The 144,179-nt window shown below is 41.6% G+C and overlaps 1 protein-coding gene across 8 annotated transcripts; it reads left to right on the plus strand.

Annotated features, from left to right (window-relative positions):
- Nucleotides 1-14,406: 14,406 nt before the first annotated feature.
- TMEM161B (transmembrane protein 161B) lies at nt 14,407-87,957 on the plus strand. Of its 8 annotated transcripts, none has more exons than XM_074995359.1 (13): nt 14,407-14,535; nt 33,214-33,317; nt 39,026-39,109; nt 43,533-43,630; nt 45,709-45,865; nt 58,466-58,617; nt 59,349-59,409; nt 64,129-64,269; nt 67,819-67,932; nt 70,305-70,479; nt 72,115-72,208; nt 72,289-72,331; nt 73,394-74,384. In XM_074995359.1, exons 1-12 carry the CDS (start codon nt 14,533-14,535, stop codon nt 72,309-72,311), a joined length of 1,206 nt encoding a protein of 401 aa, XP_074851460.1. In that variant the 5' UTR covers nt 14,407-14,532; the 3' UTR covers nt 72,312-72,331; nt 73,394-74,384. The 8 variants fall into 8 exon arrangements, 7 of the variants coding, with proteins under 7 accessions (XP_074851460.1, XP_074851457.1, XP_074851458.1 ...); XM_074995361.1 differs by lacking the exons at nt 72,115-72,208; nt 72,289-72,331; nt 73,394-74,384 and adding exons at nt 35,729-35,906; nt 77,680-77,776; nt 78,407-87,957 and having other exon boundaries at nt 14,512-14,535; XM_074995362.1 differs by lacking the exons at nt 14,407-14,535; nt 72,115-72,208; nt 72,289-72,331; nt 73,394-74,384 and adding exons at nt 14,627-14,659; nt 35,729-35,906; nt 77,680-77,776; nt 78,407-87,957.
- Nucleotides 87,958-144,179: the final 56,222 nt, after the last annotated feature.

Here is a 144,179-nt window from a genome sequence, read left to right on the forward strand (position 1 = left end):
GCAAAAGTTTGATCCTTGTGGAGAGGCTTGTGTCTGTATTGGTGCTAGCCCGACAAATCTCTGTTACCCATGGATCAAAACGTGCTTAATGTCATGATGCTAAATCTATATTTAGACACCCTTAACGAGTGGCCAGGTTTTCAAGAAGGCTGCATTAATTTGGCGTCACAGGCTGCGTCTACACTATGAGATAAGATCACATTTATTAAAATCGATTTATTAATGCTGGGTTTTCTGAATTTGATTTTGAGCATCCTCACATACCCTCATGATCCACACAATATTGACTTATTGCTGCTACACACAAGTAGCTTAAATCGACTGCTACAGTAGTGTGTTGAATCACAGAATACTAGGACTGGAAAGGACGTCAAAAGGTCCTCATGGCAGGACCAAGTACTGTCTAGACCATCTCTGATAGACATTTATATAACCTGTTCTTAAATATTTCCAGAGATGGGAGATATTGTGGGAACCTCTCCCACAGTTCCCTGAGCCCCGTAGCATTCTGGCTATTTTCACTGGAGCAACATGGGAAAAAATGCCCCACAAGTGGGTGTGGGTATCTGATCACTTCTTCCCACATTTCATTTCCTACTTTTCATTTCCTTCATTCCCCTGCCGTGTTAAACAAACATCCCTTTTTCCAGGTGGTGTCTGACCTTCAGAACAAGAATTTTCATCCTGGCAACCACTGCAAAACCCTTGCACCCAATCCATAATCTAGAAATGTACATCTGGGTATCCATGGGCGTTACACTGATAAATGTCTGCTCAATCAACTTTCAATGGCACTTTGTGTGCCTATGGGCAATGGGGAACCAGCAGTTAATTAAGGAGAGGGTGCCTGAGAAACGGCTGCCACACTGGAATGAATACAATTTAAATCCTTTAATGATGATTCTTTGGAAGGCAAGTCTGGTCCCAGCCCCTGATTCTGGGCTCTTGATGCTCCACTACCCCCAACCTGCCACTATGTCAACCACCAGAGACTTTCCCTGGGCAGCTTCCAGCTCCTGAAAATTGTGTTCACTTATGGAGACTTCCCCTGGACAGCTAAAAGACCCTCAACTCTAGCCAGCACCTTGGCCTTCAGATAAAACCCCTACAAGAATTTCCTGTGAGAGGGCAGCCACTTCAGTGACCAAGTATTTTCTTCTGTTGCCCAAAAATCATGAACGCCAAGGGAGACTTCCCCTGGCCAGCTACAGGTCTCTCACTGTGCACAAGCTGCCTGGCACCTTGCACAACACGCTCTTTTCTTGATTTGGGGTCAAGCCATGTGATGCGGCTGAGTGCTGGAGTGTTCCAGACTGTGTGGCACCTTGGGGAGGGGAAGGAAGGGAGAGGATATGGGGGTCAGGACAAAATGTAAACGGATGAAAAGAAGTTTCTCATCCAAGCACGGCCCCCACCCACAGACTAGCCGCCACGTGGTGCGGGCGAGGGAAAGTTCCAGAATGTATGGTGCCTCTCAGGGAGGGAAGAGAGGGGATGTGGGGGGCAGGACAATATGTAAATGGCTGAAAAGAAGTTTCTCATCCTGTAACACAAGTACAACCCCCACCCACAGCCCAGCTGCAACATGGTGCAGGGGGACAGAGGCTGGTGCCAGGCAGCACAGAAAAAAAAGACATCTAGCTGAGGTAGACACAGAACCACAGACCCCACAGTCACGCTAATAGCAAGTAAAAAGAAAGAAGATTTTCAGCCTCTTGTGACCCTACAGCCACAGGCTTTCAGGTGCCTAACTGTAACGGTCTTCCTGTTGCCTAATGTCTTCACATGAGAGCAGTGGAGATGGAAGAGGCCAGAGAGGAGAACTGTGGGCATTGTTGGACACATATGGGACGACTGTGGAGGCTAATGAATTCAGTTTAAAGACATGGCACTTCCTCACTGACCTTCATTTGGAATTTTAAATTCAAACTGAATGCTACACCCCTCAGGTTACTCCAATATTATGATATTGATATTATGTCGATTTTAGTGCACCATACATGGAGCTAATGGAGTTTAAAGTGAAGACAGGCACTTGGTAAAATTGGGCTAAATGACTTAAAATTGATTATTATCTCATAGGGTAGACATAGCCTAAATATGAGATAGAAGCCTAATTTTAGATGCTCATCTTTAAAACTTTTGGGCAAGTATTTGAAGACTGCAACTTACTCAGACCATGCCCAGGAGGAAGAAGGAATTCCTTCTGCCTTTATACTCAATTGCAGATCCATGTAAGACCAGATATGAACTTGTGCTTACCACTTGCAAAGCATAGTAAGATTACTGGATGGAGTGGAAGGTGCTATGTAACTTCTAATGATTTATGATTATTCTTATAAGATTAAATAGGACAGCATTAATGTATCAGTGTATTAGTTCATATGAGGCTTAACATGTATTTAATATTTTTAAGAAATGCTACTTACATTGTATATTAATAGTTTGTATACTCTATACTAAAACCTTTTGCTAAAGTGAACTTAGAAGAATTGTTTGCATGGTGGAAGATATACTAACAGGAATGTTTTTTAAAAATCTCTAAAATGTATTTCTTTAATTTTACCTTAGAGTTCCTTTTAATCTGAATGAGACAATTGGTTGTGCTTGAAAGCATTCAACACTCCAGGGCCCTGTTATCCTGCATTGCGCATTCCTAGTTAACACCACAACAATGACCACTTTAGCATTATTTACCAGAAGCCAAATAATCAGATTCATTGATCTCTTCTTTGCATACCAGAAAACTGAAGCTAATGCTGCCTCAATGACACATCTTATTATATGAGGATGATGTAGTTCTTCATATTTTTTACTTTAGGGCTACTCTGGCATAACAATAAGGCTCACTAGGGCATCATTGAAAGCACTCATCATATGCCTTATTATCCTCTATATTTTAATTTGAACCTTGTACCTTGACTACATTTATTTTAGACATTTTGACCCATACTATCTCTATCATAACTCTGTTGAAGTCAGCATATTAACATGAGTGGAAAATTTGGTCCTTTGTGTCAACATCCCTATTTCTTCATAATCAGTCTGCATTAAGATGTTTTCAAGGTTTTCTTTATTTCAAATAGGGTGAATAGTTACTCATATAAATAGCAAGTGTGTACATATGCACACAGAGAGAGACAGATTAATAAATACAAACAACAAAACTCCTCAGCAGCTTTTATTCTATGATCGCTGAATATCATTTCTAGCTAATGCCACTGAAGCAATGACAGACTTTACTACTGGGTATAAACAATACATAATGAGCATCTGAGGGACACTGAATAACTCCCATTAGTGAGGAAGGACCTTCATAATTCACATGTTGGTTTATCACTTCAGTTTATTAACTCTTATTCATTAGATAGCAACTATATCCTCAGCTGCAACAATTGTTAATATTTGTAGATTCCAAAGCAAAAGGGGATTTTTCCTAAGGGAAGATTTCACTTGTGGTTGTGATGCTTCACAGGGGGTACCTCGAGTAGTGGAACACTTTATTACAACCAGACAACCTCACCAACTCCTCTAGTTACAGGCAAAATAAGCACTCCACTTTCAGCCTATTTATGCTTCGGTGCCCAAATTCAAGTAGGTAATAGGCACAGTCCAACCCTCAGATCTTCCAAGAATCGCCTGGGAGTGGCCAGTCCCTACTCCACTGAAGACTTACATAATTTGCATGTCTGTTCTTCCCAAAGGAGCAATACACCACAGCTTACCAGTTTTACCTGAAGACTGGTGCTCTACTCAACTCAACAGTACAAAGATTTGTTAATAGTGAAATTAGGTTTATTTATCAAAGGATAGAGATTCACGTAATAGCAAACAGATAGAAATGTCATAAACAATTGGTTATATGTAAAATAAAATAACACAGCTTTCACAGCCTACAGCTGAGTAGCAAGACATTCTCCTGTCTCGTGAAGATTAGCTCACCCAAAGTCTTTCTGCCAGCATTTAACAACCAGGCTAATGCTAATCCTCTGTCTGTTCCAGGGATTCCCAACGTCTGGGTCATGACCCAAACAAGGGTCGTGATTAGATTTGGAAAGGGTCACTGGCTGGGCAGCTCTAAGCTGCATGTGGCTCGTAAAGAAGCCATTTGTGACTCTGCCACCATTCACTCTTCCAACTCCCACTCCTTGCCTTGCCTTACTGTGCTGAAATGAAATTCAGTTTAATTGGTTTAATAGCTAGCAGGAGGGATCTGGATGTTACATGAATTAAATTGAGTCCTAGTTCAGTGTGGCAGTGCAGAGAACTGCTCATGGGGGAAGGGAATAGGAGGGCTGGGGGAGCTGCACAGAGGAGGTGGCAGCAGCCCAGTGAAGGAGCAGCAAGGGGCAGCAGTAGCAGCGTGCAAAACTCATGTGAGGTAGGTGGGGAGATGGGAGGGATTTCAGCCTGGGGATGGGGAGTGGGGGTGGGAGGAACTGAGAGCCAGCCAGGGCACCATGCCACAGCTGATTCCCAGTTGTAGGGTTGCTAGGGTCCTCGCTCACAGTTTTTGGAAATCTTATGTGGGACAGGCAGCCCTGGCTGGGAATCCTGTGAGTGGGGCTGTCTGTCCCACATAAATTTTCCAAAAATCTGGCAACCCTAGAAGGGTTTAAACTTGGGGGGCAGGAGGTGGGGTGTTTTGGAGCTGAGAGGGGTTTAAGCTGGGGGGGTGCATTTTTTTTTACAGGGGAGAAGCTCATCCTCCCCCCAGGTTTTGAATTGCCTTGGGTGATAAAGTCTTCCTGAATTGTCAAAATGGGTCCTCGTCTCAGAAAGGTGGGGAACTGCTGCTCTGTTCCTAAAACAAGCGTGCTGATTACTTGTCCACTAGGTGAAGCTTACAGTGCAACATCTTGCATTCTCCTGATATGTCAGACTAAGTCTTTGATCTTAATCATAAACAGGACAGCCTTTTCAGCTGTGTGTTCCTTCCTTTGTGATTTCTTGTTAACTATACAGTTTTGATTAGTGGTGACTCCATAGACAAATAGACTTACACTGTAAGACATACAGTATGTAACTGTCACCCAGGAAGACAAGTGTTTACTACCTCTTGATGGATTAGAATCTGTTTAGCACCTTCTGGAGACCTGCCTTAGCTTCCACATCTTAAGAACACAGTTTTCAGGATATATATATATATAACTTTGCAAAATATATATAAGGATATTATTTTAAATGATTATGATGACCATCAGACTGTGGGTTTTTAGGCTATGTCTACACTATGAAATAAAGTCAAATTTATTAAAGTCAACTTTGTAACACTGGGTTTTATAAAGTCAAAGTAGAGTTTATGCACATAAGTGCCCATAAGTTGACTTAGTGCATCCCCTCTAAATCATCAAAATTTGACTGTTGTTGTAATGCATTGTGGAAACCTATCACACAGTTCCCTCAGCCCTGTGCCACTCTGGGTTTTCTTGCTGATGCATTATGAAAAAAACATGCCCCACAAATGGTTGTGACTATGTGAGGTCATCTTCCCAGAACACATTTCCTTTTCCCCTCCCATAGAAAGCAAATGGCCATTGTTCTGAAGTCTCTTTCCCCATGAAAGAAGGAGTTTGATTCATCTGCATTACAGCCCCCTCTCTGGCACACCCACCAGCCATTTCTAAATGTCCATTGCTGGCACTGTTTTTCATTATCTCCCTTTTTAAGGAACAGTGACTTTAAGAAATAACCTAACTGTACCATGTCACCAGGTGGCTCAACTACTCTTCCACCGGTGAAAACACACCAAACAGGTCACTGCTGGGACTGTGGTTCCCCAGAGCCACACGCTTTGGGAAGGAAGAGTACTGGTGTGTGTTGCCCCTGAAGTGCCAGCCCCAGAAAATATCAGTTGCCAGGGGCCAACCCCTGGCACGTTGCCCTGAGAGGCCATCCCTTGAAAAACTCAGCTGGCCCCTACCTGTCAACATGGTTCAATCAGTTGTGTGCCTAGGTTCGGGGGGGCAGCCCTGAAAATATCTGCTGCTCTCTGAGGGGCCAGCCCCTGAAAATATTTGCCACTGGGGCCAACCCCTCAGTGCTTGGTGAGACTTGCCCAGGAAATGTGAAGCAAAGACTAGCTTCTTCCAAGGAAGAAGCCTTCGCCCCATGCTGGACAGGACATGCTGCTGTCTGGAAGCATTGTCTGCACTTCACAGCCAGCACGTGGTGTGGTGGGGCAGGAGCTAGCCCACCACCTACATAGTGCCTGTGGGGTGGGGGAGGGTCTGCCCTGTACAAATGGGAAGTGCAGAAAGGAAGTTTCTCAGCTTCTTCTGCCAAATCCCATGCAGAAAAGAAGCCTTCACCCACACAGGGCAGGACATGCCACTGTCTGCTGTGCCACTGCCTGGTCGCCACAGCCCAGCCACCATGTGGCATGGTGGGGCAGAGGCTAGCCTGCCAGATAAAATGAGATACTGGCTCTCCTGATGGCTCCATGCTGGGACTCTCTTTCATGGTTGGATGTGATTGAATTCATTTTGTTTCCAGCCAGTGTGGCAAACTGCTGGGCTTCCTGTTTCCTACTTCCTGCACACCTGGCAAGCAGCGGAGGTGAAAGTGGACAAACCAGACACATTCTGGGTATTGTGGAATACCTATGGAGGCTGATAAAATTGATTTAAAGAAACACTGCTTCCACACTAGCATTAATTCAACCTTTGAAATTCAATGCATTATGTCATATGGAAGGTCAAGGCAAGAAAGTTGACCTTAGCATTCCTTAAAATTGACCTAATGGTATTTGCAGTGAAAACAGTCACATTGTAAAATTGAAGTTGCTGCAGGGGAGAATTAGTAACCTCCCATCGCCCTGATTAACATGCCCCCCTTCGACGTTGGGGGCAAGTGTAGACCAAACCATTGTTATTCATGCTGGGAACACCACAAATCCACATTCATGTATGGAATGCAAAAGCATTTACATTAATTACAAATATAAATATTTTCTATTTGGTAGTATTATAGATTTTAATGTAATTTCTTTACTGTAGAATTTACCTAAGGATATTCATAAGAATAAAGTTACAGGATAGTCTTAGTGAGTAAAGCTTTGTTGTTGTTGCAGTTTTTGTTTTATACAAAGAATCAGTAGAAGGTAAGCAATGATACGTCCAAGTGCTTGGAACACATATTTTTGGACTCCTCAGGAATGCAAACACTGACTAACCCTATGGCACTTTTGCAGAGCTTTTGAAAAATGTTGCTATCAGGTTGTTAACTTGCTCCCAAGCCTCAGAACATACTGTAGTTTCTTTGTTCATTACACTAGTTCCCTGTGAAGCAGTGGATTGATTTTAAAATTGTTTCTGACCTATAAGACCTTCAATGGTCCAGTTCTTGCAAACCTACAGCTCTTTTCCCCACTTGCACTGCAAAAATGAGTTCATTGTTCACCATATGCTATTAGCTCTAACACTAAAAGAGGAAAGAAACTTACTTCTTGTCCAATATGTATCTGGAACACTTTGCCAATTTGTAGTCCTCTCACTCCTGACAAGATTACGTAGGAATACCACAGTGGAAAACTGCAGCTGATGCTTACCTGTACCTAATGTAATTCTAATTGTTCTTTCTACACCAGTTTTAAAGCACTTTGATATATCTTATAATAATGTAACTGAAAACTGAAGAAAATATAAACACACAGTTTGTTTAAAAAGATACAATCATAAAGAGATGTATTGCTAAAATTCACTTTAGTATTTAGTGGGTAAGCAAATCATAACACAGTCCAAGCCTTTCAGTTCCACCTATATGACTCAGCAAGAATGCACTTTTTGTTCAACAACTTGATTCTTAGAGCACAAAGGAAATATGTTTCCAGCATCAGAAGTAAATTTCAAGTTAGCTTCATTGTACAAAAGAACAGTAACCATTTGATAAGAGACACAAAATGGGGACAGTTTGCACTGTTACTGTCCCTATTTTAAATAGCAAACCTGGAGTCCACAGTTTGATCATGTGTCCCTTGTCCTCACTTGGAAAAAATGTGTTTGATATACTTAGTATGTAATATTTTTAAATGTGTGTCATATGTGTCAGTACTAATATATGAAAAGGGATATTTCATAAATGATTCAGTATATTATATTTCCAATTTGGATTTAACAAAATTACTAGGTTGTTTTTCTCTGGAAGTAGATAAGATAAAAATTATTTTACAGTAGTGTCCAACAGGGTCCGCCAGGAATCTGGATACCATTCTGCTAGGTGTTACACAAGCGTGGATTTCAGGTTTCTATTCTTGATTCTGCTACTAATTTATGCTCTGATGTGGTACATGATATGTACACAAATATTTCCATTAGTTTTTGTGCTAAATTTAATACATGGATAAAATAAATATTTTGATTCCATCAGATAAATATTCTTTATTAGTGATGTGTAAGTGATATATTAGTGTACATGTGATGCAAAAGTGAGAAGACGTGCCTTAGTTTCACAAGAATGTCAAAAGTAAAACATTTCTATAGGTCATAACTAATCTTGCTGTAAACAACAATATATTTTCACAGAACAAATACGATTGTGTTATGGATTTATTTTTAAATATGTACAAAAAAACCAAGAAGGAGATATTTGTTATTCATTGTTTTATATGTAAACAAAATTAATTTTTGTAGAAAAATAAATGATATGCACAGACACTTTGATAAATATTAATCATTTTCTCTGGGTTTAGTTTATGCATCCATTACATTATGGATAGTGGGAAAGATGACCCACTGGTTCAGGTACTATAGCAGGATTTGGGACATGTGGTTTCAAGGCTCTGCTCCACTAGACTTCTAGTTTTTCTTTGAACAAGTCGCACAGGCTATAGCTACACTATCAAAACTGGTGAAATGTTCACACACAAAAAGCATTGTCGACAATACGTTGACAAAAATCACCACTTCTGCCAACAATCTTCCGCCTTTCCCAGATGAGGAAGAGCTCCTTTTGTTGGCAGGTTCTGTCAACAAAAAAGCTATGAGGACACTCTGGGGGGGGTCTTCTATTGACAGATAGGGGATCCAGGACAATGGGCAGCCCTGTGTGTTGTGCTTCCAGTACCTGCTTTGTCAAGATAGTGGTCTGGCAGTCCAGCTGCCCGTCGATGGAGTGGCACAGTTTCCCGATTAGCTTTTGTCCGTGGCTGCACTCTTGTTGACATAAGTTTTGTTGGGAAATCTCTTCCAACAGTGACTTCTGTCAACAAATCGCTGTAGTGAAACTGTAGCCATAGACTCTCTGTGACTCAGTACCCCATTTGTAAAATGTGGACAATAGTACTGCCTCACATTAGATGGGTGTTGAGGATAAATATATTAAAGACTGTGAGATGCACATATACTATGGTAATGGTGTCTACTGGTACCACAGACAGACTGAAAGTGTGTGTGCAGGCCCACCAACATGGGGGGAAAAGGGGGCAAAGGGAGCATCTGTCCTGCTCCCAGACACTGCTGCTTTTCATGTGGCAACAGCTGCAGCCCTAGGTCCTTAAGATTGCTGCCAGAGCACCAAGTGCTGCTCTGAGGGCTGGCAGGGGAGGGCACCATGCTCTTGGCAGTGCAGATGGCTGGCTGCCCCACCCAAGGCCGGGTCCCTTCTAGAGCATAGTATGCTCCCCTCAACATTGACCAGGGGCTTGTGGATGCTGTCAGCTCCCCTGGATGTATGTGAAGCTTGTAGTCAGGGCTGAGAAACTGGTCTACTCCCACCCTATAGTGCCAAAACAAGAACAGACACCTTTTAAAATTTTCTGTGACCTCCTAATGTGTGCATTCAGTGAGACTTATTTTCTATAAATCTAGAAAAATAGTTACTGCTAGACAGACATGTACCTTTTCTCCCACAAATCTTGTACTGTCTTTTGACAGGCATAATGAATATAGCTTTGTTCAAGAGAGGGTCTTTTCTCCAACATTTTATCATCCCAAGGAACTACACTATTTTTAGGTTATGACATTTTAACTGTAGCCTTGACTTTTTTCTGGGTCTACCTCACACCCTTTGCTAATCATGTACCCTAAGCAGCAAAAGTGGGTTTGCCATACAATATGTATTTCTCCCTCTACCACTATTCTGATGGCCTCAATTTCCTTTATATTACCCTTATGTTGTGATCTTCTTCGGATATCTCAAAATGTCATCCATACAAATTTCCAGTACTTCCAAAAATCACACTAATATTCCGTCAGAAAAATTTCTGGGGCGTTTTGATGCTATTTGGGAAATAATATAAACAAAATCTGTCACGTGGAGTGGAATTTGCAAAATCTGCAGTTCCTAGAAAGAATATTGTAACATTGCTAAGATTTTTGTCTTCCATGGCAGCTAACTGGTGCAGCAATATTCTTTTTACTAGAAGCAGTTTCCTTCCACTCTGTGCTGTTTAATATATTATCACATGGTTTTGCCATGGCATAAGTCAAATTGGATCATGGCATATTTTTTCCTTGAGTCCTAGTTGTAGATTGGAAGAGCCACGTTAGAATACTGTACAGTTGTATGCTAGTCATATTATGTAAAGTTTGATTTTTCCTGTGTAGACCAGAAAATAAGCGACAATGATGAGCTAGAGGAAGAAGTTTAACACTATGGAAGAAACAGAACTGAAGGAAGCAAAAGAAAAGACTGAGAAATAAGAATGGATCTGAGCCACCACACAAAACCTTAGGAGTCTTACTCTGCAAACCCTGTTAGTGTTTGAAATGGACAACAGAAACATAGAATTTACTATACAGAATCACGATTCATCTATTTTAGTATCTAGTTCTCAATAGTGACTGATATCAGATGCTTCAGAAAAGCAGTAAAAAATAATTTACCTTAAACGATGTTATTTTCCAATTCTTGGCCTTGTATACCCAAGCATGATTCTTAACATTTCCACTGAGACATCTACAAGTTCTAGAGAAAACACTTGCACAGACAGAACACAGGTACTTTTACCTATATTATTCAATACTGCATAATATAATCTCACTGACCTCACTTACAACATGCCTCTCCAGCTCATACTTACAACTTTCTTAAAGACTTCTCGACACACACACTCAATATAGTTGTGTGTCTGTGTGTTGCCTGTTATTTTACATCTCATTGTCACAATTAATTGGAGTAAACATGTTTTTGGAAGGGATACAAAGCCTCATGTTTTATAGTATAAAACAACCTCTAATATATCTTTAATTCTGTCCAACGTAACGATGGTCTCATCGATGCCTATTCCTTTATTAAATCCTCATAAGCTCTTCCCAATAATATCTTGTGGCCCAGTTCCATAAATTAATTATTCATTTTGATAAAAAAATATTTTAAGTTTCTCATTTGTTTCTTTTCCATTGTTTTTTATATAATGAATTAGATTTATATCTTTCCAGTTAGTTAATATCTCTTTGTATTTTGGTAAGCTGAGGTAGTTTTCCAACTTGCCTTTGATTTTTGATTAATTCTATGAGTTACATAATTTTAAAATGTCACAACCTCTAAAACTGCCAATGCTGTTTTACCATTTAAAATCTGTTGCAATACATAATTTAAGGAACTGTTAAATTTGTTATCCAAAAGTTATTAACATAAAATTTAAATATGCCATAATTATTTTGTCTTAGCCTCTCATCTTGCATCTGAATGAAATTTGAATTAAATCTTTCCCCCCACACCCATAATGTTGAGTTTGGGGGAGGTTGGTTTCCATGTGTTAAAAAAAATCAGGATGTCGAGTCCAAAGTATCTGTTAGTCTATAAGGTGCCATAAGACTTCTTGTTGTTCTCGAAGCTCCAGAGTAACACCTCTCTGATATGAGTCTCCATTATGTTTGCTAAAATGCCACTACATTTTCTGATGTATGTGAGAGACTAAGTTTTTGAAATATTTTTCTGTTGTTCCCCACTTTTAGGGATTCTCTGCAGATAGTTTGTTAGTCTTTATACAAATGTACATAAATAGAAAATATTTTCTTTAGAAATCACAGTTCATGTAGAATTCACATTCTTGAGCCTCAGGTTTGCAAGGTTACACCCTTTTTGTTTCAATTACAGTTTGTCAATGTGGCCGTGCTCTCCTGAGTAGGGTTTTTGGTGGGCATGTGGTGGTACTAAAGCATGTTCTCTTCAGATGGCTTGGAAGCAAAGGGAGCACACACTAGTTTTGCAGACTAAGCTGAGTGAATAAAGTTGAAACGATATAGTCTTCTAGGAATGGTTTAAGTGAGTTTGGTGCATGTAGCCTGTCTCTAGACTAAAACATTCTTTTGTGTGTGTAGGATAAGGATGAGGAAGCTTCTGGATACAATATAAGGGGAGCATGTTTACTTAAGTGTGCACTAAAAGCTTCCAGGTTCAGTGATGGGGGAACTTGAATGCCAGCTTAGTGCAGCTATTTCCAGAGTAGAAAGTGGTGGCCATGAACTCTCTAAAGTGGGAGCATGGGAAAAAAAGGCTGCTCCTAAGCCAAGTAGGAATGAGTTACATTGTATATATCAGAGTGACATTTCTAAGCTGGATGGTAGTGGGAACACATTGCTACATGTGTGCACCTTTAAACTGTGTACTAGACATCTTATTCACTCTGTCTGCACAATGGGGTTGTTTCCAGATTGGAAGGTGGTTGGTGAACTCATTCTCTCCTGTGCACAACTGTGTCTACACTGACTGGCAAATGGTACATGTTCTTTTGGGTCTGAGATAAGCCCACATCCAGGCCGGATGCATATGAGATGCTATAGCTCTCACAGCAACGAAGGGTCTGGTGGCACCTTATCAGTCTCACTTCATCAGATGCTGGTCTGATGAACATCTGATGAAGACCAGCATCTGATGAAGTGAGACTGTGCTCACGAAAGCTCATGCTCAAAACTTTTCTGTTAGTCTATAAGGTGCCACAGGACCCTTCGTTGCCGTTACAGATCCAAACTAACACGGCTACCCTTCCGATAGCTCTCACAGTACTTTTAGGGAAAGGTATTAGATATTAACTCCAATTGCCAACCAGCGCAAAATATTCTCCTCCAACACTAAATCTTTCAGTAAATAGTTACAAAAACTCCTAGCTCACAAGCGTCACCTGGCAACGACCTGCAAGGGAATAGTCATAGCACAAGAGACCGAGGAAAAAAAAAATCATACGCTGTGGGTGAATCCCACAGGAATGAGTGTTTACGATGAGCACTCAAACTTAAATTTGAGGGGCATGGATTAGTGTGGGAGTGTGTGCATCGCGAACGCAGAGCTGCGCACCCGCCGCGCAGAAGAGGAATTTGAACACAGTAGCTGCGAAGGCGATCGCTCTGCGGGACGGAATTACTAAGCGCCGCGAGGATCAACCGGGGCTGCGGCCATGAAGCTGGACCAGCTCGAGTTAGCTCGTTCGAAGTGCCAGAGAGATGGGGAATGGCTGCTGGGTGTCTCTCTCTCTCAGCTCGTCAGGCGGGGTGGGCACCAGGCCCCCTGGGGCTGGCGTGAGGAGCAGAGCGTTGGGTGGGAGGGCGTAGGCCGTTTACACGCGGGGGATGGGGGGCGCCCCCGGAGCCGAGGCTCGTGCGCGGCGGTTGCAAGGGGCGCCCTCGGGTACAGGTGCAGGCTGAAGAGTGCCAGGACCGCCCCAGACACGGCTCACTCCGAGAGGTGCCACACACGCCGCCCCGGTGACAGACAGGAGGGGGCTGCGGGAACTCGCCAGCGTCGAACACAAGCGAGCCCCGCCTCCCAAGAAGCTGCTGGCACCCAGCAACCCGGGCCACTTCCGGGTTCAACGAGTTTCACAAGATGGCCGCAACTCTTAGCGCGCACGCTCAACAGGGCCAGCAGCGCAGGCGCACGAACGGCACCTTCCTTCCCGTTCTCGGGGTGCCGGTTCGTTGGTGCCCAGGAGCCCAGTGCATGAAGCTCAGCAGCCCCGGGCTTGCTAACAACCCTCCCTCCAAGAACGATCCGCGCAAGCGGCCCAGCTCCAGGCCTCTACACGTCTCTTTCCGATGCAACTTCTCAGGCCCGGACACCTTCCCTTAGCCACCTGCACTTACTGCCCCAGCCCCTCCCTCGCTGGGAGAGCCGCGGGGCAGAAGGCGCTGGGTACTCGTGTAGTGCCCTCGTTCATTCAATCTCTCGCAGCGCGGTGGTTCTGGTGGTGACCTCTCGTGTCACGTGAATGGGGTCCTGCGCTTTCTGCGTTGCCGGCTGCCCTTGCCGCGCCTGACGGAAAGGGGCTGGTAGAGTGGCTGCTGCTTCTGCGGCTGGCCCTTTTTCTGCTGTGTACGGAGTGCCAACTGCCCTGGCGAGGCGAGAGAGTCAGTGGAGCTGGTGCAGGGCGGAGAGCGGGCTCCTGTTTGTTCAGGCAAATGGCGTAGTTGCTGTAAGGGTCCTTGGGCAGTGGGGTCCTGGCGTGACCTTTGCGAGGTGTGAGCCGGGCAGAAGCCGGTTCGCCGAGACCCCTCTGAGCCTTTGGCGGTGGCCTCTGCGGGGCGCGCGCGGATTTATGTGCTGGGAGAGGGGAGACGCCGGGTGGCTGGAGCGGCAGCGGGAGGCGACGGCAACATGGTGAGCGACGGGGAGGGCACTGGGTGGCCGGGCCCCGTGGGGAGTGCAGGCAAGACGGGAGCTGCCCCGGGGGAGCGGTACCGGGCGAATGGCCGGCCGGAGGTGGCGTTGGTTATTGACTTCTGTGAGGCCTTAGTCAGTGCGTTGGGGGGAGGGGGACTCTCGGGGGGGGGCGTCCCTCCCCCCTTAGATATGCGCTCGGGGCTTATGCAGCCTGTGACCGTACGTGTCCTTCAGCCCCCCGGTGGGAAAGGCGGGAGCGAGAGGTTCCTTGGTCTGTGTCCCCCTCTGGGCTTGGGGGTTCCCGGGCGCGGGGAGGAAATGCGCGGCAGTTTTGTAGTCCGCCCTGGAGCCAAGGTAGAAGTGATTTTCTTCTTTACAGCTGTGCATTTCCTGTTGCGGTTTTGGGGTGCGGGTGAGTTCCTCCGTAAGGGATTTCGTCATCAGTGCCTGTCTGCAACACTCACTGGAGGCGTGGTGCGAAGAGGCATCAGGTTAACTCATAGTGGCCAGGATTTACCGTACACGGGGTAATGCATTACTGGGGGCTGTCATAGGTTTTTGCTGGCTTCTCTTCATTCACCCACCGTAATTAAGTAATGGATGCTCAAATGTATTCATCTTTAAAATAATGCATTAGGTCATGTTTGTTAGGCTTGAAAGTAGAAGCAAGTGTGACTAAGGAGAAGAATGGATAGGCTTGGGGGCTTGGAAACAAACTAAATTAATTCAAAAATGATCTAGTTTCTGCAGTGCCGAGTGGGTCTGATGTGGGGCTTATTGAGGTCCACTGCAGAAAACTTGAGCCATGCTGTTCTGAGCCCTGCTACCCAGGGCTGAAGCCAAAGCCTGAGCAACTTAAACTCACATGGTCCCTCTGGGATGGAGCCCTGTGCAGTGCTTTCTACCTGCTGATGCAGGCCCTGCTTTTTATATGTGGAAGAATAGTTGTTGTGGCATAAGTGGCCTGTGGAGTCTTTATTGCATGTTGGGAGTTCCTCAGAAAGAAAAGAGTTGAGAACCCATGCTGTAGAATGTTTTGGTAAATGACATGCAGAAAAGCAGTTTTCTTTACGATTACCATTTTCATTCTATGAGTCACAGGAAATAGCTTAGAACTAATCCAGCTATTTAATTTCCTAAAAATGAGATTTCAGAAATAATTATGGAATATTTGCACTGAAATTTTAAGATATTTGAGTCAAGGTTGGTATCTGAGATCCTGATACTGCTGAAAGGTAATATTTCATAACTGATCTTATGCATACTCAACAATATAGTAGCAGCCCAAAAATTTCATGGCTTGAAAAGTTTTTGTAGTCCAAAAAAGAGATCTGCATCTAAGAGAGGGACAAATAGCTCATGCATAGTCGTCTCTGGTTGGTTATCACTGTTGTAATGTATTGCAGTTTAGTTGTTATAATTTAGGCTCTCATAACAACATCACTAGTGTTTTAAGGTAAACTTAATCTCTCTACCTCAAAACATAGAGTTTTCCATTTTATAGAACCCCTTAAGGGTACATTTCATGGACTTGATAACTTGGTTCAAATGTGGGGGATGTGACCACACAAACTTTCACAAAAATTAAGTAACTTGAGTTGATTTTTCACTAGATTTTTGACAACAGGCCCTGCTAATGTTAGGTTATGGCCGTGGCTTCTTTCCTGAAAGTGTGTGTTTACAATGAGATAATGAATGCTGGCTATGTTGCTGTAAAATCCTAGTAACCTCAAGGTTCTATACTTTTACATTGGTATATATAGGCATGATCAACCCCACATGGGAGGATGTAGTGTATGCTTTATATTGATTTACCTGTATCATAGAATGACAGTTGTGCATCTTAAAAGACAATGGTGTAATCCTAGCAAGCACTTAAGTTCAGTTGTGAAGTGATTGCATGCTACAGACAATGCAGATGTAAAACTAGGTATCAGAAGAAGCTGGTGTGTGACTCGTGCTTGATAACTGCTACATTTCTCATCTATGTACTTCCTTCACTGTCATCTACCTATTTTTGGGCTATTTGACTCACGGGTGCAGCATAGCTGTCCTTTTATAGCTTGTTGCTTATCTGCATCTTCTACTCCTGTCAAAAATTAATAATTTTTTGCATGATATTCTAAAATTCTGCAAACAGTATACCAATGTCATCACACTGTTTTTAATTTGTTGACAAGTATTTTGAAATAAATTACCAAAGTAATTGAAAACTGTGTGATTATATTGTTAGTGTGTTTTATCTTTTCACTTAATATGTGCAGGACTTTGCAGAATTTTAAAATTTGTAACTTTTTGATGCAGAATTCCCTGAAGTGCAAGTTTTATATGGCACAATCTGGGTGCGTACAGTTTGTTGGGGAGTCTGAGTTGCGGGGGTCGACGGGGAGAGTGGGGAGAATCTGGATGTACAGGGGCAATGGGACTCTTTAGGGAAGTCCATGTGAAGGTGGTTAGGGCTCAGTGTGGCGGGGGGCAGGGTGCAACTTCTTGGTGCTCAGTAGGGAGGAGACCTTGGTGTCAAGGGTTCTTGATGCAGGGTGTGAGGCTTGGCAGTGGTGTGTATTCTGGATGTGGGTGACTTTGAGAATGCATCCATCACATCCATTGAGCACAGATGATCAAGCCAATGGAGACATTTGTGTTTTGAGATTTAGTTTCCTTTAGTACTTCAGTGTCAAACTTTGGTTTTCCACATGAGATTTAGAATACAGCCAAGACAGAGTATGTGGAAGGTATCTAGCCTTTTCTTATGCCTATTATAGGTCATCCAAGCCTCTCCAGAATACAGCAGAATACAGTATGCTTAAAATGAATGTCTAGTAGATGTCTGAATGGTAGTGTACAGAAGCCTGTGGGGGAACACTTCAATCTTCCTGGACACTCGGTGGCAGATTTAAGGGTGACAGTTCTGAAACAAAAAAAAATTCAAAAATCAAATGGAGAGAGAAATCTCTGAGCTGCAGTTTATTTGTAAATTTGACTCCATTAACCATGGATTAAACAGAGACTGGGAGTGGCTCGTAGCTTACAAAGGCAGTTTCTCCGCTCTGGGTGCTAATGTCTCCCCATTAGGCTCTGACAAAGGCTCACATCCCCCTATCTGATCTGACTTTTTTTTCCTCTTTTGATAAGTACTCTTGATACTGGGCCATTTCCACCTTGCTGAATAGACCTTTGTCAGCTCTGGCCCTCCCTCTTACTGAGACCCCACTCTTTCAATATCCCTCTGAAACCACCCCTCAGTCATGCATCTGATGAAGTGAGTCTTTGCCCATGAAAGCTTATGCTCCAAAAGATATGTTAGTCTATAAGGTGCCACAAGACTTCTTGTTGTTTCTGAAGCTACAGACTAACACACTACCTCTCTGTTACTTCCTTGATTCATGTATCCCAGGATTGCTTTTGGTGTTCTGGTGACAGCATCACAATGGCTGCTCAACATCTCCATCTCACATCTAACATCTCACCTTGTGCTTTATCTATTAGGACATTGATCCATAGGCATTCAAGATAATTCTCTTCCAAGTTATCAGTGACTTTGAAACAGGAAATGCCACTTTTGACATTTAATTTTCGTTGGCTGGTAACCATTTAAAATACTTGGATTTGCAGCTTGGTGTAGCTTTCACACTAAACCTGCAGCCTTTTTTTTGCTAACCAGGTGCATGTACTATACATACATTTACTTAAGCAATTTAAAAGCTTAATTGAGTTTATTTAGATTTTTTTTTGATGTTTTTATAATGTTAGAAAATGATGAATGATGCAATTCTTATTTATTGGATGATTAATTCTTAACTTGTGATTTGCCATGTTTTATCCAGAATGAAAATGAATCCAATTAAAAATGCACTAAAACATTAAATTAAAATTGCTTTACTAGTTAAATAAAAGTACCTTAAATGTTCTGGACGCATAAGAAAAGAAGTTCATCAGAATTTATCAAAATGTATTTTTCCTTTAAAAAAAACTGATTTACGAAAGGGAAGGAAGCATTAGCTGCAGTTAGTGAATTGAACTGATAATTTGTCACCATGTTCTTCAGAGCTTTGGAACAGAGCAGGTTTTACAGGTGACCTGGGGCTGCCAATTTCAAGGGGCCACCGAAGTGGACTGGCCTGTGTAGGACCGGAGCCAGTGGGCACTTGCCACGTGGGGGCAGGGAGGAGCAGGGCCACAGCTGAGTGGCCTGGCAGCCGGGCTGCACTGTGGGTGGCTGGGGGGTTCAGCAGGGCTTGGCAGGAGGGCGCGCCCACTAACTTCCCCCTGCCTGTCAGTCCCCACTCACTGCCCGGCAGCTCCCATTTGCTCAGGGCCACTGATCAGTTAGGACCGGCTCTGCTTTGAAAACAGTAGATTTAATCTTCTCACACCTACATCTTATCATAGATTGGAAGAAGAAAACGAGCTTTCCTACTTTTTCAACACCCAGTTGGTTTCTTAAATTTGAATGAACTCATCATTGAACTGAACTAGTTGAATACACTGAAATGAAGAGAATTCATGAAAGAGATTGTTTTCTAAAGCCTTACCAGATTCTGGTTCCAGGTGCTTAGCCATTGACTTATCAGTTCATTAGTGTTGTTTATTAAAATTTTGAGCTTGCACATCTCTTGCTGAACCTACTTATGCTTGCAGATTCTTTATCTTAATGCAAGAGAATTTAAATGGCCCCTTTAAAGACAATCTTACTAAACCTACTTGTCAGATAGAAATCATATAACTTTGCAGATGTTTCAAGAAATTTAATGTATGTGAAAGTGTTCTAGGGCACTGTATTTTCTCTCAGCACTTTCTTTGTCGTCTTTGCCCTTTCTACAGGGGTGTTCACAGAGTAATATTTGGCTTATACTTTATTCTAAGGAAAGACCCTTTGAACTTTTCCAAGATGCAAGCTTCAGCATACAAATGTACATAAGAATGTTATACTGTACATACAGAAAAGTACAGCTTCATAACAGTTATCAGAGGGGTAGGCGTGTTGGCTTGTTTACAGAAACAATGAGAAATCTTGTAGCACCTTCATAGACTAACAGATATTTTGGAGCATAAGTTTTCATGGGTAAGGGCCCACTTTGTCATATGCAATGTAGTGGAGATTCCAGAGGAGGGTCTCATTATGCAGGCTCATGAAAAGGAGGGAATCCCAGTTAAGAGGGAGACCAGAGATTATGAGGTCAATTCATTCAGGGAAGGATGTGGTCCACTACGAGCAGCTAATGTGGAGGTGTGAACACCAAGAGAGCAGAAACTGTGTTTGAAGTTGGCCAGCCATTCCCAGTCTTTGATTTGCAATTGAATAGTAGTTTACAGTTTGTCTTTGTTTTTAAAGCATGGGTGTCCAACCTTTTCACTTGCCTGGGCCGCATTGAGTGAAGAGGAATTGTCTTGGGCCGCATATAAAATATATAATATAGTTAATGTATATAAATCACATAATAATGTTAAAAGTTTACAATCTTGTGGGGCCTCATTACTAGCTGTCCAGGGCTGCGTGTGGCCCGCGGGTTGGACATGCCTGTTTTAAAGTATTTTTGTTACAGGATGGCTACTTTTAAATCTGTTACTGACTGTCCAGGGAAATTGAAGTGTTCTACAATTTTTTGTATGTTACCATTCCAGATACCTGATTTCTGTCTATTTATTCTTTTACATAGAGACTGTCTAGTTTGGCCAATGTATACAGCAGAGGGGTGGTGTTGGAACATGATAGCATATATTACATTAGTAGGTGTGAAGGTGAATGAACCCCTGATGGTGTGGTTGATGTGGTTGGGCCCTGTGATGGTGTCACTGATGTGGATATCTGGGCAGAGGTGGCACTGAGATATGTTGCAGAGATTGGTTTCTGAGTTAGTTACTGTTGTGTGCTCTATAGTTGCTGGTAAGTATTTGTTTCAGGTTGGCAGGCTGTCTGTAGGTGAGGACTAGCCTGCCTCCGAAGGTCTGTGAGAGTGAGGGATCTTTGTCCAGGATGGATTGCAGATCACTGATGAGGCACTGGAGAGGTTTTAGATGTAGGAGGCTGTATGTGATGGCTGGTGGTGTCCTGTTTTTATCTGTTTTGGGCCTGTCTTGTAGCAGGTGGCTTCTGGGTACACGTCTGTCTCCGTCAGTCAGCTTCTTCAGTTTCTTAGGTGGACATTGTAGGTTTAGGATGGCTTGGTAAAGGTCTTGTAGGTGTGTGTCTGTCTGAGGGATTGGAGGACAAACAGTTGTACCTTAGTGATTGGCTGTATACAATGGATCATGCGGTGTGCCCTGGATGGGAGCTGGAGGCATGTAGGTAAGCATAGCAGTCTGTGGGTTTTCGGTGTAGGCTCTTGGCTAGTTGTGATGACTGTCTCAGATTAGCCAAAAATTGCACAGACAAGAATTGACTGTCTTAGGGTGTCTTAAAGAAAAGCAGTATAAAATGTACAATCTGTGCTGGTCGTAGGGTTCTCATATCAGTCTGGAGAATCCACTTCTCTAAGGCTGTGTCTACACTATGAGGTAATATCAATTTTAAGTCATTTTGCCCGTTTTTTTTCCTAGTGGCTGTCTTCACTGTAAGGTCCATTAGGCCAATTTATGGAGCGCTAAAATCAACTTAATATCAATATCATAATATCGTGACCTGATGGGTGTAACATTCAGTTCTAATTTAAAATTCTGAATGAAGGGTAGTGAGGGAGCACCACGTCTTTGAATCAAATTCATTAGCCCTCCAGACATGTCCCATATGTGCTCCACAATGCCCCACAGGTCTCTACTCTGGCCTCTTCCATCTGCACTACTCTCAGATGCAGAGGAATTAGGCAACAGGAAGACTGTTTCAGTACAGCACCTGAAAGCCCATGGCTGTAGGGTCATGAGAGGCTGAAAAATCTTTGTTTGCTAGTAGCATGGTTGTGGGGTCTGTGGTTCTGTGTATATCCCTGTGAGCTGCCTTCCCCCCCGCCCCCCGTGCTGCCTGGCACCAGACGCTGCCCACCCACACCATGTGGCAGCTAGGCTGTGGGTGGGGGGTTGTGCTTGGATGAGAAACTTCTTTTCAGTTGCTTATATTTTTGTCCTGACCCCCACATGCCCTCTCTTCCCTCCCCTCGGAGGCACCACGCAGTCTGAAACTTTCCCGTGCCCAGCTGCACTATGTGGCTTGACCCCAAACCAATAAAAGGACATGCTGCTCAAGGTGGCCAGGCAGCTTGCGCATGGTGAGGGTTCTGTAGCTGGCAGGCAAGTCTTCCTGGTTAATCACAATTTTTGGGCAACAGCGGAAAATACTTTGTCACTAGCATGTCTGTCTTCTCAGAGGAAATTTTTGATGGGCTTTAGCCAAAGGCCAAGGGGCTGGCTATAGTCAGGGGTCTCTTAGCCACCCAGGGGAAGTCTCCCTTGGCAGTCATGAGTTTCAGGGCTGGCTGTAGCTGGGGATCTTTTAGCCACCCTCAGCTGTAACTGTTTGAGTGAAGGCAATGTAGTAGCTATACAATTACCACAGTTCTCAAAGTAAGTCTTGCAGCAAGGACTACTCTTGTTCTAACGGTCTTTTTGGCAGGTCCAAACCTGGCTGCAGTCTGGGGTTCTTTTTAGCCTCCCGGGGAAGTCTTTCTTGGCGGACATGTTTTTCGGGGCTGGCTAGAGTCTGGGGTCTTTTAGCTATCCAGAGTCATAACTGTTTCAATTATTCATTGCAGTTTCAGTGTAGCACCTGTGTCTACTTAAACAAATTCTTGTTTTGAGGGTCGTCTTTGTCAGGAGGTCTAAATCCAGATCCAAGCCTGCAAAGATCCAGGGCTTTCTGCATCCTGTTTTCAAAAACCTGTCAGTTGTGAAACCCAAAATCTTTTTTTCTAGCCATTCCTAAGTGCTTTACTACTCCTCGCTTCCTTTCCCTCCCCTCAGTTATAAAGACCACATCTCTTATAAAGGCAAGCCAGACTCCGTCTGGAAAAAGGGACATTTGTTTAACATGGCAGGGGAAAGAGGGGAATGAAATGTGTGAAGATGTCATCGGATAACGACATGTACTTGTGGGTTTTCTTTTTTTTCCCCCCATCCTGCACCAGCGAAAATAGCCAGAATGCTATGAGGCTCAGAGAACTATGGGATAGGTTCCCACAATACACTTCTGCAGTACTCGATTTTAAGCTACTCATGTGTGGCAGCAATAAGTTGATTTTTGTGGGGAGCATGTGGGAAGGTGAGGATGCTCAAAATCTAACTGATAAAACCCAGCGGGAGAAGGTTTGTAGACATTTAAGTTCGAGTTCGTAAGAATGAGTTTAACAATTTGAATTTAGTAAATGTTGAATTTATCTCGTACTGAAGACACAGCCTCAGAGTCAGTGGCTAGGTCAACAGAAGAATTCACAGCCCTGAGAGAAGAGGCTACGCCAACTTAAGTTCCTTGTTTAGATCAGTTCTTATTTTTACCTCTTCTGCTGAATGTATTTTCCTTTATGTTTTTGCAAAGGTTTTCTGCCATTTTCTGTTTGTAGAACACCTTGCACACTAGAGTTCCAGCTTGGCTGGTCTCTAGGAGCTACTGTAATATAAATGTTAAATGCTAGTAAATCCTATCCAAAATAAAAGGTTATGCTTCTGAGTTGTATTACATTTGACCAAATACTGCCACTGTTTCCTTCCCACGTTGAACTAAAGGGAAGTATTTATAAATCTGAAAATGCCTGATCAGATGGCATTTCAGAAACTCTTCCACCCTTCCCCATCACATCTAACTTTTGGCCTCCATAAATATTATTGGCTTGTTGGGGTTGGAAAGATACAAGGTACTGTGCTACAGTCTGCAAAGAGCCTTGCTGGCTGACAAAGTGGAGCATAAATACTTTTCTTATTTACTACTCACTTGACAGCTTCTTTTTTTCCTCCAGGTTTGCAAGTATAGTTAAGGTAAATGTATTGATCCAAACTTCAAAGATGACATTTGTGTATTTGCTGCTGAATCTTATTTCTCAGAATTGTGAACTTACAATTTCATCAAGAAACTCCCTGTATTTCTGTGGATGATATTGTAAGTTTGCTAGGGTTCCCACTGGCCACTTCTTCAGGAATATAGCTGTCTCCAGGGTGGATAAAAATGAATTATTTTTTAAAAGATTTTTTTTTAAATATTGTCTCTTTAAAATCCCAAGTAACACTAAATTTCTCATTTAAGAAGTACAGATACAATTAAATCTCATCACAAACACGATACAAATACACTCAGTCTCATGCAAATGAATTAATGGCTCATATCTATCCAGCCTAACTACTAGTTCTTGCTTCTTCAGAGTTCTCAACATTGTTTCTTTTTTCTCAGCAGACTAAAAAATAACGTGCAAAAAAAGACACAAGATGGATAGGATTGTTTTATTCTGTATTTATGTAGTAGTGGATCTTGGCCAAGCGCAGTAGAGAATTTAATTCAGACTTTTTTTTAAAGATAAAGACAATATATAAGGAAAGATGGAGGCAGCATAAAAAGGATCAGTGGAGTGGACTAGAAAGAAAAAGAGAAGATATTATTTAGTGCACACACAGCTTTCCTATATTCCTCCTTACTTTTGCCACAGAAAAACTGCCATGGTTTCTGGGCATGAGAGATCTCCTATCTGGGAATATTTTAAAGAAATTGTTTTCTGGGGTAAAAATGAAAAACGTGTCACGTGTAAGCAGTGCAAGGAGATGCAGGGCCTAGTTGCAGAAATGAAGCATCATAAGGAAAACTGCTTATTGGGAGAAAATGATGTGGATAAAGGTGTGAAAATGGCTGAGTGGATCAACTGGTTAGTAACTTCAACTGCTTCACTTTGCAATACATCATTCTTTAAGACCCCCTGCCTTTTAGTAAAGTGTGATTTGACAAGTAAATTCTGCAGCTGTTTGCTCTGTTGGATGTTGGAGGGCGGCGGGGAAGGGTTTTAGCTTAGCTGATCCTTAGGGCTTGTTTAATTAGTTAACTAGGATTAGAATTTATTACCCATGTATCAGTACAGAAAGCTGCAGTAAGAGAAATCTGGAGTTGCCACCGAGTTTTGTTTTCTTATTTGGTATTAGGTAGTACATGCCCCTTATTTTGGAACATCGTGGCCACAGACCATAATGGTGAGGTTGTAAATCTAGTCACTATTTTACTGCAGCATAACTCAGGTTTCCCAAAGGAACCACATACCATGCTTGTTTTTTCAAAAAACAGAAGTGCTAGGAAGTCAATGGAGCTTACTCATCACCAAATAAAAATTTAGTCTTTAAAGGACTACATGACTGCTTTTTTGTTTTCCAAAATTAAGTGCATTCTAAGCACTGTCTTAGTTTTTTTTGGTAACCTGATTTAAATCAGTCCACCCTAGTTGTCGTCTTGTTTGGCATTCTGTGGGAGTCCACAGTGATTCTCAGTCAAGGGCCTGGTCTTGCAAACAATAATGTATGCATGCAAATAGTCCATTGATTTCAGTGGAATTGCTTATGTTTAACATTAGGCATAGTGTTTGCAGCATCTGGTGTTTGGGTATTAAAGCAGAACATCTATGTTTGAGATCAAATGGGAAAAAAACATCCACACTGTTCTTGTGTGTCTGAAAATGACCTTGGATAAAGTCAAGGTAGAGATTTTGAAACGGTTCCTTGTTGTACAACTACTAACCTTCATGATTGTTACTTTGTACACTTGGATTTGATTATTATCTAATACTTGTTTGATCTAACCACATTCTATAAAGTAAGGCCATAGAACTGCTGTGTTAAGTATTTATTGATAATATTTCATGTAATTTCATTTGTAAACAGCATAATTCTCTGTCTGAGATAAGTGACATAGGTGCTTTGCAACTTTATCTGAATTATTCCTTTTTAATGTTGTTTACTTTGTTTTTAGATATCTAAATTAGGTTCCTTTTACTGTAGTAAGAATATATGAAAGTCAAGATCTCTGGAATATACTTTATTCTGCCTTCCCTTTTCATTATTTTTAACCTTAAAGTCCTTCAGCATTTTAAGAATAGAATAGGAGGCTGCATCATAAACCTTGAAATGTCTTCTCTGTGCTAGTACTGTTTTTAGTAAAACTTGCCACTGTTGCCCACGTGAATTCACCTTCATTGTTAAGAGCACTTGTGTAAATAGTGCAGTGGCAGCTTTTTATTTTAATTTCTGTGTTAGACGTAGGTAAGGTATGGTAAAAATTCCAGTGGAGTGTCTGCTCTGCAATTTAACATAGGTGATAGCTCATACACATTTTTCCAGGAAAATTTCATTAGGGGGACTGTTAATGAAAAGTGTTCTATATCTTGTACCTAGGAAAAAAAATCCTTTTTGCTTGTAAATGGGTCAAAATGACCAGTGACTTGTAGTTTTAGAATATTGGCTTTTTAAATCGGGAATAGGAAGCAATACAAATTTAGTAAGGTAAAAAGTGGTGTATAATTTGTAAGAAATATTCCAAATATCTGAAAATTGATTGGTCTAGAGAACAGGCACTACACTAGTAGTGGGACTATAAGCTTATCCAGGCTGCCTGCCACAGTGCTTTAAATCTAATATTTGAAAGAGCTATTTCTATGGTTAAAAGAATAGTTTGGTTTCCATTCCAATATAATTTTTGGTTTCTGTTACCAGTCATTTGTGGTGGCTGTTTTATGATTTGGCTTCTGTTTGCTGGTTACCTGATCCAGACTCATTTCATTTATGTCTCTGAATGGCCGTGTCTACACGTGCACGCTACTTCGAAGTAGTGGCGCCAACTTCGAAGTAGCGCCCGTCACGGATACACGTGTTGGGCGCTATTTCGAAGTTGAAATCGACATTAGGCGGCGAGATGTCGAAGTCGCTAACCCCATGAGGGGATGGGAATAGCGCCCTACTTTGACGTTCAACGTCGAAGTAGGGAACATGTAGACGATCCGCGTCCCGCAACATCGAAATAGCGGGGTCCTCCATGGCGGCCATCAGCTGGGGCGTTGAGAGATGCTCTCTCACCAGCCCTTGCGGGGCTCTATGGTCACTGTGTGTGCAGCAGCCCGTAGGTCAGGGCTTCTGGCTGCTGCTGCTGCAGCTGGGAATCCATGCTGCATGCACAGGGTCTGCAACTAGTTGTCGGCTCTGTGTATCTTGTGCTGTTTAGTGAAAGTGTGTCTGGGAGGGGCCCTTTAAGGGAGCGACTTGCTGTTGAGTCCGCCCTGTGACCCTGTCTGCAGCTGTGCCTGTCACCCTTATTTCGATGTGTGCTACTGTGGCGTGTAGACGTTCCCTCACAGCGCCTATTTCGATGTGGTGCTGCGCAACGTCGATGTTGAACATCGACGTTGCCAACCCTGGAGGACGTGTAGACGTTATTCATCAAAATAGCCTATTTTGATGTCACCACATCGAAATAGGCTACTTCGATGTAGGGTTCACGTGTAGACGTAGCCAATAGCTGTAAAAGATTGACTTTCTGTCGCTGTAGATCTGGTCTGGGTTTTTACCAGTGATCTGAACGTGAAAAGCTTTGTAGGCATGATGTTTAACTTCCTGAAAAATCCTGCTGTCACTTGGAGTACAGAGTGATAATTATTTTTTAAAAGGGGTTGGGGGAAAAAGAGAGGGGAGGAGAGTGAGACAGCTCAGATATAAATTAGTTTTGAAGTTATGTTTTTTGTTGATCAATTCTGAATCCATTTGTAGTTTTCAGAAGAAAGGTTAATTATAGTATATGTTCTCCCTATAAGGTTTCTGTTTGTATAGAATTTTACTTGTCAAATTTTCTGACTCTTCAGAAATTGACACTGCGTCTGAATTTTGAGCATTTTATTATTTATTTGCACGTATGGCATACCTGTAGTTTATCGAGGTTTAATATGTTTATGAATGCAATATAAAGTCATAACTTGTCTCTCAACTATTGAATGGTTGACTACAATTATACTGCAAAAATATCACAAAGGTTACAGTGAAGTGCTAAGTAATGGCTGTGCTAGCATCTGCATTAGACTTATAGGAAAAACATAGACCTTATGTCCTGTGTTGCTGCTTTATCCATAAATGAAACTCCAAATGCTTTTTATTTTTCTTAGTTTCTTCTTGTATTAGAATGCAGGTATTGTCTGCCCTAAGAGGCTTTAGGGGAAACATCTTTTTTGAGAAATGTACCACCCCGCATCCCATATTGGTCCTTAAAATTCCTACATGCTGACTAGAGTGTAGTTTTTACCTGTAAAGAGATATTTGCAAATTTTGTTGATTTAGTAGAAAAATACTTTGGTGCCTGGAGAGTTAGAAAAACAATATGGCCATGTCTACACATGCCCCTCCCTTTGGAAAGGGCATGTAAATGACATGGCTTGGAACTGGTTAAAACAAATTGAGAATAAGGGAATTTCAAAGTCTGGTGTTTATTTTGAAGCACCCACACCTACGTGGCCAGTTTACGCTTAGAAAGCAGCACTTTTGAAGTGCAACTGGCTGTTATGCTAATGAGGCACTGACTATTCATATGTGCCTCATCAAACAGTTCAGATCCGTGTCATTTACATGCCCCTTCTGAAGGGGAGGGGCGTGTGTAGACACAGCCATCTCAAGTGAGAAACAATTGAGAAGAAATAATTTTTACTTGTATTTTGCTGTTTGCTTACGTTAGCACCTTCAGTTACCAATTAATATGGGTTAGGGTCTTACTCTTCCCCTTTTGTTGTGCATATGTTCATTTCCACTGATGGTGTCTTTGAAATGGCAAAGATGCATAACACAAGGGGGGACACCTCTCAAGTCATTGTCAAGGTCATCATGGCTTCTTCATTGAAATCAGGGTTTTTTCAACGTATTGGAATGTGATCAGTCAAGTTAAACCACTGAATGTGGTGTCGCTAGTGTTGGTATTGTGAAATGGTGAGAAGTAAACTGCAATCTTTTTGACAGCCTGACATTAAAGTCACAAACTTTGTGTAGTGCAGAGAGAAATCTTAAGATAAAAAATGGTTGCAAGTAATAACATCTTACCCATCATAAATCATGGAAAAATGTCTGGCATGATATGATGCCCAAGATTGAAAGTCACCATCTGATTGCTGAAAGCCTTTCTACGTTACAGATTTTTACCAAGATTGCAGTTGGGAAAAAGCATAGCTCAAATACAACAACATAAGTGGAGAATGAGTTATATAGAACAAGCTGTAGTTCATATAAGGGGGGCCCTCTATATACATTGGCGATAGGGACTGCAAAGTTGCAACTTAAAGCAAAATGGTGTATAATGAGTTTTGCTCCGTAAGAAATAGTATAAATATGGGGGGGACAGAGACTGTAAGGGTGTAAACTTTGGTTATGTGACCATTTAAACCTTAATGTACAACTCACCATACCACGCATTTTAAGCAACATTTAAAGAAATCATCCGAATCCAAAGTACACTTTTATCCTATGCATAGAATTTTTACTTGTCATTACTGTGCATGCATTTAAAGCATTTTAAGCAACATTTAAAGAAATGATTCTAGCCAAGTACATTTTTAAACCATTTTATACGATGCGCAGTGTGAGACAGGGGAGAATCACAGAGGATGCTGGGAGTGTACACTAATTTTCCATTGTGTAAATGATGTTACGCCTTAAGCACGAAGAATTTTTACGTTGTGTTCTTCAAAGATTCGATGTCAGTGTGAAACAACTTATATCAAAGACGGACTGTACATATTACTTGAAGCTGGTAAAAGTGGAATTTGAAAGTCCTTAACCCATGACTTTTTTCAATCTATTTAAAAATAAAAACTTTAAAAGCACCTGGCAAAAAAGGATTGTTTTTATTGGTGTGTATATATATCCTATTTGTGATGTATAAAGGTTGCCCACAATGCATTTGTTTTAAAATAAATAAAATATATTATTTTGGAAATATTAGAAACAGATAAAAACAAATATGTATCATTGCACATATACAATTTCAGAAGTCATTCAAACCAACTGTGGGACCTTTATAAAATAGCTAGATGAACCTGTCTGCAAATTAGATCAAGACTGTTATGTTCTGTGCTGAATAATGATGTACACGGGTAGGACCTGTTTGCTGGCCATCTTATGTGAATGTATTATGGAAGCCTTTGCTTTGCTTTACTTTACTGTATTTCACACAGGTAATCCAGAAAGATATTCAGAGCAAAAAAGAAATTTTAAAATTGGAGTCTATCAATCACATAGTTACTTCTAATGCACAAGAGCACACCATGGAGCAGTGCAACTTGATAGGATTTTTTTTTTCCCATTTTGAGAAATAAAGCATTAAACTGGTATGAAAAGAATGTTTGAGTTAAGGGAAAGAGGCAGTCCCTTTGGACAGTCAGTTACAATAATTCTTGATCATGTGCATAATTAACTCCAATAACGTTAGTAGATTTGGTCATTTCATAAGAATACCTTGACTGTGGAGGTAAGTTTGTGTGGATGTGAGAACCTATATCCAAATATACTGAAACCTCAAAGGCACTTAAGACCACCTGTTGGAGCTGGTATGCTAAAAACTACAAATGGCTTTGTTCTCATGAGGATTCTATGTCATGTTAGTTAACGTGTGTTAGGCTTAACTTAGTTTTAAAACCTAGCTTCTTTGTGGAAATGTTGATGAAGTGTCACCTGAAGATAGTAACAAATTGAAATGATGGGGGGATTTAATAAGCATAACAGGTGAGAAATAGGGGCGTCTTTGCACAATGGGAAGGGATTGTCAGGCTGACCAGGAAATGTTTGCAGCAGGGACTTGATTCCAGAGAGGATGTTATTTGCAACTAAACTAAAGGGAGCCTTAGTCTCTGAGCATTCAGTTAAAGTATGTTGTTTAATCCTTCCTTTGTTAACGGTAGATTTATTTATTTCCACATTTATTGAACTAATTTCTTCCCTTCATGTCATGTAATATTTTCATAGTATCTTAATCTATTTGTTTTTAGATGTTTAAGTTGTCATATTAAAAGAAATACATACTTTTATACATATGAGTCCGTTAACGTACTGTCAGTTGATATTCTGAGCAAGAGCTCTGATTCAGCGTCAATTGGCTGATAAACTCTCAACGTTCAAGTTGGAAGACTTGGAGGCCAAATAATGTGGAGCTGCGGGATTGTACATTTTAAGGTTAGCACAGGTTGCAGTAATAGGGTTCTTCATGTCTCAAGTTGCAGAATTCCATTTGCTAGGAGAGTCATTTTTCCTGGACTTTGCCAGTTATGACAGGTGGCATGATAAGTACACTGATCCATTGCCACGCTGCTGAAACAGTACAAGTCAACTGATGATCTGAAACTGGCTAATGCCACTGGAAAGATAAGTTTCAGTCCAAAGCAAGAGGAAGGTCTTTCACAGCAACACGAATCCAGAGCTTTTCACTGTTTGAGTGCTGTATGACATCAAGTCTACTGCTACTGCCAGCTTTATGACAACATCCTTCCAGAGTTACTGAAACATTTTGGCCCATGTGCCAACTTTAGGTTGGCTCAATTCTTCACGGGGTCACCAGTGAAGGAAGACTGTTGAAAATTTGGCACATACCACAAGTTATTGCCTTGCCAAAACCTGGTAGAGTCCCAAACCCGGCATCATACTACCCATTATTGCTGCTTTCCCTATCTCGTAATGTTGTAGGGCAATGGCTCCCAACCTGGGGTCTGAGGGTATTGCGTGGGGTTCCATGGAGGAAAGTCAAAGATAAAAATGATCATAGAAAATAGAATTGGCTGTGAAGAGGGTCTGTGAATGGTTTGGGAGGGGTGATTGGGGGCCACAGATTCTCAAACTTCATTGTACTGTGGCCACTTTCTGACAACAAAAATTACTATGTGACCCCAGACAGGAGGGCTTGTAACCTGAGCCACGTTTTCCCTGACTGGTGGAGCTTGTTCTTTGGCCCTGTCCCCAGCAAGTTTAAACCAGCCCTGGTGATCCCACTAAAATGGGGTCCTGACCCACATTAGAAAATTGCTGTTCTAGAACATGTAATTTTACAGTGAATAACATCAGAGGTGGAAGACACCTTGAATGTTAAGCAAGCAGTATTTCAACATGGTCTAAGTATGTGCAATCAAGTATTTGCTCAAAGATCATTAATCAAAAATGGTCCTATAGTGTGAAAGTTGTATAGAATTAAATTAAACTTTTGTCATCTTGTTTGCATTTTTGTTCAAATATCAAGGGGTAAGATATTGCTGATATCATGAAAGAGTTTAGGCTGCATGGTCAGAATTTGACTTCAGAGTTATGCCACCTTGATTGCCATCTTGCTTGTTTTCCCTTTTTCCTTCTCCACCCTCAGTTGTCAGAATTACAAACTGTTTTTAATTTATCTTTGAATCATTAAAGTTGGAAACAAGTACGCTGTGCTACTTGAAAGGTAGAATTCAGCTTTCTTACAAAAGTTATAAGTTATTAATTCGAGCAGGTTTGTGAAGTATCAGTTGTTAAATTGATATCAGAATTGAAGAAAGCACCAAAAAAATCATCAATCTGAGACATAATTTTAAGGTCTTGCGAAATGCTATGACCAGTAATAAATGGCTTGTACTACTCAAAAGCAGAGAAATCCCTGTTTTATTGAATGCATTTCTGGTACTAAGGATTCATGAGCTGTCAGACAGGACACTTATTTCTTGTCTAGCAATGCCTTTCCTAGGTCTAGGATGGAGTGTAGTAAGTGTTAGATCATTTAATGAAAATGATGTAGTAAGCCTCTCCCTTGTTGTTTTTTGTTACCTTATTTTCACTGGAGACCACCCCAGTGTTACACTTATATGTATTTTATTAAATGCCACTATTGGATAAAAGGATTTCAGGCATAAATCCCCCACACTCGCATACATTTACACAGGTGAAATTATGCACGTGAAGAGTTGCATAGGGACAGCAGAAGAAGCCAAGGCAGAGTGGGTCCAGTATGTCTTCCTGCAGTCATGAATCCAGGGTGGCAAGCTCATAGTATGAGCCCATTGCCAGCTTGCTCTCTTGTCAGCATAGTACTCAGGAGCAGCCAGTACCATCCATCCTGGGAAAAGGGGTGGTGCCCAGGGCCTGGGTTGCTTCCCCAGCCAGCTGAGATTAACTCCTCCAGAGTGGTGATGGCAAGAACTCCCTTATAGTGTTGCGCACATTTTTTAAATGTTTTAGTCCAATAGCTCTTGTCTTGTCACACTGACCCAAGACGCTGATGAACATGAATCATCAGCTAGCAGCAGATGGAACTTTGGTCTTCTCTTGATGGGGCTTCTTTCTCTTTCTTGTGTAGATTCTTTTGCAGGGCTCACCTCCTATTGTTCTCTGGCCATCAAGGTGCTGCTGGCAACTCATCCTCTAGAAAGCCCGGTTGCAGGCACTAATTTCCTTGCGCGCACACATCCACGTTCACACATCTAAATGAAATTGCAGACCCACCTAACTTTCTATCAGCCAGGATTTCTTACACACTTGTGGTATCTATAAATAATTTCTTGCTAACTTATAATACTTAATATAGGCCCAGCAGCTGCTACAAAACAAAGCTTACAGAAAGTTACAGGTCTTAAACACAGTGACTGAAAGTTACAGGACTCACATCTTCATTGTACTGAACTGGGTGGGGGCTTTATACACCAGTTTTTTTGAAAAACTTAATTGGACTTCCTATAAAAAGTTGTTTTTAAAATGTGAAAAAAGGGCACACCAGCATTTTACATATGTTGACTTATTCCCCCACAGGGTGTGATAGGTGTACAGCTTGTGGTTACCATGGTGATGGCAAGTGTCATACAGAAGATCATACCTCATTATTCTCTAGCCCGTTGGCTTCTCTGTAGTGGCAGGTAAGATAAATTACTAATTTTACAGCATATATGCATGTGGTGACACTTGTTAGTCTAGAAATCAGAAAGTTAAACTAAGCAGGAAAGTCATCAACCGTTACCAGCAGCATGCAGCCAGCTGCATCATTTGCACCTGATGTAGAAGATTATAATATAGTGACATCAAACAATATATAATGAAATTTTCATTGTAAAGGGACAGTGTTAAGGTAGTTGCACATTTACCATTCTGTTAGTTGACGCTTTCTTTTTTAATCTTGCTGTCCCACAGTGATGATCTTTTCTCTGAATTATTCTGTATACCTAATGATCCCTCTCTTGCTTTGCCTTGTATATAAGCAGTATTTAGAAATTTACCAGAATCCCTATCTTCTGGTTACTTCGTGGGGCAAGATTTGTCTAAATTTCTATAAAATGCTTCTTTGCAAGAATATATCAAACAGGCATAATCTGTACAAATGAAGCATTTCCATAATCATTGTTTCCATAATAATTAAGAACAGCAGCTGCTGTGAATATACATCTTTATCTTTAAATTTTAGAAATCAGTAGTTTGTTTATTCTTCCAAACAAACTACGTCACTAGAAAATGTTGTGCTCTCATTGAGGGCATTCTCTAGATTTTAACAATGATCTTCCAAGTTATTAGTGAAGTTCTAAATCATCAGGCTTTTTCAATGATTCCTTAAGTATGCTTAGATTATGTATACATTCTCCAGACACCTTACCAGCATTTCTACATGATTTTCCATTACACATTTCCCTTTAAAAAAACAATAACAATAAAAAACCCTCCCATGCTGTTTCAAGGCAGAGTTGTTGGAAAGGCTTACCATAGCAGTTATTTGAGCATAAAACGGTGCCAATACTTGCTATTGAAAAATAACTAGAGTCTCTGAAGTGTGTGTGTGTGTGTGTGTGTGTGTGTGTGTGTGCGCGCGTGCGCGTCTGTGTGTATTTGAACATTTCTGTTTAGATTGTATGTATATTGGGAGATCTTGAATTTCAAGGAAAAGAGGAGAATAACCTAAATTTGCATGAAACTGCTAAACTTCTGTCTGTGCATGATCTCTTGGTGCTGGGCATCTGCAGCATATTAAGCACCACAGCAGTGTAGTTTCGAGTGCTCTAAAAATAATTAGTGAACTCTGTCATCTTCACTTGAAAAATGAATTGCCAGCACTGTTTATCTCTAACAGGTGTGTGTTTGGTTCTTTCAGTTTTGTGACTTTTGAATGGCATTATTGTCTTAAATTTCCTATTTCACCTTAAAAACAAAACACAAACACGGGGGAAGGTAGGTGGAGAAATTCTAGAACAAATAACTGTCCAAAATATAAGACCCAGTAGTCGTGTGGGAATCTTTAAATACACACACATCAGTTGGAAAGTAGTTTGGCAAAACATGTTGTACAACAAGTTCTTGGAAAGTGTTTGGGACAGCATTTTATTTAAGAAGGTGTTAAAAATTAACAGGTCAGAATTATGACATGATTCTGACTAATGGGGAAGAATTGGTTGAGAATCTCAAGGTAGAAGGCTGCTTGGGTGAAAGTGATCTCAAAGATGGTTCATGGCTTTAAGTAAAGGAAGGAGTGAGCAGCAGAATATGGACAATGGACTTCAGAAAAGAAGACTTTAACATGAGTTCAGCACAAGGAATATCTGAGATGGGGAAAAGTTGTTCAAGAGAGATGATAGTTTTTGAGGGACAGTGTTAAAGGCACAATAGCAAATGTCCCAATGCAGAGGAAAGACAGGAAGTACAGTAAGGGATCAATATAGCTGTATTTGGTGTTCTTTGCACTTTTCCATTTTCTGGTCTTGAAAGAAGACAGACATGTTAAATGCTTATTTTCAGTCCATCTTCTTTGACTAGGTTTAACTATGACCAGATGCTTAACACAATTAATATTAACCGGGGGACAGAACACAGGCCAAATTAGGGAATTAACGGATTAAAGAATATTTCACTAAATTAATGTATTCAGGTCAGCAGCACCTGGTGAAATTCACCTGACAGTACCAAAGGCAGTAGGCAATCTAAGAACCATTAGGGATGATTTTTAAGAGCTCATGGAAGATGCATGCAGACCCAGAGGTCTGGAGAGAGGCAAACATTATTCCTATATTTAAAAAGAGAAAAGAGGTGGACTGGGAAATTTTAGTCTAGTCAACCTAATGCTCATAAAGACACCAGAACAAATTATTAAGCAATCAGATTGTAAATACTTAGAAGATAATATGGAAATGATAGCTCACATGGATTTGTCAATAACAAATCATGCCAAACGCCTAATTTTCTTCTTTGTTAGGTGTACTGGCCTACTGGATAAAGGGGGAAGGTGTAGATATATAATATATTGATTTTAATAAGGTTTTTGATGCAGTCCCATGTGACATTCTCATAGGCAAACCAAGGAAGTGTGATATACATGAAATTACTTGAAGTGCAGGGTGAAGAATACATTTATTGTTGAATGATGGGAAACTGAAATATTTTGGAGAACTTTGGAGGACAGGACTGGAATACAAATGATCTTGACAAGTTGAAGAGCTGATCTGAAAGGAATGTGATGAATTTAAATGGTGAGCAAAGTATTACACTTACAGAGGAAAAATTAAATGCACAAGTAAAAATGTGGAATAATTGCTCAGGTATTAGTATTACAGAAAAAGATTTGGGCATTTATTGTGGATCACAAAGAATGAATTGTCAATATGGTGCTGTTACACAAAAAGCAAATGCCATTGCTGTGTTACGTTAACTGTGTTGAATGCTGGGAAGCCTCAGCTGCTGTGTGTCCAGTTTTGGGAACCAAACCATAAGAATGTTATGGGAAAATTGCGGCGATTCCAGCTGTGAACAACAAAAATAAGATGTTTAGAGAACCTGATCTACGAAGAAAGGGTTGGAAAAAATGGATACCTTTAGTCTGGAGAAGAAAAGTTTGTGGGAGGGCATAAGTCTTCAAATTTATAAAAAGTAGCTGTAAAGAGACTGATGCTTAGTTGTTCTACATGTCCATCGTGAGTAGGACAAGAAGTAATTGGCTTTGTTTGCAACAAGTGTGCTCTAGATTATTATCAGGAAAAACCTTCTGACTAAAAGATAGTTGAACTTATGCATGCATGACTAAATTAAATCTATAAATATATTAACATTTGACCAGGAATTGATTTTTTTTTAATCCAACTTTTAGTTAATTACTGATGCAAAAGTTGGGTTGGAATTCCAAGGGTAACAAGGGTGTGAAGCCCAGCTTACATGCAGTGAAAGGCCTGTGTAGGACCTATGGCTCTTGGGAGGGGTGTTGATCATTGCTACAGTGGAGAGAGGTGTGCAGGTTTTGGATCTGTTAAGGCAGCATGTGTGTGTGGTGCTGCTTTGAGATGGTTGGTGTACGTCATCCAATGCAATAAATGTCCCAATAACTATTGGTAGGTGAAACAAGATGGTTACTATCATAAGACAGTTTGGGGCAACAGCTCCTGGCCCTGAACTTAGGGAGTCCCTGCAGCGGCCACCTCAACTGTCCTGTGGGGATTATCTGGAGTCTGCTGTGGGTTGGCAGCAGGGTAGCTCAGGGAATTACCTGGGAGTCTGATGTGGGGTGTCAGCCCTTCTCTCCCCCTCCCACTCACTGCAACAGTGGGAGCTGAAGCAAACTGGCAGCCTGGTCTTCTCTGCTCTGCCCTGCTACCCTTTCCTGGCCCCACTGTGCTTGGCTTTGCCATGGAAGTAGGAAGCAGAATGCCCCAACCCCAGGGCTCTCAGCTTCCTGCCACTGTGGTGAAACAGAGTACAGCAGGCTGGGAGATGGGTTGTGAGATGGAGCAGGCTTCTGGGTTGCTTCTGCTCTCATCATTGCAGTGTGTAGGGGAGGAGGGAACAACCCCTGCTGCTGCGCTGCACAAGGCCCCTAGTAATCCCTTGGCTTGCATTACTTGGCGGAGAGGGGTCTTTGGCTAAGGGGGAAGAACTGGGATAAGGCTTGGGGGGTGGATTGGGGCAGAGGTGGGGGGGGCCTGCAGCATGGGGTTTGGCCTGGGCCTGGGGCACTGGAGGGAAGTTGCTGTGGGCCCCACATCCCATTACAGACAGCCCTGATTACTGTACTCCTTGAATTAACTCCTACAGAAGAAAGGATAAAAGACAAAATAACTTAATACTGGTGGATTTTTTTAAATGACCCTGTATCCAAGCTTTTCTTTCTGTCAAGTGGTAAAGGCCAGGCTCTAGGGGCATTGACCCATCTTAGGGAAGAGAACTCATGTTTCTTGTATTGAGATTTGCCAGGCAGCTGCATGAGCACTGGTAGATCAATTCACTGATATTTCATATACTGGCTAATCCAGTATTTTAATATTACCATTTTTGGGCAGAAGTTAATTCTGTAGTGCCTCAGGAAAGCTGGAGTATGTATAATATAGACATTTAAAAACTAAATATATTTAAAGGATGCTTCTGCTCCTCACCATGCAGGAACATGGCTATGAAAATTCCACTACAGTGGATCTGTGGACACAAGCACAATAAGAATAGAAAAAACTATGAATTTTTTTTTTTTTTTTTCAAGTAATGAGGTCCACAGATCTGTCCTGCCCTGTAGACAAATTGGATCAGCCCCAGTAGAGATGGAAATTGATATCCAGTGATTTTGGAATTGTTTTCATTTGGGGGATTTCTCGTGCTCACCAGTAGGAGAAATTGTTGGCCTTACTTAAAAGTATTTTTAAGACTATCTGTAATTTAGCAAAGTAGACTGGAAGTTGCCATAACTAGGGGGTACTTCCAGCGATAGGCCATTCCCCTGCTGTAAGTGACGGACTGATCAGATTCTGTTCTCCAGTTACAAGCAGACCGAAGTGCCTGTTGGAGCAGATCTTTGGACATTATTACTTTAAGGAAAGAAATTGTAAGTTCAGATACATATTCCCATTGTGGTGTTTTCTTTTAATACTCAGGTTTCACAACCCCACAACTTTAACGTTTCAGAATGAAATGTGGTGGATACGTCATCTTATTGCGTGACAGTACAAACGCTTTTATTTCATGTATACCCTCCTGTTTTTGGAATTAAAGAACTCTGGGTTCTAGTCAGTTACAATATGTCATAGAAGATAGGGGCCACTTAAAGAGTTGGCCTGCTTCATCTTCTCCATATTTTCTGCAGTGGGTGTTCCCCAATAATTTCCACTTGTGGGCAACTTAGTCTGGAATAAAAGTGGCATAATGCTGGAATTGTTGCTCATTTTCTGAAAGAAGTAATCATTGCAAAATGGTGTCCACACGGGAATTATTTTAGAATAAAGACTTGCATAGCTAGTCCAATTTCCTCCATTTAGACGGGGCCTTAATTGCTGTATTTGTAATATCCACTTAAAACAGGTCAGTATTTTAATATGCAAGGGTACTTTAAAATTAGCTTGTAATGCATTCTCTTTATGAGCTTATGATCTAAGCAATGTAAGTGTTGCATTTGCTTGGAAAGCTTTTTCTCTTCACGTCTAGAAGAAATGGTTTATCCTCAGTTGTTTTATGGTTCAGTTTCCTGCCACACCCCCTCTCCCAAACAGAAAGTAAAGTATTTCATTGGGAAGAAGCAAATAGCAGAAGTTTTAATATCAAACTTCTAACTGTCGCTTACATGAGAGTTTAATTGCTCGTGTTTGTTTTCTGTCTTAATGTAAGTTTTCTCTTTTAGTTTACGATGGTATCAACATCCATCTGAAGAAGAATTGCGAATTCTTGCAGGGAAGCAACAAAGGGGAAAAAGCAAAAAAGATAGGTAAATGTTTTATTTAATAATCTTAAGCACTTTAATATACTGCATGCAATGACTAATTTCCCACCTAATTTGTGCCAAGACATCCTTTTCAATGCAAAGTATAATATTGTAATATAATATGTAGACATTGCTTTAGTGCAATGTGTTGCCACTTGTCCTCTACATTTGTTTTCAACCTGCTTGAATTTTATTTAATAATGTTTGAAAGCGTTTGGTTCAGTCTTTTAAAAAAAAAAAAAAAAAAAAAACCCTCAAATTTGAATTCTTTTGAAAAAGGAATTCTGTCAACACAGACGTTCCTCATAATATCAGTGTCAAGTTTCATGTTGCATTTCAGCATCCTTTTTTTGTTTGCTGCATCTGTGCAATGAACTGGAAGACTGAGAGATTTTGTAGTCGCGAAAAGGAAACTTAATGTGGTGTTGCCAGAGCTATGAACTCATGTGCATTCTCAGACTACATCTGTGGTCTGTTCACCAGATGTGGAACAGTCTTTTTGTGTTATTGCTTGGCATTACCCTCCAACTTCTGTTGATGTTCAACTTGAAAAATCTGTTGTTCACACAAGTTTGAAAATAAAAATGAACAATTTATTTAATATTTTCTTCAATTTTTACAGCTTTAATCAATAAGCCTTTCTCATTTCTTGACTTCATTACATGACATTATTACAGAAGTATCAAATTAATGTGCAAACATGAATAGCTATTAATCATTGATACTTAAACTGGTAATCTGAAAATTCGTACACTGAAACTTGTAGTATTTGAGTTAACATACTGAACTGCATATCACATCAATGCAAATCATACAGAGGAAGACCAGAAGAAGCTAAGTCACTGAATACCCATCTATGGTCATCAGTAGCCTTTCTCAACCCGAACTACCTTCCGCCATTTACAACCTGCATATTTACACTCTCCTTTGGAAATTGTCATGCAGCTCAGCTCTGACAGGAAATATAGTACATCCATATGTGCATACATACAAGCTCCAGTCTTATTTTCTATATACAAATTACTACAAAATTTAGTAGCAATCAGTAACATGGTTTACCTATTCACGCAACTTTTTTTTGAAAAATTATAGGAATAGTATCTTGGGATCAGCATTTGACACTGTGCCTATTTACACACTAGTAAAATTGACATACTTTGCAACTTCTGAAAGTCACACGAACCTCATAATCACTAGAACATATTAATAAATAGCCAATAAATGTGACTAGAATAAAGGGAGTGATGTGAGCTGTGGGTTATGGAATTTAAAGAGAAAGTGGTGATTGTAGCGTAGAAGGGCTATTGAATGGCTTGAGTGCTTCTTTCTTTGTTTTGAATGGCTTGCATTCATGCAATATGTAATTTAGCAGGCTTTTATTAACAGTTATGTCTTTGAAATGGAATATCCAATAAATGTACCCATCATTTCTCCAGAGATGTTATAATTCTCAGAATCATATAATACTAGGACTGGAAGGGACCTTGAGAGGTCATCGAGTCCAACCCCCTGCCCTCATGGCAGGACCAAGTACTGTCTAGATCATCCCTGACAGACATTTATCTAACCAGTTCTTAAATATCTCCAGAATGGAGATTCCACAACCTCTCTAGGCTATTCCACAGCCTCTCCTTATTTCTTTAAGAACAAAATACCCCTGTACAACACAACTTAAGGGCAGAAAGGTAGTGCCAGTGCATTTACAGTAATCCGTCGAGGCACATGAGGGTTTCGGTCCATGCAACTCTGGCATTCCTTTAATTTTGTGTAAGTCAGGTAGCGCTTGGGGGATGAGTTGCGGCCCAGGGAGGAGGCGGTGGGGGTGTAAGCCTGGGGTGGCTTAGAGCTGTAGGGGGATGGAGGGTGCAGTTGAGCTGGGGTGTGTAGGGAGTTGGAGCCGGGGCACAGCCACGGGGGTGGTGGGTAGCGGGGTTTGGAGCTGGAGTGCTGCGTGCACCAGTGCTTGGGTGTTCTGGGCCCAGGTTGAAGCCAGAGCCCTGCATGCCCCAGGATGTGAGCTGGGGCTGTGGGGGATTGAGGTACGTTAAATGGGGTGAACCAGGGCAGAGGGGTTAAGTGTGAGGGTAGAGCCTTATGCGCCTGCAGCGGCTGACAGCTGGATCCCAGCACAAGCCCAGGGTGGGGGCTGGGGTGGGTGGGGTTGAGCCAGGTGGTGGGGGGATTGAACTGGGTGAACCGGCACAGGGGTGTGTTGAGCAGGCGGGGGTTTAGAGTCCCTGTGCACACCGGTGGGTGACAGCCATAGCCCTGCATGTGGGGGAGGGGTTGAGTCATGAGGGGGGTTGAACAGGGGATGCACTGAGGCAGGGTAGTTGAATGGGGGGCTCTGTGCTGGAGCTCCCTGCATTGGGGTTGGGGGGTGAGCTGGTTGGGACCGCGGGGAGAGGCTGGATGGGGGTTGTCACCCAGGTGTGCGGGCTCGGGTGGTAGGAGCAGGGACCACAGGGGTTGGAGGGGAGCCTCCGCTGGGAGGGGGAGTTGAGCCCAGAACCCCTCTCTGGGGGTGGGGGAGTTGGGGGGGTTGAGTCGGCAGGGGGTTTAAAGGGGATGAATAAGCGCTGTCAAGCAGTGCTGCTCTGGGAAGCAGGGGGAAGGGGGTTTATCCCACCTGGTGCCCACAGGACAGGAAGCTAGGTTAGCTAAAAGCTTTCTCCCTCTCTTCCCAGAGACATAGGGTACAGGAGGAGTTTTTCTAAAGCTTGCCACGTGTAAGGAAACAATTTTTCTGGACAATACATCCTCACCAGGAAAGTGTATTGGACGTCCCTTTGGTTTTTTTTCTATTGTATTTAGTTGAGGACCTCTTGTGTGTAGGAACAAGAGGGAGTGGCATCAACTAAACATAACTTCTTTTCACTGGAGCTTCCACTGTACAATCCCTCTGCCACTGCCCCCAATCCCTCCCTCAAGTGTATCCACTGAGCAATGTCCTCTGTAGCTCAGTACATTAGCCAAACGATCTCCTAGTTAAGGCTGTTTGCATCTTGCACATGCTTCTCCTAGACTTTAAGTGTAGTTCTACTCTGAAAAGTGATTGGCAATGTGTACATTTTATCAGTTTAAAAAAAAAAAATTCCCTAGCAGCTTGGTCTGTAAACTCAGCCAAGTTTCTGGAAGCCTGGCTTGTGCATATAGTTTATACAGGACCCATTATAAGCTCATTTGCACCAGTTTCACAGGTATTCACAGAATTTTGAATGAGGGCAAATCTGGGAAACGGATGGCTCTGCAATTGGAAATTAGTTAATTTTGCTGCTGGTACGCAAGCCAGGAAAGAATACGACACTTATATAGCTGTGCTTTGTCTGCAGTTATGAGGGTAAAAAAGTAAAATGTTACTAAAATAAGCAGATATGACTTGGCAAGTAGAACAGGTGCAGAGAGGAGTAGCCTTAGAAAAGCCTTAACTTGCTTTTATTTGATGGTTAACTGGAGAACTAGTGTGGCAGGGATCTACATCATCTGCTGAGCTGGATTGTACTTGCCAGTCTTGCAGCATAACAGGCTGTTGTACTGTAAGGGTTTGTCAAAATGAGGGGGAGAGGGAGGGAATAAAATCAACAGCAGCAAGTCCCAGAGCCTGGGTCTACAGACTCAAGCTTATGTTATGGTGCTAAGAACCGTACAGACTGACATTCTGACTCAGGCTCTGAGGCCTATCCTGATTGCTGGGTATCAGAGCCTTACCCTCATCTCAAGTGAGAATGCATGTTTGATTTTAGTATCACAGTGCAAGTGCCACAAGCCTGAGTCCATATACCCAGACTCAGATTTGCTGCTGCAATTTTCTTTTTTGGCCATACAGACGTACTATGTCAGGCTTCAAAACTGCATAGGGCTCTGGACCCAGTTAATGGCTGTATGTCTTTTGTTCAGATACTGACACACTGTTGAAAGCAAATATTTCCTGTTTGCTTACTCCGCGAGAGCTTTTTTTGTCCTGTGTGGCTGATCCATCCTCTCTGTCAATAACACCTGTTATCTTCAAAGCTGGATAACTGATCATTAATTCCAGTAAATATTTCTCAGCAACTTACAGACTTCAGCTGATGACAGGTGGTATTCTTTTAGCATGACTTCAAAACTGCTTTCTGTCAGGCTACTGCTGTGATGCCCGAGCCTCACTTTCAGAGTCTCACATTGGCATTGCTTCATGTTTTAGACCCATGTACACAATCAGAATGATATTTCAGACTTTGACATTGTAACATTAATAAACATGTATGTCTTTATTCTCTAGATGTGTGTAGACTTCAACCCAAATTGCATTTTTATATGTTAAAAACATCAAATATGAAAAATGTTGATTATACAAGAACTTTCAAAGAGTTTACTGGGGCAATCTAGGTAGTGTAATAATAATACTAAATAGATTTCTGATTAGTTGTGTGGATACTTTTTACAGAAAATACAATGGTCAGATTGAAAATAAACCTCTAACCATTCCTAAGGACATTGATCTTCATTTGGAAACAAAGTCAATTTCTGAAGTGGATACCTTAGGTAAGGATAAATTACTGCAGTCAGTTGCATGTTATCCAAAATATATTCTGTGATTACGATATGTTTTCCATCAACTGCATATTTGTGTTATACACTGGATTATTTATATAGCTAATGAGAAAGTTTAAAAAAAACCCTCATACAGAAGGAAATTAGCTGAAAAGCAAGAATTAAAACTCTTGTTCCTTGTTTGATGTCTCAATATCTGCATTAGAAGAAGAATGGGTGAGAGAAATCCAACACAAAGGGGAGATACTGCTACAACTGACATTTTTAGCAATTTAAGAGGACACTGGAAAGGAGTAGATTATACACACTGAAAATGTGACAAATATAGTTGTAAGATAGTGTATGAAGATGAAATAATTGATAGATGTGGAAAATAAGATTTCTTTACAGATAAAACCACTAGAAGTATGTGGGAAATGGTGGTGTGTAAACCTATGACTCTAAGACAAATATCTGAAATTCTAAGCACAATATTTAGAAACCGCAATGAGAAGCTAGAGAAACAAACAGCTACAAATAACTTAAGTTCCGGTGATGGAGGTTGTACCTCTAAAGTATATCTATAAATAGATACATATTGTGCTTAGAAGAGACCCATACAGAGTTTAAATTTGATAATTACACTGATTAAAGTGCTTAATCCAAAACAGAAATATGCAATGTTTGAAACTAGCTTTTGGGCAAGGAAAGAATTTACAAGTGTTAGTAAGATGACTATTGCTCTTAAGAGCCTTCCTTACACAAAAGCAAATTCTGCTAGAAAAGATGGCAGTTAGCACATCTGCATACCCTAAACTTTATAATTCTTTTAAAAAGGATTGAATTATCATAAAATAGGTTATTCGTATTCTTAAGTATACTCACGTGGAAATACACTGAAATAAATGAAAGACAACTAGTGTAGCTTTGAGAACAACAAGGAGTCTTGTGGCACCTTATAGACTGACAGATATTTTGGAGCATAAGCTTTCGTGGGCAAAGACCCACTTCATCAGATGCATTAGGTCGGGGGTTGGTTTCGGAGGGGTATTTAACGAATGGGGACCCAGAAAAAGGGAGGTGTCAGCTCTGGCCCTCTCTTTTTCTGGGACCCCATTCTTTAAATACCCTTCTGAAACTACTCCCCCCGCCATGCATCTGATGAAGCAGGTCTTTGCCCACGAAAGCTTATGCTCCAAAATATGTGTCAGTCTATAAGGTGCCACAAGACTCCTTGTTCTTGAAGCTACAGAGTAACATGGCTACCTCTCTGATACTAGTGTAGCTTTGGTTACTGTTAACTTGTGGATAAGTGCTTTGCAGAAGCCTTTCACTTACTTTCTAAAGTTTGTAAAGTCTAAGAGGGCTAGGGAAGTTTGGTATACATTTTCTGCCTTTTTAGAGTTGGGAGCTAGACTCTGCAGTTGCTATACTTCACAGGAGAGAACTTCTGCGCAAACCACTGAAATGCAGGAAGCATGGCAAAGTAGTTTTTAATCAAAAGACTTCAGATTATTTTGCAAGCTAGATGCCATCAAAATTTTGAAGAAAAAAATCTTATCTTTAAAAGTGTAGGGGAGCAATTCCACACAGAATGTTAAGCATACCTTACAAGTTAAATCTAGCACTTGGATCACAAAATGTCATGTAGGTAGAACCCAAAGCTATTTGGCACTTTGTTTTGATTTGTAGCTTGAAATAAACTGGAGATCATTGCAAGTTTTGGCATTTGAGTGCAGTATTGTCCCTTCAAGAAGTATTGCTAAGTACTGAATAGTACTTCATAATACTCTGCATTAGATGAGGTCTTTGAATTAAATTCATGTGTTAGTTCTCTGCCCTTTGTGTTACAGTATCTGGCCCAGCAGTGAAAAAGCCTAGGTAAATTATAACGTAGAGAAGAACAAAAGTACTAATTTGGCACTGCTACTATTCAAATATATTGGATGTGCCTGGACATCAAGAAGCAGCAGTTGGAAAGACTCTGAGTATATTTTCTTTTAGTCGCGTGGCCCCTCCTTCATTTTGTCTTTACATTCCTTACCAACAGTCACTTATGCTTTTGGTTCCTGAAAATCTTTATTTTTCAGCATTGCATTATTTTCCGGAATATCAATGGTTGGTGGATTTCACAGTTGCAGCTACAGTGGTGTACGTGATAACTGAAGCCTACTACAGTTTGGTGAAGCCCTCACAGGAAATGAATATCAGCATAGTCTGGTGTCTGCTTGTTTTGGCTTTTGCTGTGTATCCTTTGCTGTGTTCCTAAATCATTTTATTATTTTTCAAATGATAAGTTATTCCAGTACTTACAGATAATACAGTGGAATGTTTATTGGAGACTTAACATTTGGAAAAGGATCCTGAAAGTCAGTGGCATTATCTGGCTGGCTATGTTCAATAGTTTAGTAGCAGATTGTGTTCATGAGTGTATGTATTTTACTTCATATTTTCTGGAAAAGAGAAATGTTAATGCTGATTTGTAAACCTATAATATAGGTTTCTTCACAATGCAGTGATATTTCTGATCCGTTAATCAGATTAAATCTGGAAAGGCACTTGGCAGTGATGCAATTGCATCAGACATTTATAAAGCTGTTGGTGGCCAGCTGATGTACCGTCTCACTCATTTATTTAGCACCATTTGGGAGAAGGAACTAGTCTCCCAGGACTTCAAAGATATGTTGATTGTACACATATACAAGAGAAAAGGTGACCGTGCATATTGTGATGACCATTGGGGCATCTTTTGCCTCTTTATAGCCGGTAAGATTCTGGCCCACATCCTTTACAACCAACTTTCATTACACATGTTCAAAAATGGCATTATTCCTGAAAACAAGTGCGGCTTTCGTGCCAGTTGAGGCACTGCTGATACGATATTTACAGTCAGACAGATAAAAGAGAATTAAAGAGAGCAACATCAGGACCGCTATATGATTTTCACTGACTTGACCCAGGCATTTCGACACGGTCAACTGAAATGGACTCTAGAAAATACTTGTATCCTGAAAAATTTGTCAGCATTGTTGGGTCTTTTCATGATAGCATGCTTGGTCATGTCCTTTACTATGGAGAGACTTCAGCAGCTTTTGAAATATCAAATGGTACAAAGCAAGGATGTGTCCTGGCTCTTCTCATGTTCAGTATCTATTTTTGATGATGCTGTTAATTGCTTTAAGGACTGCACATTGGGCATACCTATTCTGTTCCGAACAGATGGCAGTATTTTCAATCTCCGGAGATTTCTGGCTCGCATTAAACTGGTTACTACAGCTAGCTGCAACCTTCTGCTTGCTGATGACTGTGCATTGTTGGCTCATTCAGTGAAGGATGTACAGGAGCTTTTTGATCGCTTTGTTACTTCTGCTCACCACTTTGGAGACTCAGTGAGCCTCAAGAAGACAGAAGTTATGCCTCAGCCTGTTTGGAAAGAGCCTAGGACTGCAGTGATCACTGCTGATGGTACAGTCCTTCAGGCTGTTGACAAGTCCTGTTACCTTGGAAGTGTACTGTCTTCTAGCATAGACATGGATCGTGATGTATCTGCCCAATGAGGCAAAGCCAGCACTGCCTTCAGAAAATTGACCAAATGCTTATGGAATGACCATGGTTTTAAACTCCATACTAAGGTAGCAGTTTATCAGACAATCGTCCTGAATATCCTGCTGTATGGCTCGGACTCATGGATAATAAATTGCCACCATGTTTTGAAACTCGATCAGTTCCATATGCACTGGCTGAGGAAGATTGCTGGGACAAAATTCCTAACAAGGAGGCTCTTAAGCTGTGTGGTGACATGGGCATGGAAGCAATGATTATGAACAAACAGTTTTGCTGGACTGGTCATGTTATGAGTGTGGATGAAACACAGATATCAAAGATGGTCTTCTATGGCCAGCTTGCTCAGAGAAAGTGCTCTTTCGATGGTCAGCATGAGCACTATAATGATATCTTAAAGGCCAGTGTGAAGTCATGTGGCATATCTTCCAGTGATCTGGAAACTGTTTCAGGACAGATTGTCCTGGTGGTATACAGCAGGGGGGCTACTCCAGCCTACTGGGCTGGAGAGACCTCCCCATCTCTCACCCTCCCCCCTTTATCAGTTAACTGGTTGAATGTAGCATTTAACTGGTTAACCAATTAAAAGGGATTTTACATCCCTAAAATCAATTTCTTTTCATCAAAACTGAGTGACTGTTGAAAGAGAGCGAACCAAGATGAGCCAGAAAAATAGGATGAATCTGGAGTAGGATTGCTTCTCAATAAATCATACAGAAAAGAGATACAATGGAGAAATTTGTAGTAGTGTTGTTTTGGCACAGCTAAATCAATGCTTCAGGTTTGAAAACGAGAAGAAAATGCTATTGGAAACCAGACTAACTATAGCCATTTTTTGTGAAAACATAGCAAATAAGAGTTTGTAGAGATGAAGGGAAAAATACACTTGATGGAATTCCCATTTTTTTAAAAATAGACAAAACCAGAAGAAAAATGTAAATAAAGCAAGTATATTTTCCTTGTATTTAAACAACAAAAACAAACAAAAAAACTTGAATTAAGGACATGAGCAATGCTGGGTAAATCTGCTAGTTGGTTATAAAGTTTAAAAAAAAATTCACTCACTTTGAAGGTGTAAGACCAGATAAGATAGCACTGAAGTAGTTATTCTTCCAACATATATAAAGCTACATTCTGGGTGTGCCTACACAGCAGAGTTATTTCGGAATAGCAGCTGTTATTCCAAAATAACTTTGCGAGCATCTACACAGCAAAAATAATACTTTGAAGTAATTTTGAAATAAGCTGTCCACTATTTCAAATTCTATAAACCTGATGCTGTGAGGAATAGCACTTAGTCATTTTGTGCATGACTTTGTGTATTCATTTTGTATTTAACTTGGATTTTATAAATTATTTTTGGTTTCAGGGAGTATCTTGATCAAAAATTCTTAATGTGTGTAGTCTAAGAAGGAAGGAAAGAAACCAGGAAGTTTTAAGTTAAAGTAAAACTTTTAAAAGAAGCTGTGGGGGTTGGCAGTTAAATCTTGACCATTATAGGAAGCATGTTAAAGTTACTTGAGCAAGTAGTTTACCCCTGAGCTGCCTTGATTCACATGATGTAAGGCAGTGGTTCTCAAACTATCACGGATCAGGTCTCAGCAGTTCCCAAGGGAGGCATGAGCTACGTGCTTTTTTAAAAAGCTCTGACTCTCACCCCCGCATGGCCGTGGCTCGTGGGAGGCAGGAATAAAGGAGACAGCCATAGCCCTGCTGCTTGGTTTTTACTTCCCCCTTCAGCCTTTCCAGTTTCTCCCCAGGAGGCAGCTCTGACTCAGGCTTCCCTTCCTGTCACTGGGAGGCTCCTCCCATCCCAATCCTGTACTAGGAGGAAATGGGTAGAATTCTGGCAGTCAGCCCTGGGATGTCAGCAGCAGCACAGAATCAATGGTCCCAATGGGGCACTAAGTCTGCTGTGAAAAGTGATATTGATAAATACCACTTTTTCACATTGTCACTCTACTGTGCTGGTGCAGTCTTCAGAGCTGGATTCCTGGCCAGCAGCTTGTGCCACTCTCAGCTGTGCCTTCAGAGCTGGGTAGCAGTATCTGTACTTATGGGGGTGTAAATGACTTCAGACATGAAGTGTGGGCCCAGTGAAGTAAGTTTAACTATTGACATCATGGAACTGTACTGAGATTGACTTTTGGGCAGGTGTTTGGTCTGTAAATGAATGCCAAGAGAAGAAATCAAAACCCATATCTTGTCTCTAACTAGGATGAATTGAGAGAGCAGTGTACATATTTTATATGATCATAGCTATATTGAGTAGACTTATTTAGTGAGGGCTTACTCTCATTGCTGAAGGTGTAGTGTTCAAGAGTTAATGCTCTCTTATAATTTTGGCTGAATTGTAACTCAGTGGTCGTTAGCCCACATGGGTCTCATATACAGCAACCTGTGTGAGATATGAGCTGCTTCCACAGAATATATAGGCTATCTGTACGCCCTTGAGGATGTCACAAGGGTTGCAGCTGTGTGCTGATTGATCCACAAGCAGCTTGCATGTTGCACATTGAGAACTGCTGTCTTAATTCTGCATTTTTGTATTTTCCAAAGAGCGAGCAAGCGTGTGTGTGTGTGTTTTTTATGTATCCCTTATCTTTCAAATTTCCTTTTTTTTTTTTTATCATTTTGGGAGGGGGGGGAAACATCAACTGTTTTCTGGTTTTTTTGCTTTAAGTTGCACAAGTGTAATTACAACATTTATGTCTTGAGGTTTCCTTACATTTAAAAAAATCGCAAACATTAAGGAATACCTAGGATAGTCTGTACATTTTTGAAATCCTGAGATGGAACATGTTTGCCTTTACAGCTGTGAAATGTTAATGTGATGTTCAATTTTTGGGTTTAGTGATTTTGATGGCCTGTGATATACACAAATTCAGACTTGATAAGCTGATTGTATTATCTTAAAATGTTGTGAATCTAAACTACAAAATATGTTCCTATGAAGGACTTTAGGACTTGAATCCTTGAGAATGACCTGTGACAGTATTTAGCTTGTTTAGCCTCTTGATTTGTACTAGACAACAAAATTGCTCAGGTTTTGTAGTACAAGCATGCAACCTTACATAAATTAATGTGCGAAAGAAGTTAGAGATTGACTACAAATTGGTTGAATAATTTAAAATTAACCACGTGTTTGTACTCAAAATTTTCAGATATTGGGCATTCATGCCACTATATTAAATTATATTGAAGTAAATTGTAATGTGTAATGTGTAGGTTATCTTCCAGATCTTCTTTCAGTCTCCCGCTTACGCCTCATTACATGTAAATACCGACTACTGACCGTGTGTAAAGAATTAATCACATAAATACATAGCTAAGATTTCTTAAAAAAGTACCTGTGCAGATAAATGACCACTAAAATTTGACTTTAGATTTCTTTTCTTGTAATTAGCAGATTTATATGTGGGAGTTCATTGTCAAAATTAGCAATAGTGAATAAGAGCAATAAAAGATGCTGCTCAGAAGGGATTTTCTTGGTTCTGGGAGTTTTGAAGTTTGTACTGTAAGACAAAATGAATTAGCGCTTATGGCAGGAGGTCTGCATTGACTGCTACTACGAGAATGGAAAAAAGAACCCATTAGAGGAGATAAACGATTGTTTGCATCAGTACTTTTCTGTATGTACATTTTGGAAAATCTATTAATGTCTCTTCATTAGAGTGTAATTTGTAGAATAAGGCTAGTGAAAATTAATAATGTAGAAGGAAAAAAAGCTCTAATTTTTACATGAAAACCTTGACTCTGTGGCCTTTCATGTTGGACTAATGCACCACAAATGAACTGAAGTTGTTAAATTCTGTAATTTTTAATAGGAAATATCAAAACCTTTATAGTGAGCTAAACTTGTTGTTTTAAATAGTCACATTCTTGATTAATTCTGTATTTATTGGGTGTAATTTGATGTCTTGTGACGAGGAAAAATTCAGTAAGCTCTCATATCCAGCATTCTAGGGACCCAGGAGGTTGATGGATATTCAAATATTCTGTATAATAGAGAAGTAGCTGGGTGCGGGCAGTGGCTAGGTCTGGATGTGGAGAGAACTGTGCTGCTTGGCTCCAGGGCTGTCTTAGCGGAAGGCAGGCAAGAAAAGCAGAGACCATGCCTGGGAGCTCGGAAACAGCAAAGAGCTGTTGCAGTGGGTGCTGCATGCTCATCTTCCCCTGTGCACTGCAGCTGGTGAGTGGCTGACTGACGTGAGCTTGTGTCCCGGCTGGGACATGGAGGGAGCCTGCCTAGCCGCTGGGGGAAAGCTGAACCGTGATTGCTGCGTGCACAAACCAAATCACCAGCTTCCACCATTCAGTCCACCACTGGGTGGGGGGCATTTATAGCAAGCATTTGAAGGCTAGTTATGGGACCTGTTTTTTACCACAACACTGAATGTGTGCACGAAGCGAGACTTTGACTTCTATGTCTTTTTACTCTAGAGTTGAAATGTTAAAATGCCAATAATTATGAGAACTCCAAATGGTAGAATGCTGTTTAGGCTGTGGCTATACTATTATGTGTGATGGAATTTCATTTAATAACTTTATAGTTTATGCACAAAGGAGACAAACAGTTAAAACAAGTTTCCCTAGACCCCTCTTAAAATCTTTTGCACCACCGTAACTAGGCAAAGAAAAGTTCAGTATGATTTAATTGAAGCCAGCTATTTTCCCAATCATTGAGAATATCCCTAAGTGGGTTGGGCCTGCAAGTTCCCACATCAGCACCACAACTGTCCTGCATCTGGAGAGTGCATGGCCAGACTCCAGCAGTGATCCGTGTTTGCCAGCAGAGCCTGTGGTGGGGGGCTTCTGGAAGCAATAGTGTAGTTCAATCCCATTCCAGTTTGTGAGAGGGCAGTGTCGATGGTGGCCCATGGTCAGGGAGCATGCCATGAATTGCACAAACAGCTCCGACCCAAAAAGTTAAGTTGTCAGATTTTGTAAGTATGCCCACAAAATTGATATTCTGAAGGGCATGAAATCAGCAGAAGGCAACACAGCCAATAAAGGATTAATTCCAGAACAGTTTGCGTGTTGCTGATAGATGCTCCTCCCCCCCCCCCCCCCTGTTACAATGATGAATGTTGGATTTTACTAGGGATTAGGCCGTTAGAGATGCCAACAGAATCTTATGGAAATTAGAAGAGATGACTGATCTGAAAGGTTTCCAGTTAGTTGTTACAGGAGTTGTGATTAAGTGCAGCAAGCAAATAGTAGCTTTTTATGTATCAGTCGAATTGATATATAAAGTTCTGAACAGAAAACCATTCCATGTGTATTTCTGGTTTCTGAAAAGGAATTTAGTTCTGAATGAACAATACATTTCAAGAGTTTAAAGCATAACAACAGACATACTCAGTAAGTTATCACATAGTTGGCACCCAAGATTGAGTTTCAGTACAGGAAGCTCTTTTATTGCCTTGTAGTTGAACAGAAAAATTAAGCTTTTAATCTTCAGATTGACTGAGGAAGATTTAATGACAGCCTGTACCACAGAGGCAGCAGTCAGAAGGCCTACCATTCTGTGTGTCACATATCACCATATGTGGGGGATGTGGGTTCATTGTAAGCAGTAACATTTTTAACTTTCAAAAATCAATATGTTTTGAGTAATATGGTATTGTTACTGTACAGTGAATGTGTCTCAATTTAAAATTAAGGAAATTAAAAAAAATTCCTTCCACAGAAAGAACTGCATACAGTACACAATTTTAGCATATATTTTTTTGTTTTTCTACTGGAGAACATGATTTTAGATATATGGTCCTTTAGGCATTGTTGACACTACGAAATTAGGTCAAATATGTTAAGGTCAGTTTTTATAGCATCTGATTTTGTAAAGTCATAGTTACATATCCCCACTGTGTGCCTGAGTTTGATGGAGTGCATCCCTATTAGAGTGGGTACCTTCAACATTGACAGCAATGCACTGTGGGTGGCTGTCCCACAGCTCCTGCTGCCCTCTTGCATTCTGTCTGATGGGCCAAAAACTGCATGATGGATGATTATTGGTACTCATCAGCCTCCCATAGAGCACTTATTTCCTCTTCCTTTCACTTAAATCCAACAGCAAGCTATTTTCTTCATGACCTTTTTTAGCTGGTTATCTATGCAAACAGCGAGGCAAGCATGGACCCTGGTCACCATCAGATGGTTGTGGCAAGCACTGTGAATGCCTCGCACATTATGCTGCAGTATGTGCAAAGCCTAGACAAGAACCACTAGAGCAAGAATGTGAAGAGTACGTGAATGAAATGTGCATGGAAACACTGAAGTGGAGCAGTTGGCAGATGCTGGCCACAGTCGATCCTGTTCACACAGTGGAACACTGATTCTGGACAAGCACACGCTGGTTACATAGTTATGTAGCTATGGGATGATGGCCATAAAACTTGCACATGCATAAGACTGCTTTCATGAAACTCCTCATATTGCTTTCCCCTACCCTGAAGCGTAGTAATAACAAAATGAGACACACTCCGACAGCTGAGAAGTGAGTGGCAATAATTCTGTGGAAGCTTGCAATACCAGACAGCTACTGGTTGGGAATCAACTGGGCATGGGTAAATCTACAGTGAGGGCTACTATGATCCAAGTAGCCAAGGCAATCAATACCCTTCTACTATGACGGGCCGTAACGGGGAAATGTGCTAGAAATACTGGATGGTTTTGCGGTGATGGGTTCCTTAACTGTGGTGGGTTGATAGATGGAACGCACACCCGTATCTTGGCATCTGACTACCTTAACCAAGAGTATATAAACTGCAAGGGGTATCTGTTGATGGTGCTGCAGGCACTAGTGGATCACAAGAGGTATTTCACCATCATCAACATGGGATGGTCAGGAAAAGTGCACGATGTGTGCATCTGTAGGACCTCTGGTCCCTTCAGAAAGCTGTAAGATGGAATCTTTTTTCCCAGACCAGAAAATTTGCATTGGAGACATGGAAATGCCAATATTGATCTTCGGGGAGACAGCCTGCCCGTTACTCCTGTGGCTTATGAAGCCATACACAGGCAACCTAGTCCACAGTAAGGACCAGTTCAGCTACAGGCTGAACTGCAGAATGGTGATAGAATGTGCTTTTGGCCATTTAAAGGCAAGGTTTTAGAGTTTGACTGTTAGGCCTCAGTTAAAGCAATGCTCCCAATGTGGTGGCAGCCTGCTGTGTGCTCCATAATACCTGAGAGAGCAAGGGGGGAAATTTCATGCCAGGCTGCAGAGCCAAGGCAGATGACCTGCCCACTAATTATGAGCAACTGGACAACAGGGTAATAAGAAAAGTACATTGAGGGGCACCGCAGCTCAGGGAGGCTCTGAAAAACAGTTTTGTTGACTGATCCGTCAGGGCAATGACAATTATCTATGTTGCTGTTAATGAGGTGCCCCTTGTATCATGTGCTCATCTGTACATCCACCCACGCACCAGGAACATAAGCAATAAAGCTACTGTTAGGGAGAAATCATGCATTTTTATTTTGGGAACAAAAGGAAGAAGAAACAGAAAAAGAGTTTGACAGGAGCTTGGTGGGGAAGGGATGAGCAGGGCAAGTGGCATTTTGAAGCCTCCTGTTCAGCAATCACAGGAGTGGGAATGTCAGTCTCTTGTTTTGGGAGACATCCATGGGGATAGAGTGGAAGGCTGGCCTTGACACTATCCCTCACATCCCTCCTGCATGCTAGAGCACCTGGGAGAGGAGGGGATGGAACATGGTGAGGAGGGGATGAGGTTCATCATGGCCTGGAGGGGTCTTTGGTGCTCTGTGTGCCTCTGCCAGGCATGTCAGCTGCTCTTTGCTGCCCCATGATCCTCAATATCTCCTCCTGGGTCTTGGCTTCTTGTTCTCGATGGCTTTCCTCACTCCACGGTCCATCCTGCTCTCTTATAGTGTCATTTTCCTCCATGCACTGAATTGCACGCTATTTGTGCAGGTAGATTTCACTTGCTCAAGGAACATGTCATTCAGAGTATGTTTTAGCTCTCATATCTATGCTAGTTGAACAGCAGGAGGAGCTGGGGCAATGGGCAGCTGTTGCATCTGCTGTAGTGAGAAAAGGGAAGGGCAAATTTTAGAGGAGATATGTTGTGAGGTTTATGAAGATTCAGTCTGTCTCCAGAGACATTTAGCTATTGTGAGTAGCCCCTGCTGTGGAGGTAGAGGGGCTGCCTCAGATCCCACCCAGTTGCCTTAAGCCACTTGTCGCATGATTAAAAATGTGAACTTACCAGAAGTGCCCTCCCTGCCATTAGGATCTGGTAACAGTACATCCTGGGAGGAGAGGATTGGTTGCAAAATTTAAAAAAAAAAAAATCCTGGCTGCCAGTGAGATCAGCTGCTCTGTTCACCTGCTGACCATTCTCTTCCTCATCAACCATGTCCTCCACACTCTTTTGAGGTATCCACAGATAGCTTTGGGGTTGTGGTTGGGTCTTCCCCTAGAATCTCATGCAGCTGCTCATAGAAGCATCATGTTTGCAGTGATGACCCAGACTGTTCATTTGCCTCCTTTGTCTTCTGGTATGCCTGCCTGGTTCCCTTTATTTTCATGTAATACCGCTGGGCATCCCTAGCATATCTTTTTTTCCACCATGCCCTGAGATCTTGGTATAGATATCAATATTTCTTTTGCTGCTTCATAGTTTTCCCAGCACAGCTTCCTCCCCCACACAGCAGTCAGGTCCAAGATCTCCCGCATGCTCCATGCTGGAGCTCGTCTGTGACCCTGGACATTCACATATAGGCGTGCTGCTGAAGTGTGGTGCCTACTCTTCTTGCCATGCTGGCCAAACAGATCAGATCAAAAAATCGATCCGTGTTTATGTGTAGACATGATGTGTCGACAGTAGTTTTGCTGGAACATCTCTTCTGACAGTAACTTCTGTATACAGATGATTCTAGTATAAACGTAGCTGAAATGTTTTTATATAATAGATATAAAATGTTAAATTTTAAGATCCCTGTAGAGAATCACTTGTTAAAGGATGTGTTCTGGTTACGTGTAAGTGTAACGCAATGAAACATACGTTGGGATAAGAGTAAAGAAATGTAAACCTCACTGGATCATCCATAGGTATGAAAAAGTGTTTATCTTCACTCAGAAGCACACATACTGTTCAAAATGTTTTACTAAAACCAAATACGATAGGACCTAGTGTTCTTAAATAATTTTGTAATCTTAAAAATTGTACTAATGTAAATGGTTATGGTGTTGTGTAATGGGAAAATGGATTATGGCTTACATTTGTTCCATTTTTGTCTAGGCTTTTTCTGTTCTAAATGAGTAATATGGAGTCACTGACTCAAATATTTTATTTAAATATGAATTTGATGTCTCTTCTACTTCAAAAATAAATTCAATTATAGTGGACTAGAGTTCTGTAATAAGAGCAGAAGGTATATTACGAAAAAATCTTAAATCTGTTGAAGCTAGAGTTAATTTTATTTAGAAATGCACTTAAAAAAAGGTGTCATTAAAGAAAGTTGAAAAACTGTTTGATAAAATATCTGGCAATCTGTCAGATATTCATAGTTGTGATGGTCTGGTTATATGAAACTTGATGTAGGGTGCGAGAAGACATTGTAACAGTCGAGAGTGCAGTCCGACCCCTCTGTGAATCCTCAGGAGAATCTAAACAGACCAGTCTGTGCAAGGTGAAAAGCTGCAAAATAACTGCCATGGGAACTGCTGCAGAACAAGCCGCGCTTGCCAAGATTTCAGGGCTACTCTGGCAGTAGGCCACAAAAGATAGTGATAAGAAATGCATAGGCAATTTTAGGCAATCTTATGTTAATGAGTTCAGCTTTATCAGCTAGTGTTAGGAGGCTTGTTACAGAGCCTCTCCCAGAGCGAAGCTCCAATGCGTCGGGTTTTCCCCCGACTGGTGACTGCGGCATCTCCGGGGCTCCCGTCACTGGTGTCACGTGCTTTCAATAAACCAAATATAGCACTCACCTTCTGGGTGCAGCCTTGTTTCTGGGGAACCCGAGCCTGGTTGGCTACACTTGACCAGAGTGCATAAGATTCCTAGAATCTCTACCTCTCCCATCTGAAATTCACTTCTAAATATTACTGATTTGTTACTGGTTTACTAATAATTAACATCTCTAGTTGATAGCTACCAAACACATGATGATAAACTGCATAGTAATAAAAATCCTTACCCCTGCTGCACAAAATTATTTATTTTACAAAATACCAATAGGTTTCTTGTTTACCCTGATTGTTTGTTTTCAAGATGACTAGATATAGGTTATCCATTTTTATGGAATTTCCAGTTTTAGGCAATGACTAAAATAAATTATGTGAAATAAATTTGTGTTTATGCTCCTGAGCACCAAAAAGTGATGCCGGATTGAGTGGGGACGTGGTGTGTTTTTGTTTTTGTTTTTGTTTTTAACTAAGGCTACTTAAAAAATTGTAATACTTTTGTGTAACTCAAAGCCTCAACTGACATTTGAGGAAAAGCTTTTGAGCTAAATAGTCAGTGTTCTTTTTTTCTTTTAAGTACTGAGAATACTCCCAATCTGTATAGGGGTCCTCTGAAAAAAACTTCCAGGAAAAGAAGGATGACTGAACTGGACATCTTGATTTCTCTGAAGTAAACAAGGGATGTAGAAGACTGAGGTTTTTTGCCTTATGAAAAGAAGCAAACCATGGCCACAAACCCATTTCCTTCACATAAATCATTAAAATTTGACCCTGTTGAAGTTACTGGGAGTTTGTTATTGGCTTCAATAGTAAGGATGTGCAGTTCCCAGATGGAGTTAGAATTGCATATATTTATCTGCTGTTTTATAGAGCTGATCCTGGCTGTTTTGAATATTAGCATTAAATATATTACATCTTGAATTAAAACATTTGATACATATTCGGCCATATTTTACTCTAAAGTGTGTATTAGCTTTTAAGTTTTCATTTGTCATAGAAGCATTAACTTATAACACATTCGTTAATGTACAATAATCTAATTTTTGTAAAAGAAGATTCATATTGGTTTGGGTATTCATGGGCATACGTCAAAACAAAATAATTTAAAATGGAATCTTTCCAATTTTCCGTTTTATTGTGAATTGTCAGTTGCATACCAAATTTTCTAACATTACAAAGCATAACTTTGTTTATATTTGGTGTAATTAAAATATTGCATTGTTTTCAATTTGCACATCCAGGACAAAGCTGTAGTATGGGTTTCTAAAATTTATACAATTTTTTAACTAATCTAAGGTATAATTCTTTTAATTCTACAAAATTGCTTTTCCTTGACTTTTCTTTTATAGCAAAATACTGTTCTCATTGACCACTCACTACTTCAAAGTAGAAGATGGAGGTGAAAGATCTGTCTGTGTCACTTTTGGCTTTTTTTTCTTTGTCAAAGCCATGGCAATCCTTATTGTAACGGAAAATTATCTAGAATTCGGACTTGAATCAGGTAACTTTGACAATATTCATGAGCTCTGTTTACTTTTAATGTCATGTAATTGATCCTTTGCCTTCTGATACCTTTTACAGTATCTGTTTTAAAACAAATTCATTTGTATATGTGTTTTAATTCTGCATTCCCAAACATTTTTGTTAAATGTACATCTTGAGTAATTGTCATAAGAACATAAGAATGGCCATACTGGGTCAGACCAAAGGTCCATCCAGCCCAGTATCCCGTCTGCCAACAGTGGCCAATGCTGGGTGCCCCAGAGAAGGAGAACAGAAGACAATGATCAAGTGATTTATCTCCTGCCATCCATCTCCTGCCCTTGTACTGAAGGCTAGGGCACCATACTTTACGTTAGAGTATTTTTCTGTATAGATTTTGTTTTAACTGTTTCCTTACCTTTTTTTTTATTTTAACCCCTTTTAACCTCACAGAGTTAAGTGAGGTTCCGCTGATGCTGAAAAATTACTTTTATTCTTAAAGAATTAATGTAAATTTTATTCATGTTCATGAAATGCACAAATATCAAAGGGATGCTTTCAAAGACTGCTCTTGCTAATAACCAAGTCTTATTGCATTGTGGCATACTAATTAGCACATGAAAGAGCTAAACCAGACGTATGAAAACTTGTTTAAAAGATATTCTGTTTTCTAGCATCTTCTTCCAAGAGATATTCCATGTTTGCACCATGATAAAACTATATGATGTCTGCCTCTCTCTCTTTCTACAGGGTTTTCAAATTTTTCAGAAAGTGCTGTGCAGTTTCTTGAAAAGCAAGGTTTGGAATCCCAGTAAGTTTCTGAAAAGTACACCAATATTCTTTACGTTAATATAATTTTTTTTCCATGAGCATTCATGTCTTGGTAACTCACTTGTGTATGAATTCACTTGTACTGTATTTTAACCGATCCAGTTTTTAATGCAAAAGAACTGGATCAATAAGAATAATAGTTCTGTGTTCAAATTAATTAACATGTCTTGTTCTAATGTTTTCTAAATTTAAAATTGGTATTAGATTAGTCTGTTAAACACAATTTTTTTTCCTTCTACTTCTTACATAGTCACTTCATCTTCATAATGCTTTACAAATGTTGCATACCTGTACACTTCAAAGGGTTAAGTATTGTCCCCACTGTGTAGAGAAGGGGACTGAGACTGAGCAGTGAAATGCTTTGTGAAAGGTTACAGAATGAGCCTATGGCAGAAGTTAGAACTTGGTACTTCTGAGTTTGCTCCTGTGTGCAAAGTTGTTGGAGATTTTTGCCTTAGCAGTGTCCATAGGGTGGGCTGTTGTCATGCAATGGCATAACTGGTTACAGCAGCTTTACACCCACTCAGTTCCTTCTTACTGCCCTTGATGGCTGGTTGAAGTGCCTGTAGTTTAGTAAGAGCAGTAGTGATTCTTCACTGTTTCGTTTGTTCTCCTTTGTTTAACTGGCTAGTTAGCTGTTAGTGTTTTAATAGTAGTTTAGTACTTGGTCTTGGCTGGGACTTCAGGCTTCAGTCAATGTTCTGAATGCTGCTGGCTGATCATAAGTGACCCTCGTGTGAGCTGTTTTGAAGTGCTTGGGGAGTTCCACAGAAAGGATAAATGCCGAATCTGCAAAAATGTTTGTTCCCAAACTCAAAAAGAGAGGGACATTTGACTGAGGGCCCTTCTCATGGAAACAGCTTTACACCTGATATCAGAATGCTTGCATTCAGTCTTCATGCCTGGTACTTCTTCATCAGCATGCAGGGCACTGCCAGCACCATTCTCCTTCATGGTGCTGAAGAAGTGGTCTAAGCTGACTGGTCCACTGGCAAGAGGTGAACTTTAGGCAAAAGACCTGAGGTAGACCTGGTACCCACAATAAAGTCTTCTCTAGCCCACCCAGGAACCTGCCTCCTACTTGAGGTGGTAGGAGGGGGTCCTGGTCCATTGCAGGGCCTTCTGCACATAACGTGAGACCCAAAGCAGTCAGATCAACAGACATCACAGATGTCTGGCTGCACGTCAGGACACCAGCACAGAGGATCAAGCCAGTTACGGGACCCTATCCCTTAATGTAGTAGAACAGGTCCTGGGCCTCAAACTGCAGATGTTCCCCTTTGCCATGGCCAAGGACTGGTACTGTAGCCTCAGTCTCTGTCCAGGTGGCTCAGATCTCTAACACCATGGTTCTCAGCTGCAAGTCCTAGAACTCCAAAGTTGCAGTACTGATCCCTGTGTTCTTGGTACTTTGACATTGCTCCTGCCAGAGGTTGTAAACATGGTTGTCACCATCACCTTGCAGATCTCCTGGAGGTCAGTCCCTTCCTGTATGAGGTTGTTCCTGCTCATGGCTCTGCTCATTGGGGCCCTTGTACCATTTTTCGGGCAGACATCAGCCCGTGGTGCAGGTGTGGCCATGCCAGTGCTGGTCCAGCACTCTTGGTTGTGACCAGCTGCTGTTCCTGCTGCTGTTCAGGGTGAACTTGTCCTGTAACCATGGCAGTCTCCTGCACCCAGACCTGGTGGTGATACATCTGATGGCTTAACTGCTGCAAGGCTGAACATCCAGGAGTAGCAGTGTGCTTGACCAAGGTCCAGCAAGTCCTTTTAGGAAGTAGAAAGCTGCCTATGGGGGCAACCTGCCTGGCCAAAAGGAGGTGATTTGCCTGCAGTGTGCTGAATAAGGGGATCTGTCCTGAGCAAGCCCCGTTGCTGCTCATTCTAGTCTATTTCCTGCATCTCAAGCTCCGAGGCTTGTTGCTATCATTGATCAAAGTCCACATGGCGGCCATTTCAGCCTTCCATCCAACACTGGAAGGAATGTCAGTTTTCTCTCAGAATATAGCAGCCAAATTCCATGAGGGCCTACAGTCAGGGCCTCTGTTCCTCTATGGGAATTACATCTGGCACTGTTGCTGATTGTAGGTTCCTTTTCAAGCATCTGGCTTCCTGCTCCTCCACTCTTGGAAGTTTGTGTTCCTGGTGGCAGTGATGTCAGCCCACCGGTTATCCAAGATTCACGTGCTCATCTTGGAATTCCCTTACACGGTATTCAAGAAAGTTCAGATCAGACTGCATACAACTTTCCTTTCCACGGTAGTCTGTTTTATTCAAGCCAAGATATTTACTTTTTGGTCTTCTTTCTGAAGCCTCATAAGTTGGAGGAGAATGTGCTGCATTCCTGGATGTCAGAAGAGCTCTGTCATTCTGCATTGACAGGATCAACCCACTTTGTAAGTGATTGCAACTATTTATTTTTTTGGCCAAGAGAATAAAAAGTCACCCTGTTTCTGCTCAAAGGTTTTCTTCATGACTGTCTCCATTTGCTTCTGTTGTGATCAGCTGAAGTTGCTGCCCCCACCTCCTTGATGATCATCACTGCCCGCTCTCCCAGGGCTCAGGCCACTTCAGAAGCCTTTTTTCACCCAAGTGGCTATCAAGGACATCCATAGGGCGGTTACCTGCTCATTAGTCCATATGCTTCACATCTTACTATGTGCTTACTCAGGACGCCTGGGCTGAGCTGGCTTTGGTAGGACACTACTGCAAGCTGCCAAACAGTGATCTCCAAGCCCACCTTCATAAATACTGCTTGTGAGCCACCTAGAATGGAATCAACATGATCAAGGACTTGAAGAAGAAAAAACGGTTACTGTTTTTTTTGTTCTGTGAGATGTGCTGGTCGTGTCCATTCCATTATCTGCTCTCCTCCACTTGTTTGAGTTGGCAGCAAGGAGGAGCCAAGAGGGCATAGGGCCAACAGTGACTGATATACTGCTGCATGAATGTGGTGCTCCAGAGGGTGCCACTGCTGGCCCTACCAATACCATGAAGGCAAAAATCTTTAACAACTGTGCATGTGGGTACACATGTGCCTAGGATGGAATGGACATGAGCAACAGCTTGTAGAATAGTAGTTGTGAAAAAAGGTAGGTAACTGTGGTTTTTTTGGCTCCTAATTCTATATTCGAATAATAATTGTGTACAGCCTCTTGTACAATTGTGATCTGTTTTGCCTTAGGATACCCAAGTCTTGTGTGCCTGAGAAAGACATATCCTTTAACCTAAGTGATGTTGCTTATATACACAATCACAATAACTATAAATAGTCTCTGTTGCATGTAATATTTTAAATATATCTGTTTCATTAGTCCATGTTTTGAAATATTTGTAGGATGTCCATAATACATACACTTCATGCAGTGAATTGAAATGGCTGTGGGAAAATGGCTTTGAATCTCTTTTGGCTATTAATTCTCAACCACCATATCAATATATTTTTGAAGGGATATCTGAAGACTCTTGGTCTTAAGTAAATCAACCTATAAATATAACCTCTACTGAACATTTTGCATTTCCTGACCTGTAATCTATCCTCCCTATAAATTATTCTCATCGTGCTGTGCTAACTTTTTAATTAATTTTCCAGTTAGTGCCTGTCTGTCCTCATTCCCATTCTAACTTCACTGCAGTGTCTTGGCAATTTACAGGCACTGATTGCATGGTCATGACATCTCTTGGGAATTAGAGATGGATTATGAATGCGTCTACTAAAATTCTGTTGTATGGCTCCCTAGACTCCATTCTTTGTTGCCCCTGTTAATAGTAATCTTTATTGGTGTTTCATCATTTAGGTCTTTTGATTCTTAGATAATCCTGAAAATGAGGTTTTTTTGTTTATACATTATATCAATGTTCAAAAAGTATGGTATGCAAAAGGATTTCAGGGGGTACGCGGCAGAAAATAAAATACTAAAATCCAGGAGACAAGCACTGGGATGGCACTGGGAAAAGAGGTATGCCAATACGGCTGAAGTCCTGAGAGGGATACATGAATATTTTAAGTTTGGGAAACGCTGCATTGTTTATTTGTCAAAATATTGCATGGTTTAGTAATTTTAAAAAGTCATCTTGGGAGAAGTGAATTAGAATTATCTATTTATCTAATGGTGATGTGTAACTAGAGTAACAGTAATTTAAGATATTTGAGTACTACTTAGTGAGTAGAAGTTGAAAGCAGATGCATTAGTATAACAAAATAATAGCTAATGTATTTGCTTTTCTCTCTTGATCAGATGTATCTCTTCCTGTCTGCATTGTCTGTCTGTCTGTCTGTCTGTCTGATATCTGTTTCTATCCGTTGACCTTCATTAGACTTCAGTATAAAGGAGTGTTTTATGTGTGTTAATGACATCTCTGTTACAGGTTATTTTCTGCATAGTGTGAAACTTGCAAAATATATTTTTGGAGGATATTTCTATTTTCCTGCTTAGACCTTTTTTCAATTCTTTCTTTTTAACTGTACATTCTGTGTGAGCTTACTCCATTTTTATTCTAAGCTGCTGAATTATACCTTGTAGTTCTAGACTTAACCAGTGTTGGCATTCTAGCAAGACAGAGTTAAATTGATTTCTTCAAAAGCTTGAAAGAATACCTTATGATTGCTTATTTTTAATTGCCGGGGGGGGGAAATGGGATAAAATGTTGAGGAAAAAAATCCTTGAAATGTTCAAGAAATATTTATTTCCTTTTTTAGGGGTCCAGTGTCTAAACTAACCTTCAAATTGTTCCTGGCTGTTCTTTGTTCACTTATTGGTGCTTTTTTGACATTCCCTGGCTTGCGACTGGCTCAAATGCATCTGGATGCTCTGAATTTAACAACAGAAAAAATAACACAGTAAGAGAACATATCTACACATAGATGCATGCAGTTGAGTCTTTTGAATATTTTTATGTACCAAGACATAATAGTTTATTTCAGATGAGGAGGTCGTGAATTGACTAGGACTTTCTCCTCTATTTCCCACCTGCTTTCTCAAATGTTCCAGCCAGCCTGTAAGCTTCCTTTGCACCATCCAAACCTACCTGTTCAAGCTGTACTGTCCTTCACTAGATGACCAGAAGACAGTAATGGAGGCTTTTTTTCTTCCCCCTTCTTCATATAGGATCTTCACTTTGATTGGCTCTTACCTCTCCATTCTGCTCATGTTTTTATTCAGATTAGGAAAAAGTGTTGAAGGAGAGAAGCACAGCTGCCAGTTTCACCTGTGCTCTACTCCCTGATTGCTAGTAAGATTAGGGGCAGAATACAGAAAACATAATGTGGGGAGAAGTGTTTCTGAGGAGGAAAATAAAGCAGAACAAAACCAAGCAGGAAAAAAATACCCCCAATTTTCTTTTAGTCTCTGTTAAACTTCTGATTAAAACTGGGCAACTTTATTATTTGTTATACATTAAAATTAGGAAAACATGTTGGAAGAACAAGTTAAGGTTGTGACAGGCATAAAGCACCTTTTTTAAAAAATGATAAAAATTAAATGTAATCATCATTTTCAATCAGGTTGGAAGAGCTAAGTGACTATGGTGCTTCTTATATAACCAGAAGTTGGGGAGAGGGAGTTGACATCAGTTTAAAGACACATTTTCAGTTCTAGCTTCTTAACAAGTTAGCAGCTCAGGTTCAGAAATGTTTTATTGAATACATTTAAATCTCCCTTCAGGGTTTTCTGAGTACCTAATCCCCACTGAAAATCCTGGATTGTAATATCCTAATATTTAATTATACTTGTTCTTGGTGGCATAGTATATAGAATATAAAATCTGAGTGTGGCTGTTTTTAATATTTATTTTTTCTAGTCCCTTTAATTTTCTTTCACTAGCAGCATTAGTGTATGTATATTTTCTGTGGTTAGGAGTACTTCCCCTTACTACTTTTTGTACCCTACCCATCCACCCCTTTTCAGTGGATTGTTTTGAGTGCGTTCAGCCTTTCTTGCACTACTCCAATGAACAAAAATGGATTCTTGCCACCCCTTTACACATTCTAGTTCACTAACCTAATGGTAGGATTTAAATAAGCAGAAGAGCAGGTAAAAGCCTTTCACAAGCTACTGAAGTGCTTTGAGCTGCTCCTTGATGCTGTAGTGTTTCCTAGCAACACTGCATAGCTAGCACTGCTTCTTTATTTCTGAACCAGTGGTTTGCTCAGACTGCATGATGAGATTCTTCTGAAAATGAAAAGGTTCTCAGATTAAGTAGCAGTTTTAGTTGAGTGACATCTGATGTTTTTAGGATAAATTTGTTTTTACCTGATTGTCTCCCCTATAATAATGTACCTCTTTAGAGGTGGGAATATGGGTAGTCTGGCTCAGCTAACTTTGCAGTGGTGCACTGGTATCAACACCTAATCGTATACCTAAGGCCCTACCAAATTCATGGCCATGAAGAATGCCGGACTGTGAAACTTACACTCTCCCCATGAAATCTGGTCTTTTGCATGCATTTATTTTGCACTATATGGCTATCTTAAAAGAGACCAGCAATTCTTAAATTATGGGCCCTGACACAAAAGGAAATTGCAAGGGAGGCTGCAGGGTTATTTTAGGGAGGTCATGGTACTGCTACTCTTATTTCTATACTGTTTTCAGAGCTGTGTGATCAGACAGCAGCTGCTGCTCTCCAGCATCCCAGCTCTGAAGGCAGCACTGCTGCCAGCAGCAGTGCAGAAGTAGAGGGTAGCAGTGCTGTAGGGTTACCATATAAAAAAGAGGACTCCCTTGACAACAGTATGTAACAACTCATGGTATTTGAATGTGTTACAGTATATGTAGTGCATTAATACAACATCAGTTGGTAGGTACTGATACAGATACGCTGTCTCTCAGGGGTGTCCTCTTTTTTGACAAGTCAAATATGGTAACCCTACAGTACTACAGATCCACCTATGGTAGCCCTGTGTCACTTCTGCCTCCACCCCTGCCTGCGCCCCGCATCCCCACTCATACACAATTCCCTCTTGGGTCAGAATCCCTACAATTACAGTACTGAAATTTCAAATTTAAATAGCTGAAATAAAGAAACTTATACTTAATAAATCCAATGACCATGAAATTGACTAAAATTTAATAGGGTCCTAAAGTAACAAACATTTTCATTCACTGTAAATCTGCAATCAAGCGCTTTATACTGAGATAACTTTATGAAATAATCTGAAAATATATAACTGTCATACTTGGTTAACCAGCATGCCTGCTGGGGCTGACTTCCATGGGGTCGGTGTCCCAAATGGCATGGGGTTCAGAGTTGGGCTGGCAGCCAGCCCCAGCTCAAATAATCGACATTTTATTATCCACCATCCGCAGTTCTGCAGGGATGCTGGATAGTAAAGCTTGCACTGTACTATCTTTCTTATCTTTTTCTTTGTGAGCATTTCTAATTGGATGCAAGCACCAAATTTTACTTAGAGTTAAGTCGGGGTCTTAATTAAGAAAAGCTATACAAATTTAGGAAATTTGACTTGCCAAAAATGATAAATGTTTCCCTGGTTTTCTGTGGATAACAAACTAACTTTGTGTATATATTCAATGGTACAAAAATAGTGATGTACATTTACTTATCTCACTTTCCACTAATGAAAGTGAATATTATCCGTAATTATCAGTTTGAGATACCAAATTCCTAGATTAAACATACATTATACCAGCATAGATATGTGTAAGAGCTGGCATATATTATGTTCCTGTGTAACATGTAATTCTTTGCAGTTCATCAGGATAGTCTGAAATAGAAGTTTACCTCCAGTAGGATAGACTCCAATAGAAGTTTGAAGTCATGGACTTTTCACTGTGGTATCTAATCATGAAATTACACTGGCTAATTCCTTTATTGTTAAAATCCCATAAGTGTGGTCAAGAAAGGAAACTTTTTCTGCAACTTCTTCACAGTTATTGAGAAACTCCCACATTATTTTTAGTATTAAAAATATTTCATTTTTATTGATATGTCAGTAAACATTTATTTCAGCATACATACAAGACAAAGATATTTCTGTCAATAATGATTAACATTTACAATAGACAAAGTCAGAAAATGGCTTCTTGGGCTTGAGTTTTATTTTAGGGATATTTACTTTGTGTTTTGCCATGTGATGTTGAGAAATTTCTATTTTACAGTAATAAAGCCAGTGTATGCTAGTATTAAATAATTCTCATTCCTTTCACAATGTCCCGCCCCTGAAAATTTTTAAATAAAAAAAAAAAATGGAAAAAGGATGCTTAAAATTAAAAACCGATATTCAGTCTTGCTCATTTGCTTTAATTAAACAAACAAACAAACCAAATTTGACCATACCTCATTACTTTTAACAATTTGGGGGTAGAAAAATCTAGATTGTCAGCGTAGTACTTGTATATTAAATGTATTTTTTTCCTTTTCTCTTTCCTTTCAGAACATTACTGCATATAAACTTCCTGGCACCTTTACTTACGGTCCTATTGTGGGTGAAACCAATCACCAAGGACTATATTATGAACCCACCTCTGGGTAAAGAGAGCGTGCCTTTGTAAGGTTCCTTTTTAACATTTGTTCTGAAGTCTTGGAGTCAGACTCCTCACTCCCACTCTGTTCTAGTTATGCTATGTAAAAGGACTGAATTGTCATAAAGGGGGTCTTAAAATTCTTGGTTCTGGCCCTGGAAGGAATACCTGACATAGGTCTTGCAGAAAATCTACCACAGCCTGAGGAAACTGCTATTTATTAGGTCTGGCTTGTTTTTCACTGCAATATTTCCTAAGATAACATTACTACCAACTCTACATGCCCATGTGTCTTGCTGGAGCAAGCTGGCCCATTCAGGGGATGGGTGGAATGTCAAGTGCTGCTAACACCTGTGTGTGTTTAATACAGTGGGGATGCAGCCGCTGTGTTAGCATAATTCATCGGAGGCTAATCCAATCAGTCTAATAGAATCACTATACTGCTAATCAAATCAGTCTCTGAAGCTGGGGAGTTGCTTGCACTGCGGTTGGCAGAGCTAACTTCATTTAGGTTTCTGCAGTGTAGGCTGCACCTGCAGCAGAGGTCTCAAACTCAATTTACCTTAGGGCCATTGCCAGGCCTCAAATTCATGCCTAGGTACAGCAGGCAGCATTTTCTGGCAGAGAGGTGAGGGGTGTCTTCATGCCCCCCCTTTCACATTTTTGCTGCCCTGCACACTCCTGCCATGCATCCCACACACTCTCCTGCTCCCACGTGGGCAATTTGACTCCCCCTGGGGGCCTCTGGCATCACTATAGTATGCTATGTTAGAGCAGCTTCCAGGTGCTGGCTCTGCACCACTCCCAGTATATCCCTTGGCCCAGGGGAGGTGTGTGCAGAAGCATCCCATCCATAGGATTGTTTGCTGCAGCTTCACTTCCTTGGGCCCTGTGCTTTGAGGGGAGGAGGGAGGAATGCATACTGACCCCATGCTCAGGTTAGCCTGCAGGGCTCTGGGTAGGCTAGGACCAGCAGCAGTGGAAACCATGAGGAAGCATAGTTACGCAGCAGCCTGTTCTGCTTTACCACCATCTCACAATCTAGGGTAGGGAGTGTAATGGCGGAGGGGTGGGGGAGAGTGAGGAGTAGATGTAGAAAGATGGGAGAGGGCTGAGTATGGGCTGGACTTGGGGGAAGGGTGTGGACACCACTCTTCCACCAGAGCCGCAGGGACTCATGTGCCCACAAATGTGTGCAGGTTGGGACTGTGGAACTGCTCGGATTGCAGGTGGCCCTTGCGCCATGAGTTTGAGACCACTGGTGTACACTATGGGACTTTGTTGGTATAGTCTCCATGGTAAACATACCCTTTATATTTACTGATTTGCATAGTGGAGAGAGTCTGCATTGTCACTTTCTTTGTTTTTACCATGAGAGTAGGGTTTTCTGTTTTTGTGTTTTGGGGTTTTTTTGTTTCAAATGTGTTAAATTTTTTATTTACTGTTTTTATTTCTAGGAACAAAAACTGTCTAGTAATAGTGATCACTTTGTGTCAAAGAAAATTACATTGAGAGTGAACTCAATAATTTAGTTGCAGGTTGCGTTTTTTACTTTAGTAAGGTTTTTTAAAATTTCAAAATTATTGCAGTGGGTTTGGCACTTAACCTGGATAGAGGACAAAGACGTAATTAGGCTGTATTTCTGTTGCTATTTTGTAGCTGTGTAGTGGCGATTCCAAATCTTAAGGCATCTGAATGCATGATTCTTTATTATTCTAGATTGCTTAAAATCTTCAGTACTGCAGAACTTGTAGTTTTTTTTCAGTTGCAGACACTTCTATTGATACAGACCTAGTGGGTGCGTCTACACTTGCATTCCTCTTTCGAAAGAGGTATGCAAATGAGGTGCATCAAAAATGTAAATGAGATACAAATGTGCATTTTCAGCATCTCATTTGCATATTCTATTTCAAAAGAGCTAATTTTGAACGAAGAAGGCTAGTGTAGACGTTGCTCTTTCGAAAGTAAACCCTGTCTTCCAAAGAATCCTTCTTCCCTTTATTTACTGGGAAGAAGGATACTTCCGAAAATGGGGTTTACTTTCGAAAGAGCAGTGTCTACACTGGCTTTCTTCTTTCAAAATTAGAATATGCAAATGATGTGTTGAAAATGCAAATTCATACCTCATTTGCATTTTTGATTTACCTCATTTGCATACCTCTTTCGAAAGAGGAATGGAAGTGTAGACACACCCAGTGTAATCAGAGTTAGCAGTGAAAGCAACTAAGGGAGAAGGAAAAATTGTGTATTGTTTGCACATGATCTATGTAATTAATTGTTAAATATTTCCTTCAAGCAATGCCAAGACTTTTGTACAGATAATATAATATATACAGATATATAAATTAAAGTTTTGGGTAACTTTTGGAGAATATTACAATACTGTTTTGATCCACAGAATGTCAGAAGCAACATTTGACACACTCCGACTGTGGATAATTATCCTGTTGTGCGCTTTACGGTTGGCCATGATGCGCAAACACCTGCAAGCTTACCTTAATTTAGCACAGAAATGTGTGGATCAGATGAAAAAGGAGGCTGGTAGAATAAGTACAGTTGATCTGCAGAAAATGGTAAGAGAATGGGATAAAAATGATAAATATAAAGTGATTCACATACAAATTTTAACACCACTTCTTGCCTTATCCTTTATACTCTTCAGTAAGCTCAGAATTCACGTCCAAAAATCACAAGCTGAGTAGTTTTCTAAGTATACTTGTTCACAAGGAGGGTCCCATTGCAAGGGGAAAACCCTTCAAACCTAGGAACAGGAAATGCAGAGTTGAATTATTACCTACACATCAGCCATACAAGTGAAATTCGTCTTGCTTTGGTCAATGTCCTAAGGAGTCTCTACAGGCAATCACAGTACTGTTCTATCTTAACCTTTTTGTCCAGCATATCTGGTAATCAGGTACTGTATTTCTCAAATGAATGGTGCAACATTGACTTGTACAAACATCTGTGGAGGGTATGAATGAGTAGTGATTTGGGCTTGTGGTGGGCACAGAGGCTATGGGTGGTTTTGTTAAGAGAAGCCAGCTGCTGTTATGTTCCCACTTCCACAGGCAAAAGTAAGGTTGTGTGGTTATAGAATATATTAAATATTCAGAAATCCTTAAACTGTGAAAGAAACTATATGTGATTTTTTTAGTGTAAAATGGAAGGGGGGTGGTGGTGGTGGTGGTGTGGTTTTTTTTTGTTTTTAATTTGAAGAGCTGAAAAATAATGCAGTTTTGTAAAAATGTCATAAAAATGTACTAGCCTGGATGCAGAACTGCTTTGCCCATCTTGTTACCAAGATGATAGGGAATGGGTGGTTTGACATTTCTAAGGCCGCTGTGCAACTATTTGGAAGGTATAGGCTCTTTTTTCAGAGAAGTACTAAGTGTGCCTTGGTACGGCGTGTTGGTCAGTCCCTGAGGAATTATCACAAAAATAGGCCTTTTTCAATAATAGTACATGTTACTATAGCAGCTAATCTATTATTTGCACCATCAGAATACTAAGCAGTGGGCATAAATGGGGATTTCTAATTTTTTTTTAATAAGTCAGACACACAATTATTAATGAAGGACTTCAGGTTGACTTTTGTACTCCTGCATTTCATGAGGAGCAATGCGAAATTTGACCTGCATGGTTGACCTTATAGCAGTGCAGACAGTGTGTTGTGAAATTCAACATTCTTGGCCTCCTGGAGGTGTCCCACAGGGCCCCAGTGCGACCACCCAAGCCACTACTTTCAGCTCTGCTGCTCTCCAAGTATGCAGGAAGCAACCTGGAAAAATTTCAGTTTCATTTCCTGGTTGGCCAGGAGGCAGCAAACCTTGGGCGCACATCTGACCATGGAGACCGTGAGTTCCCAGGGTCACAGATGAGCTCCAGCATGGAGTGTATAGGAGATCTAGGACTTCATTGCTTTTGGAGTGGGGAGGGGAATTGAATCTGTTCTGGTGAAACTATGAAGGAGCAAAAATAATGTGAAAATATACCCAAGATCTCACAGGGCATGAAGGAAAAAGGATACACCAGGGATGCCCAGCAGTGTCATGTGAAAATAAGAGCTCAGGCAAGTGTACCGTAAAACAAAGGAAGACCGTAAAACAAAGGAAGCAAATAGACATTCTGAGTCATCACTGCAAATGTGCCATGTCTGTGAGCAGCTGCATGGGATTCTAGGGAGTGACCCAACCACTGTTCCCAAACAGTCTGTGGATACCTTCGAAGAAATCACTGTACAGGAATCCTCTGGCAACAGCAGAGAGGACATGGTGGATGAGGAAGAGGAAGATGATGACAATGGTTAGCAGGTGAATGGAGCAGCTGATCTCAGTGATAACCAAGAGCTTTTTGTAACACTGAATGTCATCTCCACCTCCCAGGATGTGTTGCAGCTGGACCCTGATGGTGGAGAGGGCACCTCTGGTGAGTTCTCCTTTTTACTCATGCTACAAGTGAGCTAAGGCAGTTGGGTATGATCTATGCAGGCCAGGACCCCTTGAACAACTTAATATGTCTGATCCTCCTTGCACATCTCTTAAGCTCTCAGGCAGTTACTCTTGAATTCTTCTCATAAGGTTTTGTGCGAGGCAGGCCTCATTCCAACATCCTCAATAGGATACCTCTCCACAACAAACCACCAGTAAGTAATCTGGTGTCATGACACCATAGAGCAGTACAGCATAACAACTGGCCATGCGCCCACGTTGTCAGCATCTGTTCCTTATTAATGTTTGTTATTCTAAAGAGGATACCACTTTTGCAACCTCAAGGTAGCATGGGAAAGTGCATTACACTTCTATGTGATAGCACAAGCTGCTCCACCATGCCTGAACTACCCCTCTCCCTTCCCTGGGCCGCTTGGGGAAGGGAAATTTTCACCAGACAAGGGGGTGGGGGAGGTGATCACACAGTGACCGAGAGAGCAAGGCGCACAGCCGCAGAAGCTGATCTGCCATGCCTGGACCACCTTCCTCCCTTCCAAGACTGCTTCAGGAAGGGAAATTTTCATTGTCCCAGCCAATGGGATGGGGAGGAGACCATGCAGTGAGTGAGAGCCAGGCACACATGGTGACCACCATTGCCACAGCCCCTAAGACTCCCCCATCTGCTTACAGTGTGCATAGCTGTAAGAACTGCTTTTGCAATCACAGGCTTGAAACCATGCCCCCACTCTGTGCTTACCATGGTTGGAAGCAAACCGTGTCTGCCAGGTCCCTTAATATCTCTGTAGTACTTGCTGCACAGAGGATGCTTAAAAGCCAAAATTTGCGCTTGCAGGGAATACATACCTATTGTCTTTGACAGACGTTCATTCATGAGATTCCTTTCTGTGTTAAACTTACCTACAGAAAATGTATCTCCTTAATGTCTGACCTTCACTTTGTTTTATTGCAGTGTGCTCAACAGTGGGCTCTTTGACCACAATGTGCGTGTGCGTACACGCGTACACACTCTCTCTCTCTCTCTGTCTCTTGTTTGGCACAGATCCACAGGAGAAAACAAATGTGGGAAGATACGTTCATAGAGCCTATGAAAGCCACCCATACAGAGAGGACACAGTTAAGTGCATGGTGGAGAACTATGCTGGAGGAGAGGTGAGCTGATCAGAAAGAAAGAGGAGTGAATCAAGAGGCCAGGAGAGAGCACAATGTGTGAACTGCAGGGGGAGATGTTGCAGCTGATGACGCAGCAAACAGAACTCCTGCGGTCCTTGGTAGAAAAGCACAGAGCCTCACTGCAGCCTACGATGAGCCATGTGCCCTCCTCACCATGTCCCTTAACCGCCTCCTCCCGACCCTCAGCACCCCAGAATGTCAGGGGGAAGTCAAAGACAGCCTGGCATTCCACTCCCAGGATACTTTGAAGAGCAGAAGGCTGACATTCACCTACCTGTGATGGCAAAATGGCCCTGCTTATCTACCTCTGAAGCCCCTGCCATAAAGTCATTTAGTGTTCCATGAATAAAAAGAATTAATCTTTTTATAAAAAAAAAAAAAGTGTCTTTATTGCGTGTGTTGCACCAGGGTTCACAGGTAAGCATAAATCAGTTGGGGGGTGCAGGGCCGTGACATAGTGCTCTTTAAGAGCAACAGACATGACTGTCATGTTGCTGTGGTCATTCATAAAGATGTTTTTTCAAAGCCGCCTTGATGAGTAGTGCCCCTTGTTGTGCTCTCCTAATTATCCTAGTGTCTGGCTACTCATAATTCCTGGTCAGGTGGTCTGCCTTTCTTCTCCAACCTGCCAAGCAATTTTCCCTCTTTGTCATAAATTATGAAGCACACAGCACAATGCCACCACGAAAGCGGTATGTTGCCTTTGCTGAGGTCTGACGGAATCAAGAGGCTTCTGAACCTGGCTTTTAAAATGCAAAATGCACATTCTACGACCATTCTGCACTTGCTCAGCCTGTAGCTGAACTCTTCCGTACTTCAGTCCAAGCTGCCTTTGTGTGGCTTCATGAGCCAAGGGAGCAAGAGCTAAGCTGGGTCACCCAGAATCGCTTTGGGCATGTCCGCATCTCAAGTGGTGATTTTCTGGTCTGGGAAGAAAGTCCCATTCTGCAGCTTTCAAAACATGCCAGGATTCCTAAAGATGCGTACATTGTGTACCTTTCTGACCATCACACATTGATGTTGGTGAAATGACCCTTGTGATCCACCACTGCCTGCAACACCTTGCAGCAATACCCCTTTGCAGTTTATGTATTCTATAGCAAGATGGTCCAGTTCCAAGACATGGATATGCATTCCATCTATCGCCCCGCTGCAGTTAGGGAATCCCATTCCAGCAAAACTATCTACTATGTCCTGCACATTTCCTAGAGTCACTCTCTTTTGTAGCAGAAGTGTGTTGGTTGCTTTGGTGACCTGAATGACAGCAGCACCCACTGCAGATTTGCCTATTTCAGATTGATGGCTGACTCACAGATAGATGTCTGATATTATAGGCTTCTGCAGAGCAAGTACCATATGCTTCTGAATTCTCAGAGCAGGTCTCATTTTGGTATTGCAGTGATTCAAGGCTGGGGAAAGCAATTCACAAAGTTCCATGAAAGTGGCCTTATGCATGCAGAAGTTTTGTAGCCACTGCTCATCATCCCATACCTGCAGAACAATGTGGTCCCACCAGTCTGAGCATGCTTCATGGCACCAGAACCAGCGATGCATTGAGTACACAGCATTGAGTGCAGCCAGCAGCTCTCCATTCTTCCTCTGCAGTGTCTTACATTCTTATGTCAGTGTCCTCCATCAAGTCTTGATCACTCACAGCTGCTTAGGCTCTGCATCTACTGCAGCACAATGTGTGAGGTGCTCATAATACTTGCGGCAACAGTTTTAAGCTATACAGATTCCATGCTAGCCTTGCAACAGCATCTGAATGGATATGCAAAAAAATGGAAAAACACTTTCTGCTGTTGCTTTCCAAAGGGAGTGAGGGGAAAGAAGTGGACTATGAGATGCGGACATCACACACCCACAACCACCGGCTGCATATTTTTGACCCATTACAAACTGGGACGGAAATCCACAATACAATGGGGAAGCTGGAACTATGGGATAGGTAACCACAGTATACTGCTGACAAAGTCAAGCCTGCAAAGCTGATGGGGACGCTGTCCTAGTGTCTGGCTACTCCTAATTAAAAGTGGTCTGCCTCTCTTCTCCAGATATGGGGTTCTGCAGGGGTCTGTTTTGGGAAGGGTTCTGTACGATATCTTCATCAATGATTTAGATATTGGCATAATAGTACACTTTTTAAGTTTGCAGATGATGCCAAGCTAGGAGGAGTTGCAACTGCTTTGGAGGACAGGGTCAAAATTCAAAATGATCTGGACAAATTGGAGAAATGGTCTGAGGTAAACAGGATGGAGTTTAATAAAGACAAATGCAAAGTGCTCTGCTTAGGAAGGAACAATCAGTTTCACACATACAGAATGGGAAATGACTGTCAAGGAAGGAGTATAGCAGAAAGAGTTCTAGGGGTTATGGTGGCTCACAAATTAAATATGAGTCAACAGTGTGGTGCTGATTCAAAAAAAGCAAAGATGATTCTGGGATGCATGAGCAGGTGTGTTGTGAACAAGACACGAGAAGTCATTCTTCCACTCTACTCTGCGCTGGTTAGGCCTCAGCTGGAGTATTGTGTCCAGTTCTGGGCACCGCCTTTCAAGAAAGATGCAGAGAAGTTGGAAAGGGTCCAGAAAAGAGCAACAAGAATGATCAAAGTCTAGAGAACATAACCTATGAAGAAAGGCTGAAAGACTTGGGCTTGTTTAGTTTGGAAAAAAGAAGATTAAAGGGGGACATGATAGCAATTTTCAGGTATCTAAAAGGTTGTTATAAGGAGGAGGGAGAAAACTTGTTGTTCTTGGCCTCTGAGGATAGAACAAGAAGCAGTGGGCTTAAACACTGGAACAAATTGCCTAGGGAGGTTGTGGAATCTCCATCTCTGGAGATATTTAAGAACAGGTTAGATAAATGTCTATCAGGGATAGTCTAGACAGTACTTGGTCTTGCCATGAGGGCAGGGGGCTGGATTCAATGACCACTCAAGGTCCCCTCCCGTCCTAGTATTCTATGATTCTATGACTCCATCGACTTCATGTACCAGTGTCGATATGCACCTTTGACTTTACAAAATTGCATACTAGAAAATCGACCTTGACAAATTCGACCTGATTCCAGTTGTTGCCATGAAGAACCACAGTGTTCTCTTTAATCAGAATTTTTCTGTACTATGTTTAGCATTTTGTTTTCCAGATAACTCCTTCCAAATATCTCAATTATAAGTTTTGTAATTTTCATATAGGAAAAACCTTTGTCCCATACAATGCCCTTTTCTTCAATCTTCCAAGTGCTCCTTTTCAGTCATTCTAAAGACACAACCATTTTTTGTTTTATCTTACTATTTGTGTGTCACTTACGCTCCTTCATCTTCTGTTACTGTGACCAGGAAACAAGATTTTTCAGAGTAGCTCATTTCGAAATAGCAAATCTACACACAAAATGTGTATTGAAATAGCGTGTCTAGATGCAATAGAGCCTGTTTCAGATTAGAGCCCTTGGGGACACTATAGCTTGTTTCAAAATTCCCTGTCTATTTTGGAATAGGTGCTATTTCTCATATAGTGAGGTTTACCAAATTCAAAATAAGCACTTTGCTATTTCAAAATTATTTTAAATAGCAGTTGTGGTATGTGGATGCTCACAAAGTTATTTCTGAATAGCAGCCGTTATTCCAAAATAACTTTGCTGTGTAGACAACTCCTTAGGATCCAAAGTCTATTGAAAGACAATGAGACCTAGCCATTTTTCTTTCAATTTTGAAAATGACTTAGGCTTCTGAGTCACTGAGGTGCTTTTGATAAATGTTATTCAAAGTACATGAGCTTTGAGACTATTTTTAGTAAACATCTAATATATTGAAATGTGTTGTCTTGAACGATAGGCTTTCAAAAGAAAAAGTGAGATGTTATTTACCTTGCTTTTTATAAGGAAATAACTAGTATAGTAATGAGCTCTTTAAGTATTATGAAACTTCAGTTATTTCTGAAATTCTCCATAAAAAGTATTTTTAAGACAGTATTTTAGACACTAAAATCTGGTGGGAAATCTTTAGAATCTCGCTTTTCTCGTAAGGATCACATTCCTTTAAGCTGCTCTATTTTACTGGCAATTAAATCTAAATGTTTGCTATGATCATAACATGTCAGCTATATTAAGGTTTTTGTACACACCAAGTCATTCATAAGGATTTGTTGGTTTCAGGTGGCCCGAGTATTTTATTACCTTTGTGTAATTGCATTGCAGTATGTGGCACCTCTGGTAATGCTGCTTCATACAACTCTGCTTTTGAAAACACTAGGTAAGCAAAACTGATAAATGAAACAATGCATGTTTACTAAATTATCATGTAGTTCTATTGTGAAAGGCTTTTATCATCATTTTGAGTCCATTAAAAGAAAACGTGTGATGAATAATATACAAATATGTTTTCTTGTAATTTAAAACAATATCTTTAAACTTATAGACTTACTTTTACTTCTGATTTTAAGACACCTGTTAACCAGAGGTTAATTTGTATTTGTGTGGTATTCCAACAGGCAGACTATTTAATATAACAATTTAAGACAAGTTGTGCTTTCTTCAGATCATTTTATGGAAATCTGTTCCATTAATTTTACAAGATTTCATTGTTTTAAAGCATCCTCACAACTGCATGGATTTCTTGAGCACTATTTGTAAATGAGGCATGGGTTTTGTTCTAATATTAATAAAAGACTAGAGCAACACAAGACCACCATGAAGTACCAATCTTATACTGTCTTACAAGATCTATCCAAGTGAAAATAGGGAATCATTAGACGTTGCAATTTTATATTCAGAAAGAATTTTCTATTTCTGGTATGTCAAGGCTATTTCTACTGTATTTGTAGACTTGACCAAAGTAAAATAAGTAATCTAGTTGCTTTATTTATTACCTTGATTTTAACAGGTAATTATTCCTGGGGCATCTATCCAGAATCTAGCTCTGACTTTCCAGTGGAGAACAATCCACTCCCCAGTTCAGTTAACTCTGAGTCTCCATCTGTTGATGGAAAGATGAAGGTAACTGTAGTACAAATAACGATGGCACTGGGCAACCTAAAGAACATTTTCACTCCTCTCCTGTTCCGAGGACTCCTGTCTTTTCTCACCTGGTGGATTGCTGCTTGCCTCTTCTCCACAAGCCTTTTTGGGCTTTTCTATCACCAGTATCTGACTGTGGCATGAACTGATCAGCTCACAAAGCAAATATATGAGGTTAACCTCTAAGTTCAAACCCATATACCCTAGAGGGGCCGAAGGAAAAAAACAAAACAAAAACAAAACGGAAGAATGCATACGTGAAGGAAAAAACACATATCAGATTTTACTCTTAAATGCTTCCTCTGTATTCTCAGGGTGAATATTGTTATGTTTAAAATCACAAGTGGGTTTAACTTTTTATTACCAAATGATACATAATGAACTGCTGAATTATGGCATTAAGATTGATGAACTTTTTTGTGTGACTGAAACTGGAGGGCTAGTTAAGAGTAGTGCCTGTGAGTACCTTGCTTTCCATTAATATTAAATTGCCCTCAAAACTTTTGCATATTGCTTCAGTCATTGGTATTGAGGTACAGGTTACACTAAAGGTGTCTGCCTAGTTAAACAATCTTGAAACTGAGCTGTAAAATGGGGAGAGAAAATAATTTCTGTTGGAATGATATTGATCACTTTTCTGTGTGAAAAGAAAAAAAAACCAACAGAAGAAATACTGTATATTACAGTAAAAAGCTATGTCATATTTGAGTTTAGGGTGGGAACAAATGCATGGACTCAGCAAGTATTGCTGCCTAAAAAGTTCAGGAGAGCTGATTCTGAAAGAGGAATATTATAAAAAAAAATTATAAAAAATATAAATATTGTCTCAATTCCTGAAGTCATTTTAAAGTAATGAGTGGCCATATAAACCCTTGCAAGTGCATTATTGGTGCTAGTATTGGTCCACAGATTCCATTTGGGTCTTTTTAAATTTAATTTTTCCAGGTAATAGATAAATTCCATTGAATTCACAAAGTGATTGGAATAGATTATCAACACTGATCAAACCGTTTAAAAAGAATAACAGTAATCCTGCTGAATGTGTATATATCTGTAAGTATACATAAATATATATTATATATTAAATATATAATATATATGGTGTCTATAAAAAGAAATATTGAATCTTTAAGTTGCTGAATGTATGTTACAGGACAGTGGGATGGGACATATGTATATGGCAAGTTCAAGATCCCTTTGAAAATTAAATGTTTTTGAAAGTTTAGCTGAAAGGGCTATCTGTTTTGGTGCCTCTACAAAGGTACTTAACTTTTAATAAAAACTTTTGCAATCTTGTTGTAAGAGATTGACTGAGATGTTGTTACTCTATCTTTTCTGCTGCTGTGTGATCTTTGTTAGTCTAATGTGAGTTACCCTGCTGATGTAGAATTATTGAACATCTTTTAGTCTCAGATATGTTTTCTGTTCATTAATTTTACAACCTATGGTAAGGAGGAGTGAAGTATTAATTTGACAAATTTGTTTAATTTGAATAATGAATCCTCAGTTAAACATTATGAGAACAAACTAAAATGATAAAACCTCAGTTGCTTTGTGTATACTCCTATCAGAAATGCATCATTGGGAATTAATGTGGCTCAACATTTTTAAATTTTACTTTTATAAATATCACTGCAGAATGATATCTCAGTGTTTAGTAAGAGAAAGTAATATGAACATAGAAAACATGGCCAACACTTCTGGGTGTCATTGAATTATTTGGGTAAGGCATGGAATATAGTAAACCAAAACGGAAAGACTTACACAATGCTTAATTAAATGTTGTAAATCTGTAGTATGGAAAAAAAAAAACAGAACAGTAAATAATACATGACATTAAGGACTTTAGATATTTATCAATTCTTTTTGTCAAATGGTCTTGAAAGCATTCAATAATATTTTAGCTCATTTGCTGTTATGGTAATAATGTCTACCTCTTACCTGCACCCCAGTATGCACACACATTCCCTTTTTTAAATATCCTAAAAAAAAAAAAAAAAAAGCTCTTTGGATCCTGCCTAAGAGTTACTATACCTTAGTATAGTTACTATACTTTAAAGCTAGCAGTGCTGTAAATTTCACTTACAACCTATTTTAATGTTACAGTGGCGTGCACTATCTGAAAGAATATTTGACTTCATAAATTCAAAAGTTAAGATGTTCCTATGAGAAGTGCCCTTTAAGATAATTGACAGATAGGTTTATTTGCTGTGTGTATGTTGTATATGATTAACAGTGGAAATAATGCATTAGCATTTAAGTGATCACAACCAGATCTCCAAGGTTAATGCTCCATTTAGAAAAGAAAATCATATCTTAGTTGTGGTGTTTCATACTGACTGCAAACTTGGCATGAGAAGTTGGATCTGTCTCTGTTAAGATGCTTATAAATGCAAACTGAAGAGTAGCAATGAAATTTAGATTCTGAAAGGTACTTAAGCCATGGGATGATCCACATTTCTGTACATGAATAGAATTTCTGTCTTCATAGATCTGTTTTCTTTCTTCATAGCTGAAAATAACCAGTGATTATGCAAGATTTATATAAAAGGTATGTGTATTATGAGAGGTATGTATGTTATATAAGATAGTTAATATGGTTGGGCTTCGTAGAGTTAACAAGTGTCAGATGTCTTACCCTTCTGAAATAATACTGATCATACTCATACCCATGAAAAATTGACATTGATGCATCAAGAAACCATTTGATTGTCTTTGTGTTCCGATTGCAATTTCTAGCCATTGTCTCTTAAATGTTGTGTCCACTTCTGCAGGTTTCATGTTGGCTACGGGTGAGAGATAGTCTCCCTTCAGTGACTTCAGGTGACTTAACTCCTGCATAATCTAGGGGACTTCTACAAAATCTATATAGGTCAGAAAATCTTTCTGACATGTGGAGGTAGACAAAGGAGGGAAAAAGGACATTACTATGGTGATGAATATGGTATAAAACACATGTTGGTTGTTCACCTGTAGCTGAATGGCTCCTTCATGAGCAAATGCATATCCTGTTTTGTGCTTCATTTTAAGTCATTTGTTATCTTTTTCCTTGTGTATCTGTCTGCCATTCTCAACAATGACCTGCAAAGGACAAAACAGGCTTGTGTTCTTTCTAGTTGTTGCGTTACTATGTATAGAGAAGGCTAATGGGGTACGGCAGGAGGTCTCCATTTTTTATATTAAAAATAAGGTTTCCTTAGTTTCTCTTGGAAGATTCTGTGGACAGCTGCAGAAAACTAATAGTTTTCAGAATTACAAAGTGGGTGCTGTCTGACATAGATAACATTTTTAGTACGGGTACTTAAAATGTTGTGTGGTCCTGTTCATGATTACATATTTCTGACAGGAAATAATGGGAGGACAAAGGGTCTTTAGTTAAGAGTCAACAACCATGTTCATTCATTTAAGAAGGTGTGGCTTGTGAGCCTGAGGATATGAAAAAGAGTACAATTTTTAAATCGTCTTGTTTAACAAAATTGAAGTTTGTCTTGTGTATTGAGTTTAAATGACTTAATTCAGTTTCACTTCATCTGTTTTATTTTTAGCAGTATTAAAATTAATTGAAATAAGAATAGCAAACTTGCACCAGTTTATCTAAATTGAGTTAAAATTTTGTTTGTTTAGTGTGGTGTTGTTTTTTTTTTTAAAACTAGGTCGAAGTCTGTTTAGAGCAGGTTTGAGACCTCAGAGTTCTCATCGGAAAGTACAGAAGAGCAGACAGGACATTCCTGATAGGAACTTTACACCTCATAGGAAAGGAGAAAAAGTCATAACTCTGTTTTTCAGTTGAACAGTTTGCAGTTGTTTGCAGCCACAAATTCTGTGTACTTTTTTTTAGTCTCCCTTTCTTACATAAAAATCAGCTGGTACAACAGAGAAGGGCATGGAGTATCAGTGAGAAAGAACAAACAGATGGAAAAAGAGCTGCCTTAGATCTTGTGCTCAAACCCAATATTATATAACATCTATTCTTTAGTCAAAGGTGATGGCAAATTTGTGAGCAGATAGCCATTTATGCCTTAGTTGTAAAGTTAAACTGACGAAGAGGCAGGCACTGTGCCATGAATATGTATGTTCGCTTTCTAATCCATGATGCTCTACTTCTGAGTATATAGCATGAGTATTGCATACTGAAATCCCAGCTCATCTCATCCAAACCACTGTCTCTTTAAGTCACCCACCTATTGACACAGAATTCATGATTGCTAATTGGTGGTTTAGGTTTAATATATTAAAGAATAAACTTGTGACTCTGAAAATTTTGTCCAAATAGATCTGATATTGTGAAGTTAGTAATGCTGTAAAATGGAAGTCCTTGCACCTTTTTATTCTCAAAGATCATCTTACACTTCTTTTCAAGCATTACCTCACTTAGAAAAAATTCTCAGCGATATAGCCCCCACATTTAGTACTGCACATAGTGTGTTGCCATTGATTTTTTTTTTCTTCCCCCTACTAAGTTACTAAACAGTTTACTCAAGCCTGAAAAACAATATGTACAGTGAAAGTAGAAATCACGGTTGAAGATATTGAGGCCCAAGGAGCTGAAGTGTTCTATCTTAAGGAAATGTTCCTAAGTCAGATCAAGATCTCAATAAAAGAGAGAGAGAAGTTCACTAGTGTGCTAAATTTTAAGACTGTTACTTTAATTTACAGCTTAAGTCCTCAATGTACTTAAGGTAAAATCTTGGTGCCTCTGACAAAGGCTTGCTCGGGAGAGTACAAGTGTTACAGAAATATTAAATACACTGTCCTCTTAGACAAAATGGCTCAAGGCTGCCAGTGATGATGTATTGAGAAACGTTTGTTGCCTCTCCTTTTGAAAAAGAACAGCATGCTCCTTGGTAGTGGCAAGTGCTGGGAGCCTGTGGTACAGTTCCTTGTTGTCATTCCTGGTCAGGTTGGAATGCCATCCTGTTGATGTGGGTAATTGCAGAGGGAAGGCATGGATGGGAAAAGTCTCCCTAAATGGTTCCTATTCACACGTGTATCCACATTGTGTCAGTCAGGGTTTTGCTCTTAGGCTTCCTTATTACAGCCTACTTGCTCTCTGCTTAACTTTTTTAACAAGGAAGCTTAAATTGCATTTTTCCGCAAAGTGTGTAACTTTTGAGGCTATTTGCTGATGTCCAGAGAAAAGTAAACCACACCCGAATCCTTTCTGAAGTCTGTCATTATTGAAAATTATGTACTACTGGTCATTGTTTTGAGAGCAGGTATTCACGTATTTTTAAACTTTTGTTGTTACAGTGTTTTTAATGCAAACTAAATGTATTTGTAATGCTAGTGCCATGGAATGTGTCCTCACTTTTATGCATATCAGTGCCTGCAATTACATCAAATGTTTTTACACATTGATTCTTTATCTAAACTTGAAACCCAGATTGATGAATTTATAGCAAATATGCAATTTTGTATTTAAGCAAAGATTGGTATCAGTCTTTAAATACCAAACAGTTATTTAGGTTTAGACTCCCATTATTCAAAATCGGGGAAGGGGAGAAATTGACAGCTGCAATCTCTCTTAACAACACAGTATATTCATGACTTTGGTACTATACTTCTGAGAGAATTTAGTGCTAAAAATTTGCACAGAATATTTTTAAAATCTGTGTATTTTTGTCAAAATAATGCAATATAGTAATGCCAGTTTCAATTATTTTGGTATTTAAAAAAAATACAATAGAGTATGCATAGCGAATGGGAGTGGAGAGTTCCAGAAGAAATCATCAAATTCCCTTTGTCTAGTTGTAATGTAGCTAGGTTTGACTCTTTATTCTAATTATTAGTCTACAAATGTATGTAGCCATGTGCTGAGTATTACATCAGAGGCAGCTGAAGACTGAAGGCTGGAAAGTCAAACTTCCAGTTTGTATTAACTACTAGCCATTTCCGGAAAGGTGTGCAGAGAACAGTTCTGGAGTACCTTTTGATAGGAAAATTTTTCAGTCTAAAAATTTAGATTAGTTCTAATAATTAAACTACCAAAAGCATTTGTAAAGTCATACTTTAGTTTAAAATAAGTCTCCTTTACACCATTTTGGCAATGTAAAGGAGCCTTAAAACTTTCTTACACCTGTTTTACGCTCCTGGGAGAAGCTCACTAAGAATGGAAACAATTTAGTAGCAGTCATGGTAACAAGCAAGCAGAGAGTCTGTTGTATTCTACTCTGCCTCAGGGGATAAAGCCCACTTCTCTCGTACCTCCAAATAATCAGAAGTTCTGCCCCTCCACACAGGGTGCCCCACAATAGCAAGCAAGAGTGACCAAGTCTGTCTTGCTCTCGTGCCTGTACACTCAGCCACCTTTCCTCTCAATGATTTACCTCTCCACTGGCTGCTCCAGGTACGCAAGCTTGAGAGGAACACATGACGGTTTTTGTGCCTTCCCTTTACTTTCTTGGCAAAAGTAAGTTTTCTGCAGGAAAACAAAAATCTGCCAGGGCTACGAATTGTACACCTGCACAGTGGTGCCATACTCCTCCAGGAGCACTAGTAGTAAACCTCTGTAGCATTTAAGCAGCTACTTTTTGAAAAAGGCTTATGAGCTGGCCATTTGCAGTCGATTTATGTGGTAGATCTTTTGCATTTATAAAACCTGATTTATAATGTTTTCTGTTTATAAAAACAAGCTTTTCCCTTATTTTCTTTGCAACTTTCTTTAAAAGTGCACCAAAATTCCACTTTGTAAATCTGATTCTTACATGTATAGACATGGTAGGCCAACAAATACTTTTTCTCCTGCTTCTGGTTTTCCTGTGTTAAATCTTGCCCATGTTCCATTTTTAATTACCTTGCATTCACTATCTTGTGTAATATGAATAGGCAAACATTTTAAAGAACCAAGGTAGGAGAACATTTATGTGTGGCAGTAGTAGGAAAAAAACACTTATCCTAGCATTATTATCCCTTTTAGATATAAGCAAATAGTTTTCCCTAAAATACTGTTAAGTTGTTTAGGCCCAGAATTTCACTCAAGTTAAAATTATTGTAAACTGTAAATTATTGCAAACTGTACATTTCTCTAGACTGTAAATATTTTTAAAACTATCATTGTTATCAGTGCTATTTTTGTGCCAGTACTTGCTGGTACTGAGTACCAGCACCTCAGAATCCCCAGCCCTAGGAGTGGCTGGGAGTGGGGGTGGAGAGACTGCTTAAATTTTTTTTTTAAACAAAAAAGGTGCTGATTGTTATTGAGAACATTAATATTTTAGGTATAATCTCACAGTTGTTACTCTGTTGCTACTGAGATAACTTTGTTAATAAAGGGTACGTAGATCAACGCATTCTGTTCCTAGAACTATGATGGCACTGACAATATAAATGCTTACATAGCAAATCATCTGTAACAGACTGTTAACATGAAATAAAAATTGATATTTTCCAATGGAAAACTTCAAATCTTATGGGAAATTCCAAGCCTCCCTCTCTAGGTTACGGTTGGTTTTCAAATAAATCCTACTTACACTTTGAGTTCCACAGTCTTAGCAAGATTAAACACCTTCATTTGATCACTATCAGTTACTTCTCTTTTAAAACACTGTTGGTTAGACCTTCTCTGGACAGTTTCATGGTAAGGTGCTTTAAAGTCAGTGAGGCTATGCTGTGCTGCAGAGTGGTCCCAGAAGTTAGTAGAATGGAACCCAAAGGGTGTGGATGAAGCCGTATCATTTTTAACAGGTAAAACAGAGGCTAAGGGAAAAATATTACCAATAATGTCTAAACAAAGAATAAACGTCATCTTTTATGCACAGGAGGTTTTAATAAAGTGCCTGGGCCTGCAAGTTTTAGAGCAGATGGCAGGAAATAATTTCAAACAGACATATTGTGAAGTTATGCACATGGCTTTGTCCTTTTCTTGGTAGGTATGCATATTTAAGAACTCTAAGAAAATAATGCTATCAGCTAGTCCTTTAAAAACTTGCCATGGGCATCTCTTTTTAACTCGTGTGTGTGTGTATGTTTATATGTTTCTGTAGATTGATGCAGAAAAGCAAATTCTCATTTGTAATATGATTTTAACCACATATAATTTCCTGTTAATTTTGCTTTTAATCATATAAATATTCTAAGAATCCTGCCTTCCCTTTACTGTATTTGTAAGAACATCTCAGTTCCTCTTAGACTTTCACACATTTTCCATACTTCAGATTAACGAAATTACAATTGTACAATATTGGAACTGTCTACTGCAATGGAATGGTTGACTTCAAAGGAAGTTTGTAACAATTGCTTTGCTATAAGTTTGTAGTTTTAAGCTCCAGTCCTGCAAAGGGTTGTGTATTTAACTTGATCTTAGTAGGACTATTGATGGGTTTAATATTTAGCATGTGTGGAAGTTTTTACAGAACTGGATCAGAGATCAAACCCAGGATACAAAAGAGGCAGGAATCATGTGGAGTATGGGATTGACCATAATGGATCCAAAACAGGACACAAGTGTAAACTGTTGTACAGTTTTAAATTTTGTACAGCCTTATGCCCATTGAATGTTTTTGTTAAGACGATGGGCTGCTTCACTTTTGATTGATTTGTTTTATAAGAACTCTCATGCTTTAAGTTTTAAGATTTTAAAAAAAAATCAAGCATTTATCTGATTCAGCAGGAAAAGAATGTTGAAATAAATATTACCGGATGACTAGTCTGGAGGTAATTATTTTGCATATTACATGTAAAGTACTTGTGAATTGAACTGTTTTGCATTGAATTAAGTCTGTACCAAAGAAAGCACTCCTTAAAGGAAGCCTTATAGCCTGAGCTTTTAGCTCTAAAATATGACATTAGCAATTAGTATAATATTTAATGTATATATCACATGATTTGCAGAAAACATGTTCCAGTAAGCTACTATACATTTTTTTTGCACTGTGTGTAAGAAATTGTTGTTTTGTGCTGCTAATGGTTTATCTGGAGAACTAAAGAAGAGTTTTGTCTTGTTTGGAAAGTGTTAGCATGTCAGGAAGCATTATCCTAATGTTGATGAACAGAGTAAGAAAACGTACTGTAATACCCTTAAAGTTTTTATGTTAATTTAATAAAATTCTGTAAGATAAAAAGATTGATGCTTTTTGAACAGTCATTTGTTCCACAGTCATTGTTCAATGGAAAATTTGTAATTTTGTAGTTGATTTTGCATAATTACAATTATGTACTAAAAGAGAATGTGTAAATAGGCTAAGTATTAGTGGGTTTCCCATGTTATCTGCTGGAAAAGTTGTTGATAAACTGCTGAACATGAACTCACTTCAGTCGGTCTTTTTTTGACTCTTCATTGGCAAGAATACTGTTCAGAATGGAAGTACAACTGGGTTAAAAAAATTGGCTAAGTTCTTGGAGGAAAGGTCCATCAATGGTTGTTAGCCACAATGGTCAAGGACACTACCCCATATTCTGGAGGGTGTGTGACTACCAGAACCTGGGAGTGGATGTCTTTGAGGGGGATGGGTCATTAAGTGAATTACTGTTATGTTCATTCCCTTTGAAGTTGTCATTTGCCCTCATAGTAGGACAAGATGGTAGGCTAAATGGCCCATTAATCTGACCCACTGTGTTCATTGTTACGTTCTGAATCTGCTTGCCTTTCAAAAGCTTTAATTCAAATGAGGGATTTAATGTTTGATGCAATGCTGGTATTCTAGAAGTTGCTTAGTGTAATAGGAGTGTTCTAATCTTTATTCAGCACGTCTTGCTTTGATGCACAGTAATCTGACCTTTTCGAAGTCTGTTTATATGATACATACTGGGCTGCAGAATAACTTCCATTATTTTATACCATGCTGCCCAAATCAGAAATAAAACAATTTCATTCTTAAATTTGATTATTGTATATTTATAAATCTTAAAATTCGTGGTTGTTCAAATTTGTGCAAAATTCACTTCCAAAGAACTATTTCGACAACCTAATTAACTGAAGACTTAGTCAAAATGTTTTATTGTTTTGTTAAAAAAAAAAATCCTACAACTGTAATTTTTTGTGGAATCATTAAAAACATTTTAGAAACCTTAAAAGAAGAAATATAGCAGACTTGTAATGTTCTAATTCAATTAGGGGGTGGAGCGATAATTACTACCATGTGACTGGATTGGTCAGCATAGGCCTGATTTGAACAATTTTTATACCTGTATGACTGGGGTAATTTTCTTAAAATCAATATGGTTAAACTGCTACAATACCAGTGCAGGCACAGATGTACCTAAATAAATGTGCTTATAGTGGCTTAGCTTGTTCCACTTGCTCTTTGTCAATGAGCTATCCTGGGATACACACATTGATACCAATATAGCTGCATCCACACTGGGGAGATTGTACCGCTGTATTCTGGTATAATTAAGGCAGTGCAGCACATGTGGACAGATGAGACTTTAGCAGGTATCTGTCCAGAGAGAGTCACTTTCAGGATCAGGGTCACAGAAGGACTTTTTGAACACCCGCTGGAGGGATCATTGTGATCATCTAGTCTGATGTTGATGGCCAGTGCTATACAGAACTTGCCCAAATAATTCCTAAAGTATATCTTCCAGAAAAACACAAAAGTTTGTTATAAAAATGGTCAGTGACAGAGAATCGATCACAACCCTTGATAAATTACTCCATTGCTATGTTAGTTTTACAGTTAAATATCTACACCATATTTCCAGTCTGAATTTGTCGAGATTCAATGTCAGCCATTGGATTATGTTTATAATTTTTTCTGCCAGAGAGAAGAACTCATCAAATATATATGCCCAATATAGGTACTTAAGGACTCTTTCACATTTCACCTTATCTTTGTTGAGCTAAATGGATTGAGCTCTTTCAGAGCTGGTTTAAACTAGCTTTAAGATGACCTAAGTTATGCTACTTGAGTTATATAAGATACTGAAGGAGCATTACTGAAGTCAATATAATGTAGGTCAGCTTACATGCTGTGGTCATGGGAGATGCTCCCCTGCTGATTTATCTTACACTTTTGTGGGAGTTGGAGTACAGATATCAACAGGAGAGCGCTCTCCCATCAGCATGGTACCGGACCTGCTAAATGGACATGGCTGCATCAATCACAGCAGTGCTAAGTTAGCTGTAAATATTGACGAGCCTTTTATCTATATGAAACATGTTTCTCCAATCCTTTAATGGTTCTCCTGGGTCTCCTCTGCCGTACCCCACTCCAATTTACCAACATCTTTCTTGAATTGTGGGCTCCAGAACTGGACATAACGTTTAGGCAGCAGTCATACCATTGCTAAATACAGAGATAAAATTACCTCTCTACTGTTACTTGAGATTTCCCTGCTCAGGTACCCCAGGGTCACATTAACTCTTTTGGCCGCAGTATGAAGAGGTGATCTCATGTTTGGCTGACTATCTTGGGAAGCAGTGATTCAGCAAAAGGTTTGCCTGGGGGTTGGGGGGCGGGTCTTGATAGATAGAGTATCCTATCCTTTAAGTATGGTTTACATTAGTTTGTTTTAGATGCATACGTTTACATTTTGCAGTACTAAAATGAGCATTTGCTTTTGCCCATTTTACCAGGTGATCCAGACCATTCTGAATCGGTGATTTTCCATATTAATTATTTACCATACCCCAATTTGTCATCTGCACACTGTATCAGTGATGTTGTTGTTGTTGTTGTTCTTGTCATTGCTCAAAACATTAAAGTAGGTCCAGGGGCTTGCAGGATCCCACTGTAAACAGACTCCTTCAATTATGATTACCCACATACAACTACATTTTGAAACCTGTCCTTTAACTAGTTTTTAATGCATTAATTTTATATAGTTTGGAGTTTTTTAATCAAAATGTTGTGGGGATCCAAAGTCAAATCCCTTAGAAGCCTAACAATATTACACCAATACTATTACCTATGTGCCAACCAAATTGGTAATCACATGAAAAATATCAAGTTAGTGTGTTAGAATCTATTTTTTCATGAACCCAGGCTGTTTTTCAATTAATTCTATAATCTTCCTTTTACTCTTTAGGTCTCATATCAGTCACTGCTTTATCTGGCACAGGGTTGATGTCAAGCTGACTTCCCTATATGGCTTGGGAAGTCATCCCATTTACCTTTTTTAAAAAAATTGAAACAACGTTAACTTTCTGCTAATCTTCTGGAACTTCTCCAGTGCTCAAACTTATAGCTTTTCTCTTGTGATCCTTGAATACTTATTCCTCAGAGCAATGGTTTTAATTGCCATCAGCTCTTCTGAGTGATAGAGCTGGCCAAGCTTTCTTGGGCACTCCTGTCCATCATACTTCATGTCGGTAAAGTAGATCTTAGAAGCTTCCAGTTTCTTAATTGGTTGCTTCCTAATTCATTTTCGATCAGGAAAACTAGAGTTGCCATTTCCCATGTATTGTGAAGTTTGATCTCAAAGCCCCACCTACTGCAGTTGTCAAGCGATTGTTTAAAAAAATAGGTTTTTAGCTCTTGCTCCAAATGGATAAGAGCTTGAGAATGTATTCAAGGTGTAATCTAAAGGCTTGGGAACTAGATTACAAGGAAAACGCATTTTTAATTAAAACACAATTTTCTGAAGCTTGGCCCGTGTGTATTGAATAGTGAGGAATTAGGTGTATTTGTACTGACATATTCCTGCCCAACCCACAAGTCAACAGGAGAAACTTCAGCATATTAGTAGTTTTAGCTCCTCTGTCTTTCCCTAGACTTCTTGTAAATAGACTTTTTTGTACCTTTTGAAAACTTGTAAAAGTGGCCAAGACGTCTATAGCAACTGTAGCAATACAACAGGCGTTAGGGAAGCATGTACTAAAAGAAGGCTGTGTTCCCGCTTTATAAACAATGGCACAGTGACACTTTAGGGAAAAAATACACACTAGCCATGCTTTTATCTTTTGTGAGATTTTGATATTGGTAACAAGTTCTCGGTATGGTTAATTTTGGAGTTCCCTATCTTTTTAACGCTACTTTATATCATTGTATGTGGAATTTAGAACTTTTTCAATCAGATTTTTAACTTGTAGTTTGGAGACAACTGTCCAGAGCACATTGTAGATCCTCTTGCACAGGGTTAACAGAACAGGAACTTAAGAACAAAATCCTTTATCGTGCAGGGAAAATGAAGTGGACAAGACCCTGTGCCTGTCTTTTGATGCCTTCAGTGGGTGACTGCCAGGTTCTTTTGGCAGGCTTGGGGGCCTAAGCATGGTTTGATCTTTAAGCTGCATTGTGTTAAATTCATGATTTTTGTAATTGTCTATGGTTAACAAATAAATAACCAATGCCCCTACCCTGGATCAATGGTAGGAATTGAACTCTGTTCCTACCAAGCTTGAAGTCATCAGTTATCAATAGCAGGCTCAATCTTGGTAACTTGCTGGCTGCTAGATGAGGGAGACGACTTCAAGTAGTGTCTCTGAAGGAGCTCCACTCTAGGTGTTGGTGCATCCTCGTGCTGGCAATCAGAGATTCTTCTATAGTCATGGTTTCCCGTGCCACGCCTCCTCATTCTTTCTGGCATGTGCATGGTGTGGGCCCCTCAGTTCCTTCTCTACCATCCTTGGCTGTAGACAGAGCTTCATTCTCTCTCTCTGGAAGATAGTTTAGCATTTCAGACCCTTTCTCCAAGTTATTTATCCTGTTTAACAGTCAAAAAAATGTTTTACTAGATAGGAGCATTAGGAATAGTTGCTGCATCATTGCTGTTCTGGTTCCCTGGGCTTTGAGCTATGCACAATGTACAGAGAAGCCATGCCAGCCTCTGATGGCCACATGTCTTGCATCAGGTGCTTGGCTGAGGGCTACCAAACCCATGCGTGCACCCGTTGCCCCAGCCTCACAGTGAGAGCCAGGAAGGACTGAGCCAACAGGTTCAAGATTTATCTCTACAAAAAGTTTCTCCAACCACTGGCCCTGGAGCAGCCTTCCGCTAAGGAACCAGCACAGGAGACCAAGGGTATGACTCTGTAGGTCCCTCTACCTTAACCAGCACCCAACCTGCAAAGACGGACCTTTATCTATCGCATTCCTGGCCTCTGGCGCCATCTTCATGGTCCATCCCAGTTGGAAAGACTGCCATGGCGTTAGCTCACCTTGTGTGATCTTGCACCACTAAAGAGGGTGCATTTGGAACTGAGGTGCCAACACTCAGCATCTCCAAAGCCCCTGGCACTGGAGCACAGCACTGCATTGAAACAGCACCATGAGGACTCACAGTGGACAGAGCACGTGGCACCAGCGCCACCCAGCTTGCTGCACCACATGCCCTTGGTGCCACCTGCATCGAGGTGTTAGTCTCGATGCTTGGGGTTTTCGCAGCACGCAGGAGCTAAACCACTCACCCTGGGAAGGGGCAGTTCCAACTACAGGAGTATCTTTTCATCACAGCACTTCAGCCCCATGCACTCCAACTGGGAGAATGTGCTGTCCACCATGGCCTACCCACAGCCTACCCACCATAGTTTGCACACCACTACCCATACCCTTATGAGCAAGTGCCGCATTGTCACTTTGGCAGGCCTGGTCACTCCACTCCCATGCTTCACTGGCACTGTCCACGGTGTCCAGGGATTGCTCTACGTCACCACAGCCCACCACGTCAGTGACACATCCACCACCTCAGTGTTCTGGGGCTGAGGATTCCTTGTCAGAGGGTGAAGATAGATCCCTGCTGCACCATTCCTCATCTTCACGAGATGACACGGTGCTTTTGGCATCGCCTCCCACTGCAGACAACTCAAGGGTATTCCAGGAGTAGTTCCACTGATGGCCCAGGCCCAGAAAAAGGACCAGCAGGAGGTGTAAGTTAAACAATACAGAATTCTCCACAGCCTGCAGCCTCCCTCATCCAAGGTTGTGATGCCCATGGATGAGGCCATTGTGGACCACCTCAACATCATATGTCAGATGCCAGCATCTATTCCTCCTACTATCAAGAGGGCTCATAAGTGCTACTTTGTGGCCTCCCAGGATGTGGAGTTCCTGTTTACTCAACCACAGCAAAATTCATTGGTGATGGATGCTGTCCACAATAAGATGAAATCCTTTCGTTCCATCCCCTGCCACCCCCAGGACAAGTCAAGTAAGAAGTGGGACATCATGGGGTTCAAAGTCTATTAGTCCAGCACATTGCTCCTGCTGGAGGCAAATTATATGCCTATGCTGGCTTACTACAAATTGCAGCAGCACCTGACCCTCATGAATGTCATCTGCAAGGGGCACATAATCACATGCATGGCACTTCAGTCCTTGGTGGATGTGGCCAACATGGCAACTAGGGTCACAGCTTCCACCATGGTCATGAGGCATGTGTCATGGCTTTAGCCCTTGGAGGTCCCTGAGGCCTTCCCCTTTGACATGCAGCATTTATTCGCTAAAAGATGGACAAGGTCCTTAACTCTGTGAAGGATTCTTGCACCATGCTGCATGCACTGGGAATATACACACTCCCTCACCTCCCATTCAAGCAGACACGATACTCTCCCTATCAGAGACCACGGAAGAAGTTCCAGCAGCAAACAGTGTTTTGAACTTTGGCTGTGGCACAGGTCTCAGTGGTGAAGACCCCACTGGCAACACACCAACAGCCCATGGTATCCCATACTCAACAATTCAAACGATGGTTTTGAGGCTGTGGTCAGGAGCCTGAGAGATCTTTCTAATCCAGCTGTTGCACACTATGGACGCGATCTGTTCCACCATCCAAAACGAGCTTTGCGACCGGGTGCTCGCGAACAGGGTGCGTGCTAACAGGAGGGAGTTTGGAGAGGCTCTCCTGGAGGAGGAGAAGGAAGGAGCAAACTAAAAAGCACCTTGGGGTAAGTGGCTGCTTATATTTGGAGGTTTTGGGCTTGTGTGTTTGTTTGTTTGGAGTTTGGAGTTTGTTTGTTTGGAGTGCTGAGCTGAGTGTTTGTTTGTTTGAAAGGCCGTGTGCTCAGGCAGGCAGGCAGGCAGGCAGTTGGAAGCTGATTAGGTTTGAATTGAAACACCGTGTGCTGATTGGCTGAGCTGTAGGCAGAGGGAGGAGCTATCAGGGAGGCCGAGCACTTAAACCCTGCTAGTAAGCGACCAGGGAGCTTTGCGACCGGGTGCTCGCGAACAGGGTGCGTGCTAACAGGAGGGAGTTTGGAGAGGGGAGTTGAGAGGGGGAGCTTGGAGGGAGCCAGTGACTTCTGTTGCCCTTAAACTAAATCCTTTATAACAACCTCTATCTGAAACATTTAATTAACCCTCATATATAACTAGAGTAGGAAATGGAGGCAGAAGCCCAGCAGCAGAGTGGGGGCTATCCTGTTTATTGTGTCGAGTGCAGTATGTATGACTACCTACCCTGTGGGCGGGTGGCGTATGTGTGCGCTCGATGCAAGGAGCTCCTGGCCCTCAGAGACCGAGTGCGTGCTTTGGAGGCCAGGGTGGCTGAACTGGAGGAGCTAAGGAAGGCAGAGGTGTTTGTGGATGAGACTTTCCGGGACATAGTAGGGCTGTCCCACCTCCAGTCTGACAGTCCTGAGGCTGTTACGGAGGATGAAAGGCTCAGGGAAGGAGAGCAGTCAAGGGGAGCAGAGGGAAACCATCCCATAGTTGGGACCCTCCTTCCAGAGGGTGATGTTGTATCCTCTCGTGCCGAGGATACTTCTCCGGGGGAGGGAGCGCCAGCTGTTAGGAAGAAGCAGGTTTTAGTAGTGGGGGATTCGATCATTAGAAATATAGATAGTTGGGTTTGTGATGACCGGGAGAACCATATGGTGACTTGCCTGCCTGGTGCGAAGGTTGCGGATCTCTCGAGGCATCTAGACAGACTTATGGGCAGTGCTGGGGAGGAGCCGGTCGTCGTGGTACATGTTGGTACCAATGACATAGGGAAGGGTAGAAGAGATGTTCTGGAGGCCAAATTTAGGTTACTAGGAAAGAGACTGAAATCCAGAACATCTTTGGTGGCATTCTCTGAAATGCTTCCAGTTCCACGCGCAGGGCCAGATAGACAGGCAGAACTTCAGAGTCTCAATGCGTGGATGAGACGATGGTGTAGGGAAGAGGGGTTTAGATTTATTAGGAACTGGGGACACTTTTGGGGTGGGGGGAGCCTATACAGGAATGATGGGCTCCACCTAAATTAAGGTGGATCCAGACTGCTGGCATTAAACATTAAAAAGGTCATAGAGCAGTTTTTAAACTAAGAGGTGGGGGAAAGCCGATTGGTGCGGGGGAGCACCTGGATCGGACGGAGACTTCTCTTACACGAGGCTCCATAGACAGGGATTCCCTAGAAGTTAGTCAGATAGGGAACGTGGGAAATAATATATGGGCAAGATCAGATGTGAAACAATCGTGCATAAAAAAATCCAACGCGTCTGTGAAAGGCGGACATATAAATAGTGGTAGTTTTCTAACATGCTTTTACACTAATGCTAGGAGTCTGTCTAATAAGATGGGTGAACTGGAGTAGCTCATATCAAAGGAGGAAGTTGACATAATAGGCATCTCAGAAACATGGTGGAATGAGGAAAATCAGTGGGACACTATCATACCGGGATATAAATTATATCGGAAAGACAGAACAAGTCGTGCGGGTGGCGGAGTGGTACTATATGTGAAGGATAATATAGAATCAAATGAAGTAAAAATCCTAAAGGAATCAAAATGTTCCATAGAATCATTATGGATAACAATTCATTCCTCTAATATGAATATGGCATTAGGAATATATTACCGACCACCTAACCAGGACAGTGATAGTGATGCTGAAATGATGAGGGAGATTAGAGAGGCTATCAAAATAAAAAACACAGTAATAATAGGAGATTTCAATTATCCCCATATTGATTGGGTGCATGTCACCTCAGGACGGGATTCAGAGATTAAATTTCTTGATGCCTTAAATGACTGCTTCTTGGAGCAGCTAGTACAGGAACCCACAAGGGGAGAGTCGATTCTCGATCTAGTCTTGACCGGAACGCAGGATCTGGTCCAAGAGGTAACTGTTACTGGACCGCTTGGAAATAGTGACCACAATATAATAACTTTTAATATTCCTGTGTTGGGAAGAACACCGCAGCGGTCAAACACTCTGGCATTTAATTTCAAAAAGGGGAATTACACTAAAATGAGGAAGCTAGTTAAACAGAAACTAAAAGGTAGAGTAATTAAACTAAAATCCCTGGAAGCTGCATGGAAACTGTTTAAAGACACCATACTAGAGGCCCAACTTAAATGTATACCCCAAATAAAAAAACACAGTAAGAGACCTAACAAAGAACCACCATGGCTAAACAGCCATGTTAAAAAGGCAGTGAGAGAGAAAAGGGCAGCTTTTAAAAAGTGGAAGTCAAATCCTAGTGAGGAAAATAGAAAGGAACATAAACACTCCCAAATTAACTGTCATAATGTAGTAAGAAAATCCAAAAAAGAGTTTGAGGAACAGCTAGCCAAAAATTCAAAAAACAATAGTAAAATGTTTTTTAAATACATTAGAAGCAGGAAGCCTGCTAAAAAAGCAGTGGGGCCCTTGGATGATAAAGATATAAAAGGAGCGATCAAGGAAGACAGTGCCATTGCGGAGCGATTAAATGATTTCTTTGCTTCAGTCTTCACGGCTGAAGATGTTACAGAGGTTCCTAAATCTGAGCCAGCCTTTTTAGGCAACAAATCTGAGGAACTCACTCAGATTGAAGTGACATTAGAGGAGGTTTTGGAATTAATTGATAAGCTGAATAGTAACAAGTCTCCAGGACCAGACGGCATTCACCCAAGGGTTCTGAAAGAACTCAAATGTGAAATTGCGGAGTTATTAACAGTGGTTTGTAACCTATCCTTTAAATCCACTTTGGTACCAAATGACTGGAAGACGGCCAATATAACACCAATATTTAAAAAAGGCTCTAGAGGAGATCCTGGCTATTATAGACCGATAAGTTTAACATCAGTACCAGGCAAATTAGTAGAAACACTAGTAAAGAGTAAAATTGCAAGGCACATAGAAGAACATGAATTGTTGGGCAAAAGTCAGCATGGTTTCTGCAGAGGGAAGTCGTGTCTGTCTAATCTATTAGAATTCTTTGAAGGGGTTAATAAACATGCGGACAAGGGGCACCCAGTGGACATAATATACCTAGATTTCCAGAAAGCCTTTGACACGGTCCCACACCAAAGGCTTTTATGTAAATTAGGTGGTCATGGGATAGGAGGAAAGGTCCTTTCATGGATCGGGAATTGGTTAAAAGACAGAAAACAAAGGGTGGGAATAAATGGTAAATTTTCACAATGGAGGGGGGTAACTAGTGGTGTTCCCCAGGGCTCAGTCCTGGGACCGATCCTGTTCAACTTGTTCATCAATGATCTAGAAAATGAGGTAAGCAGTGAGGTGGCAAAGTTTGCAGATGACACCAAGTTGTTCAGGACAGTCAAAAGCAAAAGGGATTGTGAAGAACTACAAAAAGATCTCAGCAAACTGAGTGATTGGGCAGCAAAATGGCAAATGAAATTTAATGTGGGTAAGTGTAAGGTAATGCATGTTGGAAAAAATAACCCAAATTACACGTACTGCATGATGGGGTCAAATTTAGCTACGACAGATCAGGAAAGGGATCTTGGAGTTATAGTGGATAGTTCTCTGAAGACATCCACGCAGTGTGCAGCGGCAGTTAGTAAGGCAAATAAGATGTTAGGAATTATTAAAAAACGGATCGATAATAAGACAAAAGATATCATACTTCCCCTATATAAAACTATGGTACGCCCACATCTCGAGTACTGCGTGCAGATGTGGTCTCCTCACCTCAAAAAAGATATATTGGCATTAGAAAAGGTTCAGAAAAGGGCGACTAAGATGATTAGGGGCTTGGAAAGGGTCCCATATGGGGAGAGGCTAGAGAGACTGGGACTTTTCAGTTTGGAAAAAAGGCGATTGAGGGGCGATATGATAGAGGTATATAAAATCATGAATGGTGTGGAGAAAGTGAATATAGAAAAATTATTTACCTTTTCCCATAATACAAGAACTAGGGGACACCAAATGAAATTGATGGGTAGTAGGTTCAAAACTAATAAAAGGAAATTTTTCTTCACACAGCGCACAGTCAACCTGTGGAACTCCTTGCCCGAGGAGGCTGTGAAGGCCAGGACTCTATTAGGGTTTAAAAAAGAGCTTGATAAATTTTTGCAGGTTAGGTCCATAAATGGCTATTAGCCAGGGATAAAGTATGGTGCCCTAGCCTTCATAACAAGGGCAGGAGATGGATGGCAGGAGATAAATCACTTGATCATTGTCTTCTGTTCTCCTTCTCTGGGGCACCTGGCATTGGCCACCGTCGGCAGATGGGATGCTGGGCTTGATGGACCTTTGGTCTGACCCAGTATGGCCATTCTTATGTTCTTATGTTCTTATCATCTCTGCTCCTTTTTCCACTTCTGGACTACCATTACCTCAGATAAGTGGGTCTGGAGCTAGTGGCCCAAGGATATTCTGTTCTGTTTACTGTCCTCCCCGTACTCACCCCCCACCTGATCCCTCTTCATGGACCCCTCTCACAAGAATCTTAAGCAAGAGCTTCAGCACCTACTTCTTCTGGTTGTCATTGAGCCAGTCCCCACAGAGTTTCAGGGCAGGGAGTTTTGATCCGTGTACTTCCTAACTCAGAAGAAAAATGGGGGTGGAGGCATCTGCTTGACCTCAAGAAGCTCAACAAATGTGTTCTCTATTGATAGTTCAAGATGGTGACTCTCATGACCATTTTTTTCTGGCACTGAACAGAAATGATTGGCTCTCATCTCTCAACCTACAAGATGCCTATTTCCACATCACAATCCAACCAGCGCACAAGTGTTTTCTCCAGTTTACAGTAGGGTCCCACAATTATCAGTACCAGGTCATCCCATTTGGGCTCTCCACCATTTTCAGAGTTCTCTCCAAGAGTCTGGTGGTCATTGCCACCCACCTGCATTGGCATGGGGTCATCATCTTCCCCTGTCTGGAGAATTGTCTCATAAAAGTGTTGTCATTCCCAGAGGCTCTCACATGGTGTGGGTCACCACAGACTTCCTGTTAAGTCCCAGTCTCCACATAAACTATGAGAAGTCCACTCTTCAGCCCATGCAGTCCCTAGGGTTCATCAGGGCTCACATAAATACTGCCACCTTTAGGGCCTCTCTGCAACTCCAGGGATTCCAGGCCCTGTGCAATCTCATCCTGGTGGTGTGACTGTCCCCCACCATCATGGTGTGTGTCTGCCTCAAGCTGCTGGGGCACATAGCTACTACCACATACATGCTCAAACTGGACAGACTTCACATGCGGTGTCTTCAGTGATGGCTGGCCACATGTTATGCACTAGCCAGGGGCCTGCTGTTCAAGACTGTGGCCATACCACTGCTTGTTCTCACCTCCCTCTAGTGGTGGACATGTCCAGACAATGTTCTCAGCATGGCGCTGTTCCACAAGCCACTTCCTTTTACCACCCTTACTATGGATGCCTCGCTTATGTGATGGGGGACCCCTTCGAGTTCTCACAAGGTCCAGGAGAAATGGTCCTTCACCAAGCAAGTGTTCCACATAAATTGAGAACTCAGAGCATCCACTACACTTGCCAGCATTTCCAACGCATCTAGTGTACAGGTTGGTCAACATCCTTACAGACAACAACATTGTACCAACTCTCAGGGCAGGGCTCAGTCCCTGTCCCTGAGTGCAGAGACCATAAAACTGTGGACTTGGTGCCTTCAGTATCACATTGCTCCAGAGGCCACTGGGGTGCTGAACATGAGTGCAGGTGCTTTCAGTCACTTGTTCAGTGATTACCATGATGGGACAGCAAAACGGTGGTCCTCAATTGCATGCTTTCGGGCCAGCTGTGCATAGACCTGTTTGCAACCCGAGTCAACAAAGCGTCGCCAGTATTGCTCCACAGCAGATCTGGGGAGACGCTCCCTGGGAGACACCTCCATCAAGAGGGACGCACCCCTTCTTTATGCATTTTCTCCCCTCACACCATGTCCCTTCCTGTCCTCCTTGACTACCTGCTGTACCTGTATGAGCCAGGTCTAGCCCTCGGTACAGTCTGGGTGAATGCTGCAGTGTTGGCAGTGTTCCACCAAGCAGAGGATGGGATTTTCTTTCTCCTGCATTCCATCACCAAACACTTTCTGACAGGTCTGCAAAACACCTTCCTGTAAGTACATCCTCTGGTCCCTATTTGGGACCTTAACCATTAACTGCCTCATAAAACCACCCTTTGAATCCCTGGTGACATATTGGTTCCACCTGTTGATGAAGATCTTATTTTTAGTTGCCATCGTGTCAGACAGGAGGATTGGGGAGCTTGCCAAACTCATGGCTGAACTTCCTTATGCTGTATTTATAAAGGACATGGTCACTCTTCACCCTTATCTCAAGTTTCTTCACAAGGTTCTCTCTCCACTTCATGTTGAGCCTATCCACTAGCCTGCATTCTTCCTGAAGCCACAGTCTGATCCTGTACATGTGGCATGGCACACTCAGGATGTTCAGTGTGCGTTGGCCTTCTACGGCAACCGCATGAGGCCTTGGCTCAAGTCTCCTAGGTTGTTCTTATCCTTCACGGAGCAGTACAAGGGTCTGCCCATTTCATCTCAACAGCTGTCCAAGTGTATCTCCACCTGTATTCACACTTGCTATGCACTTCAGCAGAGAACTTCCAGGTGCTGTCACCACCCATTCTACCCAGGCTGTGTTCTCCACTACCACCTTTCTCAAGAAGGTATCCCCTACAGACGTATGCAAGATGGCAACATGGTCTTCTAGCAATGCATTTGCACAGCTCAGTGGTTTGAGCATTGGCCTGCTAAACTCAGGGTTGTGAGTTCAATCCTTGAAGAGGCCATTTAGGGGTCTGTGACAAATAGATTGTTTGTTTGTTTTTAATTAATCTGTCAGGGATGGTTCTTGGTCCTGCCAAGAAGGCAGGGGATTGGACTCGACCTCCCAAGGTCCTGTCCAGTTCTGTGATATGTCTCTCATCTTCCATTGCTTCCTCCATTCAAGAGGGAGAAGCAGTTCTGTTGACTGTAATTATTACTGGACTCCAAACACATCTCCAAAGTGTAGCTACCGCTCTATAGTCATCCAAAGTGGAGCACCCATGAGGACACTATGCGAAGAAGAAGTAGTTGTTAGTCACCTTGTGCAGAAATGATGGCTCTTCGAGACGTGTCCCCATGGGTGCTCCACATCCTCCGTCCTTCCCCCTGCTTTGGATCATCCTGCTGTAATTGCTAGGGTAGAGAAGGAATGGAGGGGCCCACACCACACTCACACCAGATACTATGAGGAAGCGCTACGGCATATGGTCAGTGCAGGAAACCACAGCTATAGACCTAATCCCCAAGTGCTGGCGTGAGGACACGCAGAAACCCAGAATGGATCATCAAGCCCTTGGCACCCACCGGTGGTGGGGGGGGAAACACATCTCAAAGAACCATCATTACTGCACAAGGTGAGTAATTTCCTCTTCACACAACTGCATCTTCATTCGTATTCCATGGCTCAAGCAAGGGCACTCACACTCCAGCTTCCAGATCTTCTTGTCATCATCTCTCTCTTGGGTAGAGACATGTGCATCTTCCTTCCCTGCCTTCAGCGTGTTATCCCCAGCAAAAGACAGTTTGCCTGAGCAGGACTGCTCATTTTGTTTCTTTCTGAATTGTTTAATACTGTGACTGCCCTCAGTTCTAAACCACCACACACTTAAAAGTAAAAATGTTATAGAGAAAACATTGAAAATTATGAAAGAGCCTACACGCATGCTAATAAACTTACCAGAGGACCAGCCCAAACATAGCATGGGCTGTGCCTGGAGCATTCCTTCCAAAAATCATACAACGGACTACCATATGGTTTCAAGTTCAACATAGCTTCAGCTCAGAAAATGTACCCAGACTCAGGGAGCCCAGTAAATCCCAGTCCTTCCAACTTCTCCCAAAGGATTTGAGTTCTCTAGCGATGAAAGATCCTGCCCATTTGTTGGATCAGACAGAAAGCCTTGAGCCTCTTTAAAGCTAGGCTATTACACGTCCAAAATCCTGTTTGACCCGGCAGAATCCAGTTCAAACTAGTACGTGATCTTATCCAGGGGGAGCAGCTTCAGAGCTGATAATGGAAGAATTACATTAGCATCCCCCAGCACCTAGAGGATGTTGCGTACAATTCCACAGTTAAACATAACACAATTACATTTTACTAAACACAAAGTATTAAACTCAATTCAATAAGTTTTAACTTAACTGAATTAAGTTTTTGTAATATCATCATGTTTGTCCATGAGATGAAACTGTTGCCAGGGCCATGATCTCACTTTTCCTAAAGTGGGTAGCAAGATTTTAGTTGAGCTTCTGGTTTCAAAAAGAGATTTTTCACAGGAAGGGTAGACCCTGGTGAAGTTATGAGAAATCAGTCTGTCTGTCTCCTAGCATATGCTTTTCTGTATGCTGGCTTGTATAGCAAACTGTTGTCTGGAATGGCAGCTCCAAATTCGAAACCTAGATTGGTGACTGTGACTCCTTTTGAAATTCTCAGAATTAAAATGTAACTATTCATAGTTTCTTACTTGTGTGCTCTTTACAAATGACAATTCTCACACAGATTAATGGGAATTCTCACACAGATTAACTCCATGCCTTATGTGAGAAATCAAACAGGATTTTTAGAGAAGGCTGCAAAATACATCAGAACTCTGTGCTGCCACCTGTGTCTCCTAACTGGAGTCCTTGCTTCCATCCATCTGTTAATACACTAGTTATGAATGAATACCTGTAATGAGTTAAACTCAGAAAATTGGTTCTCTATTGACAAACAGCCAGCTGAGCCAAGAGGAGGACAGATGGGGAATTTTTTTTTTTAATTGAAGCAGTTACCTGCTGAGAGGGGTCTGTCTTAGATGGAGGGGAGAGACAGATGGTTTAAGCCCATGAAGGCTTAAGGAATTCAGTAAATATCCAGGCCACAAAGAAATCTGGGCATACTGATATGAAAGAGGAAAGGAAATGTTCAGGCAGATGCAGTCAGATTATTTTTAATTTTGGGTTTGGTGCGTGATTTCTAAGGCTGACTGAGTCACATCCCCCTTCCCTGTACACTATAACTTTTAAACTGAGTCCTAGGGAAATACTTCTCTGTGCTTTAGTATACCTTTTTTAGTTGCTCTGCAATACCTAGCAACTAAGTATGCTTTATCACATATATCTTTTGTTAATAAACCACATTAAGACCATGATTTGATTTCTGTGACCTAGAGAAGGACCTGTGTATATGCATGCCTAAGACTGAAAGGCTAGCTATCAGATTGCAGCCTAATTTCTTCCTGGACCATGTTGCTATTTTTTAAACTCTTCCCAATTTCAGCAGATGTGCATGATCATTCACAATATGATAAACTGCTCAGCAAATATAGATACTTTAATCTTGCGGCTTTCAAATCCACCATCATTATGTTGACTTAGGTTTAAAATTTGATGACAGCATGAACTGGTTTGCTTATCGGCCAGCAGCACATCCAGCACTTGTCATTTGTACTCTTTATTATCAGTTCCTATAACTTATACATTGAACAGAGTAAAGGATATTGGATAGTAATTCTTTGCAGAATTAGGTTCTTTATACGGACAGACTAGTACCACCAGTTCAGTCTTAATCCACAGTCTGGATATCTGCATTGTCTCTGTGCAAGAATTAAAGTAGTCAATGAAGAAGCCGCTCCTGTTCTCTTCTTGTGGACTGTAGTAATAGTCCATTAGATATACCATAAGTCTAGCCGTCTTTACACGGTTCAGAGTTTTCTTGGCTATTGTCAGCTTTCAAGTGCTGTTGCTCATTGTGGACACTGGTATCTCTGAGGAGCGAGCAAAGTTTCTGCTTAACTTGTTTCATTTTATGCTTTTCTTTGTTGTCTGGTTCACTGGTTGGGATGAGTTGGTATGTGACGTGGCTGGGAAAGGGCAGCAACATACCTGTGTTGTCCATCAGGGTTCAACTTGTGAATGGTGACTCCTACCTTTTAACTAGTATGGCCCAATTTTGTTTCAGTTGCCTCCCTCTAGCTGTCATGCCACTTTCTACTCTCTGTTATAGGCCTAGTGGGTTCTTCACTGAAAGGATCTAGGTCAAGCAATTCTGACTATATTTTATATTGTTAACTTGTTTGTTTTGAAAGCCCAAGCACATATCACATCTTCATACCTTCTAGAGATGTACTTTTGGGTACTTTACCACACCAGGGAGACATTCTCTTTAGGGCTTATTTGTCAGAATAATAATACAGATGGATCCATCCAGTTCAGCAGTAAAGCTTTTCCAGTCAACCTTTCCAAAGCTGAATTCCCTTTATTCTGTATTATTGTGGTGGTGTGCATTTTGGAAGGTTCGTTTATCCATGCAATCACAGACTGAGGTCAGCTTTGCTGCCTCCTCCTCTTTCTTTCTCTTTTTGATCGCTGAAGCTGCCTAAGACAGGGAATGACCCTTCTGGTAGGGGCAAGCCAATTGGCCGTGAAAACTTATACTGGTGGTTTCTAAACAGAAACTACTGCTATTTGGTCAAGTTCTACTCACCATAGTAAGTTCTGTTATACCATGGTATTGCATAGCAGTGCTTTTTGCCAGTCTTTAGCCATGTACTGTACAATGCTACCATAGGTGTTGCTAACTGTTTGCAGAAATAGCATCCCAAGGACTCCTGGTGCTTTTTTTTCCCTCTTTCTCACAAGTGCATAGCATCTGTTTTCTTGCCAGATAAAATGTCAGCCTGCAGAGATACCTCCACATTGAAAGTGAGTATTTTATGTGCCATTTTTGGTTACACCCTGACAAGGGCTATTTATGGAAATGTCAGTCTTTCATTGTCTCAATACATCTTGTCAGACATCAACTGTCCCCTTTTGCAGATGGGAGATTCAAAGGGGTCATAATGTGAATGCATCTGAGAGGACCCCTTGTAATTCAGGACAGAAAAATAAGGTGGAGCTTTCATTAAGCTATCCATTTATTTATACAATTACACATACCGTAGGTTGGGAAACACTAATCAAATGTATGGGCCAGTGCTTCCCTAGTGAATCTTAGATGTGTAACTGTTCTCTTTCTTTGGAGAACCTGTGAAGTCATTGCGCTGACCACCGATGTTCTCTTCTCCCCACAAGTTTGCAAGCTGTTCTTCAAGATAAACCACATAGATCAATCATTTGTCTTTAACTCCTCTGTTGTTTAGTAGGCTGAAGCAAATGCTTTATAGACCACAGTTGGAAGAGTAGTAATATGAATTAGATGACAAAGAGACGCATTTTACCAACAGATGAGGGACCCAGTATTTTCCCCTGTGGGAGAATTCATAATCACTACAGATACCTTAGCTCTGAGCTGTAATCTACGGTTTTATGGATTGCACATGAGCATATAGTGTTGGAGGTAGAAAAATTTAATTCTATAGGCTCAAGCATTATTGGCATTTGCAACAGCCTCCAGATTTCTAGTGTATTCTACAATTTTGTTTTATATGAGCTTTATTTGTTGATAGTCAAACTCTCCCCCACCAAACCCTATGTTCCTCTTCAGACATGGAATGTGATTGTGGAATTTGCAGTGTAGGCAGAATGGTTTCCTTGCCTTGCATAGATTGTTTTGTGCAATATTCTGAATCTGTTGTGTTCACTTAATTACTTAGCTCTTTAAAAATATACAATATTTGTTACAAATTGCAAATTACTAAATTCTATAACAGATAAAAAATTGAAAGTGGCCTGTAATAGTGGCACTTTGGAAAAATGACAATAACATATGCTCTCATACAGAATTTTTTTCATTTACTTTTCCAATCTTTTCACATCCAAGTTAGTTCATGTCAAGCTACTAAAGTTGTGAAATATTGAGAAATGATCAACACATCTGCATGCTGGTTATTGTCAAACTGAATTCCATGTAAGCAGAGAGAGTTTGTTTCAAGAATCCTAATTTTCATCTATCTACTGATTCTTCTAAACCAACTGTGTAAAACATTATAATATGTTTATTTCTGTGTTCTTTGTGACTGGGTTGTCAAATCCTGAGAAACTAACTGTGAAACATTTGTACCATATACTTAATAAAAACAGAATTGCCAAAATATTAAAAAAACTTTTGCCTACCAGTTATTTGTTTACAGCATATTCTGCAGAACATGAAAGTGAAAATGGTGAAGTTTAAAACAATTGTTCATTTATGGTTTATTCTATATAAAAAAAAAAGTCCAGTTGACAGCATCTGTCTCAAAATGCCAATTATGAGGGGCAGCAACAAGCAAGATTGTTCTAATATTGTTGTAAGCTAATTGTAGCAAAAACCTGAACACTGTTGTGGAAAAAAGTTGTGCTTAAAATTAGTCATGTGCTCAGGTACCTTGTTGAATTGGAGTCTAGCCTTCAAGGTTTTCTTATCGGACATCTGGACACGCAGCATCTCCAGTCACTTCCACACTCAGCTCCAGTATTATTTGCGGCATGGCCAGCCTTCCACTCTTCCAGCTCTGGTCCCACAACTCTCTCCCATACCTCAGTTCTGGCTCACCAGTAGCGCTGCTGGTGTCCACTGCTCTAACTCTCTGACTCTGGGAATCTCGTCTGCCTCCAGCTCAGCTCCTCCTCTGACCTGTTTTTTTTTAATGGGGATGCTACTCTGGTTCTGGGCTTCAGTTCTTCCCCTGGCTTAGCTCTGACCTGCTGCATTTTATTTGCTTTGTTCTAATCTGCCCTGGCCAGTCCCACTCATATGGGAATGAAGAGTCAAGAGCCCATCAGGCTGATTGGCCTGCCTTCCCTATCAATTTGACTAATTTGGAATGCTGACCTTCTCTACTGGCCCTGAGGACTAACAATCTAATGATTGTCTTCAGCCCTTCCCCCCCCAACCTTTTTTTTTGGCTTTTGGGTGAGGTCCAACCAAAAACCCATACTGAATTTCAGGGTGTAGCCAGTGTGGGGTGGTAAGTAACAAATAGGGGGAATGAGGTTCCATCAGTGTATTTGGGTGGCCACTTCCATGAGACAAACTACTTCTCTGGCAGAGTGCCCCTGTTTGAGCATGGTTTTGAACATATTATGGATCATTTAATAAACAATAGTGTTAGTCTTTAAGTTGTGACAGGACTGCTTTCTTTGTTCTGTGAAGATACAGATGAACATGGCTACCTCTCTGTGGTTTTAAGTTTTTTTTTTTTAGGTGTATATTTCTCTTTTTTTTTTTTTCCTTGGAGCATATTCTGTGTTATGTGAATGGCTGGTTGTAGATAACAGATTTCTAGGTAAGTTTGGGTGGTTACCGGATTTGTATAAGTTGCTATGATGTTTTAAGGGTTCCTTGCCTATACTTTTTCTGTAGGATTCCATTGAGGAAGCTGATTACAATGTTCAGGAAGTTGCTGTGAGTGGGAAATGTTCCAGTGAGCGTTTGAATGAGTGGTGTTTGCAAGTGTAGAAATCTATACAGGTGTTGAGGTCATCTGTCCAGAGGGTGAAAGTATCCTCTTTGAATCTCAGGTGTATTATTGGTTGGCCTTTTTGAGTTGGCCATTGTGGTTGAAAACTACAATAGCCCTCATTCATCTGCTGGTTTGTTCAGTCTCTGGTGTTGGATTTCAGGAACTGTATAGCTGTTGTCTTAGTAGTAAAGGGACTGTGTGGGTACATTCAAGGATTTCAGCCAGTTTATTTCCCTGAAGCAACCAATGTAATCAAATGTGTGCTTTCATCCATTCTAGGGTGTCCAGGATGCAGGGTTCTTTGCCCCTGCCCCACTGTGCCTGTGAGTGGGGAAGTGGTAGCTGCATATAAGGTCACTATTAAAAGTTCTTAGAAACATGGTAAACAAAAGAATTCTTCTAGTTCTCCACATGTTAGTATGGTATATGGTTCTGTGGTAGAGCAGATGTTCAGTCTCTTGGAAAGCATTTTGAATAAAATGATGATGCTGGGTTTCATGTAGTGTCCATATGGACATAGGCACTGACTTTCTGTCTAGCTGAAAGTTTACATGACCCCTACACTCACATACACACCTATTCCCATCTCCTCCCCTGAGCACACCCTGTCCCTGTTCCTGCCTCTCTCTCCTAGAACATCCTGAATGCTGCAAAACAGGTGTTTTGTGGCAGGTGGGGGAGGGGTTGATCAGCAGGCAGAGAGGCACTGAGAGGAAGGGAGACAGAGGATGGGGAGTGTGGCTACCAGTGGATTCTGAGCATCCACTAATTTTTCTCCATGGGTACTCCAGTCATGAAATTCCCATGGAGTTGGCACCTATGCATGTGCTGTGTCCTGTTGTTCTATTTGTGTGGGGGTGGGGGTGTTTTTTTCACTTTTGTCTGTGTTAATTAGTTATTATTTGATCGTTGCTTTGGGTTTCTTGCATGGTCTCTCTATAGGTTTCCTGATTTTTGTTTTTCCTCTCACCTAGTGTGTGAAAGTATTGTGATGAGTTCTAGTGCCCAGTTATTACAGATGAAGAGCAGACAGTAACAGACTGGTTAATTGCTGACTGTTCCCTGATGTACAATATTAACTGGAATAGGAGGGAGGAAAAAACATGGTAGAAGTGAATACTTTGAAAATAGAATAATGCTGTTGCATATGGGGAGTTATCTCTATGTAAATTAATTTTCTTCTGGAAGTTTTAAAATAATGGAATCATTTCCTTGTATTTCTAGCAGGTCAGTCAGTTGTTCAAAGTTAAGTTTCCAATACTGAACTGCCAGAACTGCACTGAGTCTGAATCAGAAATGTAAATATTTTTAGGTTCCTGGCTCATATCCCATTTTATAGCTGCAGAAACACACAGGGAAACGCTTAGGACAAAGTTTTCAAAGCTTGGTATCTGAAGTTAGCGTCTTAAATCCATATTTTCGCATCTAAAAAAGTAACCTGACCTTCAAAGGTGCTGATCAGCTGCAGCTCTGCCAATTCTGAGGTGCTTATGTTAGAGTTCCAGAGAGAGAGAGAGAGACACATGGACCCTCACTCCACCCCCACTGTCCCCAGTGTCCCTCTGGAACTAATGAGTTTTATTTATTTCAGTGTGGCTGTGTCTACACTGCAACATAAAATCAAATGTATTAATATCAATTTTGTAACTGGAATTTATAAATTCAATTTTCACAGTCCTCACCTTACAATGTGCTCCTCACAAAGTCGACTTATTGCCACCACACTAAATTGGCAAACATCAACTGTTGCGGTAGTACATTGTGGGAACCTATCCCATACTTCCCTCATCCCTGTAGTATTCTGGGTATGCTCTCTGGCCTTTGACATCATCTTCCCACATCGCATTTTCCTTATTCCCTTCCCACGTTAAGCAAACACCCTTTTTTCCAGTCGGAAAGAAGGAAAAGTAAACAGAAATCTTTCTCTTCTGCAAATGAATTATCAAGGATTTCATAAAAATCAAGATGTGTCTTTTCAACTGGTCATCCACTGACTGTTCCCCCTGCCCCCCACTGCCACTCCTTTGATTGCATCCTATCCCTGAAAATAACACAGAGACCCTGAAAAGCTTGAAAGCATTGCTAAGGGGTGGGTATTTGACTTCCCTGTTCATTATATAGTTTCTGTGCACAATCTGTGTTCTCAACTGCCATCCACTGACTGCCCCCCCCCCCCCACCAGATTGCATTTGATCCATAAAAATAACAGTCTGGATTCTCAACTGGCCCTCCACCCATTTTACTCTGTGTGAGGGGATGCAAAATTAGAAGAAAGAGTATAGAAAAGGCCAAGAAAAATAGATTTTTGTGTTCCCTCTTCACTACACAGACATTGCCAACACAGGGGATGGCAGTGAAATCTCATACGCTGAACTTACAATGGAAAGAAGAATCTCACCTGGCCCTCCACCCACTGTTCCCTGTGGTTTTGGGGGATCAAAGCATGAAGAACCAGGATAGGAAAGGTTAGGAAAAAGATTTTATAACTGAAATTTTGCAAAAACTAGCAGGTGTCTGCAATGGGCAGCAAGCCCCTGAAAATATTTTTGCTGGGGCTAGGGGCTGCGGTCTGGGGCTGCAGAGAAGGTTGAAATGTTCCACCTCCCCTGAATATCTTAGCTGCTCAGGTGAGGGGAATTTCCCCATGACACCATCAAGCTCCAGGGGTCCATTGCTGGGGTGTGGGCCATGGAGTAGTTCAGTGGCGGGCCAGTTGAAGTAGTTCCCCCCAAATATCTAAGCCACCGGGACAGACTTCCCACTGGCTTCAGAAAGGCCCAGAATATCTTAGCTACCAGGGGAGACTCCTTCCCCCCAGCAGCAGGAAGGTCCTGAAAATATTTTTGGTGGGGGGCCAGTTGAAATGGTCTCCCCACAAATATCTTAGCCACCAGGGGAGACTTCTCCCCAGAATCTGCAAGCCCTGGAAATTTTCCTGCCCCTGGAGCCCTGATCATGTGCAAGCCAGGACAAGGTGCTTCCTGGCAGCATGGTCAGTACCAATTGGCAGGCACAAACTTTTATTGGGTCGGGGGCTACCCATGTGATGTGGCTGAGCGTGGGAAAGATCCCAACTGTGTGGTGCCTGTGCAGGGAAGCTGGGGGGCGCACATATGTAAACCACTGAGAAGAAGTTTCTCAGCCTCTTATGCAAGCATGACCCCCACAACAGCCTTTCTACCATGTGGTGCGTCCAGGCAGTGGCTGGCGCCAGGCAGTGCAGAAAAGAAAACAAGTGTAGAGAGACAACCATGAGCTCCCTGCAAAAGCTATATGTAATGGGCAGATGCGCTCACAACACTAATAGCAGAGACAGATGATTCTCAGGCTCTCATACAAACATGATCTCACAGCCACAGGCTTCCTGGTCCCGATTGGAAATTCATGGTTTTCCTGTTACCTAATTCCTGTGCACCTAGAGAGCAGCAGTCAGAGCACAGCACTGAGGGGAACTGGGTTAAACACAGGACACCTCTGTGACGATGTGCCGACCTACTCCGGGTCCCGTGGGGTTTGATACAGCGGGGGGGAGTCAGGTGGCCAGGGACCGACCACCCCACCGCTATAACGGCCTTATATAGTGTAGCAGCAATATGTGATTCAGTGTATCTACTTTAAAACCTAGGTGTCCACAGTATTATGAGTACAAGGAACAATAACACTCCGATTGTGACCACCACAATGCCCTGTGGCTGTTCTAAGTCCCAGTAATTCTCTATACAGCCCCAGCTAGTCCAGCTAGTGGTATTTACCAATAGCGATTGATTCATTTATTCGTAACTACAATTACTTAACACTTGTCTCATATAATATATAATTTATTTATTTGGCATAGGCTAAACACAAGGTTACATATAGCTGTATATAATTACTTGTGACTTACCAATAACATTAAATGCTCCCACATCTCACCAACAACTATGTTACAGTGGCCCTTCAAGTCAGAGATACGGCTTGGTTGGGACCTTTCGTGGTGGTGACGTCCGGGTGATCAGGCCGGGGTCTGCTGTCTGGACGGGAAGTTTCTAGCCTCCGCCTCATGTCCAGGAGCCCACGCCCTTGTACCTGCTAAATCACCTTTTATACTGTTTCTTACTTGGGGGTTCAATACCTGGCCTATTAAAGCGTTTGTTACCTAATTTGGGCTTTCTATCCTCCTGGCCTGTCAGAACATGTTACAAGATTTCCTCTGTCCTTGGTCATTTTCCGAACCTCCCCCCAGGACCCTCTGATGTTGCACAACCAAGATGTTCTCTTTGGGGGGCTTCCAGCTACTTGTCCCAGCTGTTCTCTTTGGGGACTTACTATCTGCTTGTCAGGATGTTCTCTTTGCGGACTCCCCAACTGCTTGTCAACTTTCTGATTTCTTTCTCCTGGTCTGGCTTCAGACCTTCCCGCCATTGTATGATAGCGTTCCAAGATGGAGTGTATGGTCATTCTGCCTTGTGAGTGAGGCCCGGCCACCAGGTGCTCGTGCTCCCACACTCTGCAGGCTAATAAATTCAATTTTTAAGCTATTGCACTTTCACGCTGGCCTTATAATTGAACTTTTGAATTTGAGCTTGATGCTACACCCAGCAGGTACAGACGATATGTCAACATTAGTGTTTCCTAAATCAAGCTAATGGTGTTTACAGTGAAGGCAGTCACGTGGTAATATCGAGCTAACTGCTTCAAATTTGAATTTCTCAGTGTAGATGGTGCCTACGTTTGTAAAGCTGAGAACAGAAGCAGCTATGAGAAGCATCCTTTAGAAGGGAGTGCTCTAAATAGTGGCCTCCAAATACATTAAAACTACCCATTTAGGCAAAGGAGAATATTGCTTTTTCTAACTCTTTTTTTCTTTTGCCACATCCCCAGTGACATGGACTGAATGAAAAGTCAGATTCCAAATTTAATATTCTCTGATTAACATTTTTGTTGACATCTACGACTCCCTGCCCCCAAATAGAAATGTATTCCACTGAGCTAATGAACATACTTATCCCACTTACATGAAGAATTATTGGAAGGGAGGCCATGGCTATTCCATACAATAGTAACCTCTTCCTACCCATCTTTCTTAGGATTTTTTTATACAGGCTTGAGAGACCTGCAATGCCTTAATCTTACAGAAAGCATGGGTGAGCGCACACATGCACAGACCCCCCTCTCATCATGCTGCAGAACAGTCTGGTGATGCCTGTGGAATATCAGTTTCTTGGGCTTCCCAGTCCTCCTGTCTGAGTCTCTTCCCCAGACATCCTGTTCTCTTCCTGCTTCTCCCGTTTTTTGTTTTTAACTAGCATTTGCTGTAAGCTAACTATGTGAACGCTGATCTGAAACCAGTTTCCATTCCATCTGGCTGGCCAGCTCCAGGATTTTCCCTCTTTGTTGTGTGCACAGAACCCCAGTAATGTAAACAGGCAGGTTGGGCATGCACGGCAATGCATGACTGCATTGACCCATTGGAATCAAAAGAAAAAGGTTTTGATTAATTTTAATAAGGGAAGAGAAATTTTAATTGAAGTATTGCCAATTTTGTGAAAGATTCATCATGTCTTTTGATGCAAATAGTTACAAAATTAGTGTGAAATACTTAGTTTGAACTCTGTTAGAAAAAAAGGAAAGTAAGCACATTTAAAAATTGATTAGCGCTGCACGAAGCTGTTCCCCAGAGATTTGAACTCTTGTGCATATGCCCTCCAAACTATCTTACTTATTGCTGTTTTGCCCATTTAGTTTGCAACTGGCTCACCTTGCTCATTTTTGCTGACCTAGTTTATCTGATTAACTATGACAGAAGTTTCTTCTGCAACTCTGGGAAGGCAGCTCAGTAACCATCTCTATTTCAGAGCTACTGGGTAAAGAGAAACTTGTATGCCAACTTGTGCTGCTGTTTTGTAATGTACCAACAATGCCTGATCCAGTGAGAGATTGAGGGGTTTAGGGGTCAGACTTACAGAGAATAGATTTTTACTACTGGTGACAAAAATTTGAACTAAAACTTGGGTGTCAAAGTTAATGTGCTAGTGTGTACCTACTGCACCAACTATCTCCTACCCTTTTTGATAAATTTGAAAAGGACTATATTTTCCTTTCAGAGCAAGGAAGATAGGTATAATGGAACTAGTTATTCATAAACAGAGGCCTGGAGTCCGCTGCCTTAGTTGGTGTAATGCACAGTTATTACATCTGCACATATAAACTATTGAAACCCAGTATTTACATTTGTAAAGGACAGAATTGCATATATATGCAAAGTAACTGTGCATGCAAGAAAGATGGATACACCTGCAGAAGTGTATATGGACTTCAGTTATATGAACACTGTACTGGACAGTTCAATACTGCTGTCTACTGTGTGGTGTGGACTATGGAAAAATGATGAATATGTACTAGTATATGTTAGTACACACTTACTATTTTACAATTCTGTGTATCTCTTTTCTTTCTCCCTCAAGGTTCATTGAGCCCTATTCCTCTTCTTGGCCGTGGGATGGCTGTTTGGTCAAATGTTGCTTTGCCAGCCTGGAATGAAATAGCTGATAATGATTTTATCAAAAAACATTCTAGAATATTGCTTCCATGGAGAAGTAGAAAAGAGATTTCTTTTCTTTGTGTCCCTCTGACCATTTTTTTGCACGTGGTAAACAACAAAAACAAGGTGTGCGGGGGAACACAGAACAATTTCACACCTGAGAGTGAACAGGCTGATTACTGTCATTTGGATGATGTGCCTTTTATATGTTTGCAGTGGGGTAAGAAAGCCTATATGGGTTGGAGCACAAGCACTTTAGAGTGATTCAAAATTATTGAAGAGCTACAAATTTTATAAAGTGCTTCAATTTGTTACTGACTCAAACAGCATTGTAGCAGTTCAGCTGAGCTTTTAATACAGTCATATGCACAGCCTATAAATGCTCTCATAATCTTCCCAGGTTTGTCTTTTCTACATGCACTAGGTCTGAATCTTTCTGCTCATAAGATTTCTATGTCAAGACTATCACCTCTGTAGCGTAGTAACAGAGAGGTAGCTGTGTTAGTCTGTACTCCAACAAAATAAAACAGCAGAAATGTAGCACTTTCAAGGCTAACAAAATGATTTATTCAGTGATGAGCTTTCATGGAACGGACCCACTTCTTCAGATCAATTTCTTTCCCAATGCAGACTGACATAAGTACAGAAGACCGAAAAGAAAAAACATTGCAACAAAAAATGACAAATCAAATAGGATCAAGTGGTTCCCAAACTCTTTGGCATCATGTCCCCTTTTGATTTTTGAGAAACCTTCACATCCCCTCACCCCTTTTTTACCATCATCCAACCCCCCCTTTTAACAAAAATTTCAATTTGCAATTTAAACACAAAAACTTGATATAAAAAAGCCAGGCACCACTAGACCCCACTCTTACCCCATCTCCATCCGCCACATTTAACCCTATCCTTTTCCCCTTTCCCCTGCAACCCACGTTCAGTCACCTTTGCAGGAGGCAGCTAGTTCCACATGGGTCTTCACCGGCTGCCTGGTTCTTATAGCGGCTGTGCCAGGTCACCCATGTAAAATGGTAAGGGCTGAGAGACAGAAGCAAAGGCCATATTTTTCTTTGGGTGGGGAGAATAATGTGGGGGGTCACCTTGTGTCCCCTTAGAGTTTCTTCATGCCCCCCCTAGTTCAGGAAACCATGGGATAAAAGGAAAGGGGTGAGAAGTGAGGGGACAATTAACACCCCCGCCCCACTTCTCACACCCTTCCTTCTAGTCTATTTGATTTGTCAGTTTTTATTGCAATTTTTTTTCTTTTTGGTCCTCTGTAATTTATAAATGCCAGTCTGTATTGGAAATGAGATTGAGCTGAAGAAGTGGGTCTGTCCTACAAAAGCTCATCGCTGAATAAATCATTTTGTTAATCTTTAAAGCACTACATTTCTGCACCTCTGCCGTATGTCCACCTGATACGTAGGTATCATTCTGATCTCGGGGAGGGGAATGTTATTACAACATCAACCTGATTTTGTTGTTGGATTTACCCAGGTAAATAACAATCCATTATGCCCTTTGGAGAGGGAAAGGTAAATTATCCAAAAGCTAATTATCATGTTTTAAAGGTTTTTTGAGACATTTTGTTGGGTTGTGTTGAAAAAGTTGGTGCTTTTAAAATGAATCAAGGCACCTGAAAGTGTCTATCTCCCCAGAGCATCCATAGTCTTCGCAGCAGCTAACAATCACATGGACATAAGTGCACTTGTCCTTGAATATTTCATATAAAATCACCACTGCAATGCATACATTGGTGAATTTAAATTGATCCTATGTTTGAGATGTTCTTTAGAAACTGAGCACTTTCCGCCATCATTTGTATGTTCTTGTATTACTTTGGGGTAAGTTATTTGACTTTGGGGCATAGCTCTTTTCCTAGCTCTCCATTCCTCTTGCCTTTTTGGAAGAGACATGAGAATAGTTCTCAAAATGCTTCAGTCCACTTGGTGGAGACGACACTTAAATGTTGGCACATAGACTACAGGTACTACATTTGTAGCTACAGGGCATAGTAAAAGCAGAGTGTCTTGTCACTGAGATGGATAGCTACATGCAACAGTGAAAGGCTCCAGTTTGGGGGAAGCAGTTGGGAAAGTCTCCTGCAGCTCCCTGATGCTTCCCCTCAGCCAGAACTTTTTCCTGCTGCTGGCTGCCCATCCTGGAAAAGGAGTGGAAAGCAAGCCAAAAGTGGAGGAACTGGGTGAAAGATGATATTGATATGGTCACATTTCTATTGTAAAATAAACAGTCTCCCCAACAAAATCAGAAGGAAGTGTTAGTTGGGCCCCTAAGTACGGTGTGTAATAAGCAGTAGAGCTCATTAATATGCTGCTCATGAGTAGAAGAGGGAATATTCCTAACAAATACTTAATTCTAAATAGTCTATTCTGCAAGAAAATTGTAATTTTCTTAATTTACTCAAAATTGTTTAACAGCTTGTCATTTGTATCATTTACTCTCTTTGCTATTTGAAATCTGAATTTAATACCCTTGCTTAGTTGTGACTGGTCACACAAATCACATGGTATTCTGAGTAAATTAATGTAACTGTAATCGAGTTGCTGGCATGAAGGTTCATGGTAGGTAGAATTAAAACTCATTTTGCATGAATAGCTGTTGGGCAGTACATAAAATTAATTTTGCATGGATATTCAAGGAAAGCAAACAAGGAATGAGATCTTGTCTCGGTTATTTGAGTGGGACCAAGATCTCCCCCAAAGGGCATGAAAATGGCTGAAGAAAGTTCATTAAATGTTGAACAAATATTTGCATAAATTTTGTATCTGTATTCACCCAGCTGTTCACGTAATTATAAGTCTAATGCAGTCATCTCTTCAGAGCATTCATCAGGAATACCTTAAGTGAATATATTATCACAGATGCTTCATAAACTGTGCTTCATATTCAGTTTGAAAATACGGGAAGTAAAGCATTCATGGTGTCATTTTCAGACATGAGAACCTTCGGCTTCCACTAAAGTGAAAAGGAATGGCCAGTCCTATGTACTTCTGAAAACTGGGCTATTTAATGATTAAGAGGGGTGGACCCAGCTCATTCCAAAGGGTTACGGAAAAGTTAGCTCCTGGTACTGAGTGCTGTCGGCTCCCCAAAGAAAGTTCATATTACATCCGATATTGTAGAGACTGACCATTAACCCAGGAAGGCTAGAGTGGAACACTGGAAAATGCTGGTAGACCTTTGGAAAGGAAGGTATTGAAGCAGGGAGAGTTTGGGCAAAATGTAGTATTCAGTGATTACTCAGTGCTTGCAAGAGAGCCACTTTATTCTGTCTGATTGCAATTAATTGTGCATAACAAGAGCTTCAGAAGGCTGCACCCAGATTCTCTGTTTTGGAAAGCTCAGCCCTTCAAGGCCCAGTCCCCATTACCATACTCATCAATCTTCAAACTGTTCCCTGAACTACTGCAAATGCAGCTTTCAAATGCAATCCATTGGGCTTAGTCTCCTGTCCATTTTATGAGTCCACTGTCTGTCCTCAGCTGAGTTGCAAGACATCTCCATACACTTGGCTGCTGACGTGGTCTCTGGACAGCCCTACTAGTTTGTCAGAGCTCCCTTCAGTCTTGTCTGGCCTCCCTGTCTCCAGGAAGGTCCTAATGGTTCTGGCAGACAACCTTATCAGTATGGGGAATATAATGCACTTCCGTCCCTAACCTTACCCTTAACTGTTGGCACATAGACTACAGGTACTACATTTGTAGCTACAGGGCATAGTAAAAGCAGAGTGTCTTGTCACTGAGATGAATAGCTACATGCAGCAGTGAAATGCTCCAATTTGGGGGAAGCAGTTGAGAGAGGCTCCTGCAGCTCCCTGATTCTTCCCCTCAGCCAGAGCTTTTTCCTGCTGCTGGAGCCTTTCACTGAAGTGTTTCCCACAGTCTATCCTATTACTTCTGTTGGAGAAAAATGCAGGTCCAGTTTTGGGGACCTGCTCCAGGTGCTGATGGAAGAAATTCAAGTTTTAAGGATCATGCAATGGACTCTGAAGTGCATACCTCAATAAAAACCCTCAGTTGATGGACCGCTGAAAGAACATGTTCATTCATCTACAGTTGAATAACATCTCTTCCTATGTAACACCTTTTAAGACAGCCAGGTGTACCACTTGCATAGCTAAGGGTAGATATGAAAAGTTCTAAGCCTGAGAGTCAGACGTTCAGTTGGTATAACCCCGCTCTTCTGTATTAACCACTAGACAAGTCTCAATTTTAAAATTATCCTATCAGTCTATCAACTTTCTGCTGTTTGTCTAGTTTTTTTCTTTCTAGAAGCATAGGCTCTTGCTCAGGAAGGTACTTGCACGAGATTCCCTCTGAAGTCAATGGCATTACCCAGATGCTTACAATTAAGTATGTGCTTAACTATTTGGCTGAGTCAAGGTCTTATTCAGGTCTTTAGAACCTAAACCTATCTGCTCATCAAACTGATCAAAAGATTTTTGGGGATGGTGAAATAATTAAGATCTAATTATCTCCCATTGTTGTAAGTATAGAGTGATGGATGGTTGTTTAACCAAATGGAAATCTGGGATGCGATTTGTCAGGGGAGAAAAAAATGTTTGTTTAATTGTACATTTCCAAGTATATTGTGCCATTTATTTACGCTGTTTAAAAATAATTTTCATTAAAAATCTTAACTAGGAAAGAGCCTTTAAATTTCTATTCTAGTTCAGAATTGAGGTAATCAACCAGCAATGATTTTCAAAATGTAAATTAATCTTCTTCTTCTTTTTGCTGGAAACATTCTTCAGTGTTATCTGCCAGGCTGACAATGTACAACAGAGTTAGTGTCTTGTCACTCTTCACCAAAGTTCTTTCTTTATTGGTTCAATTTTGGTGTATTTGCTGTCATCCAATAAGCGGCAAGATTTTTTAGGGGCTATGTCATGAAGTAAGAGAGGAAATCAGCTTGGGAACGCTAAATACTGCAACTACTCCATGAAGTATAGGTTAAGGGCTCCTCTTTCCCTGCCTTAATTATGATTTAGGCTACAACACATAGTATCCGGAATCTCTCAGAATGGTGAGGTGACTGGTTGGCTTGGAGAATTGGTAAGAGAGCGCCTTTTGCCTGTGAAAATCAACCTGAGGATGGCCTGGTAGTTATCTGTTCAGTGGCCATTGTGAAATGAATTGATTGTACTCAGTTCATTTCCTTGGAGATAGGTGTCTGTAATTTATCACAACAAATAGCATGTCTGGCCGCAGTGAACGCCATTGTAAGTCTCAGCAGAAAGGTTAAGAATTGAATGGACATTGGGCATGACCCAGCACTACTTGAAGTAAATGGAAATGCACTGTGACTTCAGTCTGAATTGGATTTGGCCTATGGATTCTAAAACTACCTCCTCATCTCTGAAGGTGCTCCTGCCAGGTAAAAAACAAACAAAAACAAAACAAAAAAACAGGCTCAGTGACAGGGCTCCGTGGTGAAGACTGCATTGCCTTTGATATACCAATTCTGTGGATAAACAGCTGTCAGTTCTGGTGCCTTTCCCCTGGGTACAAAATTAATAGGAAAAGGTGAATTAGTTTTCATAAGTAGTTTAAGGACCTATACAAAAAGTAGCTAGAAAGTACAAAGGGCCACTTAGAGCTAGAGGACCATGATATGCTTGCCAATACTTGGACAAATGGGAGCCACAAAAATCCTCTCTCTCCAGTTAGGTTGTGTTAAAAGCAAACATGCTTGTGTAGAGGAATCAAGGACAGAGAGAAAGTATTAGTAGTTTGTTTTCTCTTGTAACCAAAAAAGGCTTTCCCATAGCCTTAATTTATGGGAGCAACAGCCCCAAATGGCAAACCAGGGTATATTAAGCACACTTGCTGGAAATGTTTCTACATTGTTGCTGAAAACCCTAGTGAATCTTTGAATTTTTCCACGAGGAGAACTTGGATGGCCTGGGAGAAGGGACAGGATGCCTTTTAGAAGAGGTTTGCCATTTTTGAATCATTGGCCATGCCCAAGGAAAATATTTTGTTTTTCTGAAGTATTTTTTATAATCCCTATAATACATCTAATTTCTAGCTGAGATTATTTAGCAGTGCCCAGAGTTGAGCTGAATCTTGGGGAAGCAGGGAACTCAGCCCGACTTTTTCCTTCAATTTGTCTGTGGAAATTTAACAAAAGGACCCCAGGAGTCCCTAGGGTGCCTTGTTATTTCTCGATAGAAAAATCTAAGGTGATATAATGCAAAGTAGTACTGCCACTGAGCAACTGTGCCAAATGAAATACTTCAGACAATTTCAGAAATGCTTCCAGTTCAGATTAATAAAGGATATTGGAATTTTCTTTTACTGTAGGTAAAATAATATTAGAAGGAAAAGATCTTACACAGACTTTGGTGCTCCTATAATGGGGCAATTTATAAAAGCTGTTTGCTTTTCACAACTGGATGAAGACAGACTCAGACACATACTAATAAGATGCTTACAAGTGTTTTGGCCTGCACAACAAACACAAGATTGTGTTGGCCAAGCCTTTGAAGCCTCTTCTGAGGTGAGTAGTAAACACTCTTTCGTAGCCGTCAGCAGCTAAGTATGCTCTCTTTGTGTAGTAGGTCTGTTAATGCCAAAAGCTGTGTGTTTACATTCACTTCAGCATTTATACATTTTGATGTTGATCTGTTTATCTTAAGAGGCATTCCACCAACATATCTCAAGTTAACTATTTAAGGGGCTGGTTTGTATTGTGTTGGCTGTGATGTGCTAGAGGGAGGTTCCCTCTGAGTCCCTTTCCACCGGATACCCTGTCAGAGTAATAAAGAACCCCTCCTATTGAAACACCAGGTTTGCTTTCCCACATCTATGAGAAATATCCTGAGCCTGATAGTCGACCCACCAAAGCTATGTTGAAAACAGGCCCTGAGCTATATTTCTGCTTCCTCAGAATGGGTGCACCTGGTGGTTCAGGGAGAGGTCAATTTAAGGAGCCTGGTCTGATGGATTGCCAGAGTGCAAAAGGTGCTGGCTAGGCTCCCTTTACCTGGATGAACTGGGTTTGGGTGGCATAAAACTGGACGCACATGTTTTTAGCCCCAAAGAAATTCAACTAAGCTAAGAAAATTACCACCTGTAACATTTCCAGCTACATGAGTGGTAGCTGGGCAGTTCAAAGAAACTGGAAAAGAGGCCTGAGGTCTCGCTGTCAGTGGTTTTGTGAAGGTTTTATTTTTATTAAATATTATAACTCTCTTCATCCCAGAACACTTCCCAACTAGATAGGATGAAGGGAAGGAATCATCACATTTTTGTTCACCCACTGATATGCCCTGCAGTGGCTGGCCACAACAATTTTGTACTAGTAGATGTACTATGCAACAGCTTTTTGAAGAAGAACAATCACACCAAGGAAATTGCAAAGAGAATAGTCACTACATAGAACGTAATGGTGCTTTATTTAAATTTGCACCTGCCTCATGAAAAATGCCATGGATGTTGCACAATCACAAGTGTAGTGATCTCATTTGTGGCCTTAATTGCAACACACTATCTGCTACTTCATAAGGTGGAAATAATTCACTACTGTTCCGGAATGTCAACTATTGACTCTCCAAACTATTTCCTACAGCTTTCGGAGTTGTTCTTAGATGGCTCCCATCCTGCTACAGGGGCCGGGGGCTGACTCCCACTTAGCTTGTGCAATCAGATGAAATAACAATGGCTGGGTTGGCTGGTGGTATACTCGTTTCATGCCCTATTTGAGGTGATGATAACTTTGTAGTTCCTTCAATTGATTTTTGAGATATTGGGGGGTGGGGGAAGAGCCACTGCTATTATAAAATAATGTTGGTCACTAAGGACCTGAGAATAAATTTATCAGAATTTTGGCTGAATTGAAAATAATTGTTTTTATTTCAGTCAAATTATTCCAGAACATGTTGCTCAAATTAAATGGTCTGTGTGCAAGAAGGGGTGAAAAGAATCTCTGTAGTTATGGAGACCACAGGAGGAAAGTGACAACCACAAGCACACTACACCTAGTCCACATCTTAGACAGCCCTTGATTGCATAATTTGTGAAATGAACCATCTGTTCTCAAAAGAAAATTACAAAATAATGAATAGTATTAATGCACTCAACTCAACCAGCCATGTATTTCCTTGACTGAATACTTTCAAGTCATTACCAAAAGCATATGATTCTGACATGGCAGACCTTTCCCATGAACTTCCACAAGCTTTGTGTTTCCTGGAACAAAATGTTTCCAAAGGCATGGAGAAGCCAATACAACTCTCCTTTAGTTCACACAGTGTCTGAAGTCCTACAAAGAAACTTTCCATGAAGTGTTTCATCTATGTAAGTTGGAGTTACCATACCTAACAGAAGTGCTGGATATGAATAGAGCTTTTCCTACATGAGCTTGTTAAATTTTACTTGAAAGAAATAATGATTGACAGCAGACACACAGTCTAGGTGTTCTGAGTGGCACAGAAAGAAATAACAAAAATCTCAAGACTTTAATGTATTTTGTGTTAACAATTAAAACTTTTGCAAAACAAAACCAGTGAATCTGTAAGATTCAAATACTCTGAATATTTTGTTTTATGTAATTTGCCAAATGTCTTCACATTGGACAAATTTTTATTGAAAGGGCCAATTGTGTTTACCACCGTTAGCACTATTCTGAATACTACATAGAATATTACATTAATCTGTGAATAGCAGTTGCAACTACCATGTGAACAATTTTTCTTACTGCAGACTGTTTGCAGTCTTATTTACAAGGTACTGTGCATTTTGTAATTGACATGCAAATTTTTTCTTATCTTTTAAATAATTACAATATTTATTATGCTGACCTAATTTATGTGTGCTTCACAAACTTTCTGAACTCTTACTGTTAATCATACAGTTAAACATTTTGGTGCTAGCTTTCTAGATGTGCTCGTCTTTTATGTTGTGCAGTTTGAAAATGTGATGTAATATAGAAAAGTTTTAAAATTATAATTATATTAAAAAATTATAGTGTTTACTATATAGTTGAAGGACAGTATGGAGAAGAGATGTGGGAACAGATCTGCTTTATGTGAAAGTTTATATTGTCCATAATTCCTTTTACATGTGTATTTCTTTTTAAATGTAATAAATTGATGTCTCAAAATTTAGGGTGGGAGAGGAAAATCTTGCAACCTCTCCTGTAACATTTATATCCAGAAAGTAATATTTATTGTTAGAAGCCTTACATTTGATAGAGCTTTATACAACAGCACAGCAATTACTGGACTAATTATGGGCTAAACAGTTCTCAGGATCCATAAACTAAAATAATTATGAAAAACAAATCAGAACTATGATTTGGTATGGATGTTCAATATCACCTAACATAGCTTAACTCTGTACTGGGTATCACTGTTATATCTGTTAAATTATTCAGGTACTGCACAGACTTTTCAAGCAATTTTAACCCAGTTACATAAGAAACACCTTTTATAGATTAATTTAGATCCTTCTTATCATACCATGTTTAGAGAAATTAGCCACTTTCACATTTTTGGAATGCTTTAGTATGCATCTTATTAGACTTAAAGTAAATTATAAGGTAAGTTAAAATTAGTGAAACAATTTTGCTGTAAAAACAAAAATCTTAGTATTAGCTTTCTGCAATGAGATTACCCAAAATGTACTCATTTAAGGCATTCTATTTTAAATATCTAAGTATCAATTTCATACTGGTCTCTTAGTGCATAGATAGCCTAGATGTAATAAAATGTGTTTAAATTCCTACAAAATACACATCGAAAATCCAAACTCTCCTGCTGCCTTCAACCATGATTATTTTGAGTTAAGAGATCTTGGCCAGGACTCCAAGCCTATTTCCTTATCTAGCACTGTAACTTTATCATTGTGGAAACTGTCTGTTCCCTTCTAGGGGTAGGATATCACTGAGAACAGTCTGTGCAGTGGAGTATCCCAAGGGTTGTGTTGGTGCTTGCTGTTTTCAAACCGGGTCAGCTCCTAACTATACTAGTAAATGCTCAGATAAACACTATTCTCTCCAACCTTCTCTTCTGCCATGAGGGGTTCTTAAATTTTGTGCAGAGGATGCAGCAGGAGGTTAAAAACACTTCCCAGCATCAGAAAACTTTCCCTGAGACCTAAAAGAAGGCTTAGCTGAGCACGTTTGGCCTAATCTTTGTCCTCGTGGAGTCAAATGAGAGTGCCACTGCGGTCAAGGGGACCAGGATTAAGCTCTGAGCAGCTGCTTTGGCAGCTATTTCACGGCGTGGAGAAATCACCTCTGGATCACCGTGCTGTGGGCAAACCTTCCACCCTTTCAGCAGAGGCAGCGCAAGACGAGGTTAACACAACCTCGGGCGCTACAGGACCGATTTGGTCCCGCTTTGAAATACAGCCCTGGGCCAGTAGCTGCTTTGCTGGCTTGTTCTCTTGCCCGCGGGGCTTCCTTGTCTGGTGGTAGCTCTCCTGTGCCAGCTGGCTCCTGCGTCTTTCCCTGCGCTGAAAGCGTTTGTTGTAGCAGTGGCGGTGGGGAGCCACCTCCGCGCTTTGCTCCTCTCCCCGCTCCCCAGCCGAAGCGACCTGAAGCTGAAGAGCATAAGGGTAGAGTGACTGGCCCACCCTCTTTGGCGCTGGAGGGTGGTTATTCATCTCCATACGCCACCGCACGGAACGCCTGAGTGGTCCTGGGCCCGTAGAACTTCCTGGAACAGCAGCCGTGGGAGTCCAAGCCAACTCCTGCCCTTTGGCCCCCAGCCCTGGGGTGGAGCCGTGGGTCTGTACACCCCCTCCCGCCCCCCCAGCTCGCAACTGTGGGTTGAAACTACGCCCTGGGGGAGCTTCCAAGGGTCCTCTACTGAGGCGCATCTACCCAGCCCCCAGCAGGAGCCCCTCCTAGGTTAGAGGATGGCCCATGGGGCCCTTGGTAGTGACCTTACCCCGGCCGAAGCTCGGGAGTGGAGCTGGTGTGCCGAGTCGGGCACTGGGGCGGGTGGGAAGCAAGCGAAGTTGCATTACGCTTTCCCTCTCTCCTCTCCCCTGCATCCACGCGCTGGGGGCGTCTCTCCCCCACCCGGGGCGCCCCGACGCCGCCGGATCCCTAGCGGAAAGCCGCCTTCCCTCTCCCACGCCAGCGCCGATCGCTTGTGAGCCGCTCCCGCGCCTGGCACCAGGGAGCGGGCGCGGGATAAGCCGCTTTCAGCCGGTCGCAGGGTGAGAGCGGAACGTGGGCGGCCGCGGGGCTTTCTGCAGCAGCAAAGGGCGGCCTGTCCGCGGAGGGGAAAGGGGTCTCCTGACCGCCCCCCTCGCCCGCTGTTGTTTGAGGCCAACTTTCCCTGCGGCCAGTTCTAAAGAGGCACATCCGCTCCCCAAAGGGCCTGACCCATCCGGAGCTCCCTTGGGTTTTCACCGGCGAGAGGGGGAAAAAGCCCCGAGCTAGTGGCGCGGGTCCGCACGGGGCTGATGCACTTCAGCACCACAGCAGGAAAACAGCACCCTGGCGAACGCCGCCGGCCCCCGCGCCTCGCAAGGGGCGCTGGCCACGTGGGAACTGAGCCCGCTTTGGCTTCCCCGCGTTCGGGGCGTGCAGGGCGAACGATGGCTGAACGCTCCCGCGGCTGGGGGGGGGAGGGGGCGAGCAGGAAGGGTTTCTTGGCCGGGGAGGCAGCCCCATTTGACGGCTGATGACTCTGAATCTGTAAATCGGAGAGGCAATTGCCGAGAGGTGGTTTGGCGAGATTAAAACAAAAGGGAAGCGGGCTCGGGCTGCAGTCCCCGTTGCTTAGAGCCGAATTTGTCTCTGCTCAGCAGAGGAGTAACCCCCATCATACTCGCCACTAACGGTAGCTATATTTTGGGGGGAATGAGGGAAGGATACAAGTGAATGGTTCCCAACCTTCAACACTCTTAATCCCTCCTAGGGAAACTCCAGATCGGCCTCAGGACAAACAGCACCTGGGTAAAAAGCGTATCAACTAGGGAACTGGGTTCCGGAGAGTACACGAGTCCCTTAATGAGAAATCTATTTTCAGTAGGACTCTGGTGTATTTTAGATTTTTCTCCTTGTAAGCGGGGAAATAACAACCAGCCACCGATCGCTTTGTAGGCAGTTCGCCGACGCTTCTCATTCACTTCAGGCGTCAGTTTCGGATCTGGACATGACCCTCTCGCCAATTGCTTCCTTCTTGCTTGGAATAACGAGGGGAGCGTCAGAAGAATCCTGCTCCACCCTGAACACACTCCTACGAACTCTCCCTTTAAGCTGGCCCCTGGGAGCACTTCAGACCTGTCCCAGCGCTTTTAAAAAGGGGGGGGGGCGGTGTTATTTGCGCGCAGAGGATTCCCAACGATCGCTTCCACATTTTCTCAGTAGCTTCTCGTAATTAACCGAGGACCACAGCACACTTTTAAATGGAACAGGTAACTCACACTTTGCCGCGTGGCTAATGCGCGGCTAAAGCCGCAGGTGCTGAAATAATGGAAGAAACCGAGTTTAACAAACTAGCCGTTAGGTTCTGAGAGCCAAAGAAAAGTGGAGGGGGAGTTAATGGCGTGATGGCTCGTGGGAAGTGATCTCCCTCGCGCGTAAAGTGGGACATGCACCCTGGAAACACCCCAGGATTGCCCGACCTGTGGTTGTAAAGAGAGCATCCCCACCACAGCAAACACGCCGTGATTTCATGCACTAACCGGAGCAAACGAAACGAAACCTGGTGGAGGAGAGAACACGCAGCTAAAGCATCGCTCTCCCTTTCCCCCCTTTTAGTGACTCCTGGAAAGTGCCCCCCGTAGCCCCTTGCCCTTTAAAAATGTCACAAGTAAGAGCTGAGCTGTTTGACCCGGACAGTAACTCCAGAGGCAGCCCTTCGTATGGGGAATGTTGGATTATCCTACTGTGTCCTATAAAACACGGGCAAACACATCAGACGGCCCAGGTGGAGTGTGGTTCCCTTGCCCCCTTTCAAGCAATTGCCTCTCTTCCCAAACGACACAATCTGGATCTGCTTTTGGAACATTTGGGCTGCTTCTGCCTTTCCGCTGAAGTTTTCGGGCGCTTCCTTGCGAGCAGCCTTGCGAACCAGCTACAGCTCCTACGCCGGCCGCTGATGACTCCCTTAACCCTTTGATCTCCTTCCGAACGCCTGTCTGCGGCTGTGCAGCCATGGGCACGTTCCTGTTCCTGTGTGGACGCGTATCGGCTGTCGTGAATGATTAGCTTAGTGTGTGTGTGTGTGTGTGTGTGCGCGCGCGCGCAGGTGAGGTACGTGTCTATGGTTATGGGCATGGGTGTGTTCTCCACGTGCACGTTCTCTTCGGCCGCCATACACGCCCACCCCTTCTGTCCCTGCAGTTCCTTTTGCCGACTTCTGTTCCTTTTTAATTCGGACTAAGTACCGAGGTATAATGAGAAGAGCGCACCCCCCGCCCCATGAAAGCGGACAAGAGAGAAACGGGGCGGGTGCGCCCTCGGTGCAGGGGAGCACAGGTTTCTCTGCACGCTGCTGCACGGTTGTGGTGGGGGTGAGAAGAAAAAGATACAGGGCAAAGCTGGGGCACCGCGCCCCCTAGTGGGCCTGGACCGCACGGTGCACTTCCGCGCCTCCTCACACACCATTCGGGGCTTTGGCTGAATTAACGCCCTTTCTTCCCTGCGAACCAGGCTCAGACAACACCTCCAACTACGCCCACTCCCGGCAGCCAATCACCAGAGGGCATGTAAATCACCCCTCCAGATTCTGACTTCCTTGCCCCGCCCACTGCCCCGCCTCCTCACTCCCTGGTTCCGCGTCTTTCCGCCGCAGCGGCTTTAGGATTCTGTCGTTGGGGGTAGGTCTGTCGCGCGCATGCTCATGAGGCGACTCCCTCCTTTGCCTGTGTTTTCCAGTCTGAGCAGGCGGGGTTCGGAGCGCTGGGAGCGGGGCTGCTGTCCCTGTGGGAGGGACGCGCTTCTCTATGGGCAGGCAGGGAGCTAGGTCGTAGCTATCCTTGAAATGCTCTGGAAGGTCAAGTTTGTGGCTTGCTGAGCAAGGGGGAGAGGGTGGAGGCTGCGGCTGCTGCACTGCAGGGAAGGTGTCTGCAGGCAGATTTATTCTGAAGTGTCTCCCCCCGCCCCAGTTACACCAGATTAATTTCTCCCTAGCTCAACATACTCTGCTGTTCACAAGGCAAGAGGATGATGGATGGTTTGGTAAGCGTACATCTACAGGGGGTATTTGCCTGGCTTGCACAGTAAGGATACAGCTCTCTAAGCCCTACCAATGTGGAGCTGGCATCAAATACTGTGGGAACCAGCTACTGCTTCAAAGAGGCTGGCCAGCTGAGGTGGCAGGGTGGAAGTAGGGGAGGGAGCTGCTAGATTGCAGCTCTAGATGAACAAAATGCAAGGGAATAACAGAATGTGGATACAGGAAATAATTCTGAAACAAATAGAAAAGATTATTAAGAGGAAAAAAAAACAGGAATGAGGACTAGTCTGAAGATACTGGAAACCTCAATGAAGTCACTCGCCTTTTCTTTCTTCCCGCAGTAAGTCTCTCTTACCTTTCCCTACAGTACACAGTTTTTTGCATTTCTATAAATCCCTTCCACCCAATAATTTCTAAGTGAATCACATTACCATTGGTGAATTAACTTTCACATCTTCCATTTGAGGTAGGTAGGTAAATATTTTTACACCTATTTGACAGAAGGGAAAATTGAGTCTCAGAGCTGGCAAGAAATTTGATCAGGTTCACAAAGTGGGTCTGTGATGCAGCTGGGGATAGACTCCAGATCCTTTTGATCACCTCCGCTGCCTCACTCAGAACAGGAAGAGATTTTATTCTGAGGAGTCTTTCCATTGCAACATAAACTTTCCATGGCAATTTACAGCTTCCACAACCTTTACGTAACAATTTCAGAAGGCAGGAGTAGTACTAGATTTACTTCTCCTTTAGAATAGCTTGCTTTATAACTTCCAAGTTATGATACCCTAAAACACTTCCTGTGTATCCAGGAAGACCTAATCTGCATGAGATTTGGGAATTCCTTAGAGAGCTGTGGACACCAGGGCATTGTTTATGGTACCAGGGTTCATTAGCAATACATGTGCCAGCCCATCAACCAATCAAAAAGTAAGGGGGAATTAAAAAAAAGATAATGGGAATTTTGGGAAAATAAATTAATATTTCTTGACTTTATTAAAAGTTTTGGTTTCAATTTGGGCAGTGCTGCAGCTCAGCTCTGAACTGAATTGGCTTTCCCTGATTTTCAAAGCTTGAGCCAAACAAGGATGAGTTTGGTCAGGTGGTTTTACTACGGCAGGTGTTCCATTCTTTGTAAGAAGAGATATTGGTGAAGCCTGATCTTTTTTTTCCCTCAAAAGAACAAAGCCAAAGTTTTCTGTTTACATGTTCAGTGAATCCAAGAAAAAGCTATCTTCTGAAGAGCTGCATGGGAAACTTTCCAAAAGGAACTCTCTGACTCAGGCCCTGAGTTCCATTTTTAAAAGTGGTTTAGTTGTTTGGGAATTAAGGTTTATTGACCATCAATGGGCCTTTTAGTGAAAATAGAAGTCAGGCACCTAAGCCACTCAGGTGGTTTTGAAAATATTATCTAGAGTGAATTATGCCAATCACTTGAGTGTGAAAGTAATTTCTGTAGCTGGATGTCAACGTATGCATAAATGTACACACACTAATCTTTATTACTAAGTACAGGTTTAACTTCAGGTTTATCTCCAGAATTCTGTTGTCTGCAACATCCGTCATCCAGCAGGACCACAGACATTGCAGGACCAGAGAGTTCCAGGGCTGGGGCAGGAGCTGCACCACCAGGGCAGGAGCAGGGGTCATAGCAGTGTCTGGCAGCCTGGCCTGGGCCAGAGCTGGAGCTCCAGCTGGCCCTGCTGTAGCATGGGGCAGGAAGAGCCCCAGCTGGAGTGTGGGGCTGGGGTCAGAGCCTGTGCTGGAGCCCCCACAAGAGGAGAAAGAGGGAAGCTGGGGAGCAGAAGTCAGTGGACTCTAGTGGCTGGAGAACCAGCGGTGCGCACTGGGGCTCCGGTGGCTGGGGAACTGGTCAGGGAGCTGGCAAGAAGCTGACCAGGGAATTGTGGGGCTGGGGAGCCAACATGAAGTCTTGAAAGTGGCTGGGGGACAGGAAGGGAGCCCCGAGGGTGTTGACCACCCTTCCTCCCACAAAATCCCTCATCTGGGACTGCTCAGGTCCTGAGGGTGCCGGACGAGAGAGGTGCAATATGTCATATGATTGGGCTGACTAGAACATCAGAATATTTATCTGTGTGGATGTTCTTAATAGGAGATGACGTGTACTGATTATGCAAACTGTTCTATTCAGGTGAGGGCAACAACAGGAACCATGACTATTTACAAGCTGTATAGTGACAGAGAGATTTACAAGCTGTTTACTTGTCAATGTACAATATTCCGCAATTGAGTACGTACATTACAGTACAAGTGGTGATGATGCTTTTTACACTGTTTTTTGGAATGTCACCTATTGGGCACTGCTGCTGGCAGGATACTAGACTTGCTCATCCAATGGGCTAAAGTGGTAAGGCATATCATATGTTTACCTACAGCATAAGTATGGGAGATCTTTGAAGCTTGCTTAATTTTTACAAAATGAGAGGTGGTAAACATCAGCGTATCACACACAATATCTGTGCAGTTGCTTTTGCAGAAAACAAAGTTAGATCTCAGTGTTTCGTGAAATTCAGTATCTTTGGATCCTTATCTAAACACGCCTATATATCCTTATATAACTGAAAATGTAACATCAAACAGAAAAATAAACCTCACTATAAAAGGGAAAATAGTTTCTCAAGTGAACTGGCACTTCAGGATTGCATTTTCAAAAATCATGAATATGATGCTAAGGATTTTTAAACCTTTGCCCCAGCTTGCATATCAGCAGCATATCATAAAAGTGAAATAATGACATCTCACGGCCTGTGCACACTGCATTAGCAAGCAAGCAAAGTCCCAGAACTGGGTTGACTCAGCAATACATGACCAGACTGCGATATGTACTGCCCTTAGGAATTACATGTAGCTTGTGTAAAGTTCTCCCTGCCATTTGAAAAAGGCACTTGGAGAAAAAGTGGGGTGATTTTTAATTTTAATGTTTTACTCATCTAAGTGCATTTAGAGTTTGCTTTGTAAAATGTCAACAGCCTTCCCCAGTGAATAACATAAAAAAGACCGATCTGCTGTTTACTCTAACATCAGCTCAAGAATGTGGATATTAGTGTCTACAGGTTCATCTCCCCAGCAGCACAGCCCATTACAAGTTATTAAAACAGGCCACTTTTTGTTATTTTTATAAAGGCACATATCTGTTAGCAAAAACTGACCTTTTAGGGCAACGCTGAAGATTATGTTCACGTTCCAGTATTTTTAGTACTGGTTATGTTTATGGTGTCAGAAGACAGTAATTCTGTGGGTTAAGAAGGTTGATGGAGCTTTCTTTAGATTTCATTATGTGTTCTTTATTCCTATACATTAGAATGCCAATAAAAAGCTCAAATTATTTTCCCCCACCCAACGCTAACCATGCCAAACCAAGAAAAGCTTGTTAACGTGAGAAGGGAAGGCCTCCTCCTAGAGCTCTGGGGGAGTCTCTTCAAAAGTCTATATATAGTTCAGTGGTCATGCCTCAAGGACTTGTTATCATATGCTCATTATTTTCTTCCTTCTGGTGACTGATGCTAAGCAACAGAGCCTATCCTGGTGTCTGGTTTGTGCCCTTTACTAGTTTAATAGGCTCCGTTGTTTGCTATTCCTTCTACACTAATAACAATAATAATACATACATTAACTAATGTCTTACCAAGGCAAGAACAATACTGAATGGTTCAGAAGGAGGATGTTGCCTCACAGTTTGAAGTCCTTTGCTCATCCTTGCCACCTCTGAGGAACTTCACTTGTTTCTTTCTAGTCATCAACAGTCTAGCATATAAGGGAGACAGACAGCACTCAGCACATGAACACTTCCCTGTAACTTCTGTCTGGAGCAGTCCATTGCATCTCATTGTTTCCAGTGTCCGAGTGAGAGGAAAAGAGAGACAGGCAGGGGCACTGGAACACCCTGGAGCCCCAGAGCTTGTAGGAAAATAGCAGGCTGCTCCCTATAAACCCCGTAGCCTTTAGTTTTTCTTGGTTTTCACCATCTCTCCTCCTAGTCTTACTCTGCTGAATGACCCACACAGGCCAGTAAGGGGTTAATAGAGCCAGAGGGAGGCTGTTCAAAAACCAGCCACTAAACGAGGGTCTGTGAGTAGCAGCCAGTCTCCACCCAGCAGGCCCATATATAAAAGACTTGGGACACAGCAGTGTCAGTAGCGGCCTGGGGATTGAGGATAGTGGACAGTATCTAGGGTAGGCTGCAGTGCGTTAGCACCTTGGGTAGGACTCTGTGGGGAAGAGGAGTCCTGAGTGTGCTGTTGGTGGGTGCTGTGACTCAGGGAAATGTAGTGTTAGAGGCAAAGGAATGCAGAAAGAGACTGAAGTCTGGAGGGTTGCTCGGCTGGGACCTGGAGTAGAGGGTGGGCCTGGATGTCCTTGCCTTTGGAGCAGTGGCAGGAAGATTGACTACACTTGGCCCTGGGTAAGTGGGTGTACGAGGAGCTAAACACCCTGGAAGGGGGAACACAATGACACAGCTGGAGTGCTAAACCGTGAAAAGGATGCTGTAGTTCCTGAGGCTCAAAGCAGGCCTTCCTTCAGTTGGTGGAAATTGAATGGTGGCATACAGAAGATGGATGGGTGTGTAGTCCTTGAGCTAATCCCCCAAGAGTAGGTGCTAGTCTGATGGTGAGTGATGGGCAATGCAGTGCATTGAGTGACAAATCTCTCCACTGTAAGGCTTTGTCTACACTAGAACATATAGCCGATTTTAAGGCACTTAGCTCAATTTTACAATGTGGCTGTTTTCTCTGCAAATACCGTTAGGTTGATTTTAAGGGGAGCTAATGTCAACTTTCTTGCCCCACCCTTTTCAGGTGGTGTAATGCCAAACTCAAATTTAAAAGGTTGAATTAATGCTAACGTGGAAACAGTTATTTTAAATCAATTTTATTGGCCTCCAGAGGTATCCCACAACACCTCAACTGTGTCCGTTCTAGTCACTTTCATACCTACTGCTCTCCGGGTGCGCAGGAAGTAGACAACAGGAAGGCTGTGATTTGAATTCATTTTCTTTCTGGCCAGCATGGCTGGCAGACCTCAGGAGCACACCTTAAGACTGATTGCATCTCGTGCTGAGTTCTCAGGTTCTGGTTCTCAGAGTTCTCAGGTTTGCCAAAGAGCCACAGCATGGAGCCATCAGGAGAACAAGCAAAAGAAATGTGGACATTTATGGGAAGATTTCCCAGGGCGTGCTGGAAAAGGTTACACCAGGGACGCTCAGCAATGCTGGGTCAAATTCAAGGAGCTCATGCAGTCTTATCAGAAGATGAAAGAAGCCAATGAGTGATCTGGGTCATCTCCCAAAACATGCCGCTTTTATGAGCAGTTCAGTTTGATTCTGGAGAAGGACCCAACCATGGGCACCAAGAATTTCATGGACTCCTCAGGAGACACTGCTCAGCTCTCCAGTGAGAGCAGCAAGGGTGAGAAAATGGAGGCCGATGAAGTGGAAGATGCCAGTCAGCAAACAAGTCAGCAGATGGCCAAAGAAGCTGATCCTGCCAGCGGCCAGGGACTCTTCATCACCCTCCCTGTAGGCAGTCCTCTCATCACATGATGATGGGTGGAAAGGGCTCTTCTGGTGAATGTATTTTTTAAACTGCTAAGAGTGGGTTGCAGCAGGGTTGGGGTAGTGGGTTATTTCTGTTGAGCATATTCTTTAAACTGCTACAAGCAGGTTGTGGCTGGGGTGGGGTGGATCTATGCATCTGCAGACTGGGGCCCCTAGAACAGCTTGTTAGTATTTCTGAGGATGCAGCACTTATCCTTTATGAAGATCTCCAGAAATGTCTCAGACAGATACTCTTTTAGTTTTCTCATGAGGTTTTGGTGGAGGCCTGATTTATTCCAGCTTCCACAATAGCACACCTTGCCACACCAAGCCACCAGTAAGTAATCTGGCATCATGACACCATACAATATTCTTGCAAATTTTCCAGCCTGTGCTCACAGAGTATGAGCATATTTGTTTTCCACTCTTTTATTCTTAGGAGGCTGATGACCCTTTTTGCAACTTAGAAGAAATACAGGAAGTTTCATGGAAGTTTGTCCCTTTAATATTATCCCACTTCTCCCTGGTCATTTTAATTTCCCAGGACTGCCCTATTGTGCCATGTGGCTAGCGGGCTTTCCATCTCCCCACTCCTCTGTGCAGCTGGTGTGCTCTCCTGGCCTCCTCTCCTCCCACCACACTGCTCATTTAGGAGGAGAGTCTTACAGAGGTTTTTTTGAGGGGCTTTGCAATCCACAGAAGTGTGCACCCTCACCTGCCATGCAGCCAGTGGGCTCGCACCCTCCCCCCACCCTGCGGCTGCCAGGATGTGCAGACCCTGCTCCTGGACACTGGAATGTCCAGCTTGGGCTTTCCATCCTTTAAGAGGCTTTTTGCCTGCACAGGATTTAGGAGGAGATACCAAGAACGTTTTTTCTGTGATTTACATTTTACAGGACTGTGTCTCCTGCCCCTTACCCCTTGCCCTTTGCTGCCAGGCTCTTAACATGTCTGCAGTGAAATGGTCTGGAGAAGTTGTGGCTTCTTTCCTGCAGTGGTTGATTCATTATCAGCCTTAAGAAGCCAAAAGTGGTCTTGGAAGACAAAAGTTGCAACAATTGTCAGACAGACACCCATTCATTGTATGGGTCTGTGCGTTATGTTACCTTTAAAAATTGTATCTAAATTTTGACCTTGACTGTCTTCAACAGGCAACCCAAGAGGGACTGATAGGGTCACTGTGATGCACCACAGGAAAAGAACAAAGCAGAACCTCATCCTGCAGCAGCTGCAAGAGGCCCAGAAGGAGCATGCCCAAGCCACTGCTGATAGAAAATGGACACAGCGGTGGCAGCAAAGGATGCTCCAGCAAAGGGCCCAGGACTCAGCAGAGCTTCTATCAGCTGTTAGAGAACAGACCAAAATCCTCTGGGCCATGCTGGAACTGCAGATGGGCCCCCTCCACCGAATTCAGTCATACGGCTTCCTCACCGTGTTTTCCGACCTCCGTTCATTGGGGGGGTCTTGGAAGCGGGGCAAGAGAGGACAAGCACAGTATCATATTCTACCCCCATGACCTCTCCACTTTGCAAAAAGCTCACATTCCCCCACACATGATGACAGGATTCCCTTTCTATTTTCCCACCCCTTAGCCCTCAGCCCCTAAATTAAAAAAAATGCCAATTTGAAAACCACAATGTCATTTATTAATTAATATGAGGTGGGGTACAGTTGGAGGTGCTTTCATAGAGGTCAAGCATACTTCATTGTCAGTTGTAGGGGGGTATCACAAAAGTTAAATGCAGCAGATTCATGTGGCTGTCTGCTCATTCAAAAATTTATTTTTCAAAGCATCCCTGATTTGCATTGCATCTGTCTGTAGATTGCTGATTGCCCTTGTGTACACCTCTGCTGCCCAGATTCCTCTGCTGCCCAGGCTGGCATGAAATTTTTTCCCATTGCTTTGCAAATGTTATGGAGAATACAGCAAGCTGAAACCACAGTGGGAATGTTGGCTTCTCAGAGGTCCAAACGGGTCAAAAGACATCTGAATCTGGCTTTTAAATGCCCAAAGGCACATTCCACCACTATTCTGCACTTGTTCAGCCTGTAGTTGAAGTGCTTCATGCTGCAACCTAGGATGCCTGTCTTGGGCTTCATGAGCCAAGGGAACAGAAGGTAAGAAGGGTCACCCAGTACCACTGTGGACATCTCTACAGTTTTAATCTTAATTTTCTGGTTTGGGAAGAATGTTGCATCCTGAAGCTTTCTGTACAGACTTGAATTTCTAAAGATGTGCATGTCATACACCTTTCCCAACCATCCCACATAGATGTCGGTGAATTGCCTTTTGTGATCCACCAATGCCTGCAAGACCACGGAGAAGTACCCCTTGCAGTTTATGCAGTCTGATGCTGTACCCATCCCGTAATATGACATTTTGTTACCAGTGTTAGGGCTCACTAATTTGAGCTAAAAGTATTTACAGTGAAAACAGTGACATTTTAATATTGAATTAACTCTTTTTAATTCGATTTTACCTTGTAGCATAGACAGCCTACGTCTCCCAAAGAAGCACTTGACATTAAGGTGTTAGGTCACTTATCCCAAGTGGGGATAATGTTGCTGCTTATGACTAGGTAAACTTTTTGCCATCCCTTTCTGGTTTTGTAAGGTCACAAAGCCATTGCATTGCAACCACTTCAGTAATAATTTACTCCCTGTCTACTGGGAGAGGTGCCCAAAAGCTTTTTGTAGAAAAATGGCCTTTAAAAAAATGGAATAAAAAATTGTTTCCATTAGCAACACTCAGTGGCTTTTGTAAAACTGTCCCCAATATTTAACTGATTTTAAAAAATAAATAAATAAACAACTGTAATTTGAAAAATCCATTAGTTGATCTGGTTTGAATGGCTATGTGATTGAATTCACTTTCAGAGCTCTACCACTGTTCAGAAACCTCCTGACTTAACACTTTCACTGTTGATGACATCAGCAGAGCCCTCAAACGGATTACTGCTTTTGTAGTCACTCTGGGGCCATCTTTTATCCTGTATCTTCTACTTCTTTCTAAAAAGTTAATAAATTCACTACAGGAGGTCCACATTGTGTATTCCATCTTTACATATAATTTGCCTCCACATTTTTCTTGGTTTTTAAGCCTGTTTCAAGGATCTGGTATTACTGTAATGCCGTCTCAGTTATGGCTCAGATATGTGCTTCTCAAATGTAGGAACAATGTGCTGCTACCCTGACTGGTGAGGGATTAGAGGAATTGATGAAAAACTTTATAAAGCCACCTTTCCAGCTGAAATGAAAAAGCAAACTCTTTACATATTCCCTGTGTGGTTAGTCAGGTATATGCAAATATGTATGCTACCATACATAGGGCACACCTATCAATCTGGTGAGTGTATTATAATCTTAATCTAAAATAGTACAATAGTTGACTTCAAAAAGGCCAAATCCAGATGGCTCGAGTATTTACAGCATGTCTGTCACAGTTAGGTAAATAAAAGCATGCATAGTTGACCTGTTTGAGAAGACAGAATTGCAGGACAGACACCTTTATTGTCCTAACTAGAAATCTGTTTTTCATCCAGTAGTCTTCTGTGCATTGTGGTGTATACATTACATTCCTGTGAACCAGGAGCTGGGGTTAATTATATTCCTGTTAGAGCATATTAGCCAGCCTTCTAGTTTTTCAGCTCAGCATTTGCCTATCTCTAAAAGAAATCTCTTCCGGATTCTGTAGGACTATTGTTATGAGACCAATCCTGCCCAGCTTTCACATCTGCCAAGGCTCTCTAGTGTGGAAACAGTGTAGTTCTACTACACAAGGACAGACAGAATGTGGAGAAACATTCCAGGGGTGCATACTTCCTGCATGGCACTATGCTTTGAGTAGTCTCTCCATGGTCCTACACAGCGGGTTGGGGTTGGGTCATAGTAGCTGAAGGTGGAGGCTCTTGTAATGCATGGATCTTTCTGTTGTCCTTTCTCTCACTGGGGGTTGTGATGGTGGTCAGGAGTAGGAGAGGCCTGCAGGAGAGGACATCATGTGTGCACTGCAAGTTCTGCCAACAAGTTGTGTATTTGTCCAGCCTACTCCCTGATGATTTGGGCTGGGAACTGGGCTTATGACTTCAGCATGGAGAGTGGCTTAAGGCTTATTGGTATGAGAAAGTTATGCTAGCGACTTTTTAACTAATATAGTTAGCACAGTGATCACCATTGTAACAGCCATGGAAGGAGAGGGGCAGGTCACTGAATGCTCTTTCCATTGTACATGCACAAGAGGACATTTCACAATCTGGCCTGGCATGTTAGGAAAGAATCAGTCCCACTGTGGGGTGTATTGGAAACTCCAACACGCAAAGTTTTCTGGAAGATTGTTCAGTGTTACCTGTAACATACCAACCAAGGTATGTTACAGGTATGCCGCTGGAATTAGAGGCTAAATTATTTCCATTTTGTCTGTTTTTCAACCCCAACCCTAACCCATTTTGTCTGAGATGCTGAAGATGTGTACATCGCATATGCAGCCTACAACTGGAAGAGAGTGAGCCCCATAGGAAGCAGAAAGGAGCAAAGATGTCTAGAATGTAATGGTGACTGATACAAGTAGAAAATCTTAGCCCCATCTGCCGTCATCTGTCTCAGTACAAAGTTCCTCCCTTTGATTCCTCTCAATTTCATGCTATCAGCTTGCCCCCCTCCGTAATGGATTTATTGGGGTGTGTATCAGGGACAAGATGTACTAAATGTGGGAGTGGATGGGGTGCCATACAGTCAGTATACTAGTTCCTGAGGGATTGTGGCAGCAGGCAAAACAGAGCAGCCCGTTTCTGACTGGTCGAGTATCAGGGGAGTGGAAATGTGGTGTAAAGGTGGATTATCTCCCCTTTACTGCTCCTGCTTGCCTTAGTGAAAAATTCTGGCTCAGTGCCTCTAACAGAGGTTATATTGACCCATAGAATCATGAATGATGTGACCCCTGTACTCTTCCACACCAAGCACGTAGGCTATTTTATTCTTCAGCTAGTGCAGATCCTTCACCTTTTATCTAAGTATTCCTCTTCATAGAAATTTTTAAGTACCACAGCTTAGCTACAATGGTGATAAGTGTGTTGTGTATATGTACACACACATAACAGAGTAAATACATTCACATTTAAGTACACCTTACTTCAGCCCCCTTGAGCAACATCTGTATTGCAGAGAACAAGTCAAGCCCTTTGGAGACAAGCAACATAATAAATAAGTCTAATAGGAGTTGGAAAAAAATCTCTTTACTTGCAAAGTGTTCAGATTTGTATTGGGAAATCTTTGAGAGATGAAAAACATGCACTCCATGATACCATTTTTGTAAAGTCTCTTCTCAGAGTAGAAAAGCACTTTAAAATATAGCAAAATATCCTGGAAACCAAGCAACACAAAATGCCATTTTCTGTTGCTATTAACGATGGTAATACTACGGTCTTGCTGAAAGTTTAATGTTGGGTTAAGAACTTAATTTGAGTTCTTAATAAAAGTATTTGAAAATTAAAAATAATTTGATTTTCTGTTCTCCAGGCTATAATGTTCTCTAGTCTAAAAAAGTCTTCAAATTACCTCATATCAGATGAACAGAAAAATTAAGTCAGGGCAAGAAATAGAGTATGTTATACATTGGGATGTAAAATGTGTATGTTTTCACTGGTAGTCATTGGTGGTGCACCTAGGCAGTATAAGGTATAAATTGTCTAAACAGCTAAAATTGGGCTAAGTTCTAAATTTAGATTGCCTTTCAGTTAAGGGCACAGGGATCTCTGCCTTAGGCAGTTTCCTTGTTGATCTTTTACTGGTCTATGCCAGTGCATTGCATCTTCCCCATGCTCACTGAGCCATGTGACTGGCATGTTAGAGCACAGTTTCTATCCAGTCCCTGGTCATCTGTGAGGGAATTTGAGAGGTAAAGGGGAAAAGATAGCCTTGCTCACTGTAAGTAGTGAGGCATTAAAATATCTTTGCATCCATCCAGCTAGATTTAATACTCCTCGTAATCCTAATCCACGTATTTTTTGTCCCCACTCACCAGGGTTGTCTACTGTTGACTCTAACTGAAAGTTATTCTCTTTGGAAAAACAATGAGAAGTCTTGTGGCACCTCATAGACTAACAGATTTTTTGGAGTGTAAGCTTTTGTGGGTTTTTCTGAGCAGTGCTTGGAGTGGTGTAACAACAATATTAAAAAGAAGTGCAGAGTATATTATGTACCCTTCACAGGATCTTGTAAGGCAATAACCTACTAGTGGATAACAGCTCACTTTGAGGTAATATCCTTCCACCCTTAGCGTAAGTGTTAAACAGTGAGAATACATTGACTTACAAAAAAACAAGTCAACACAAGGCTGATGCTAAAAATAGAGTGGGGCGGAGGGCATTCTCATATCCCCACATCCTGACTCTAGTTTCTAGGTTTGAAATAAGAGTGCATGATGTTAGTTTTCACTACTGGGTCTGTGGACAAATCTATATTTCCCCTGTACACCAAATGATTGTTTTAGGATATCAGGCACACATGAGCCACAGGTTCTAGAAACTTCAGTTTCTCGTCTTTAGCAGGATTTCAAAAGAGGCTGCTTTTATGAGTAAGTTTCCCCCCCATACTGTGTCTTGCTGGGGGTTCATTATAAAAGCTACAGAAATGGTTATTCATGGCCAAGTGACATCAATCATTCAGGTCACACAATGCCTGACTGTAAATTATTACATTATCTATAAGCAGGAAAATAATAACAACAATAATAAAACTCAAGGCACAGCACCAGTAGGCTGAGAGTCTCCACTAGACCTGTCAGATATGCTTTGAACATGAAAGGCTTGGTTTTTCCATCCCAGGCCCATACATCATTGAAGCTGTCATGGGTTTCTGTAGGACCAGTTGACATGGCTCTGAACAGCAGCTGCTCAATGGCTTTGGAGAGCCTGCCTCAAGAAACAGTTGCTGGGGTACAGGGGCTGTAAATATTCTCCTTCAGCTCGACATCCTGGTGGGCTGTCCCAGCATTGCCCTCTGTAAGTCACAACAAGAGGTAAACTGCTGTCACTGAGATGAAAGGCCGCCTTCCTCTGATCTCTCCACTACAAAATTACTGCAGTGCCACACTGTATTTTATGTCAATACCTATTTTATTTTTCAAAATTGAAAAAGATATAAGTACATTGTTCCCTGAATTCCTGATGCTCTGTGTAACCTAGCAACTCCTTATGCTACATAGCATACAGTGGAGTGTTATCCTGCAATACATTCATGCTAACAAGCAAGCAATGCAGTATTTCACTTGCAGATGCTTTAGACTAAATTTGCAGTTCATCTCTTCCTCTAATTTAAGGAATAATAATACCCCAAGCACCTCCCCCCATAATATCTTTATTTAAAAAACATGGTATGTAAGGATTTTTTATGGTCCCAATTGTCCAAGGGCTCTCCGTTTTCACCAAAGCTGAATTCTGGAAGCTATTTGCATGGGATTTGTAACCTGTAGCATGCTGCAAATGGATAATCACGAGGAACAGGAGAATGCATTCAGGAGCACATTTTCACAACATGCAAAATTTGTGAGTTCAAAAGGTACTCATGGAAATAGCTTTTTGAAAGATTTCCTGACTAAAGGGATGGTGCTTGAAGATCATGTGGGGAAGCCACACTGGTTCTGGCTCCAATCATGCTAACAGCAGGATAGGCAGCGCCCTCATCTTTCCCATAGGCAGCCTCACCACAGGTGTGAAGTGTGAGGAGGTGTCAGAGCCATGAAAAACCAGCCAGAGATTTAGAACAGCTGTATTAGATTGGAGTGACCTGGCAACAGGCTAGAAAGGGGGCAGGGCGGGGTGGAGGAGACCAGATAGAAAGAGGTGTGTATGTAAAAAACAGTGACAGGGAGAGAGGAAGCAGGGGCAATGGGGGGGGGGATGTGATCTGGATGCAGGGGAGACAAAAGGAGGGGTAGGTGGGTGAGAGAACTTCTAAAACCACATCTAAACTGAATTTAAGACTGAATTAATGGGTCATGTAAATTCACTTTCTTAACAGGATTTGGCCAGTCAGTTCAGCTCTAAGTCAGCACAATTTAAAAATGTTAAAGCTGGTCATCTCAACCATGTTAGAAACTGCATTTAAATGCTCTTTCCTTCCTTGATTTCTGTCTGTGTGAAGCAAAAAGTATTAATAAAGGCATCTAACTCTGAGAGACTGATCCAGCTATAGGCAAAGGTCTGTAACATAAGTAGAGATCAAGCTGCACTTTGCAAAGCTGTTGAGGGGGATGTAATGTTGGTTAAAGGCATTTTTTACTTCTCCAATCCTGGGACTGCTCCTTTCATAAATGAAAGAAACCTTATGGCTGCTCTGACTTCACCTGGAACCGCCCCCCCCCCGCCCCCCGGCTATATCCTATGGCACAGAAGGGGTCATGGCATAGAGAAGGCTTTTCCAGCAGAACAGAGTGTCAGCAAAGTACATCCCCAGCCAGCCCCTTTCACCTGGCCTGTCTGCCTGCTGCTTAGTGTGGCTGCCCACAGGAGAGCCCCAGAAACCCAGCTGGAACCACATCCCATCTTCTCCTGCAGCCAAGCACCCCAGCTTCTTGCCAGAGCAGCGCGCTGGCTTGCTTTGCCCTCTGGCCGCAGTAGTTTGTAAAGCTTCTGTATATTTTCGTCATTGTGTGTAGAAAGATTTTATTTTGCTCTGTTCTCATTCCCCAAGTGATCAAGAAACATTTTTTTCCCTCTTCTCCTTTTGAGTGATTTTTTGCTGGAAAAACAAACTCTCAGAGAGTTGTTCTGTGAAGGATTAGAACGTTTATGGAATTCCTCCAGCACTTCAGAACTTAGAAGCTGGAGAGAATCCTTTGTAAAAGTCATGTTATGCTTATCGACAGCATCTCCTGTAGTCCAAAAAGAGAACTGGGAGGCAGTGACAGAAGAGGGTGTCTTATTTGAGATAGGTTCTTCTAGATGTTAGTATTCAACAAGAGAACAAAGCAGTTTACCCTCCTGATTGCATTTGTTGCCAGTGCTATTTCTAAAAATCCTGGCACTCAAATCATTTTTAGATTCTCAACAGCAGTAGTGTGAAATTGTGTTCACTATCTAATCCATACTGAATTAATTTTATCACTACCACTATGAAGGCAGTTGATAAACCTGTTTGGGCCTGATTCTTGTTTACACCATGGCCCATTCACACAACTCTAACAGCATAAAGAGGCCTTAAAGTGAGAGAAACCTAAACACATTTACTCCCACTACGAGACGAGAATGGTGAGAAGAGCTTTTAGTGTAAATACAAATCATTCTCAGTATTTTTTCCAGCTAATATTCACTGTTCAGATTCATCAGTTCTATAGGGATTTTTAAAAAAGCATTTATACAGCATGAAAATAAAAGTGCAATATATAAGCATCTCCCAGGTTGATTTTTTTCCATGACTATGGTTTGCACTGAACAACAAACGATTTCATGAAGCCTATTGCCACTCCCTGGCTGACAAGATGGTAAATACTGCTAGTGCAGAATGCCATGGTGATAGCAGGAAGTTGACAAGGCCGAAAAGCATTAGTACAATGTACAGGCTGCCTGGTAAATGACCAAAGGACAATCTTAGCCCTGAAATCAACTGTATTCCAAAAGGCAGCAGCAGCAGCAGCAGCAGAATACATTTTGGCTTTGCAAGATTCTGAGTATCGTAGAAAGCAGGAGTCCTGTGTGCAGCCTTTCAGGCAAGTTTGAAATCTAAAGTAGAGCATGACAAGGGAAAAAAATTGTGATTTTATATCAAAACATCACAAAAGTACAAATAGGAGTAAAACCTAGACCACCCAGGGAGGGTGCTCTCATTAAAGCTACCGTCAACTGACCTGTGCACCAGAGGGTTTCTGTTGCTGAGGTTATGGGATGTAGGTTTGAACTAAACTATCACATTCTGAATTTCTGAGAACCCCCGTAGACAGTAGTTCATAAAACACATATTGCTTTCTTTTTGGGAAAAATAGTCTTGATTGAAGTCT

This window comes from Carettochelys insculpta, chromosome 5, assembly GCF_033958435.1.
Source record: "Carettochelys insculpta isolate YL-2023 chromosome 5, ASM3395843v1, whole genome shotgun sequence".
Classification (NCBI taxonomy): domain Eukaryota; kingdom Metazoa; phylum Chordata; order Testudines; family Carettochelyidae; genus Carettochelys; species Carettochelys insculpta.

Excerpts from the sequence above, each read along its gene's own strand:
- TMEM161B (XM_074995356.1), top strand. Across the intron at positions 45,866-58,465 it reads CTTGTTTTGGCTTTTGCTGT|CAAAATACTGTTCTCATTGA; the intron begins GTATCCTTTGCT and ends TTTCTTTTATAG. Across the intron at positions 70,480-77,679 it reads CAGTTGATCTGCAGAAAATG|GTGGCCCGAGTATTTTATTA; the intron begins GTAAGAGAATGG and ends TGTTGGTTTCAG.